Genomic DNA, 139,464 nt, shown 5'->3' with positions numbered 1-139,464 from the left:
GAAGTTTGCAGGACGGTGCTCGAAGGCTTGCTCTCCTCTGCCTCTCCGGCTGGCGACTGATGCGGCGGCCCCAGAGCACTTAAGAGACTGCGAGTAGTGAGGGCACAGAGGCACAAACCACATGCAAACAAACCCGGGAAACTCTCACCAACGCGATTTCTGTGTGTGCGCTGCCAGCACTGACCCGCTCTCAGCCCCCCAGCCAATGCCCCCGCCGCCCTGAATGCTCGGTTAGCGATGCATGCCTGAAAAGTGATGACAGTCCATCAAAGTTTTGGTGGTGCTTTACTAGAGTGCAAATAATGTGGCAGTGTAAATAATAATAAACTGTAAACAACCCGGCATTATTTATTTGCCCATGAAAACCAGTGCCCAACAAGTATCGGTTAAGCTTTAAACGCCTGTAATAAAATTCTAATTTTTCACATAATGTCTTTTACAATAGGGGACGTTGCACTAAACCAGCCCGATATGTGTGTCTACCGGCGTGGGAGAAAGAAGCGAGTGCCGTATACAAAACTGCAGCTTAAAGAACTCGAGAATGAATATGCCATTAACAAGTTCATTAACAAGGACAAGAGGCGAAGGATATCCGCAGCCACAAACCTGTCTGAGAGACAAGTTACCATTTGGTTTCAGAACAGAAGGGTGAAGGATAAGAAAATAGTCTCCAAACTGAAAGACAACGTATCCTGATACATTAGTTGTGGACAGCGATGAAAATATAAACTCAATTTACAACCAGCTGAAGACTTTTGGAAAGACTTGAAAATATATTTAATTTTTTTTTTGGTCCTTCCAGTGGTGGCGAAATTTCGGGAATTTTTTTCCGTGAAAGTCAGCGTTCTTCTCTCAGTGTAAGGGAGTGTTGACAAGCCTTGAACTGAATTATAGTTTCTTCATTTTGAAAATAATAATAACATTAATATTAATTATATTTTCTGTTCTTCCCTCTAGGCCAGTATAAACGAATTTAAATATGTTGAACGGTAACAGTTATAACTTTTTTTTAATGCTTAATTCTTCGGGGGGGGGGTGGTATTCTGTGCTTTTTTTTCTCTGAGCAATAGCCAGTGCCAAAAAGTGTCAGTTTTGATTTGGTATCGTAAACTTCAAAACACGCCGAGTGAAAAAAAAAGAAAATCAATCGGAAATGCAAGAAAGCCGGAATACGGACCCGTGGCAGCACCCGGCTTCTGCCAAACCTGCCTAGTCCATTGGGACCCGGAGAGAATTGAGTGGAGGGTTACTGGCTGCAGCAGAATTTTTCATTGCTTTTTCGAGGGAGGGAGAACCTCTCTGAGCTCTTGAGGGGCGCAGAGTCGCAGGCATGTCCCATCGCGCTTCCCGCTGCTGCAGGTTTGGGGTTGAGGTTGGGTTTGTGGGGTTTTTCCGCCGCAGTTTCGTTTTCAGTGCAAGGAGTCCATACTGCCGGGTTGAAAAGGGAGACCCGGTTGAAAAAGGGAAGAGGTTGTGTCCCGGGCGGGCGCTGCCGGACGGGGGCTGCGATGCTGAGCGCTCCGCGGAGGCGCAGATCGCGGCGCCTCGGGGCAGCGCTTTCAGCATGACGGACTGCCCATCTCGCCCTGCAGCCAGAGGAGAGGCTGCCCCTACAGAGGTGTGTATGGACCTGCACAGACCTGGCGGAAAATGTCCTCTCTACCCTGCTTGTCTGGACCAGCGCAAGACTCTTCTCCTTCCTCCCACCCAAAAAAAGTCCTTGTTGGACCAGCGAAGTTCATTATTAGCTTTTAATTTACAAAACTAAACGGGTGTTAATGACAGAAGCAATAAATAAGGAAATTCAAAAGATGCCATAATTTATACGGGCCGAAGGCTAAGATTTTGTCGATTTTTTTATTCTTTTAAACCTAGTGTGCATGTTATGATATACACAGGGTGATCAGACACGCTAATCAACAACTAGGAGAGAGAAACGGTATCCTCTCTGTTAATGTGCCTCGTCTAATTATTAAAATGTGTTCCAAACTAGTACTATTTATTATAACATACTATTGCTCTAAACACTTTGATTATCCTTGTATGTGGTAAGACATACGATAAGCCTATTTCTCCATAAACCATTTTTTAAAAATTTGTCTTGAGGTCCGCTTTTACTCTGTGTTGGAAATACAATCTGGACTTCCAAACTGTTAATGATGTTGCAAATCTTTTTCCGAACGTCTTTAATAAAACGATTTCTTTTCGCTATACATAAAAAGAGAGAAAGAAATTCGCTTTCTTTTGCCGCAAGGGGTTTCACGGGCTCCAGGTTTGCCTGGGATCCTATCGGGGACACTTACAGGACGCCGTTCCTGGGAAGTGAGAGGTAGATACAATGAGACGCGCATCAAAGGATGAAGAAGAGTATCCGAGAGTGCCTGGTCGATAGGAAAGGGGTTTTGGGAGAAAGAAATGTTGCCGGCGAGGAATACAGGGCGTGGGAAGCAGGCGAAAGGCTGTCTCTCCTTCTTCCTCCGAGCCCTGCTCTGCCTGCCCGGTGTCTGGCGGCCGAGGGCGGCCCGCCGCCCCTTTGTTCTCCATTTCCAAAACGTCCCGGCACTTGCCGCTTCCCCGGCGGCCGGGCGGCTGGGCCGGAGAGATGCCCCTCCGTTTTCTCCGCAACCGGCTGGCTCCATCGCGGGGTTATCTTCCGTCTCCTTCGCCCTCTTCCTTCCCTTTTCTACTCCGCTTGCACGCTCATGGCTTTTGTTTTCCCTGAACGGACGAAAAAAGTTCATTTCGGAGCAGTTCAGATTCTATCGCAAAGTGCATTTCTGTTTAATTCTATTATAAAAGAACACTTGTGATGCACATCATTTACGTGCCTGGAACAGCCCTCTCTGCTGATGCAACCTTGTTTTCTCCGAATGTTTTAAATTCTTGTCTTCTCCCCCTTGGCACCCCCACTCATCCACACATACTGCCGTTAATTCTACAGAGGTTTTTCCTCCCACCGAGTCTCCCTGCAGACAGAAGGCCGGGCACTGCCAGAGCTGTTTTGTTTCCCGGCTGCGGAGCCATCGCGGGCTGTTCTCTTCCTCCTTCCAGGCTTAACCTTTGGCTTAGCCGGGCTCCGTGCTTTCAGAAGGCGCAGCTTTGCCGCGGCCAAAGCCGCCTTCCCTGGGCAGAAGGAAACCCGAACTGTCTGGCAAATCGGTACCAGATGGAAAGGAGTCGCCTCGTAGTTTCGTAAGAATGTGCAGAATCATTAAGAAGCCCGCAGCTACAGGCAGGAGGAAAGTGAGGCACACATCTGCCCGTCTACCTACCGGTTCAGATTAAAAGGGTTTTCCAAGCCTGGAGTTGGGGCATTGGTGAGCCTTATTCAAAACCTCCGTGGCCACAGCTTGGACTCTTCCAGGACATCAGTTACACGTGGGCCCGGGGCCGGGCTGCAGCCGCATAGCCCCAGCTGTAGTCGGCCACGGCTGTAGTCCGTGTTTAGAGAAAAGGGTATGATGATTCGCCTGAAATGTAGCGCACGTTATTGCAGATAATTAACATGTACCTCGACAAACTGAATTGCAAATGCACAGTGGCGCAGTGATGCATTTCTTGGCTCCTGTCAGGCAGCGCTATTTCCCAGCCATGTCTGAGGCAATCCTGCCATCTCCTGGACAACCCCTGGCATAGGCAGGAGAAACCATCTCCTCGCTTCAGGCGCTGCGTTTCCGAGTGATAAATGAGCGAGGGAGGCAGTTCGGTCGCACGCAGAGCACCCTACGTCTGTAAACTGGAAGAATATGCCAGTGAAATTACAGCCTGTGGTCAGCTCTGATGTCCAGGCCTATCCGGATGCCTATTCAAAAACCAAGGGGAAAAAAAAAAGAGCGGAAAAGAGGAAAGGAGCGTGTGAAAGCAGGCCTCCGGGTCGCCCTGTTCCTCAGTGGTGATATTTCCTGTACAGACACAGGCGGGGGGACACCCGCGGCATTAACACACCGCCCCCCAAACCAGCAGCCGGCCGTGGCTGGAAAAAGCAGCACAAATCCGTACGAGGCTCTCCCTCCACTCCGCTCCGCTCCCCTCGGCTCCGAGGCCAGCTGCCTCTGGAACAAGATGTTTCTGTAAATGTTTTTCCATGTAGATTTAAACATTTTCCGCAACTGTGAGCGTCTCCAGCTATTCCAGGTTTTGATCTTCTTTTTTTTTTTTTTTTTCTGCATTAATTAGCAATTACAAATGAGTTGAATATTAATTGAAAGCTCTGTTTTCTCTAGCCCCATAAAAGTTAGTTTGAAGTGTCACCTTTCTTTCCGGTAACTGGGAACTCACATCCATTCCTTGTGTTTATTGCAGACAAAAATATAGCCTTTGAACTGAATGTTCCTTTTCTCTTCCAAGAACCGAAAATCAGAGTCAGCTTTTTCATAAAAGGGGATTATGAAAAAAACTTATACCCATCTTCTTAGGGAACACAAAGTCAGAATACAAGCCACCTAATAAGAGGGAGATTCAATTGGTAGACATAACTCAAACAATAAAAATTAAAGGCAGTGGTCAGCAATATCCTCCAGCGGTGCTTGTGTGGTCCTGTGTGGTCTAGGAGAGAGCAATCATTTAAAGATTTTTTTTTCCAAGGCAATGAAATTACTGCAGAATTTCCCTCCATTTCCCATTAAACAGAAAGATGAATTTGATTAGGAGAATGTCAAGAAGGGCAGCGTCTCTGATCTCGCCTTAGAAATAAAACCAAGATTAAAAGTGTGATTAAGAGGATAATAACAGGGAAAATTAACCCTACATGCTAACTAGGTTCAAATTTTTAACCGAGGTAATGAAAGTGGCAAAGTCCGGGCATTAAGGCTTCGCTTGACGCCGGACTCGCACACGCTAGGGGAGATCTTCTTGGGAAAGAGGCCGAGGACAGAAACGCCCGGTGCGGGTGGCCGATCGGCTTCCAGAGTGTCCCGCGGGTTTGTGGGGCGGCGGGGCAGGGAGCGGCCGGGAGCGCGGAGCCGATGGGTACTCCACTCCTTCCCGAGCCTTCCAGCTCCTTGCCAGTGTCTTTGGGTGCAGCATACGGGGTCTTGCATCTTCTCGGTGGGAAGAACACTGTCTCGCGATCCTCACGGTTTGGGAAAGGACATGAGCAATCTCCTGAGAGGATGCTCTCAGATATGATTTTAATTACTCTGGGGCAATGGGGAAATGAGAGAGATAACGGAATAAATGGGCTCTTGTTTGATCAGTCAAAAATGTAAAAATATGTGTAACTCCCCAAAATAACACAGTAATAAAGCAGTAAGGGATAATTTTCTTCTCATGAGAGAAAAATCCCTCACACACAGCCTGGAACATAGCAGCGGACGACCCAGCTGAGGCTGACTGTCTCCTCTGCCCGCCGTTGCATTCACACCCTCTCTGCTGAAGACCAGACCTTGGCATTTTCTTTCTTGAAGCCTTTCGATTTTATTTATTTATTATTTGTTTCATCTCAGAGGGTTGCTCAAGTAATTCCGTGTTGTTGCTGTTGTTATTCTCTGTTGATGTTTGTTTGACTGTATTTTAAAGACAAAACAGACTCCGAGTTTTAGAAGCATTGCTCGCCTAGAAGCGCTTCCAAGTGAAGATGAAAGGCAAAAGGGGTAAAAAGGGCAGACGTACGGACCTAAGAGAATACTCGTCATTTGTGTGCCAGAATGACTATCCCGGTAATATCCGATCGATTAAGACTTTATTTGCACGCATATGCAGATGCATATCATGCATTTAGGGGCAGAAGTAGATACGTGTGCCCTAAACATTCACATCTCATAGACATCACAAGTTATTTCCAGTCCTCGGTGCTCACTCTTACCGTGGGTATCGTTCTGGCCAGGAGGGTGCTGCCAGCCGGCGGGTACTGCCAGCCGGGGGACACCGCCGGCACGGGGGCTGCACCCGGGGCTGCCCTGTCCTCTCGGCAAATGTTTGTTTTCCTCTCATCTCCCCGCTGGCGCCGCAGCTCTGCCAACCCGCCCCGGCCACTTTTATAGAACCGGAGACCATGGTTTCCCCTCCCCCTTGCGAGCTCGATATTTTCATATTTCAAGTGTTATCATAAGACTTTTAAAATGTGGGGGTGAAGAGAAAGAAAAAAAAAGAGGGGGGGAAGGGGGGGCTCTGTGGCTCGGTCGCTGGAGGCGGTGCTGAAATTACCGGCTTTGAAGAACCTGTCTGCAAAGTTTCGTCCAATCGTTTCAGGCTTTCCGCTTATTCCCTGTTGTAACTAAATACCGCTGTAAGAACAGCTGAAGTCCTTTGTTGGAAATGTGTGATCGCAGTCTCTACAGATCTGGCTACGTTGGTTCTCTCTTGAATTTGCAATCTCCAGATTCCTTTTATTTTCCTAATTTGCGGGCTAATGGCAGTCAATTGGCGGCTCTGCCCACCATTTCCTACCCCCGGAGCTCGATCCCCTGGACTTGCTCAAGTTCGTGCGCAGCCCAGCCGCAGAGCCACGCGTTCGGCGGCGCGGCGCAGCCTTACCTCCCCGGCTCCGTTCCAATCAACATCAGCTCCAACGGCAACAAGGAGTGCCTGGAAGACAACAATAAATATTACGCCCACGATGCGAGCTCCAAACAAGAGGAGAGATGCAGGCAGAGGCAATCTTTTGCAAATGAACCAACTGTTACTCACACAGCCAACTTAAAGCCCGTCAAGTATGACCACTCGAGCCTGCAGAGAAGTTTGCATGGCTCGGCTGCTCTTTTTGAAGTGAATTCCTGCAATTCAAGCTTAAAGGAGGACATCAAGAATTCCGTCAACTTGAACCTGACAGTTCAGCCCTCAGCAGTCCAGTCATGCCTCAGACCTTCAGTGCAGGATGGTATGCCTTAAATATCTCCCTTTAGTTAGAAGCGACCTAGCTATACGTTCTTTTTAAGAGATGCCTGTAATTACTTTGTAACCCTCTCTGTAACTCTTTCGGAGCGAAAATCGCTTAAACTGACTCGGAGGTTAGATAGAAATTGTGCTGTCAAATGTGCTTTGCCCAATTTTCTGACCTAATTTAGCTCTGTTATTTTGCGGGGCTTTTTTTCATATTCCTATATTTGCATATCCAGACTTGATCCACTAAATTATCCACGTGTTTGTTGTAGGTTTGCCTTGGTGTCCCACTCAGGGGAGATCAAGAAAGAAACGGAAACCATACACAAAACAACAAATTGCTGAATTGGAAAACGAGTTTCTCCTCAATGAGTTTATTAACCGACAGAAGAGGAAAGAACTATCAAGCAGACTGAATTTAAGCGATCAGCAAGTTAAAATTTGGTTTCAGAACCGGAGGATGAAAAAGAAAAGAGTAGTAATGCGAGAGCAGGCTCTTTCTATGTACTAGAGCAGAGTCCGCCCGTTCCTGCATGAACTTGTGCCCGGAGTGTTCACCCCTAGAGTAGAGCGTACGCGCCAGTGAAACGCGGGGAGCGTGTCTTTTTACCACTCGAAACGCGTAGGATCCCTGCGTAAGTAGGCAACGCTGAGTTCTTAGCCAAGATGAAGAAGACGAGCCGGACCAGCATGGAAACATGTATTATCAGCTTTTTACCTTTCTTTCTCCATTTATATAGATTTTCTCCTGCATCTTACCCTCTCTTTCCCCGGAGAACAAGCGGTGCTAAACTAAGATCGATTTATTTTATCTGTATGTAAACACCATTTTGCAGCAAAATAAAGGAATAACGCCTAGTAAAGACTTCAGCTCTGTGAGTCCCGGCCGCTCCCTTCATCTGCTGCCCTGCACGCCAGGGCAAGCCTGCGGCGCCGGCTTGTTTTGTGGTTTGGAGTAACCTGCTCGAGCAGCGATGGGGAAAGTGGTTAGCAAATAAACCTTTTTCTTCAGTCTTTTTTTTTTCCCCTTTCCACCCTCCCCCCGCCAGCCCCCGGAGCCGCAGATCCGACCGCAGCCCGGCGGAGAGTGCACGTGACAGCCGCGCAAGGCCCGCGCGTAACCTGAGCGCCGGCTCCGCGGTGGCCGCTCGGCTCCGCTCCGCTGGCGGCGGCCCGCCCCGACGGCAGAGCACGGCCGGGAGGCCCCTGTGCGCCCGCCGGTGGGGCCGCCGCCCCCGGGCCGCGGGCAGGGCTGCTCCACGGGCACGGCCGAGAGGTTTCTCTCTCGGGAAAAAGCTCCCCTCTGCCCCTCGCCGTGCGCCAGCCGCCTCCGGGGCAGCGCGGCGTCCCGCGGCGGCGCAGGGGCCCGCGGAGTCGGGCGCCGGGGCCTCCCCAGGTGGCCGGGCCGGGCCTTGCCCTTCCAGCGCTCCTGACTTTGGCCTTGTCCAAGGGCTGCCCCAAACAGGCGAAAGACAGCGGGCGGTGCCGGGGCAGAGGCACAGGCTCGGCGCGGCTGGGGGAGGCTGGGGCCCACGTCTCACCCCGAGGTGCTGCAGGCACAGGAGACGGGACAACACGGAGGTTTTGGTGGGATTGATTGTTTCACCAGTCAGTCCCCATGGCCGTTTCTGCACAGATTTTTGTGAGGGAAAAGTGAGAACCGGTTCGGGGTTTGCCCAGGTATAGACCTCAGAGGATAACCCAACCAGAGGGGCTGGTAGCAGTGTCTGAGCCTTTTGATCATGGTTTTGGGACGAGAATGAAATCGATTTTCCCCGCATCTTGATGAGAGGCTTTCTTTGCCGAGAGCCGCCGGCCTCTGCAGCACCAAAGCAGTCAGACTGGCCAGAGCTCCAGTGCCTGAGGAAACTACACATTGCCCTAGCCTGATACCTCAGCATATAAATTCTAAAAGAAAAATCTCACGGATTTTTAGGTCCGTATTAAAATGCCACCTAAGTCTTCGTTTCTCAACGAAGAGCGTTTCCACGCCTCCCAACGGTAATAATAATTAGGCTGGCAGAGGCTTCCTTCTTTTCTGGAATGTAAAGTAGGCTGAGATATGGTTGTTCGTGGCGTATACAACAAGGCTAAACAACCGCAGGGAACGGCACAAAGCTGCTACCTACTTACACAGGGCTATAGCCTTCCCGAAGGCAATAAACCCATTATTTCATAGTCATATTTGAACTTCGCTCCTACTCACTCCTGTCCTTGCAAGTACTGCTCACGAGGGCACGGTAGTCCAGATGATTTTGGAGATAAATCCCGGATTCCTAGGCGGGCAGAGATGAAGCCATTTTCCCGAAAGCTTTCCAGTGAGCCCCAAAGGTAACGCTCGGGTGGTGTTTCGGGGGGAGAAGGAAAACCAGCCCAAAGCATTTGTCGCCGCTCTTACCGCATTGCCCTATGCAGACAAAACCCTACCTCGCTCATGGCGGGGTGGCTGCTAGTAGGAAAGCGGGGACGAAGCCTCGCCGGGTGACAGCTCCCCGGGGGCAAGGGATGCACACCTAACCATCTAAAGCCACAGGAACCACTCCTTGGTCCCTCCAAATCTTCAATACGTTCATCCTCTGTGCTGGGAGTTGACGCATTGCGGACAATAAGGGTCTCTTCATCCAGTGGCATTGCCTAATTAAAAAAACTAGGAGCAACCCCAATGATGCAAGCCAGGAGAAAAGCAAAAACCAGATAAAGCCCCTTTTCTTACCCTCTCCTGCAGTACTACTCAGACGGCTACAGTCCATGAGAAATGGACCCCTTACAGTGTTCTTCCCTATCCTAGTCTTCCCCAGTACAACCCGTCTCTTTATTACATGGGTGATGTGAAATCCGAAGAGGAACCTCGGGTGAAAATACGTGAAAGGCAATATATTATTTATTAAACGCATCTGATCCACGATGATGGCTTATTGTGAAGCTCCTAGTCTAAATCGCCTACGGAGAGAGAAAAGACAGAGGAGGTAGGATCTAAATTGCAGTTTGCTGAGAAAGTATTTGTATTATATATCTCTGTACGTGTCTGTGTATCTATAGATGCACTTATTTCAGCAGTGCCCGTTGTGTGTAACCGTGTGTGCACACTCAGACGTACGTGTTTGTGGGCTCACACTGCGCACAGACACATCGGCGGTAGAAAATGCTGCATGATTTCATCACGAGTGCCCGTACTACAGGTTTCATCCCTTCCTCTGAAGCAGTGGGCGAGGATGGTGGTTCGGGCGTGGGAGGCACACACACGCGTGGCAGAGCTGCAGACGCGGGGCGCGCCCTGCCTGTGTGGCTCTGCCTGTGCACACCCACCCGAGCTGTCCCCTGGGCACATGTGTGCACAAGCGTGTGCGACACGCCGGGTGGGCGTGCAGGAGATGCACCCGTGTGAGGTGGATGTACTCCACGCCCTTCGACTGGATTATTTCGGGTGTCTTATCAGGTGCCCCTTGTACCGGCTTCGCGGGTGTATGCGGGGCGGGATGGAGCAGCGGGCACCCGCTTGCTGCGCCCACGCCCGCGTCCCTCCGCAGCATGCAGGAGACGGTCCATCCCTTTATTTACTCAAACATCTTTGCATTTCCACGGCAGCCTAAACATGATAAAGCCCTTCCGAGGAGGCTCTCCATTCCTCCTCGTTTGATAAGGCTGCAAACGCAACTCGGCTTGCTGGGAATGGCTCTGGATGCCTTTGTGCTTCCTAAAAGAGCATAAATAATTAAAGTTTGGCAGAGAGGAAAAGCTTTCTTGCAGAACTGTAGTGGCAATAAATGAAATGACTCAGAATCTCTTCTCCAGTCGGTTTTTACGAGAGCTGCCAGACAGTGTCTGTTCACGTTCTCCAGATACTAGGGGCGCCATAACAAAGTTAAGGTCAAGTTAGTGTCTTATCTTGGGTGGCACAAAAATACCGCATCTTCTCCAGCCGGACCGGGTATATTTTTAAGCCCAAATGTTACGCAAGTCGCCTTAATTTCCACGGAGAGCATTTGGAAATGTCTCTTGGACCTGAATACTTGGTGATTCCAGGCAACGATTGCAGATGTTTCAAGACGCCTAACGGTAAAGTATTCGCCTGACTGTGTACACGATTTGCATTTATGTTTCGATGCTGCTTAATCTGCGTAAGGGAAAAAGAAAAAAAAAAAAAAAAGTGGGGGGGGGGGGGGAGGGGGAGTTGTGGTGGTGGTGTTATTGTAATGTTCAGAGCTGGGCTGGGACCGACCCCAGGGTGAAAACGGTCTGGCAGGCGAGGACCCCCAGCTCTGCCTTATTCCAGCGGGGTCTCTGCTGTGATATTGGTCTCACATTCCCCAAATTAGATCGCTTCTTAAAGGACTGTTTTATAAAAGGGCTTTCGTACTTACAAATCGTCGCTATGTCTTTGAACTTGAATTAGTTGAAACCGGCTGGTTCCTGCGCCAAAATTTAATTGATGCTAGGCTTGTTGCATCGAAAAGAAGGTGAAGGATTCTGGCTAAGGCGTAATTAGTTGTTTGAACGGTAAAGAAAATGAAGATCCATAGGTTTCCAGAACCATCTCTCTTGACGAGATAGGCGATCAGAAACCTTGGGGGGGGGGAGCACAATCCAAACGGAGCCCTGCCATGCTTTGCTGCAAGGTCCAGGGTAATTAGTGACACAGGAGCCATTTTAACTGCGCAGACATCATTTTTGGGAGGTTGTTTTTTCTGTTGCAGCAGAATCAAGAGGGCTCGAAAGTCGATTAAGGGAGGGAATCGTGGTTCTGTGCTTTGATTTCTAGTGATAACTAGCAACTTGCGAGAGTCTATCTGCTGGGAGCAATGTGTGGCGTTTGAGGTGTTTTGCGAGTGAGGCACCAAAGCAAAAAAGAAAAGAAAAACTGTACAAAGAAAAGGAAAGAAAGGGGCGGCGGGGGGGGGGAGAGGGGGGTGGGGTGGGGTGGTTAGGAATGAGCTCCATAATATCTGCCTGGCTTTGGTATTTTTTATTTTCGGAAAGGGCAAGCTGGGCTGCAGCATGGAAGCCCCTTGGGTAGCCCTCGACTGCTCTGGGGAGCCAGGGGATGCAGGAGGGGCCGTGGCGGTGGCGGCGGCGGGGCGGGGGGCAGGGTGCGGGGCTCAGCCCGGGCTGCGGGGCTCCCGCCCCCGGAGCCTCTCCGCATCGCGTAGCCGGGGGCGAGCAGGAGGCGCCTGTCGCAGCAGAGCCGAGTCCACAACGGGCACGGCAGCCTCGAGGAGCCGGGGAGCCCGCGGGCCTTCTCCCCTGCTGCCCGGAGCGCTCTGGGGCCGGTTCCCCACCTGCCGGGCTCTCCGCTTGCTATGGGACCTGGAGGCTGCCTTTGTGGAGGTGATGTGGGGCCTGTCGACTTGCCGGAGCCTCCGCCCGGGGATTGCCGGGCTGTCCGGAGGCGTCCGTGCTCGGCGTGGGGAGCTCGCCCAGATTTCGGGTTTATTTCAAGTGACATGTGGTGGAGCTAACCTGGCTATGCTGTACAGTGGCAGAAAAGAGCCATTCCCATAGAGAGCTGGCAAATGTTTCTGGAATGAGGAATTTGGTCGAGCATAGGGCTATTGCTGGCGTGTATTTATTCCCTTCTCTTTTCAGCCTTTGCGGCCCTGTTTATGCTTGCCTATACAAAATCATATTTCAAGGAAAAAAGGAAAATTGGCAAAAATGAGCCCTCGAAGGCAGGGCGGGAGCGGGGCTGGCGGCTGCTGTACGTGTCGCCTGCTCCCAAGTCTTGCTTTTCCCTTCCAATGAAAATGAACATTTTGGTGGGAGTTGGAGGCAGGGGAACAGAGGTCACTTTGTCTGCTGCTCTGCTTCCCAAGGAAACCGTGCTTGGTGGACTTTTCCTGCCATAGCTCTTTGCCTTACAGAGAGCCCAAAAGTATCTCCCTTTCATAAATCCGGCTGCTGAGAGATGTTCTGTTTGCATATTTCTCATTTCAGTTTGACGCCCTGACACAAGTGCGCAGTGTTTGGGCTTATAAGCGAGGGAAAACGAGGTGATCGAAACTCAGGCTTTGAATTTCGTGACCGGTTTTGATGCCAGCTGTGGATTGCAGGAGCCGAGCGGGCAGATCCGGTCGTACACTCGAATGTGTGAATGGGACTTGGCTTTCCTGAGTGAACCATCACCCACCCGCTCATCATCTGCTTGAGCGGAGAGTATCCCTCCCTCTAAGGAGGAAGCGATCACGTTTCCGAGCCGGGGGTGCCGGGTGAGCCCCAAGCCCTCGCTCCGGGGGCTGCCTTCCCCGACGGTGGCAGTGCTCCCCCCTCGCTGCCCGGGGAGGCCGGGCGGAGATGCGGGCGGGGGGCTGCGCGCCGTGGGGCTCCGCTCCGGGCTCCGGCGGTGGGCAGGCGCCTGCCCGGGCGGCGCGGCCCCAGGTGATCCGCCGCACCACCTACGTGTATCTCACATCGCCTGCTGAAAGGATGAGACTTAAAACCGGCTATATTTGTACAAACGGCGTGCTCGCCTCCCCGTGCTGGGAGGGCTCTTTGGAGAGATCTTAGGAGCCTTTCCGAGGGGCTGATATAGATATAAGGACATTTCTACATCGCGTCACGTGACATAATTACCACTAGAATCAATCAAGATGAATTGCACGTCAGCACACGGTGGGGATTTTTTCTTAGTTGATCCTGTCCAAACCCTCTTGTGCAATAGATGGATCTTGTTCAATGCATTGAAGCCTCCTGGTTGCTTGCAATCGCAAAAAGGAAGACATGACTGAGTTTGACGATTGCAGTCACGGCACATCCAATATGTATCTGCCAGGGTGCGCTTATTACGTCTCACCCTCAGATTTCTCGACGAAACCCTCTTTTTTGTCTCAATCGTCATCCTGTCAAATGACTTTTCCTTATTCTTCTAATTTACCTCATGTTCAACCTGTGCGTGAAGTAGCATTCAGGGAATACGGATTAGAGCGCAGCAAATGGCAGTATAGGGGCAGTTATGCTCCTTATTACTCAGCTGAAGAGGTGATGCACAGAGACTTTCTGCAGCCTGCGAACAGAAGGACGGAAATGTTGTTCAAAACGGACCCTGTCTGCGGCCACCACGGACCGTCTCCTGCCGCCTCCAACTTCTACAGCTCGGTGGGGAGGAACGGCATCCTGCCGCAAGGCTTCGACCAGTTTTACGAGACAGCCCCCGGACCCCCGTACCAGCAGCACTCCGAGAGCGAGGGGGACGCGGAGAAGGGCGACTTGAAAGCCCAGAACAGCACTTGCAGTAAAACACCTTCCAGCCAGGAGAAGAAAGTGACACCAGCAAACAGCGCCGATTCCCCTTCTGGTGAGGCTGTTGCAGAGAAGAGCAACAGTTCAGGTAGGTATCAGTAGTAAATTGGGGGCAAGAGTACAAGGCCAACACTTTGTCAAGCCGCATTTTATGTGCAATTTTATAAGCATCCAAAGGATTTTATATATCCTATAAGATTTCCTTTACCGTTGTAAAGCGTGTTTACGATAGGAAACCAATTTAGGTGGGCTTAAGGTATTCTTGGAAGAGGATATTAATTGTTATTAAATTGTTGATTTGTCGGGGGGAGATGGAGAGATTTCACAGGTAGTGCTCAGAGCTGCCTTCGGCTCAGAGCTTAAGATCTTCGTTTGTTTGGGGCGGGGGGTGTGTGTGAGAGGAGTTTGAGAAACTTGGAATTTTTCCAGCCCATTTAAATATCTCCCTGTATTGCTCGAAGAGCTCTCTTTTAAGGAGAAGTTGGGAAATATTAGCTTTTTTTGCTAAGTCACCCGGAGATTATAAGCGTCAGGAATATTTTTTGAAGTGCTAGAGGGCTGCTTTCCAGGCAATGGGATATTATCAAAGTCTCTGATCAAATCCTAGCTGAGCATGTTCGTAGCAACAGCGTAAATCAGATTCTTCTCTCTTGAATTTCAGCAATTCCCCAGAGATCAAGGAAAAAGAGGTGCCCCTATACCAAATATCAGATAAGAGAACTGGAACGGGAATTTTTCTTCAACGTGTACATAAACAAAGAGAAGAGACTGCAGCTGTCCAGAATGCTCAACCTCACTGACCGGCAAGTTAAAATCTGGTTCCAGAATCGAAGGATGAAAGAAAAGAAACTGAACAGAGATCGACTCCAATATTTCACTGGGAATCCCTTGTTTTGAAAAAAAAAAAAAAAAGAAAAAAGAAAAAAAGGGGGGAAAAAGGAAAAAGAAAAAAAAGAAAAAATTTAAAAGTAAAAGAGAGCAAGAGAATAGGAAGAAAGAAGAAAAACAAAGAATATCTCGGTCTCTCTGACCTACCATCTGAATGCAAAAGTTAATTTGTTTACTTGACACATCCACCCTGCGGAACTCAAAGTTTCATTTTCATGTGCAACTCCCCACGCTGAATGGCCACTGGAGATTTCGGGGCTTGGCGGAGCAGATTCCTGATAAGGGGAAACTAGGGTAAATCCAGCTGTCCACTCTCGAGTGTTTTTCGCCAAAGGTGCTTTTTTTCCCTCTCCCACAGTACCAGCAATGGACCTGCAGTGTGTCTGGTAGTTGTTGCTTACAATTCATTGAGTTCGGGGGGGGCTCTGTTGTTGCTTTTGAGCTAGGATAACACTTTCGTCCCTTTAAGTGAATGCGGTTTATTTAAGAGATGGTAAATGTACGCTCGCTATATATAAAATATATATATATATGTTTCTATTGTCATCCAAAAGCATGGGCCACTGTTTTTTTCATGTGAATAAATGGTTTCTAGCAAAGTTAAGGTTATAGCTTCCGTGCACTGTATGGGTTTCCATCTCCAAAGGATCCTAGCATTTTCCGGGCTAGAGCCAAGTTCAGTTAAATAATAACATGAGGAAGCCTAGCCGGGTTATTTAAAACGCATTTTAATTAAGTAATAGTACAGATGCCTAATTCTCCCTTTGTAGGTATGCGTACCTTCCCCGTTCGCTGTGAGACAGAGCCAACATGGCTGTCTGCAGACCATCACTTCTGATGGTGCTACCATTACTATAAACAACGAAAAAGGCTTTTTGTTTAACTGGTCAATCCCCAACGTCAATGACTGTTTACTTGTTAGTGAAGAGCAAGGCAGAAAGACCGAGGGCTCCGAGAGAGTCAGACAAGAGGGAGCTATAAACAATTGGCACTAGTTGGGGAGGAAAAAAAAAAAAAAAAAGGAAGAAAAAAAAAAAAGGAAAAAACCACCCCAAACCAAAACCGCAAAACCACCCCCAACACTTTGGAAGCAGAGGGGTGGTTCTCTTAGATCTGATTGCCGGCCAGGGCGAGCGGAGCGCGGCGCTGGCGGGAGCTAAGCTCAGCCCGCTGCCGAACGCGGCGGGCCCCGCCGGGGGCCGGCACCCGGAGGAGATCCGCTCCTCTCCTCGCCGCTTTATCTTGCGTGACCTGGCTGGGCTGTTTACAAAACCTTGAACTGTCTAGACAACACCATAAAACCCGAGGTTCTAAACAGCTTAATTGGGTTATATTATACACCTTCTGGTGGGTGAAAAAGAGATTTCCGCAATGTGCAATAAAGGCGACGAGTGAGAAAAGAATTTGCCTTTTTTGAATAGGACGAGGTGGCTCTCGCTACGCTCGCAGGCAGGGAAGGCAAAAGTGCCAACTAAGTCAGGAAAAGACCGAGAATTCAAAAAATAGAGAAATAGAAGAGGAGGGAGGCATGACTAAAAAAAATTTTTTTAAAACACTTTAGCAAGAAAAACATAAGTGTATGCCTTTGAACTTCCAAAATGTCAAGGTCATCACCTTTAACCTTTCTGAATAATTAGGCGCCTTAAGGTTCCTCTGTTATTTTCAACCACCACCCACTCTCTCTCTGTCTCACTCTCTCCCTCCCTCCCTCGCCCTCTCTCACACACATGCACAGCCATACACACACTTTTTACCGCATAGCTGGCCATATCAGCAAATGCATCATAATGCAAAGAAAATCCCGGCTGGGTCGAGGTGAGCTCTCGGCGTCTTGCAGTGAGCGTACCCTGCTCCAATCCCTGCCAGCTGGAGCACGGGGGGGTCCTCACTTCCCTCCCTTTCTCTTCCGTGCCTTGGGAATTCGACCCAAATTTTTTTTTCTTTTTTTAGTTCATAAGAAAAAAAAAGGGGGGGGTTTGCTTAGAAGAAAATTTTAAAAATTTGTCGTAATTTAGGAGAAAGACGGTATTTCTATGCAGTTTCCCCACAAAGCCCATTAACTAGAAATGCACAAAGTCGCGGGGAATTCCTCACAGCATTTTGCCTGACCTCATAGCAAAATACTCGCGTGTCTCCCGGTCCTTAATCCACAGGGCGAGAACGACCCGTTTGATTTTCTCTTCCCTGCAGTGCTTTAACACTCTGTCTCAGAGTATTAATACGGCTTCAAATTGCTAAGACACGGCAAAAGCGGGGCACGGAAACCGAAATACCGTAGCACTAATCTTGCATAAATGCTCAATGATAGCGGTGTTAAGTTTCTATTTGAAAAGAAAGGAAGAAACCCATGACTGAGAGCAAACTGAGCTGAGGAGAAAGACCTGGAGAGAAAATTCCCGGTGTCTGGCGGGCAGCGGCCACAGGAGGGCGCGCCCAGGCGCTGCAATGCCGCAGCCTCTGGTGCTCCAGTCTCTTTTCCCCCTAATAATAATTCCACTGCTAATAAAATATCTAATATATAAGTAACGATAAGATTTCAGGGCCTTCCAAATGAGAAAATAAAGCATCAAAAAGATTTATTAAACAAATAACCCATAACCGTGACGTGCCGGAGAAATATGCCACTTTAAAAGAAATTTTTTTTGGTCGTAATCTTTTATAATGCATCCGAGCTTTTTAAAAAGTGCCATAATTTTAAGAAAGAAAAAACTCAAACCCCAAAGATATTCAGAATTCGTTCCCTAGAACGAAAATCTATCTACTCCTTTAAGGACAGCCTTAACGCGGGTGAAAAAAAAAAAGTAGTAGAAAAAAACGTGCATTTCCACAATTTATCTTCGATTCTTATTCCAGGATTTTCTTAAATAAACCTCTAGGTACAGAAAACATAATGTTAAAAACGTATTTTATTTAAAGGCGAGATTAATGTTAGCTCCTGAGAATGCTTATTTTTTAAAAGAAAGAGAGAGAGACTAAAGAGGAAAGGAGATATTTTTAATATCCTAACATCACCTTGCCAAGGCATTGCTGAATGAAGTCCCTCTCTTTAAAAGTCCTATGGAGATCTATTAAAATGAAAGTAGAGATTACAGAATTAAAGTGAATCTTATGAATTTCCTGGAAGTTCTCCAGCAACCGAACATGTTCTGTCTTTCTGAGATTTTTTTTATTTGGTGGGTTTGTTTTTTTTTTTCCTTCCAGTGTACACTTCTGGTCAGAACCTGAGGAAAGAAAGGGTTTCGCTGCTTTCTGCTTATTTTCAGAATTCATCGAAATCTATTTCGTGCTGGCTTAGCCATATTCTGCATTTTTAAAAGCCCAGTCTCTCGTGAACGCATTTGTTGGCACTTCGTCTGCTGGATTGTTGGTGTGTGGTTTTGGTTTTTTTTTTTTTTTTTTTTAGAAGTTCATTGTTAACACTTTCCTAGAAATAGCCTTTCCGTCGGTAATAAAACGGCATTGTACAATCCAAAATCCTTGAGATCCTTGACGCCAGAGGTAGCCTTTGCAGGCAGAGCCGTATCCCGGAGGAAAATGCCCTGGTCTCTCGGTGGACATACACTCTCCAAGGAGGAAATGTTGAGCGAAGTTTTCGTGTTTGTTTTTCTTGGCATGAGAGGGCTCCTTGCTAGAGCCCACACCAACCCCGAGCCCATTAGGCTTCATACGAAGTGCTTTAACCCCCTCCCAATTACAGTGAGGCCGAACTCAGCGAATGTGAACGGGTGATGGGAGCCAGGGTGTGCTGTTAATTTTGAAAAATTATATCTATACACCAGAACACGGAAATGCCGCTTTCTTCCTTTTTGAACCATTGTGTAAATGTGATGATTCTGTGCGAGTCTGTAACCTCTTCTATTTTTCCTTTTTACCCCTTTCTCAGTTAAATTCCTCTAGATAGAAAAGATTGTGAGCTATTTCCAAATGTCTTTGGGCTTGTCCTTTACATAGAACGAAAAGGGCATTTGCTTATTTTCTGATTAAAATATAAATGCGGCAGGAATCTGCCGGAAGATAAATGTCCAGCACAAATACCGAGGCTGAGGGCTGCACCGGCCACCAATATACACGCTAAAATCTCATCAACTCATGCACTTTTGTGTCCACAGAAATATGGAAATACAATAGGAGAAGAGCTGGGGCTTCGGGCGAAGCTGAGTGTACGGTCAGTGCTACTGTGCGATCCTTACGCTCAAAAATAACACCTTTGAAGAAAACACCAGCGTGCTATTTTGTTTATTTTATAGGCTTTCATATTTAGGAAAAGGCATAGCGTCATTAGTATGTCGTGTCCGTCCCCTAACCTCGGTCAAAAAAAATCTAGAGGATCTGAGCCCTCAGCCCAGACGCCGACTCTTTCTATGAAAATATGGCACATAGAAATCCGGGCAATGTGACAGTTGCTTTATTAAAAGAAGAAAGGACACAATATTGTAGCCAATTTTTTTTTCTTAAATAAAACTATTCTTCAATGTCCCTGCAATATAACAGCATGGCATAAAATATACAGTCTGTGCGTTTAAAGATACCCTAAATAAAATGCTGAAATCGAGTAAATCAAAGGAAATTTACTAAAAGCTTCCTGGGTTCCAGACTATTTTTAAAATAAGACATTTCTTGCAATACCTTCGTTACTGAAGGCATCTGCAAAATATCTAGCTTCTTTCGTACCCCTCTCCCATCCCCCTCACATAATGAGACACAAACACAGCAAATTGCAACTATGAGAATGCTCGGCACAGCCGAGACAAAAACATAATCATATCACCAGTAATAAGGTTCAGGGAGATAAGGCAGTGAAAATTAAGCCCTGCTGCCACGTCTGGTAACCTCCAGTTTTTAGCCCTGACATTTGCTAGAGGAGAAAACTGTAATGTCCACCTATGCTTTATTACAAACAGTAATTTACATCTGCATGGACCCATTGGTTGGGGCATTTTTTCACCCTCGTTCGGAAAAATATGGGGCTCTGAGAGCAAAACCTTTATATTAATGTAGATTGTATATCTCATTTATTGCACAATATTGATTTATTTATTAATGTTAATTACTTTATTCCATTTTAATATGATTTAAAACAATAGTGACATTAAATGCCCAGAGCCTAAGTCCCCAGTTCCCCAGTGGCTCTCGCATGTTTATTCAACTTCTATCTACATCAAACTTAAACTTTCTACTGTTCATTTTCGATAAAAAATTGCTGCCCGTTTTAAAACCCCTCATGATTTACCGTGAGCGAAGGGTCTTACGGAGCCGTTTGCCAGTCCTGAACGCAGTATTTAAATTATTATAATCACAACAGTCATCTGAGTTTCCCTGTAGTGACATGCATGAAATTAATATTTTCAATTACAAAAAATCAAAGAGCCCTCATGTCTAATCAGGAGCCCAGAATTCAGCTCCTCCAGCAGCAGCAGCAGCAGCAGCAACAGCAGCAGCAGCAGCAGCAGCGAGGCCGGCGTGGAAAGGAGCTCAGCATTTGCTTATTGTTTTAACTTTACTGTTGGGCAAATCCCGCCGCAAACCTCTGGGCTGATACTTTCAGCTGGGATATTTCTAGGACCCCTTTTCTTACAGTGTAAATAAAGATTATGAAAGAACCATTTGATGGGCATAAAATTCCTGATTAGATTTAATAGTCAAGTCTTAAACTGCGTCAAGAAAAATAGTATTTTGTTTCTTTAAACTCTGTGGGTTGTCCAGGCTGTTGTTGAAGAGGAGGAAATTGCTAGAAGGCGAGAGGGGGGGACGCGGCGCTCGGAGGGAGCGTCGTGGGCTCCGCCGCGGCTTCTTCCCCGGCGCAGGCGAGTCTTAGCCATGGCTCTGATCATGATCTTACGTGGCCACCGCGCCGCAGCGCCCGCTGCTCGGCTCAGCCCGCGGCGCCGGCCAAGCGTGCCCGGGGAGGGCAGGGGCTGCGCCAGGCGCAGGGGATGCTGCCGAAAGAGCCTGCGAGCAGCGAATATTACGAAGGTAATATTTAAACTCTCCGGCAACCCAGGAGCTGGAGACTGCAGCTATAAAAGACACTGGCTCTTAACCTGACAATGATGTTGTATTTGAACAGCTGCGATAAGGTTTTAAAAGGTCTGTCTCATTGCCACCGCGAAATTTTAAATAGGGTTATTGTTTCCAGCAGTGTAAAGCGTACGGTAAAGTACAAAAACATCCAAATGCCAGGAAACAGAGGAAAATTCAAATCCGCGCTGGTGGAAAACGCATGTTTGTAAGTGTGCGAAAGACGCATTTAAATTTTTTTTTTATCCTTTCACCTTCTGCCTGCTCTTGGGGATCTGAAAGGGTGTTTTGATGGTAGAAAGGCCCAAAATAAACAGGCGAATGAATCCGAAACAAAAATTATCAACAAGTTCACTTGATGAGGGTCCTTGACAACACTAATCCGGATAAGAAATACTCCAGTTTTGGGAAAAAAAAAAAAAAAAAAAAAAAAAAAAAAAGAGAGAGAGAGAGAGAGAATGGAAAGTAAAACGATAAAGAGTAATAAACAGTTTCTACCGCCACTATTTAAAACGTAGTAGCTGCGGGTGCAAATACGGGTAAGAAGTGGGAGGAAAAACAATAAAACACGTTTCAAATGTTGGGACGGAAAACTCTGATCTGCCATGTAGACAGTTACTGTTGCCTTCTGTTGGTTGCTTTCTTTGCTGTTTGTTTGCTTTATAATACAGATGCATTTATCATTCTTAAAAAAAAAAAAAAGAAAAAGTTGCTTAAAGGAGTTAAAGGACTTGCAGTGAGGATATGAGTTTCTGCATGTTTTTTAATGAGCAATACTACAGAAGGAGAAATTACCTTTTGGATGCTTTCGGTTTGCAGGGCAAGTGAAAAACCCACTTTTTTTTTTTTTTTTCCTCTCTCCCAGGCGGTCGGGAGAGAGCATTGTAAAATAATTTTAGGAATGTAGCTTCCCTATAAAATTCGAGTTATGACAAAAGTCCACCTTTTAATATTTGACGATTTGTGTTAAAACAAAAATTGACCTTCTCGGTTAGCAGCTAGGAAAAAAATCAATAGTATAATTTTCAATAATTCATAACGCGAACGCCATTATGCTAAATCTTAACTATTAATCTTATCCTTTACAAAGTCTCGATTGATTTGTTAATAAAATATCTTCCCGTGCGCGGCAACAGAGGGTATAACTCTTGAAAAAGCTTCAGAAGCAAGAAAATTACCGAGTAGCCCGAGAATGTAGATGAGGGTTTTATTGATCGCCCCTGATTCTCCTTAATACGCATTAATAAATCCCGCAACCTTTTGTCCCCGCACTTGTCAGCGGCGGGGCTTTTACAGGAGCCATGGCGGGCAGGCGCGGTTTTGCGCCCGCCGCGCCGCCCCGGGGGTTCCGCGGGCGCGGAGGTTGCGCGGCGCGGCGGGGCGCGGGCCGGGCCGGTGCCGCAGCGCGGGCGGCGGGCGCGGTGCGGTGCCGGCGCGGCGGCGCAGGGGGCGCTGTTGACCGCGGCGGGGCGCGGCGGGGCGGCGCGGCGGGGCGCGTCAGCGGCGGGGCGGCGGAGCGCGGGGCGGCGGGCGCTGCCATTGGCCCGCCTGTCATGTGGTCGCGCGGAGGCATCCGCAATTACACGGGAATGTTTTCCTAGAGATGTCAGCCTACAAAGGACACAATCTCTCTTCCTCAAATTCCGCCCCAAAATGTCCTTTCCCAACAGCTCTCCTGCCGCTAATACTTTTTTAGTAGATTCTCTCATCAGTGCGTGCAGGAGTGACAGTTTCTACTCCAACAGCGCCAGCATGTATATGCCACCTAGCACAGACATTGGGACGTATGGGATGCAAACCTGTGGACTCCTTCCGTCTCTGGCTAAGAGAGAAGTTAATCACCAAAATATGGGTATGAATGTACATCCTTATATACCTCAAGTAGACACTTGGACAGACCCGAACAGATCTTGTCGAATAGAGCAACCTGTTACACAGCAGGTCCCCACTTGTTCCTTCACTACAAATATTAAAGAAGAAAGCAATTGCTGCATGTATTCCGATAAGAGATCCAAACTCATTTCTGCAGACGTCCCTTCCTACCAGAGGCTGGTGTCTGAATCATGCCCCATTGAGAACCCCGAGGTTCCTGTCCCAGGATATTTTAGACTGAGCCAGACCTACGCCACTGGGAAAACCCAAGAGTACAATAATAGCCCTGAAACGAGTTCAACTGTAATGTTACAGTTAAACCCTCGCGGCAGCTCCAAACCGCAGATATCTGCTCAACTTCAGCTGGAAAAGAAAATGAATGAAAACCCGAACAACCAAGACAGCACCGCTAAAGTCTCTCAAGTGGAAAGTCCCGAGCCCAAGTCCACGTTGCAAGAGGAGCGGAGCTGTCTGCCCGAAGGCTCCGTGTCCAGCCCAGAAGTCCAGGAGAAGGAGAGTAAAGGTCTGTATTACCGAGTTTAAGCCGTGCCGTGGTGTAACTCCAACACGCCAGCGCCATAAAGCACGCTCGAATATACTAACGAGCATCACAGCCATCACATTTAATGCTAAGGAGTATCGGGCTGCAGGTGCTGTCTCTCTGAAGATTTTGGCAGGCAAAAATGCTACACAAAACGGTCCAAAGATTTTCCGTAGAGATCTGCCTCTCCCGTGCACGCAGACAGTCTCTGTGATGCGGGGAATATAGCCGTGTGCTCTGTAATGCGCTGCAGCAGCCAAAAGCAGCCCCATACCTCTAAAAAAAGCAGGTCCGGAGGTTGTAAAATACGAGCAGCTCAACTTTTCTCTCGTAGTATTTCGCCTTTTTTTTTTTATTTATTTATTTATTTATTTTCCACTGAGCCTTACTGCGGTTTGATTGCATTTAGAGTTAATTACGATCCTCTTAAAATAGTTGAGGAATAGGTGCTACCAGGCTGGGTAAAGTTGGAAAGAAATGCACAATGAAAACAGCAGCCCGCTATCTCCCTGGTCCAAGGGTTGAATATTTCAATGTGATGCTTTAGATAACCTTGGGTTGGTCTCCTAAAGTGCACCAGTATTTTGAAATGCTTTTGAAAGCTAAAAGTGGTAGCACACTGATTTTATTTTCCCTTCTAAAGTGCACTAACGCCTTTCTTTCAAACGGCGTGTATCGAAGAATCCCAAAACGAGAAATTTTCTCTTATCAAAATGTACTTTGCAACCTCTAGGTCGATTTTTACCCTCTGTGTGCATTGAGAATTTCTTTATCTGAATTATATTTAGTAGCCCAGGTCTAGCTTGATGTGGGGTAGATTTCTTTCTGGTGGGGAAAAGAAAACATAAAAGGAAAATGAAAAAAATTCCAAGACAGGGGGTCGTAATTTCTTGTATATCATTTTGTCTGGGAAATGTCTATATCTGTTTATAGGTGTTCTTGTGTGATTCAGCTGATGTGTGTGGGGATGCTGCTTCAAAATACAGTGTGACATTGTTTTGTAATTGGAATATTTTCGTGGCAATTGTCGTGGGAGCCCGAGTCGGCCATGGCGAGGCTAGACCCGTTAAGATGCGTCCATGGGGCGGATGGCAGGTTAAATATTGTTGAAATGTTAAACGCCGGCCGAAAACTTGAAAGACCCTTACTGGCAGGAGCAGGAGAGCGGGGTGGCCGCAGGGCAGGGTGCCGTGCTGGGGACAGGCGAGCCCAGCCTGGCAGCATGTCCCCTCACTGAGCCCACACCTCACCCGAGCGGTGTTTAATGCCCACATCCACCATATCTGCCAGACACTGCAGAGGAGGGGTCATGGCCAAGGGTACACTCTAACAGTCTGAGGTATTTTGATTTTTTGTTTTCTTCTTCTTTGATTTTGATAGAGGAAATCAAGTCTGATACTCCAACAAGCAATTGGCTAACTGCAAAGAGTGGCAGAAAGAAGAGGTGTCCTTATACTAAACACCAAACACTGGAATTAGAGAAAGAGTTCTTATTCAATATGTATCTCACTCGAGAGCGCCGTCTAGAGATCAGTAAGAGCGTAAACCTCACTGACAGGCAGGTCAAGATTTGGTTTCAAAACCGCAGAATGAAGCTCAAGAAGATGAGCAGGGAGAATCGAATCCGGGAACTGACCGCTAATCTGACCTTCTCTTAAACCCTAACCCCGGGGGGGGCACCAGTGAGGAATGGGCACAGCACCGCCACTTGATAAAGGCAGGAGAGACTCTGGCAAAACCCGGCATTTTCCAGTTTTGTTTTGTTTTGTTTTCTGATAGAATGTGACTCTTCGTCCTTCTTTTAGCGCTGCAAGTGAATATGTATTACTATGATGAGTATATATAAAACCTAGCACGTGTAATTTATTTTTGTTCTCATCGTAATGCAGGGTAACTATTATTGAATATTATCATTTGGTCTTAACTTATTGGAACTGTCGAACATCCAAGCAATGTGACTTTTTCATGTTTTTACTAACAAAATGGTATTTATGTGGGGCTGTTACACGGGCCATAACATTTTGACTACATTCAATACTTTCAGAAAAAGAGCGGGGGGAAACTGTGGGGGCGGGGGGAAAGAGAAGCACATTATAATGTAACTATCCTCGCAAATGAACTTAGAGATTGTCCTTCGTAAAATGGAATATCTCCTTCTTCTCCATTGTAGACATTTCCTTGTGGTGCATATGTGGAATAGTAGTCGTTCAGCAGCAAATTGTCCTTCTTGTGCATGTTCTGTTTGCATGTATAATGCAATAAACTCTGTAAACTACTGCGGTTCCTTTGGTTTTCTACAACTGTTTAAAGCACGGATGCAGGTTGGTCTCCTGATCTTTCTCTATCAGCAACTTTTTGGACTGGTGTGCCTTTTTTACCATATTCTGGTCTTTGTGTGTGTCTGCCTGGCATTCTTTCTTTTCCTCCATTTTTTTCCCCTTCCCTTTTTTTTTTTTTTTTTTTCCTAAGGGGTGGGGTGGAGACTGGGCCGGGAAATGATGTAAACCTAATTAATTTATAAATGTGTCTGTAAACAATTGATTAATTGATAAAATGTTGTGTGCTGTTCACAGTCTGACAAACTGAATGCAAAAAATCCCAAAAAACAAACCAAAACGAAAAAAAATCAAAACCAAACCAAACCAAACCAAAAAAAAAAAAAAAAAAAAAAAAAAAAAAAGAGAGAGAGAGAGACCGGATAAAATAAGTTGTAAAATATTATGACCTAAACTGGACATCCTCATCCAATCAACTCGTACAACTCGTAAATGGTAAGTGATAAAAATATCTTTCTACTACAAGCTGTCAGGAATATGTGTGTCATTTTATTTGACGTTCGTACGTTGATTTAAAAAATATCACTCACTGTGTGCTTACAATGTGCAGGCTTCGATTTCTGTCTTTGCTCGCTAAAAAAAAAAAGAAGGAAAAAACAACAAAAACCCTCCATAATAAATGCAAAGCTGGTTATAAGTAAACGTTAAGGAGCTAGGTTTTCGGTCGGCTCAACAGCTTTCAAAAGACCGTGGATGGAAAAAATATTCTTTCCAAATATTCCCAGCATCTGGCGAGATTGGCTTTTTTTGAGCAGAAACCCTCCCAGGCGTGCTTACAAAAGTACACCAGCCTCTTCAGACCTACTTTTGTCACCCTGCATCGTTTCTGTTTGCTCAGAGATCGTTTTATTTCGCGCAATTCCATTTTAGTAGCACACATCCAGCTAATGACGTTCACGACTCTTAACCCTTTCTGTACACAGCTGAAAAATGGTATTAGCAGGGCTCTGAGCTGGAAGCTGGGGAAAGGCATGTGTGCGTGAAAGCGGGTGAATGCCCGTGTGAGCGCGTATACTAAGTAGAACTGCAAATAGCTTGCAAATGAACATGACTTCAAATTGAAGTGCAAATACTTGGGCATACTTTCACCTTCAAACGGTACTGGAAAAGTAGCGTGGCTACTGTTTGGGAAGGGAAACCAGCTTGCTCAAAATCAACGCCCATTTCTCCCCTAAGCTGTTTCTAAATCAAGAAATTAAACTCAAGATAGTGCCAATATTGTGCGACTTGGTGACAGATACTGCTCATAATGCTGTTGGTGGCATTCTGTTTGCTCTTTCGTCGCTGATATTTAATTTAAGCCAGTACTTCCTCATGTGCACATTTACTCATAGGGAAGAGGTTATATATTCTTCAAACCAAGGCATCATCATTTTGAAACTTCGTGAGCTGCAAGCACCTAGGTACTTCGTGCTTGTTCCCGTTTCAAAAACAAACAGCAAAACGATGCTCAAAAAAACCCCCCAACAAACCCACAAAAAAACCCAAACAAACAAGAAAAAAATACCAAAAAAACCCGAAAACCCCAAACCAACAAAAGAACCCCAACTCCTCAAATATTGCATACATTCGCACGGCCTTTTCTTTTCCTTTAAAGATACTCGCTACACCACCAAAGAAGTTTCGGCAGTGGGAAGTAAACAGCTGGCTCCATACCAAGTGTTTAACGTATATAAAAAAGGAGGCTCACTCTAATCTGCCTGCTTCACCAATTTATATCTGTTTGAAGCGAGGGACAATTCTTCACCATACCACAAACCCTGCCTTTAGAAAGCGATATAATGGAACTTAAAAAATCGCAGAAGAAAATGCTGAAGTCAAAAGACCAAAAAAAGTAAAAAGGGGGAAAAATAAGGTAAAGGCAAAGGGGGAAAAAAAAAAAAGAAAGAAAAAAAGGAAGAAAACAACCTAGGAGAGTAATAAATCATTAAATAAACAGGAATTTCAGTCCCTTCCTCATAACAGCCCGCGAGTAGGAAGTGTTTTCCCAGCGCTGCTGTCCGTGCCCCGGCGGGCTGTGCTGCGGGCTCGCCACTAACTCTCTGCGTTTCCTCCAGATCCCGACACAGCCACCGTCCCTCGCCCGGGGAAGCAGGCGTGGGCAGAAGACCATGGGTAATCCACTTTTCAATACTAACGGGGCATCGTTTCTCTCGGGCTAGAAAAACCAGGCCGGGAGGGAAGGGTGGGGAGGGAAGGCATGGAAAAGAAAGCAAAGTAGGCAAAAAATTTCACGTAGGCATTGAACGTGGCTCCCCCTGAACTAGGGGCGGAGGACACAGCTCTGCCGGCGAGCTGCAGGCAGCGACAGCCCCGTGCCCTCCGCGGGCCGGAGCCTGCACGGCCCCTGCCCGCGGCCGCCGCTGGCAGCTGCGGGGCCAGACGGCCTCCTCCGGGTTGCCTTTGCCCGCGTCCCTCCCGGGCCGCACTGGACACCTTAAGGGGGGCTCTGTTAGGGCTGTGTAGCCCCGAAGTTCTGCAGATAGAGGAGCATGTGTTCAGCCACACGTCAGTTGTGCTCAGAGACACAGGCTTTGCTGTTTCCATCCGTCCATTTTATTAGGGACACATTAATCTATAATCAAATACACCTCATAAAATTTTTATTGAAAGGCATAAAATCATTACAGAGGTCTTCCACCTGTTTTAAAACAATACAATGGGCATCTCTTTTTAAAAGTGTATCCTTTCCATGGAAACTTTCTGTCCGGGGGTGGGGGGAGCGGATAATAATACCCGCACATGCTCTGAAATATGGAAGTACCGCAATGTGCTTTTACTGTAACATTTTCCTGTTTTATGAGAAGTCGTTACAGTCCCAGCTTGCGATGGTTTGTTTTTACAGGCAAGAATCCCCCTTTCCCAGCGGGTTCCCTCAGCAGCTTGGAGTGTGATTAGCAAGCCAAGGCTGTTGGATTTATTTAAACACCCTGCCTCTCATTGAATAAGAAATGAATGGCAGAAATCACTCAAAGAAGGTGAAGAAATAGTCCGCACCCGCCGCGGCCGTGGGCTGCCAGCGCGGCCACGCCCGCCGCGCCCCGGGAAGGCAGGGCAGACAGGCGGGCAGCGAAGGCGGGCAGGGCGGGCGGGCGAGCAGGGCAGGAAGGCAAGCGAGGAGGGCAGGGGAGGGCAGGACGGGCAGGGCAGGACGGACAGGACGGGTGGGCAAGCGGGCAGCAGGGCAGGCAGGGCAGGCGGGCGGGTCGCCCCGGCGCGGTGCGGGGGCGCAGGCGGTGCGGCGCACCGTGCGGGGCCGTTGTTGATGATGATTTTTTTTTTTAATCACAGCAGCTCCAGTTTAGCGGATTGATTTACTCACAGTATTGGTAAATATGATCACGTGGGCTCCGCAACCAATGGTTGAGGGTTGCAGTCTGCAAAATACTACGATTGTTCTCCGGGAGGGTATCATATACAGTTAACAGTGTAACCTTTTATATGACTAAGAGGGGAGCCTAAAATGTCGTCTAGTGGCACCATAAGTAACTATTATGTCGATTCTCTCATAGGCCATGAAAGCGAAGAAGTTTATGGGAGTAGATTCGTCCAGGGAGGTCACAGTGCGACCTCCAGGCCATCAGGTGTTGCAGAGAGTTCAGATTTTTCCTCTTGTAGCTTTGCACCAAAATCTACCGTGTTTTCCACCTCCTGGTCCACTGTTCACCATCAGCCGTCTGCGGCAATGACCGGGATCTACCACCCCTATATGCACCAGCCCCACTTAGGGGCAGCCGACGCTGGCCGCTACGTGCGCTCCTGGATTGAGCCCTTCCCTGGCTTCCCGGGTGGCGGCGGCGGCGGAGGCAGCGGCAGCGGAGGCAGCAGCAGCGGCGGCTCCGTGTCCAGCTCCGGCTCCTCCAACGGGCGCCACTACGGAATAAAGCCGGAGACGGGAGCAGCCGCCTCCTCGTCTTCCTCCTCCTCTTCCTCCTCCTCCAAAAGGACTGAGTGCTCCTCGTCTCGGGAGTCCCAGGGGATCGGTGTGCCCGAGTACACGTGCAGCTCCTTCCTCCAGGAGCCCCGGGAGAAAGCGCCTGCCGGCAGCTCCAAGGACCCCGCCGCCTGCAGCCACAACCCCAGCCCGAACAGCGATCTGAAAGAGGAGAAACAGCAGCAACTTGACCCAAGTAAGTAAAAAAGAAAAAATAAAGAAAAAAAAAGAAAGAAAGAAGGACAAGAAAAAGAAAATAAATGAAAAAGGCAATCAAAACAAAATGGGGACTGGGGGAGACAGAGAGGAATAGAGACAGGAATCGGGGCAGAGAGAGAGGGAGAAAAAGAAAGAAAGAGAAGGAAATAGAGAAGGAAGGAAGGAAGGAAGGAAAGTAAGAAAGGAAGCAAGCAAGGAAGGAAGGAAGAAAGAGAGAGAGAGAAAGAAAGAAAGAAAGAAATTGCCCCTTTGATTTATTGCCGAAACCTGTAAGGCTCGAATGTGCAAAACTGATAGTTTTACTAACCTATAAAAACGTCTAGACGCCTACCCCAGCGCAAGCAGCAACAAGCACCCATAAAAGACTCCACATAACCACCTACCATCAAGACATCATTTGTACAGTAAACAGACTGGGGCATTAAGGCTTTTATGATAATTCCTCCAAAGTTGTGAAAACAGTCCATCCTTCGTTAAATTAATTTAACGACCTTTCTCTTCCCCCCCCCCCACCCCCCCCCTTCCCTGTATACCTCCCTTCTTCCAGATAACCCTGCAGCAAACTGGATCCACGCTCGTTCAACGAGGAAAAAGCGTTGTCCCTACACAAAGTATCAAACTCTGGAACTGGAAAAGGAATTTCTGTTTAACATGTACCTCACCCGAGACCGCCGTTACGAAGTAGCTAGGATTTTAAACCTCACAGAGAGACAGGTCAAAATCTGGTTTCAGAACAGAAGAATGAAAATGAAAAAGATGAACAAGGAGAAAGGCAATAAAGGAGACTAACGCTGGGGTAGAAACGCAGTTGGGGACTATTGATTTAGTTTTGCGTTTGGTTTTTTTTCGGGGGAGTGTGGGTTTTTTGTTGTTGGGGGTTGTTTTGGTTTTGGGTTGTGGCTGATTGAGTTTTTTTGGTTGTTTGGCTTTTTTTTTGTTTGGTTGCTGCTTTTTTTTTTTTTTTTTGTAGTTTGGTTTTAGTCTTCCTCTGCACCCTTAGCCCCCCACACATTCCTCCTCCTCCCACGCCGCTCCACCCCAGGGACTTTTAACAATTTTTTTTTTTTTTTAATAGAAGTGAAACGTGGTCTATGTCAGGTATTTCGGAAAATTTTGTCTTGCTCGACAACGTGTTTTTCAGAGTCTCTTGATACTCCCCTCCTCCTTCCCAGACCATTTAGATGACAATATTGTGAGTGCACGTTAGCTTTGGGAACTCTATCTGATGTTAAATGTTTGACATGTTTCTTAAAAGTGATGTAGACTAGATAGTTATTTTGCCAAAATAAAGGTAAGGAAATTAATTATAATTACGATAATAAAATATATATTAAATTACAGTCGCTTAAATCAATGGGGGTTGCTGTGCTGTCCACGATCTACTAAGAGGAAATCTTTCCCCAAACTTCTGCTTTCTAGGTCTGTATCCTTCGCAATAGATGCCACAGAGAGGCCACGAGCTACTTCCCCCCTCCCTTTAGTGCACTGTTAGGAGGTTGTCTCATCCTTGGAGCCGCTCGCCATAGGCCTAAGGCCTCCCGGTCCCCCGGCTAGCTGCCGTCCCTGCCCCCCGGTGACTGTTGTACTAATTAACCGCTCCGTGTCTCGAACTGCGGACCTGTTGTAATTGTTGTCAGTTATTACACAATAAAGTCTGCCGTGACCGAACGACAGCGCTGCGGTGAGAGGAGAAATCTGTGCGCCTCTCGCGATGTCCCCTGCGCAGCCGGCCCCGCCGCGCAGCCCCGCGCAGCTCCCGCGGAGCCCCCGCGGGCCGAGCGCGTCCGTGCCGGGGAGGCGGGAAAGGCCGGCCGAGCTGCCGGCCAGCAGCACCTCTGGCAGCTTCCCCTGCCTCGCCTGAGCGACGTTTGCTGACAGAGGTCAGTGCGGAGAGGCCGGGTCTGTGCGCCCGCCTCGCCGTCTGTACGTACCTCCGTACCGTGCCTGGGCCTCAGGTACTAGCTCTCTTTCAAACATCAGCGATCCCTTGGGATCATTTAGGAAGTATTTCCACACCGGTCCTCAGGAGCCAAGGAAACACAGTGATGCCCGTTAGGTTAAACATGTTTTTTAATCCTATTTTTATTTTTCCTGGTGGGTCGCTTCTAACCTCTGCTTTCTTTAACGGTGAGGCTGGAAGCTCTGTGGGGGGACACGGCTGCTGCCAAACGTTCGGCTTTGTTGGCGAGAGCTCATTTAGCAACTCTCCTCATGCCTTCTGCATTTATAAACACACATGACTTTATCAAGATAATTGAGATGAAGTTCATTGTAAAAAATGCTTTGTTTAAAGAGCAACCATTAAACTGAAGGACCCGTAAATATTTACGAGCAGTTCGGTTAATTCGAGATTAAGGGGAGAGCTGAGAGACCTGGTGTTTAATGTTTTTTACCTCTGTTTAAAAAAAAAAAAAAAAAGAAAAAAAAAAAGAAGAAGAAGAAAAGAAGGCAAAAGCATGCACTGCCAGGAAAAGGTGTTGCATTGCTTCCCATCCATTGTCGAGAAGATACCTATAATTCTTTTAAAACAGGAAGAACCGTGGTATAATAAAACCATTGAGATGGCTAGACGTCTGGACCTAATGAGTTTACGATATGCTATGGCACTTTTCTTTGAAAGCACCTTATTTTGATGTTTGTGTTTGTTAGGGGGGAAAAAGGCAAAAAAATGCAGACAAACTAGGTCTTAAAACCTTGGACTATAAATTTCAATATGTCAGCGTTGGGCCAAGGCAACAGACTCAAAAAGGACCTGAAGGTCATGAAACAGAGATTTTACAAAGTCCACTTATTTGTTGAAATGTATTTTATTGGATATTCTACTGCAGTGAATCCTAGGATGCCAGCCTCAATATTTTCGCAAATACCTATAGAGGGGGGTGATCTATAACAACCCATAAACAGTATTCTTGTACACAAAACTGCATTATGTTGATTCCAGTAGAGGCTCTGTTAAGAAATCTTCACCAAGCCCTCACCATCTTTTTAATATTTTATAGCAGGCAGATTGACACATTTTACCTTGTTAATTTTTTCCCTTTTGTTTACCTGTTTTTAATATTGCGTGCATTTATTTCAAAATGGCAGAAAGAAAACCAAACACCTCAATCGATGGAATGCAGTTCATCTATGGAAATTACTCTTAGTGTCAAACAGATTAATTTAACTCCTGCCCGTTGGTTGTGTTAATATATGTTTGCACATATGCACAGTCTCGTGCACACGCATTATACCGAATAATTCACAGGCATTATTATGAAGGAGGGGGTGAACAAAGATTCATCTTTACTTTCATTTATATAAATCAATCTATAAATACATAAAAGCACGGGCAAACAAAATAACATCTTCAATACAAAAATGTGTAACTCTGAAACTACCACACATGGAGATTTCGTGGTGTAATATGTGGGGAAACATGATCGAAAACGCGATAGCAGTCGTCTTCAAAGCTCAGGCGTCTTTCCTGGCTGCCATGTGTAAACGAGGCGCATTCTTTGTATGCAGTTAATTATAGCTCTGGCAAAAAAATAAAAGAGGGTCACCGAAATGTGCTAAGAAAATAGCACTGTAAACTTAACGGGGGGGAGGGGGAGTAAAAAAAAAAAAAAAAAAAAAGAAGAAAATAAAAAAGGAAGAAACCCGACCCCAAACCAGAAAGCAACGGGTGTATAGGTCAACACTGGCCCCGCCGCTATTCCGCAGTTTGAGTTTCTGGAGAGCCAGCGGCCGGCGGCGGGGCCGAAGGGCCGCGGGCAGCGCGGGCAGCGCGGAGCGGGGGGCGCTGCCTGCACTGCCACAGCGCACCGCCAGAGAGCGCCCGCGCTCCACCCTTGCGCGGCCGCCGCGCCCCGCTCTGCGCGCCCGCGGCCGGGGGCACCCGCGGTTCCGCCGCCGGCACCGCGGCCCCACGCGGGGGACGGCGCTGGCCCGTGGAATGAGCGCCCAGGCGGGATGCACAGGAGGAGGGGCGGGGGTGTCTGGCACGGATGTGGGAAGCAGCCACTGCCCCTCTGTGCCCCTCGGCAGGGTGAGGCAGTGTCTCTGTGCTGCCGCTCGCCCCCTGCCAGGCCCGGCCTCCTGCCTTCCTGCTGGTATCTGGCGAAGGGCTTTTGCTGCTGTCTGTCCATGTGTGTGTGCCCGAGCCTTTCCCGCCTCCCCCGCCTTTCCCTCGGCTGCACAGGGGTCCCTAAGCCTCCGCGAGTTCCTAAAGGCGTGCGCCACGGGCAGCGGGGCCCCTGCCCGGAGGAGGGTGTCATTGCTGGTACGGGGCCCGTCGGGGTGCTCACATGCGGGGCAGCCGGGCTGGTCAGCGAGACAAAGCGAGTTAATCGGCATGGAGGCGTCGGGGTGGTCGAAGAGTGGGGTGTGATGGGGAAGGAGTCTGAGATGCCTTTTATGTAACCACAACTATTTTTTTGTCAGTTCACATCAGACGATCACACGTGGCTCTGGCTGGGCCCATATTATATTTCACCTACATTTTTCGTCTCTCTCCAAAATAGGGCGGACTCGAACTCCTGAGGGTTTCTCTCCGAAAAGCTGATTCCCACTCCAGGACGAAGAGGGAAAGAGAGGACTGGAGACGACGCTTCTCGGGGCATGGGGGCCAGCGGGGGTGGCCGGCCCGAGCGGGGGCAGCGCCGAGCCTGCCGGGCAGTGCTTTTCTTCCTTCCTTCCTCCCGGAGAACAGGGCTCACTTATTTCGGACCGAGTCCCTGAGCGGTGCTAACCGTTCACCCACACATTTTTATTTTTTTCCCCCTCCCTCTCTTTGCCTCGGTAATGACGTCCACCAAGGGTGAAATGATGGAAAGTATATTCATAGGCATGATTTCCATTAAATATCAATTAACCTGGAGCCTCAGCCATGCGTGCACGGCGTCAAGGGTAAATGTGCATCTCATTTCCCAGCGATCGGCTCGCCTGGAAGGAAATGACCCGGAGGGCCCGTTGGCAAGGGGGCCCGGCCGCTGCACACTGCCGCCCTACGGGCACCCCACTGCTCTCGCCTACACCCTGGAGTCCCTGCGATGGGCATCGGCTCCCTCTGAGGGGCTCTGCCCTTGCCGGCCGGCGATGCAGGCCGCGCTCTGGGCAGTGAAGCCTGGGTGAGCCGGGCGGTGTCGCCCCGGGCAGCGCGCCCGCGGTTATCGCGCGGAATCTGCGCGGCCGCCTCGCCCCTGCACGGCGGGGGTTTCAGCAACTCCTGGCGAGCGCACACCGGAGGGGGGGAGCGGGGGTGCCGAGAACGGGGTGGATCTGGGCAGGGCTGGGCCGGGTTTTTTTCTTGCCCGAGGAGCGGCACATGTAAACTGAAGCCAAAAGTCCCCCCTGAGCTCATGAGCGTGTGTGTGTGTGTGTGCGTGCGTGCGCGGGCTGCTGTGTGCCTAATAGGAAATAGTAAAAGCAGTGAGGCAGGTCATTTTGGGAGCGATTATAATCCAGTCCTGGTCACCACATACACAGAGAGCAGGAGCGGGGAGCGCACGGGCCAGCGACGGCGGCGGCGGCATGAGCGCGGCGTAGAAGCACCGGCGGCGGCGGCGGCGACGGCGGCGGCGGCGGCGTGAGCAGCGCCCCGTGCCCCCGCCCGCCGCTGCCCCCTCCCCGATGAGCTCCTACTTTGTCAACCCGCTGTACTCCAAGTACAAGGTGGCGGCGGCCGCGGCGGCGGCGGCGGGGGAGGCCATCAATTCCCCGTACTACGACTGTCACTTCGCACCCGAGGTGAGCGGCCGACACGCCGCCGCCGCCGCCGCCGCTGCCGCCGCCGCTCTGCTCTACGGGAACGGCGCGGCCGCCGTCGGCTTCCCGCACCCCGCGCCCGGCGGGGCGGGGGGCGGCGGCGGCGCGGCCGCGGACTTTTACCACCCGGCCGGGGGGAGCCCCACGGCCGCCTACCAGCCACCTCCTCCTCCCCCCGCCGCGCCTCCGCCTCCTGCCCCCTGCAGCGGGGTTACCTGTCACGGGGAGCCCGCTAAATTTTACGGATACGATAACTTACAGAGACAGCAGATTTTTACGACACAGCAAGAGGCCGAGCTGGTACAATATCCTGACTGTAAATCGTCCAGTGCTAATATTGGCGAGGAACCAGACCACTTAAATCAGAGCTCGTCTCCTGCTCAAATGTTTCCCTGGATGAGACCACAAGGTTGGACGCAGTCAAAAATTTGCTTCCATCTCACGTCTGAATTTGAAACTTTCTTTTCCTCCTCCTGCTTCTTTCTCGCTGACTCTCGCTCCCTGCCTCTGTCTCCCCCACTCCCTACCTCTCTCACCGCGATTCCTATCACCGCGGTGGCTTGCGATAATAAAGGGATGCAGTAAGCAAACAGAAACCTCTGCAGCAGGCAGCTGCCAACCCAAGAGTAGCCTTTGAGACACGTCTCGGACTATGAGGTGCAGCTGACACGCTCGCCCGTCTCCCGTCGCCGCTGCCTGAACGGGAAGGGTGCAGGGTCGGGAGGGGGTGGTATACAAGATGATAAAGTGACCCCGTAACATCCTATGCTGAGAGACAACTGAGGCGCTTCGTGCATTTACTATCGCTGTGTTTCTCTCACTCATGTGTAAAGCTCTAGACTCCTCTCTGCCCTCTGCTTTCTCTCCCTGCGGTTCTGTGGGGCTTCTCTCGAGGGATTCCAGAGGGACCGGAGTCCTCGCTGCCTGGCTGTGCCTTGTTTTGAACGGCCACACCAATCTCCAAATCCCTATGTTTTTGTTTTCAACAGCAGCGCCGGGTAGGAGGAGAGGAAGACAAACATACAGCCGATTCCAGACTCTAGAGCTGGAAAAGGAATTCCTATTTAACCCCTATCTGACCAGGAAGAGAAGGATCGAGGTGTCCCACGCACTAGGACTCACCGAGAGGCAGGTAAAGATCTGGTTTCAGAACAGGAGGATGAAATGGAAAAAAGAGAACAACAAGGACAAATTCCCCGCTTCCAGACAGGAGGGAAAGGAAGGGGAGGCCAAAAAGGAAGCACATGATCTGGAAGAAGACAGAGCTGAAGGCCAGACGAATTAATTTTTGCCCCAAAAGTCTTCGTGAAAGTCAATCAAAAATAACCAGGGCTAAAGCCCGAGATCTTGGCTCATCTACCCCTGTACGTGATCTTGTCCTGGGACGAGTGACCCCATGTCCCTCCGTTTGACATTTCCCTGCTTCGGGTGCTTCACTTGTTTGTGCTTTTATTTTGTTTATAAGCGTATCCAGAATGATCTCTAGATTTAACATTTCATCTACTTATTTTTTTCAAATTTGATACAGAGTTTGTAGCAATAAATTTCTAATGATATATAAATATATATATATTTGCAATCTTAAAAGACGGTGATTGTGGGAAACGACATAAACTTCCTAATAATAGGTATCAATAAGCAAGACATTTAACAACGCTTTATTAATCAAGACAAGTGCACTTGTACTATTTTAATTCTTGTTCTTATCTTGTGGTGAATAAATTAAATAAATTTAATAATCTTGAAGAAAATATCTTAGAAATATATTTAACCTTCTTTTATAATATTTGATTAAAATAAACCGAATTTATTCAATTATAAAATGTATCGGCTTCCCGATATCTCTTTTGTAATCCACTCCTCAAGAACCTTCTGACTTTCCGCTGGTCTGGGCTAACTCTCCCCTGATCCTTACCCCCGTCTCTCCTCCGATGCTGGGTGTTTCTGAGGGGTCTGGGAATGGCACATTGCGTACAAAACCTGCTTTTGCTCCCTGCCACGAGTGCTGTGGGGCTGTGGTCCAAGCAGCGGCCAGCGGGGACTGCGGCCCCACCTGCGAGCTGAGTCCAGCCTACGGGCCGGCCCGGGGAGTTCCCGACGTTTGCGCCTCGGCCTTGCTTTCGCCTTTTCCTGCCCCCTACCCCGGGCTGAGGGGCGGCCGTGCAGGGGACCACTGCCGGCAAACACGGCCCTTTACCCTGGGGAGCCATTTGCTGCCAGCCCGGCTTGGAGGGAGACGAGCCCGGAGAGCATTCCGGCCCCACGCCATCCCCAAGGGCTGCTCCAACCGGTGCAGGGCCTCCAGCCCCGCCACGCAAACCACGGCCAAAACGGGCCCAGCCTCCCCCGAGGATGGCTGACAGGCAGAGAAATGCAAAGCTTTCGCGACCCTGCGTGGGGTTTCTCGAGGGCTGTAATTCCTAGGAGTCCCAAACCATGCATAGACCGAGAGAAGGATGTTTCTACCACTAAATATTATCATATGATGTGTTTCCCAGCGGAGGCTGCAGCTGGTGAAGACAGAATCTGCCTCACGGTTCCCGGAACCACGAGAGGAAAGGTCCGCTCTGATTAGCACAACAGTTTAATTTTTATCTCCATCTCCCCTCCCTACTCTTGCTCCCGCTCCGCGGTGGGGTCCTGCAGAGCGTGGTATCAAACAGGACGGCCGAGAGCAGTCCTTTTTAGGAGTAGCAGGCAGAGGGTCGAGGCATGAGGTATAAATCCCCACCAAGATTTCTACGTCATTTTTTCCCTGCCGGCTGACGCTCCCCCGAGTAATGGCTCCGTGAAGGAAATCGAATGGACGCGCCAGAAACTGCGACAAACACGACATATAAATCTATTATCTGCCCAGAAACGAGCGCGATCCCGACGAGGCCGGGGCTGAGCCGAGGCCTTGCTCGGAAAATCACAGCCAGGTTTTCGAGGAGGTGCCGGCCGCTGCTCTGTCAGCCCGCCGCTGGGCCCTTCTCTCGCATCCACCGCTTCACTCCCGGGAATACACCCAGCACGGCGAGAACCGCCATCCACGGGGATGGGCCTTGTAGGGCGGGTTTGGCTCATTTTGCTTCCCTTCCTCTTCCCCTCTCCCCACTACCGAGGCAGGCACGTTTCTACGGCTGCAAAGCGCCAGCTCTGGAGGGAGGCACGAGCAAGCGGAGCTATTGTTCTTGGTTTTATTTTAATCGCCTAGTTGGCTAAAGGTTGTAAACGAGGGGAAGCTGCAACAAAGCGGTGAAGTAAACATTTTTGCTGCATGGATTTGCATAAATACACGGGTATCCCTAGTGTCAAGGGAGGATGTGGGGCTGGTGGCTGCGCGTTTAAAGCAAGCCAGTGGCCCGACGCGCAAAACCCCCTCGCTTTCCAAAACAATACTCGTGCTAGTGGCACCGGCGTATTTGGTCTCCGGGCAGGAAAAGCCTCTTGCCTTTGCTGCGCTAGCGGCGGAGGCTGGACTCAACACGGTTCTGGCGGGCCTTGCTGCGGGGAAAGCCGTGCTGGTGCCGCCCGCTGCCATCCCGGGCTGCCCGCGAGGCGAAGGCACGTCGAAGACCTTCACACACCAGCGGAGCACTCCTTAGGCTAGTATTTGTCCGGAAAAGAGCTGCTGCGCTGCTGCGGTAGTTGTTTTTAATTACCAGACAAAGAGAATAAAATTAAAATATTCCTGAAGAAGTTTCCGTTAGCGTTGCTCTCCTAGGACCGACTGGGAACGCAGCCACGCAGGCAAAAACTGACTTCCCTGAGCGCACATGATTGGTGAAGGCCTAGTGGTAACTGGAATCGCCCCTGTCTTACTCATTAAGAAAAACAAAACGTCGCTGTAGTTGTTAAGGTATTTAGTACCGCAGCCTGGCATCTGAATCTCTCCCTCGGTCTTACTTGGAAACTTGCTAAGAAAAAAGAAAACCGAGTCAGAAATTGACCCATGCGGCCACCGAGACCCCTGTAAAACCGGAGGCATCGGACTTCTGGCAAGGAAAAGCCGTAGCTGCGAGGGTTGCAGCGGGAGCGGCAGCGAGAGGCCGCCTGAGACGGCCACAGAGGGATGTACCGCGCTTTTGGTTTCCGCGGAATTTCTCCGTTCCCTTGAGGAGCAGCTCAGCGCGGCCGTGAGTGCTGCAGAGACACCAAGAAAGTTGCCATTGCCTCCTCCGAGGCAATATTCAAAGGTGTGCAACTGCCTGAAGCAGCGTGCTAAAAAGATCCAACATCGATCCTACATCTTTAGGCGCGTTTACTTTTGTTAGCAGTTACAATCAGCACGGAGGTCAAGGATTGAGGGCTCTGGCTATTCCCTGAAACAAAACTTGAGCAAGAAACATCCACAGTACTCCGTCTCCGAGCCGAGTATTCCTTGTGGACACAGGCCCATTTAAAATTTTTTAGAATACTTTCTAGGAATCGGATTTTCCCTGTTGGTGCACCGGGAAGGTTTTATCGGGGGCGGAGGCAGCCTGTACTGGGCGCGGTGACGGTGCCCGGCGCAACCTGCGAGAACCGCACACTGCGGGGTGGGGAAGAGGCTCGGACTATTTTTATGTCGGCGACGGCTTCCGCTTCAGTAGTGGGCGCTAAAGCAGATGTGATTTCTTTTAGTGCCCGGCAGAGCGGTGGGGAGGGGTGGGAGAAGAGGGTGGGGATGTGGGTTAAGCCCTCTTTCGTTTGGCAAGAAACGGATCCTTCGGCACAGTGCCCTGCCTCTCTGTATGCGGCTCCTCGACCGCTTGCCCCTCTCTCCGCGGCCCACGCGGATCTCCCGCGTCCCGGCCGTGCTCGCGGGGCTCCGCCACCGCGCCCGTGGCGCGCAGGCCGAGGGCAGGCGGGACCGAAGCCTCAGTAAAAGAGCAGCGCGCAGGCGAAAGAAACATGGCGCTGGGAAGCAGTATGTGCAAAATCCGCAAGGAATTGCAGTAAATTCCTTTTTGTTTGAAGAAAATTTACAACTTGGTAATAGACCTTTTTATGACCTATTTGGGCTCGTCATTGGCTGCGGCTGGTCATGTGCAGGCAGCGAGCGCTTTCATGGCCTTTTCCTGATTTCCCTGGCGAATTTCCCCCTGCATTCTGCCTTCAGAGAGCCTCAGCCCCTCTTTTCCTAACCTTTGTCTAGGCTGAGGTGTATGGCAGTCGCCCGCATGTTTGTGCCCCGCTCCCCCAAACCCGCGGCCGGTCCCGTCGCCGCCGCACTGACACTTCCCGGGCCCCGCGCCGCCTCCTCTCCCGCGCCCACGGAGGGATGCGCGGAGACCCGCGCCGCCGCCGCGCCGCCTGCAGCCCCTCGCTCTTCTCCCACCGCCCGATACCCCCGCTGCCGCTATCTCCTCCACGGATTGCTACGAGGGTGCAAAATGGATTACAGCGACCCTCCCGGGCTTCTCCGCTGGCGGGCAATTCCGCGAACTGGTAAGCGCTCAGTTCCCCTCGGGCTGGTCGCCGGTACTCCGCGATATGCGGCACGGCACCAGCTCCCCTGTCCTCCTGCCCCTGTTCGTCACCTGTCCCTCGAAACTCCTTATTCTTCCTTTTATTATTGCTATTACTATTTTTACCACTATGACTGTTGCTGTTGTTATTGCTATGGTAATTATCGGTGCTGTTACTATTATTAATAGTGGTTGTGGGCATACCGCAGAGTGAGAGCTGCTGTTGCGCGCGGGCTCTCACCGAATATGTGCCGCGGGCCACGATGTCTCGGTGTTCCGCGGTGAGGGGCGGAAGCCTGGGGTGCAGTGCGCGCAGGCAGCGCCTCTCCTGCCGGTGGGGTTTCTTCCAATATAAGGCCCTCTGGTTTTGGGATACTTTTCCCCCTGCCAGCCTGAAGCGTGCTGTGGCGATGCTCTGGTTTGTTTTCCCCATGGCGGAAGGGCGGTCGCGTAACTTTAAAGCTTAACAGGTGTTTTCGCAGGAGAATCGGGGTCAGTGCTCCCGCGGGGGCGGAGGGCGCGGGGCGGCTCCGCCGAGCCGGTCGAGCCGGGGGCTGTGCCCGGGGCCAGCCTCGGGAGCCCCCGCCTGCCCCGCCGGGACGTTTTCTCACATCCTTGTCCCGCTGCAGCGCGGAGCCAGGGCTGAGGCTCCGAGCTGCCCGGTGGGCAGCACACGGGCCGGGCTCGGCAGCCGGGCAGCGCGGGGGCGGCTGCGCCGAGCCACGGCCAGGAGCGCACGCCCGCGGTACGGCTCCTTACCCACGTGGAAATCATCGCGGGCTAAATGGAGGATGAGTTCTCGAAAATAAAACCAGCAACAAATCCCCGAGTTTATTTTGAAATATGTCGAGGAGATAGAAGAGTTATATAAACTCTACCTACGTTACCTATATATGTATATACATCCATATTCACATTGCCTATATACATATATATATATGTATTTACACATCTATTTCTCTCTGTAGAACACATATTCATTGTAAGTACGCATTTGTGAACGTATATATGCTTTACTCATTTCATCTTCATTTTCAAGCTGTTAGTGCACAGTAGAAAATCCGTCGTTTGGTATTTAGCGTTCACATCGACGGTCGGTGGTCGCAGTGCACCGTGCTGTCGCACTGCAGGAATTTACTGACTCGCCATTTACCCCAAAAGCAGCCAGTTAATTAACGGTGAAGCAAAACGCCTGACTAAACCATACACAGTGAGGGTGGAAAGGTGCGAGTCATGCACCGGGTACATATTTTGAAGCCATAGAAGGAGTTGTTCTTTAATCCACCCCCGAGCACCCCCCCAGCCTGCTAAGCCCGAGCCCCACTACAGTAAGCTGTAAGATCCCTGTCCCCCACGCTTTGCCTGTTTGCACTAGCTGGCCGCCCTGCGCTCCTGCAGGTCTTGGGGATTATTTGGGGCGATTCGTTTTCAACATAGCAACAGTCTTCAAGAGTAACACGGAAAATATGTGCTGTGTTAGGTTTCGCTCTCAGAATCCCTCCTAGGTGACACAGTAATTATAGCTACTTGACTATAAATCTCTCCAAAAACTTTGGAAAATCTCGTCCTTGAGCTGTTTTGAAATTATTTGCAGCCTGGGGAAAAAGAAGAAAACAAAAGCAGGATGTTCTAACGAATTCTAATGTGCATGTGTGTGTCTGCGGGTCCGTCTGCTGACACATACGGGTACACATATGCATTTATGATTCCACTGGTTTGTATGGGAGTTCGGCTTTTTTCTAAAGGGCTTCCTTCCTTGCTTGCTTTTGTTCTTATTCTTTTTTTTTCTCTGATGTATTTATTTATTTATTTATTCTTTTTTATTAATATTCTAGTACACATAGGCCTGTTTATGCTCTTAAACATACCTATGGAATTGTAAGTATTAATAGCAAATAAACACACATTTATATATATGGCACATACATATATATTTATATGTACCTGTTTATATATACATGGCACATATGAGGACTGTATTTTATATCTATTTATACACCTATAAAACGTGGTATGAGTATAGATGTGTCGGTGTGCTGAAATTTTCGGAGCACAGGATTCACAGTCACATTTCTCGCACTTGCTTCGTTTCCCGATGTGCTCGACAGAATTTATGACTCATCTCCTTTTTTTTTTTTTTTTTGTGTTGGAAGGAAAGAGCCGATTCCCAGTCCACTCTTTACTGACGCACGAGCAGTATAAAAACACCATCACAGAGCAGCTGGCAGGAAGCGGCAGCCTTGTCTCCCTGGCAGTGCCGGGGTACCGCTGGCACTGGCTGCCATTTGGGAAGTCACATTGGGCTCCCGTTTAGCTGCTGCAGGTTGCCTGGAAGAGAAGTGCAGCCTGTGTTCCCCAAGTCTGGCAGGGCTGGCGATGTAAACTGCGGACCCGGGAAACCCAGTAAGATTAGGCAAAGATATACACGTTGGTTTTGCGTTCTTAAGAACTGAAAATCCCTTCGATTTATTTTCTCGTTCCTCAAACAAATATAATTTCCACGGGATGTTTTATGAGAGCTTGGGACAGAAAAAAAAATCCGAACAAAGACGGTATTTCACCCCTCGGTTGGCAGGCAGCTGTTAAAGGTATTTACTGCTCTACTGCAGTGCGGCACTCAGTGCTGCTGGATGGAGCAGTAGAGGAAAAAACAGGAAGCGAAAGGAAAAGATGAGGCGCAATAAACATTGCAGCAGGTCGCGGAGGCCGGGCGGGGCGCGGAGGAAGGGTCTCTGCGAGAGACAAGAGGCAATAAAGTGCATTCAGCGGCAGCAGGCTCTGCCCAAACTCAGCACTCGCCTCCCATCACCCGCGGGGGAGGGGGCGGCGAGAAGGGGAGGCAGCCCGCAATGCCCAGCGCCCCACGCCGGGAGCCATCCGAGCTGGAGCCTGCGCGAGTGCAGGGCGGCGGGGGTCACCTCAGCCGCCCGGCCGGCCCCGCCGTCGTGGCCCGGCTCCGCCGCCTCCGTCCGCGTGTGGGCGCACGCCCCGACGGGCCGGGACGCGGTCACCTGCCCGCGGCTCCCGCCCTCAGGGCCGCCGGGCCGGGCCGTGGAGCGACCGCCGGGGGCGCGACAGGGCCCGGCCGCCGCCACCAGCCCTCGTGTCTCCACGGCCTCTTCCAGGAGAAGGCGCTGTAGGACAAGCCTGGCCACTCTCCCCTCCGCGGGGCGAGGGGCCCACCGCCCCGCCGGCAGCTTCCCCCCCTGCCCGCCGGCCCACGGAAGAGGCCCATCGGCGGGCGGGGGGCATGGGCAGGGCTCCACCGCCCTCCTCGGGCGTCTCCAGCCTCGACCCAGTTGCCCCACTCCCTCCAGCCCCGCGGCCCCCCGTCTCACCCGGCCCGCAGACCCTGGCGCGCCCCGGTGCGCGCCCTCGCGCTCTCCCTGCCTAACCCGCAGTGCCGCGGGGCTCCTCTCGTGTGCCCCGCTGCCCTCCCGGTCACCAGCCCGCCCTTTGAAGTCGGGCACCCGCCTCTTCCCTCCCTGTCCCTTTGATGCGGGTGCCAGAGCACCCTCCTTCCCGCCGGCTCCCTTCCCGCGGGCAGAGCCCCCGACCCCCGCACATCCACCCTTGCCTCCTGCAAGCCGGGGCCCAGCAGAGTTCCCTGCCTCTGCTTCACCTGTTGCCTGCAGGCTCCACCTTCCCAAACCGTGCCCGGACACGACCCTGGCGGCACCCACCCTCACGGGCCGTGCCTACCCCGGCGAGACGCTCCCACGGCCCCCGGCCTCCCCTCCCTGCCCCGCACTCCTCGCCCTCTTCCCCCGCGGACCTAAGGTGTCGCCGCCGCTGCCCCCGTTTGATGTTGAGGCGCGGCTCGACGCCGCCCTGCCCGCTCCGGGCCTCTGCTGCCACCGGATCTGCCTGCGGGCGTGGGGTGCTGTGGGCAGGGGCCTTTGCATGCCCACATCCTGCTCGGCGAGGGCATGGGCGACGAGGTGACTGTTGAAAAGTCGGGGATATGATAAAAGCAGAGGGGCAAAATGCATTGGACGCTATCAAGGTGCTTAGTAGCTCTTCAAAGTCAGAGATGGAGCCTGTAATTTTCTGGCAGTGTGGTCCTCAGGGTAAGATGCTGGTCATCATGTCTGTCAAGTAGCATTGAGAGTGATGGTGGCATACACATGTGATTCAATTCCCCCAACCTTTTTATCACAATTACCAGCGAGAAACCAATTGTTACTGTGTTGTTTCATTACAGCTCTTATCTGTCTCCAGATCGTGAGCCCCAAATATGAAAACTTGCATGAAAGCCTAGAGAATGAACTGGCCAGAGCTTCAAAGTCAACTTTCACATCTGCATTTTAGAATAGGAAATGTGAAAATCGTTCTAATTCCCTCTTCAAAAATCTCATGGCTAGAATTACTCAGTTACTGAGAGATTCATCTTGTCCCTAAATGAGAGGGAGCTGTATCTCAATCATCAATTCCTCACTATCTCATAGCCTCACCTATCACAGCCCCAGTGTCCTGGATACGTGTGCCTGAAGTACATGCCCAGCCTGGCCACTCCATTTGCCAGGGGCTGACACTTCTGCAGGTTGGCCGCCATGCCACCTGCCTCACCATGGCTCCTCTCCTCCTGCACACGCCGGGCAGTCTCTCATCTCCAAAGCACAGCTTTCTCTTGCCCACAAGACAGGCCAAGAGAGCCAAAGCAGTCACAGACACTCAGGGAGGGATGTGATGTCTCCTGTACTGGCACAGGGCGTGGAGCCCACCCAGGGGCCCTGCTGCCTGGGACCTGACCTTTGCCATACCCAGCACTCAGTGCCAGGCTTGGGGAAAACACACTTGACTCTGCATCGTAGTTCTCATCCCAAACTATTTTCCCCACATTTTATTGCACTTTCTCATTTCACCCTACCCCTCATGTCCCAGTACATAGCCTTTTCTTGCACCTTCCCAGGGATGGCCGCTTTGGCTCCCTGCAGCTTCTTGCTGCTGAAGCCCTTCCTCCAGAGGCCAGTGAGGGTGATGTGCCTGGGGAGAAGGGTGACTTGAGACTACCACAAAGCCTGATCTAGGGCCCACCGTGGCCAGGCCCAGGTGCCTGAGTAAGGCTCAGGGAGCTCCAGGGAGCTTTTCCTTCTGCCTGCCCAGGACTGGGAGCACAGACCATGCTCTGAAAGAGACCCTGAAGTCAGCCCCATGCAAGGCAGCCCAGTCCTCTCTCTGGGGTGGCTGACTGGATCCCCTGGATCTGTTACAGCTTCTCAGACTGTGCACTGTGTCTGAAATGTTGTCTTATGCACTGTCCTTGCCAGCTGTCCTGGGCAGGGGAGGCGGAAAAAGCTATTCCACAACTTAGGCCACTAAAAAAGCATGAAGGCGATGCTGTGTGATTAAGGCCTTGACAAAGAGCAAGAAAAATAGTGGAATGCAAAGCCACTCTGGATCATAAAGAAGGAGCAGGGAAGGACCTCGGGATGCCTCTTGTTTTCTGAAGGAAAGCGAATTGTTCAGCTGTGACTGGAGCCATCTAAAGAACACAGCAAGAGCCGAGCTGCCCCTTTTGGGTGACTTCACACTTGTGTAGCCAGATTCGTTAGGAAATGGCCGAGTAGGAGCAGACTCTGGTGTTAAACAGGCACCACCCAGTTGGTGCCACCACCCAGCAAGGAATTATTGCATTTGGCTCGTTTTTCAGACCTGAGCCCCCGGGCGGAGGCGCACTTTCACCCGAGGGCCGGGCGAGTGGTCGGGTCCCCTCTGCACGCGGCCGGTCCCCGGCGGGGATGACACAGCTCCCCGCCCTCTGGCGAAGGTACAAACCCTTCCTGGGATGCACCAGAGGTGCTAGCCGCTCCGACGTTCTCATCTTAGCCATGATAGATTGGGAACTGATGCCCGGGTTTCCTCATGCTGTGTGACTGCCAGAGACATTTGACTTCCTGTGCTCGGGCTCCTTGAAATTCTCATTTGCTAACTCACACCCTGCTCCCTTCACACCAGGGCTCTTTTATTGTTTTATAACCGTCCTTAAACTTCCAGTCCTCAAAGATCTCATTGTGGCAGGCTTCACACTTTCTCCCTTTCCGAAGCCCTGTGCCCTCGCTGTTTGCAGCAGTTTGGTCACTTACAAAGGTCCCTCGTGCGCCCGGCGAACCTGCAGCCCCTGGCACAGCTCTCCCAAGTTTTTAAAAGAATGACTCAAAACCGTTTTGCAGGGGAGCCTCGCCAAAATGCCATAAACATCCAGGAAAAGGAGAAAAGGTTCCATCTTTCAGTTGTTTTTTTGTTGTTGTTGTTGTGTTTTTTGTTGTTTTGTTTTGTTGAGACTTTTTTCCCCTTTCCTCCTGACGATGGGCTTCCCTGTACCCTAAGAGCTATAAAGAAAGGTTCGAACGGGTACTCACAGCAAAACACCCCCGGGTCCTTTCCCAAGAGCACTTTGGGTGTGATAAGTCCCCTTTGTAGCTTTCCCTAAAACACGCTTCTCAAAAAGGCCGGCATAACGCCATGCAGCTGAACTTCCACCCATCCCCGCTATCTCGACCCGGTCCCATTTTATAGGACAGATTCAGAGAACCTTTATTCAGCGAATAAAAGTTTAAAGCTGAAGGTTATTTATGGTTCCACAGAGATAAGTCCTGAGTGGCTATTTAGAAGCACGTGATTCCAATAAACTTTGTTTTATGGCTTGAGAGTTGACAAGCCAAAATATAATTCCCACCATAAATTAGTTTAAGAGCATACAAGTGCAGATGCTTTCGTTCCTGGAAGCAGTAATCGGGAAAGTGTTAGCAGGGAACCGTCGGCGGAATGCGACCGTACAGGCACCTCTGCTCCCGGGTCCCCCAGGCCGCGGGGGGAGCGCACAGTAAGTCCGCTACCAGCCTCCCCTCCGCCGCCGCCGCGCCCGGGCTCTCGGGACCCGAGCACCTCCGCGGGAGCGGGGTGGCAGCGCTGCGCCGCCCGGCAACGCGGAACAGCTCTGCTGGGGAATGAGCAGGTACAGCTCAGGTGGCTGCGGCTGCGCCGGGATGGGCCGGCTGGTCTCTGTCTGAGATTTCTGAATTTAATGGGATTTCTTAGATGCAGATAAGCAATTAAAAAAAATAATAATAGTAAAAAAATTTCTTTTAATAAAAAAAGAAGAAGATAAAAAGGAAAGGCTCGGTAAGGGAGTGCTTAGTGCCAAAATGTTGATATTAATCCACTCTTCTTGCAGGCTAGTGTTATCTAGAGTGGGCAGAACTTAAAAAAAAAAAAATTAACAAGAAAGGTCTTGGGAAGCTCAGTGCAGTGAACTATTGATACCGAGGCAATTGCTCTGTGTTTAATACAATAACTCTCCAAGATATTGTAGAAAAGCAATAGAGGAGCTGAAAAATCACATACAGAAAAGAACCCCCCCCCCCCAATACTATTTATTTTTAAATATACGACGCATTTCTGGAGTATTAGACTAAGCGTGTGGATTTGTTTCCCTTACGTGATCTTTGAATATATTTAATGAAATATTTAAAGGAAAGTTCAAGTCAAATCTACCCTTCTATAATGCAAACAAAGACGCATGTGTCGTGGTCACTGATAGGTTGATTAGGTGATCTTAAAAGAGATGTATCTTAGAGTAATCAGATATTTATTCTAATAAAATTGTAGGTCTTTCTGTGCTCAGCACGGATATAATGCTGCATGGCGTATTTTGTGGGTGATGGTTTAGCAAAGGTGATCTGAATGTGACTGGATTCCCACAGAACAACAACAACAAAAAAAGGCCTTTGTTATTCTTCTTTTCCACCAGTAAAAGAAGGAGGTCTGGCTCTTCATCTCTTTAGAAATTATCCGGTATAAAATTTAGACTATGAATATTAAAAGTGAAAGATCACACCCCAGGCACAGGCAAAGCGTGTGTTCATAAAAAACTGCCTGAATGCAACGTGGTCCTCATTTGGAAGGGGCTTCCATCCCACCACTCCGCTGCTTGCAGGATTTACCACCAGCTCCTTTCTGCCTTCATCTATCAAACGTGGTTTGTAACTGTTCTCCAGAAATATCACCCGTATGTGGAATACAACAGTAACAAACGTTTTTATTGCAACAGGTTCGGCAGCATGGAAGAACATCCACAGTAAGTAACCTTTTATTTCTTGTAGAGTTTGCGTTGTTTGAAAATCCTGGTTCTTCCCTTCAGATTGAAAAAAAAAAAAAATAAAAACGATGATTCCTGGTGAATATTGCTTCCCTCCCTCCTGTCTCCCCTTCCTTCCCCCCCAAAAACAAAAAAAAGGACTATGTCAGCATGTGAAGGCTCTTGTGGAGTCCGTTTGTGGTACCATGTCATAATCCTGGCTAGCATTAAAAGCAGAGGTGCGGTCTCCTGGGGGTTTATTACAGGGCTGTACAGGTGTCGTCCTGCGCTTAAGCACTCCAATGCAACTAGCAGCGTTTCCATTTTAACTCGGCGGGACTGTACAGCGCCTCCCCGTGCAGAATCCGGACGGATCACGTTGTATCCCAGCACCTCATAACCTTGGCTACTCCCACTCTTTTCTTCGGACGGGATCCCAAGTAGAGCTGTGCCTGCTTTCTGATGTTCCCCTCGTCTGGCACAGACTGGTGGCTGGGTGAACGAGGCGGCAGGAGCTGGGGGCGGGCAGCGCTGGCCAGCCGGGGCAGCCCAGCTACAGCCGGGTTCTGCGGGCGGTAGAGCTGATCCGCTGGTGCTAGAGGTCTGGGGGCAAGGGAGACTCTAAAGTGGATTTAAACGCTGTGAAGGCACGGAATGGAATGGATATCAGAGCTTAGAAGGGCAATCTTTTAGTGTAGGGGTTTTCGCATCCCAGATGGTCCTGCCTGAGCTGCGGCAGGGGGGACCGAGGGGAGGGCAGAAGATCAGTGTGCACCAGGAAATGCTGTTGAACCTTTCTGGCTCCAGTGAGGAGCTAAGTGCATTGGTCCTGGTCCTCCAGGCAGAGACTGGCTTGTCTCTCAAAGAGGGAAGGAAAGCCTGCGACATTTGGAGATGCATTAGGTTGTACATTGCCCTTCCCGCTTCTGCCAGCCCCGCTCTGACCGGGAGCATGTAAAGGAGAGGAGTGTTTGCGTGTGTGTTTGTTTGCGTTTCCCCGCTTCCTCTCCCTGCTTCCTGATAAATAATCTATTTCACTAGATGTGCCAAGCTTCCCCTGATCTTTTTGTCTTGCGTTGCAATATTGGTTTTCGAGTCCTATAAATACGAACTAAAGAATCGCCTCCAGCGCTGCAGTTTTAACTGTGTTCCATAGGTAACTTTCCTCCCCCCATAGCTCAGTCCTGCACTACATGGACGCCCTTGGCATTTTATTCCAGGGCCGGCCCTAAATGTATGGATTACTTGTTTTCTGCCAACGTACATTTAGCATACTGATTATGAACCAGAATACAAAAAGGCTGATAGATCAAAAGTATTTTGTATGGGCAGTTGAACAGGAGGTGAATATATAACGCTTTTGTTCATCAATAACTCTTTGGCTTTGACCTGTCTGAGCAAGTCGTGCAATAAGGTGAAACGCAGGTCACAGCGTCTAACAAATATGAAAATGTGTAGTATTAAGCAGAACGGGGAGCTGCTGCTTCCCCAGCTCCATCGCTGCTCCCTGGGCAGCCCTCGGCGGGCTTGTCCGCTCCCGGGGGCTGCCCCAAACCATAGCTCTCTTTGGGGGGCGGAGGAGAGTTACCCTCCCAGTTCAGCCGGGTGGTTAAATAACCCCCACGAGGGCGGGGGGGGGGGGGGGGTATCCCCCCTCCCCTCAGAGAAAGGATGAGAAAGCGGGGAGAGATGCTGAAAATAGCTGGGTGGAGATTTGAAGAATCCGGGGGGAGATTAAGGACATAAAGTCGTTTCCAGTTGCACTTGCTGTGAAGAAGGCACCACCGCAGTGGTAAGAAAACAGACGTTTCAAAATAGCATCTCTCATCTCAGGCAGTCGGGAGTTGGAGCCAGCCAAACTACCCGGTATACATCGCTCGGATAAGCGCAACACCCCCAAATCTGCCCTCCGCAGTGGTTGGATGTATCACACCCGCACCATTATTTGTCCTTATGGTGCCTGTTTTAAATAGTGGAAGGAGAAGAGGTTGACCGCAGGACAGCAGTGAGGAGCTGGGTCAGACACAATTCATGAACTTTTGTACTCCTGTGTGCCGCTGTCGACAAAGTAAAAATAATGAAACTTTGTGATATGTTTGTAAATGATTTCGGCTGACCTCTCGCCCTGCCCTTCACCATAAACGCTACGGCGGGGAAAACCTGGGAGGGTGCGAGGCTGAGGCTCGCAGGCAGATCGCGGGGATAATAGCTAGACCAGCATAATAGGATGAAGGTAAATTTGGAAACTCTCTTTTTCCCGAGAGCAACTAACTCCAGCTTTTAACCTCATCTTTTTCACCAACCGCTGTTTCTGTTGTCGGCTGTTTTACTTCTGTTTCGATTTTTTTAAAATTCTTTTTTTATTTTGGGGGGATTTCTAATTATGGAGAATCTTTTCAGATTCGTGTTAGCCTAAATATTTAAAGACTCCTTCCTAAATTACTTTAAGCATTATTATTCTAAATAGCGCAATTTGATCGACCACGTCCATTTTCCATAGCGAGAACGTAAATGGCAGAGAATTTAAAGAAAGCGGCAGGTCTTTCTGAGAATTTGGTAGGCGAAATTCGTCGCTATGAATTGATGGAGGGTCTTATAGCTCTATTGCAGCAATAATAACAAGCGTGAATCTTTTCCGAAATCCCACCTTCCTGCAAATCTGTATTTCAGAATTGAGTCCCAGCAGAATAGTTTGCATTCCTCAGAAGACAGTAAGAGACTAAGAGAATTGCAAAGACCTGCTATATTGTAGATGAAAACAGAATGTTATTACGTTGTCTATATATACCCTGTAGAACCGAATTTGTGTGATATTCATATAGTCACAGATTCGATTCTAGGGGAATATATGGTCGATGCAAAAACTTCACCTTTCTGCAAATGGTTAGAAGTTAAAATACTGGCGGAATCAAGAGGCATGTGCGTGCTGAACACTCAGAAATTATAAAAGTTTTGCTGCCTCGCTCCTATTCGCTGGGTTTTAGGACGTTTCTTAAAACTTCAGTTGTCGTTCAAACCTAACTCTCAGTGACAATCTGTGAATTTAAACAGTTAAACTCACCAGAAGTTACAAATTTTCTGGGGGAAAAAAAAAAAAAAAGGTATTATCTACCAATCAGTGAATGAGTATTTTAAAAGATACTCATAAATTAGCTAGATATGCCAGACGTTAGCAAAATTTCCCTGTCAAGGGTCCAGATCGCATCAAAATATTTACGACAGCAGCAAAAGCAGCATTCGCCTCACTGGAATGTATTTACTTGTGCTCCAGGAATGATATTGATGAATGAAGACGGAATTTATCGCATTAAACTCGTGATATTTTTAACCTAATTAAATGACGTCTCCAGTTCAATTGATTGAACTTTAGTGGTTAAAAGTGAACTCCTTCTTGCCATCTGCATGATTTTACATACATACATGTGTAGGTTTATAAATATACGTTGGCGTTTGCATCTGTGCATGCATACGTATGCACACGTATATATTGAGGCTTGAAAGTGAATGAGAAGTTACTGATTGCCTAATTTTATTCAGCAGAACTAAATTCTGGTAACTTTTGGATGACCTCTGCTAGACAAAGACAGGACAGATCTATTGTACATCATATTACCCTCTTCCTTGATGGCTTTTCTTTCTCTCGCCTGCTTATCAGTTTCTTCCCTTTTAACCCCGCTTCAGCTCATCTCTCTGTATATTCCTTTCGATTCTTTTTCTTATTTTATTTAAAGTGAGGTACCAAGCCCCGGTGGCGATCCTGGCTAGTAGATCAGACGGCAGGGCAGCATCCCCGGGGATGGGGGAAGCCGGCTCAGACAAAAGGCTGTGGGCAGGGCAGCGGCCGCCGCCCCGGGGTACCCCTACACCTCCGGTACCTGGTTTGCGGGTGCGGCCCGCCGGAGAGGGGGGTCACTCGGTTAGAGGGATGTTATTGAGTGGAATCGCTGGAAATGCGGGGAAATGCGGCGGTGGGCGCCCGGCTCCCCATTGGCCGGGCCGGTCACATGCCCGCCTAACTTTATTCAGTTGACAGCAAGTAGGAGGGCTCTATGGCAGGGGAAAAAAAGACAACACGAGAAAAATTAGTATTTTCTACCTTCAGAAATTAATGGCCATGAGTTCGTATATGGTGAACTCTAAGTATGTGGATCCCAAATTTCCTCCTTGTGAGGAATATTTGCAGAATAGCTACTTAGGCGAGCAAGGGGCCGAGTACTACAGTGCCTCGCAGGGCTCTGATTTCCAGCACCAGGGACTCTACCCACGGTCAAACTACAGCGAGCAGCCCTTTAGCTGTAGCAATGCCCAGGGCTCTGCCGGGCAGCCGCGGGGTCACGGACAGGAGCAATCCGGCCCGGCGAGCCACTTCCCCGGCCCAGCAGAGCATTGTCCACCGCCTCCAATGTCCAACTCGCGAGCCTGCAGCCAGCAGCCGGCCCTCAAACCCCCAAACGGCTCCGCAGTTAAGCAGCCAGCAGTAGTTTATCCCTGGATGAAGAAAGTCCATGTTAACTCGGGTAAGGATCCTCTTCTTACTTTGCTCTTCTACCCTGCTTCCGATCGTCCTCAGCGGCGCTCTCCCGAGCCCCCGCCAGGCTCGTGGACGAGCTTTTTAAACCGAGGTGGCCAATTACACTCGCCATAAATTTTTATTGCTGAGGAAATAGGCCGTTGGCCATGCGGGGCTTTGCCGTGCAAGATAAAACTCCATTTTAGGAGCCTTCTAGAGGCTCCCACCCTACCTAGCTGCGTGTGCCCGTAGTGCCTGCCTCAAACGAGGGGGAAAGCAGCCCGGCCATTGTAAGCAACTGGGATGAATCCAGCTCGGCCACATGCTCGCAGCTCATAAGGTTTTCTTTTGTAAAGTCGGACCGGCAAGTCAAGATTAGCTTTGTAAAAGTTCTCCGTATTTTTTTCCCAGTGAATCCCAATTACAACGGAGGGGAACCTAAACGCTCCCGCACAGCTTACACCAGACAGCAAGTCCTAGAACTGGAAAAAGAATTTCATTTTAACAGGTACCTGACCAGGCGCCGCCGTATCGAGATAGCCCACACTTTGTGTCTCTCTGAGCGCCAGATCAAGATCTGGTTTCAGAACAGAAGAATGAAGTGGAAAAAAGATCACAAACTGCCCAACACGAAGGGCAGGTCTTCTTCCTCTGGTTCAAACCCCCATTTACAAACTGGTTCCAAGGACCATCAGACTGACTTGACAACTTTGTAGAAGAGGTGAAATTTTCCATTTCATCCTTCGCTTCTGACCAGTACTGTACATAACTGACACTGCCCAAGCAGAACCTGCATGTAGCAGCTAAGGACACGAGAAACTGTCATCTTTCTTTAAGGTACTGTTGTACAAAGGAGACAAAATGACGCTACTTTGGACTTTATTTTATTTGCCTCTGCTAGCACAACCTAAAAAAGGAAAACAAAAAAAGGGGAAAGAAAGAGAGAGGGAAAACCAACCAAACAAACCATCATGCAGGCAGTGGGAATTGGGAAAATATTAAATGAGACCTTCTGTCCTTAAAAAATAATAAATCATTGAAAATGAAACTGTCCAGTGTTTCAGTTTTGAATTCTAAAGTGAAGATTGGATGCTTTATTATGGGATTTATACTTTTAATTGTCTTTTTATCCCATGCAATTTCGGGAGGATGTATTTTGGGCAAGTTGAGGACAGGAAATTCATAGCATAGTCTTTTATTTGAACATAAAGACTAGTAATTGTGAACTTTTTTTTTTTGTACTGCTTTACCTTTCTCGGTGTAATGAAAATACTTGCTCATTTCCATAACGTCACAGAAGGTGTGCATAGAAATTAAGTGAAAACGGGTTATTTTGTGCTCTGGTAATGTTAATGTATTTATTTATTTGTTACATAGAAGAAGACAAAAAGAAAAATAGTCAAACCAAAAACGAGGAAGGGGAGCTGAAATACAGTATTTTTCCTTCCCAGTCTCATGAACACATATGTAATGTTTACTTGTCTTGAACGTACACAACTTTCTTGTCCCCCACCCCGTTTTCTTCTAAATTTCCTTCTTTGTGAATAGGAAAAGCGTCCCTGCTCCTTACCGTGTGCCATCCAGAGCTAACAGGCTTGAAATCTGTTTCCAAAGTCTGCTCTGCTCAGAGCTGTGCTTTAAACCATCGATACCTCATTTTAAAATGGAAAGAAAAAAAAAAAGAAAAAAGAAAGAGGGGAGACCACAAAAAACAACCCCACAAAAACAAACAGCAGCCCAGACTGAAAAAATAATGTGATATAAATTGAGCCATTCAAAGCTGAAAGCTGAACACATTCTTTCAAACAAATTTAAAAATTCTTTTCTGCCAGGGAGAGAGAGAGATAGTCTATGTGGGTTGCTGCTTTGTTTTGTTTTGGGTTTATTTTGAGTTTTTTTGGCTTTGGTTTGTTTAGTTTTTAGGTTTGGGTGGGTTTTTTAAGGTTGAGTGGATTTTTTTGTGTTGTTTTGTGTTTGTTTGGGTTTTTTTGGTTTTTTTTAAGAACAGTGATTATTTTTAAGCAAACCATGACACATGACTGCAATGGTTGGAAATCTCAGCAAGTTGCTTTCAAGAAACACGAAAGCCTTGGATGGGAGCAGAGCTGATCTAATACCCACGAATTTGTCCCTGACTGCTGGTTGCCAAAGTTTTAGTGCTCTGTAACTACGAAACCAAACCAAACCAGCTCCCTGAGCCACTTACACCTCCGCTCAGGCGGTTTTAAAGCTCAGCCCTTATCTCCTGTACCCTCAGGGCAGCCTAGGAGAGGGACCACATAGTCAAAATTGTAACGAGGTGATCCTTTTATTAAAGAGAAAAGTGGCAAAGAAGGAAACTCATAGCAAACACTGAAGGGAGGTGGAAAGAGCAGGGGGTGAGTTAACGTGCCCTTCTCCAGGCTGGATGCTTCCCACTGAGAACTCACAGCTTTCTGGGCTCGCTCACGAAAACACTGGCCAAAATGGGGTTGAATTAATTCTAAAATAAAAGGCGAGCTTTTCAACAAGAGTGTTTTCGGCAACGTTAACTGTGGCCAGCAGTTAATTTCTGTCCTTTTCTCATCCCTTGAAGTCCGCAAAGTGTCTTTAAGACTTGGTCTTTTGTTTTAGAGCCTGGAGAAAACTCTTTGTTCTTCCTTAGGGTTAGCCCAGTTCTCAGACTTGCACATGGCAATACTTGAATATCTCCACGTCGTGATATTAAAGATGGATATTCCCGCATTATTCGCATCATTGTTTCTATGACAAAAAGCACCGAGTTCATACATAGTAAAGACGTCTTTTTTCTGACGCCTTCACGTTGAGAAGCTGAAAAGGTATTTTACTGAAGTTCGGCTAAATTGCAGGAACAGGTTCACCCAGAGGACAAATTTTCTATTCGATTAGTTGTATTTCAGCCGGGAAGAGTGACCTCTAAACCCTTAACCTTTTGGACCCAAACTACCCTTCCCTTTCTCTAGCATGGAGAGCAGCTAGCAGCAGCGCTTGAGGAGGGAATTCCTGAGACAAGTTTTCAAGTTTTGTTACACCACGTTCCTGCAGTAGTGGCCTTTCCTCTCTAGAGCTGCTCAAAGCCATCTTTTTGCTCTTCATACGTATCTATTGAAATAAAGAAGAAAAAAGGGTGTGAGGAAGTAAAACTCCTCTAACTACTCTTCTTGAAAATCCTCCTCCTGGAACCCCGCTGTTTTCTTAAAGCCTGATAAGTTGGCTGGGAGCAGGGCAAAAGTGCTATTCGGGAGAGAGCTACCAACTCTGGCATCTGTGGTACAGCTCTGGAAAATAATGGCCTTGGATAAGTAAATCCTTGCTTTGTGCTTCTAATCAACCGAGATGGCTCCCGAAGTTAAAGGACCAACTTCTGCTCCCAAATTTCCTTCCCCCGCCCACTGAAGTCAAACAGGCGTGTAGCTGCTAGCAGAATTTGTCTCATTGTCTTTTGAAATGTTAATAACTCCAGGAAGAGTGTTGGCTTCAGCAGGCACAGCTCTTACAACCCTGTTTGCAAGTCCCATTTGAGCGAGGCTGGAGCCCTGTAGGTTTACATAGGTGTAATTGCACTGTAAGATCGGAGAATACGTGAAGTGAAGGTAGAGAGTACCAAACAGAAATAGCTCCCAGTGCCAATGCTCTGAATGGTCAGGAATGTCTGTAATAATGACCAGGAGCACCCACTGGTCGTTATCTCCCGTGCAAAAAGAACCCGAGGTTTATTTTTTAATGGTTTTAACCCTCCTCCAGAGTTATTTGGTGTATGAAGGGAAGCTGATTAATTTTGTTTATCACGGGTGAACGTTGTGCATTGGAGCCTTTGTTAAACGGTCGCATTGTCCAGCACTGCTCTCATCTCTGTTAAAGTGTGATGCTTTTAATAGACTTTGCTGATGTTTTGCTGCCGTTGATTAAAGCGTTATTTATACTAACTGTCGCCTGTAGTTTTGATGTAAGCCCTCCACATAGTTTTGAAATAATAAAAGGTGTAGCAAAATAGATTCTGGTTTGTACCTTCAGCAAGCAGTTCTTACAAGGTGGGTCTCTCTTCTGTGAAAATTCTGGTCCTTCCCATCATTACAGTGTTAAAAGACGAGTGACTTTGCATAGCATCCTTCCAAATGTCCCTTTGAACAGGTTTGCTGTTTGCCTCAGCCATAATGGTGTGACTCTAGGCCAAGCTGGAGTCTATATTTACTTTTGGGCTACAGTTAAAAGTGCCTGTCATCCATTTGCTGCTGCTTTGCATTTAACAAGCCCTTCTAGAATGACTCCTGGATTTCTGCATGTGTGGTAGGAGGCAAGGAGCCACACCTGAAGTCACCTCGATGCCCGCACAGATGTGTGTCTTTTAGGTGAGTCCTGGAAAGAATCAATTAAATAAAGAAATGGAAATTTGAAATTGCAATGCAGAGAGTAGCTTTTCCTGAGCAGTAACCCTCACTTTGACAGTGGATACAAAAGAAAGACTACAAGAAAACACAACTTGGAGACTAAACTTTCCCATGCACCTATGGCAAGCATTTTTTTTTTTTTCTTCCCAGCGTAAGCACGTCAGACAATAGCACATACAACTAGCCAGGAGAAGTCGATTGCACTATTTTTGTCATAAGTACTTGTCAGTGAGGGCTTGTCCTCTCCTGGAGCGTGGTCAAGGCACGAGTCCAAAAATACAGTCTCTGGCTCAGCCCGGGCAGGGAGCAGGGTGCGCAGCAGAAAGCATGTGCCCTTACTGCCCAAGTGCGCCGAGGGGAGCCTGAGGTTGCCTTTCTAAGCACACACTCGCTAAGTTTAAATATTGAGGCATATCTTGTGATTATACTTTCTCTCTCTGCTGTTTAATGGCTCCTCCTGTTACTCTCGATACATCAATACAGTTCTGTATATTATATCACCACTAGTCGTTAAGGTAAGAATGAAGAGGAAAGGCAGAGTCAATAGCAAACCCCACTTACTGTACAGTACAGTAAATAGGGACCTCTCGGTGCAGAGCCACACCGCTTCCAACGGCCATGTTTGTTAGCCCTTTTCCCTGATTCTTTTTTTCCTTTTTTTTTTTTTTCCCTCATTTCCCCCCAAGCCTAGAGACCAAAATAATCTTGCTAGGAACAGTCATAACAGGCAGAATTTCAAAGTGCAAGGAAGATGATAAGAATAGATTTCTACAAGTCCTGACCACGTGATTTGCGAAATAATTAATTCAGCACGTCCCTTAAGAAACACGGAGTCGTCATTAATCTGCCAAGCAAAGGACTCTATCAGACTTGAAAACTGAAGAGATCCCAAGAATATAATATACAAAGGGTGCAGTCGCTCTCCCTGCACACCTAGCTCTTTGGTAGCTGCTGAAAAAGAGACGCCCGGTACGTAAATATTTTTTACTTTTATTCCTCCTTATTTAAGCCTTAATGAACTCAGCTGTCAAACACTTGACAAATAGGGCACGCTGCTTCCTGATTTCCAGCGCGGCAGCGGCCGGGAACCGGACCGGGCGAAAGCGATGACCTTTGCTTCCCAGGGAGCGGGGAAAGAGGATGAGCGCGGAGCGCCGCGGAGCGCCGCGGAGCAGGGAGGCTGATCGCCAGACCGCCTCCCGGAGTGGCGGCTCCGGCCGTGGCTGCCTGCGCGGGGAGGCGCGGAGCGAAGCGGAGGAAACAATGCGGCTGTCAGGGCAGCCGCTGCCCGGTCCCAGCGGCGGGGAAAGGCCCTCAGCTTTTCTCAAGCGGGGTCGTAAATTTTGCCGTGCGTCTTTGACAGCGGGCCCGGAGCCAGCGCCAGGCGCGCATTTCCCCCGCCGCCCGCACAAAGGCCGGCTCCGGCCCCGCTGCCCCGGCCGCCCTGCCCGCTCCTGCCCCGGCCGCCCGAGCAGCGCCGCCCGGCGCGGGGCTGCGGGGGAGTCCGGCCGCATCCAGCCCCCGGAGTGGGCATGCCGGCTTGCAAGTCCCCGATCAATAGCCCGGACTAGGGAAAAAATAGCGTTTGTGTTTTTATACAAAGCCACTCTCTATAAACTCCATAGAATACGGACGAGACTGAGATTTCTCTGTGAAATCCCAGTCAGATGGAAATACCTTCTGCAAACAGGATATTCTTTATTATCCCTTGCTGGAGTCATTTCTAAAAACCCTAGATTGTAGCTTTTTATTGCTTCCGTTTCGTTGGCAGGGCAGAGACAAAGTTTCCTATGTTATGAATTATACATTCAAACAATAACACATTAATTCAATTATTCAAAGATGACAAATGTTTATGTGCTGTGGTAGTGACTAAGGAACAGATTTGCTACTTCACAAGAACTCCGACATTTTTATCAATGAAGTTTTATATTATCTTATTGGGCAGGGAAAGAAACTAAACTCCACCAAGACACGCAGTAAAATGGACCTGAACATAAATCGCAACCCTTTCATAAGAGCGTTTATTCTCGCATATAGCCCGGGCTATTTTATCAGTTTGACAATTGCCGGAGTTGTTGTTATAAATCATCATAAGTAATTCCTGAAAGGGTGCGAGGCTGCTGGGGGGCGGGCGGAGACTGTAAATCTTTCTGTTTTATTGCTGTATGAACATATGCTCCGATTGAAGAAGTCTTAGATCCTTTACTGGAGACAAATTCGCGCAAAGCTGGAGTCCCACCAGCCAAAGGATTAACATTTCCTTAATACTTTTTCAGTCCCCTTTAAAATATCTTAATTCTGGCAGTGGTGGTGAAGGTGCTCCTTTCTTTCAGCCGTCCTCCATTTTCACGTTAAATTTGCTTGGTTTTCTGGTGTTTTTGTTGTTGTGTTTGTTTGTTTGTGTGGTTTGGTTTTTTTTTTTTTTGTTGTTGTTTGTTTGTTTTTTGGTTTTTTTTTTTTAAAGCACTAGACTCTGAAAAGACACCGAAGGGCTGTGAGGCTTTCTCCGGGGGTTCCGAACTGCCCTCCAAAAAGGCATTTTCTTCTGAATCCTCTTCGTGTTCTTTGCTCGTGTCCAGCTTTTCCCCTCGCACTTTTGTGTAGGAAGCTAAAGACCTCTCCGTCATCCAAAACGCCTAAACAGCGGCCAGAATTATGTTCGGCTTTGTGTGCATGTACACAAGTATGCAGAACACGCTGTGCGTGTAGGGGTTGCTGTATGTACACACAGACACGCGAGCGCGGGGGGCTCGGCAAAACTACCCAGACACCAAAATATATGGCTGACTGAAAAGGATATAAAGAACCATTACCTCTTACTTGAGGCGAGATTTAAGTGCATCATTTCGAAGAAATATAGGATTATAAATCCGAAGCCGTACACAATAATTTACATTGAACTTACGTTTCCATCACTGGACTCCAATCTTTTTATAACTGGTTTGCAAAGTCAGGAAAAGCAATGTAATTTAGATAAATGTTACAATGCACTTACGGTTAGTATTGTAAGGTAATACGTTACTGTCACATCCCCATGCTTTGGATGGTAATGAAATCATAGCAGATGTTAGATTAGGTGTGGTGTATTTATAGCTACAGATATGTTACAAAAAAAAAAATCAAACAGAGAAGCTAACATATATATTTGTTTCCTTTTGCCTAACTGGTATTGTTGGGGAGCTTTGTGGGCACACATGACAGATATACACAGGGTTTGCTCCGTGTCTCTTCATACACACAGAGCAGGGAGGCAGGCTCAGGGCAGACACACACACGCACAAATGTCATGAGGGTTTTTTTCCCAGCGCTTGTTTAGCCTCCAGACAGGGGTAATCCCCGCTGCCCCGCATCTTCCCGGTCCAGAGAAGGAGAAAGCAAAAAGTCGCGCAAGCCAGTGGGCCCCAGCGCCTGTCCGCCAGAGCAGCGTTGCTGCGGAGCTGCCCCCGGCACATGCTCCCGGCCGCAGCCGGTTCCAAATACCTCTTCTGTCTCCGCTGGGAATTTCTGCGCGCTGGGATCATCCCGCGGAATTCACCTTTTTCCTCTGCTCCGCCAGCCCCACGGGGCGCGTAAGTGCGGGGGCCGCGGCGGCGGAGCGGCGCGGGAAGAGAGCGGGCTGGGCAGCGCGGTCGGGCGCGCAGGGGCGCGGGGGCCGCCCGCCCCACGGGGCCCGGCGCGGCAGCCCCGCTGCGCGGGGGCGCGGGGAGCGCGCCAGCCTCGGCCCCGGCGCGCTGCTCTGCGATCACGTGGGCAAATATGCCTGTATTTTAAGGCAGTGCCTATATTTCTGATTATAAAGGGATTTCTCCTGCTCGCCCCCAAAATTCATCAATGGCCGCACGATTTAAAACCAAAACAAAACAGGAGCCGGCCAATTGCTGTCGTTGGTTCCAGGAGGCTGATGGCTAAAGGGTTGTGTGTTGATTTTTTTTTTTAAAGCCCAACAAATTCCGATTTCCACTCGCTCTCTTTTATTGGTAGTTGAGCCTGAGCCTGTTTTCGTTCTATCGGGAATTCTGGTGTATGGAAATATTTGTAAAACCGCAAGATCAGGTTTAGGAGAGTATTGTCTGCAGACAAAGGGTGAAGGATATATTCTAAGAACTGCAAGCGCAGATCCTGAAAAGTGAGGAACCCAGGTTTATGATAAATTGATACACAGGTAAGCAACTGCATGACAAAATGGGACGTTTAACCGCAGGGGCTGTATTATCTCCTTTGCTCAGAGATGGTCTGGAATTTGTTTGCAATCTCTGCCCATAGAGGCAAACGTATGGAGTGGTCTCCACCTACTTGAACGTTTTAAGCTGTATCTTCTTTTTACTATGTTCTTTAAATAAAAAGTGAACTCATTTCCAAAAGCTAGGGGAATACGTTTAACCCTATCCTTTCCTCAATTTTCGGTGGTTTCAGGAAGGGAATTACAAATAAGTAAACAAACGAGGGAGAGAACTTTGCTAGATGCTCCCATTGCCAAAGTGAGATTGAGCATCACGTTAATGCGTTGCTGCGGTTAGCCGGGCAGGGGGTAGCCGCGTTGATTTGTAAAGGGCGGTTTAAAATAGGCTCATCGGTAATGTAGCCCCTGCATAGGGTCTCTTAAATATTCGTGCCAAGTGTCTTCCCGAACCTTTTTCCCTGGCCGTGCATTCGTGCTCCTTAGTGGCTGTTGTTTTCCTTCCGCAGTTGTTTTAGTACTGCTATTACCGGTGTGCTCATGCCTTCGAGTTACACATGCTAGTTGAAGCACGGCTTGATATTTATCTACCGAGAAGTTTCTTGCCCTGCATTTGTGTGGTTTGATCAATAAGACGGTGGGAAGATGCCTGGGGGGGACCGGTGCCTCCCTGGGCGGACTGGGGGTCTGGAAGCGACCACACAGCCTCCCCGCGTACACTTACAGCTCAGCTCCCGCTTGGGCTGTTGTAACTAGCCCGACTCTCCCAGGAATGCCTGTTTCTAGTGACTGGTGGCTTGCCTGGAGCCCGGGTGAACTCTCGGTTATGTCTGTTGTAAAGCCCCTGCGTAAAGCCCGGCGTTGTGCTGTCGAGCAGGAGCGTGTGTAAGGCTGGAACGGACCCTGCCCGCCCCGAGTCACCCGGGCAAGTCCTCGGCGGGGGTCGGAGTGCCCCGAAGGAACAGGGTGGGAGAGCAGGGGAAAAGGAGATAGTTAGGGTGTTTATTTATTTATTTATATTTTATGTTGCATGTTGCTCTGCTCGATCAGAAGTTAAAAGCACCGAACATTTTTCTTAGCTGTATGCCTCCAAGCTGCTGGCCTGCCAAGTTAGTCAGCTGAATCCAATTACTGCAAGCAGCATTTCATTTGGCTCGATGGAAGCACTCACTTATAACTTCACCTAAAATTTCAATAATACCTATATTGGTCCCACGCCTGAATAAGTCTAAAGATTTCCCTGGGTTCAGCTCCGGCAACGTCTTCGCCGAGCGCTGGGAGCCGAGCACAACCCCAGCGTGCCCAGACTCCTCTCTCCGCAGTACGAACTTTGGGGGTTATTCCTGTGGCCGTGGAAGTCTTGGTATTTGGCCAAGCTCTGGCTAAATAAAGCATGTCTAGAGCTAGAATGCTATTGCTTGTGAGGCTGAGAAGCTGCTTCGGAAAGGGATGAGAAGTCGATAATTAATTAGGCACAAAATGAAAACTTACCGTGTTAATCAACAGCGGCTAACAATGACTTGGTCTGCAATATTATGATCTCTCCGCTCAGGGGCTAAGGTGCAACCCACCTTAGGTTGCCTTCATACACCGTGTAAAGTGCTATTTCTAATGAATTCTCTTTAAAAAAATAAAGCACTTAAAGTTGACATACGCCCACGTGAATACATTATATAAGACGTTACCGGGACAGGCCCGGGCCAGGAACCTGAGCGAGCATCATGTATAATCATGAAGCTCCACTTCCCTAACTTCAGTTTGCCAGCATAAATTAAGGTGATTTGGAAGGGGAATGTAGCATCCTACTGAGTTCGGTTAGGGAGAGAGAAGACTTGGTGGAAAGTTGTAAGGTCTGTTGTGTTGTGAGCTATCGGAGGCGCTTCCGTTGGTTGTTCATTAAGTGGTGAGTTATTGCTATACGAGCCAAAGGTCATTTCAAAGGCTTATGGTGGCTAGATATCGTCTTTATAATGACCTGGGCTTCTTTGTGGGGGATTTTTTGGCACTCTAAAGTTCTTAAAGTCCTGAATCGACACATTGCACAGACAAAGGCAAAATACTCATTTCGAGACGCAAATGTTTGCAGCGCATTTTCAATGCTGGGGCTTCTTCGCTTATCTTTCTCTCTGTCTTACTCGGTATCTGGGGGGAGAAATGGAGAGAGACCCGCGCTAGCTTCGTTTCCGCTGAACTCTTCGCGGGCCGTGGGTGCGGGCGGCGGGAGACGCGCTTGTGACCGTCGAAGGTGCCCGCAGCTCCCCCGAAAGGCGCTCCCGTACCCCCGTGCGCTGCCTCCCCTCGCCCCGGCCCGGCCTGGACTGGGGGCTCGGGGAGACAGGCGCGGTTCCGCGGCCGGTGCGCGGGGCCCGTCGGAGCGGCTGCCGCAGGCCGCCCTGCCCGGGTCCGACCCGCAACCGGAATATTTTGCACAGTTTTTTGCTCCCCGCCTCTCTCAAGGCGCTATTAATAAATGAAGAGAAACATCTGCCCTTTGTCTGGTAAAAGATCTGACGCGGACGGAAAGACACGGTGAAGGGCTGCGGACGAGATGTGCATTTATTAACAAAGTCCTAAGGAAGAAAGTCCAAAACAAAGCAGTTTCCACTGAGAGTTATCACTTCTGTTGCAGGTCCGTGCCCACGGATTATCCAAAGGAACCTGAAGATCCTACTCACACAGTTAAAGTCAAAAATCAAGAAAAAACGTAAGTTTGGTGAGTTCTCTAAATTTCCTTTTCCATCCATCTCTCGCTTTCCCTATCGCGACAGGCCAGTCGCAGGGAGCACAGCCCGGTCCCGGTCCCGGCCCCAGCCCTGGCCCTGGCCCTGGCACCGGCCCGCCGAGCGGGGAGAGCCGCTCGGTCGAGCCCGCCGGCGGCGGCACCCGGGGCACGCCGCCGCACACGTCAGATAAAGAACGGCCCGCAGAAAGCCCCGCTGAAAGCAGCCCCTGCTCCGCGGAAGCCGAGCCCGGCTGGGGAGCAGCCGAGGCCTGGGCCCAGCGGCGGGGAGCGGGTGGCTCCCTGTGGGGGTTCCGCAGCTGGTTTAATAGGCCCCACGGCGGCCACCGCTCTGTGTCTCGCGGGGCCCCTTCGTGCTCCCCAGTGCTCTCAGTGCCCTCAAAGACGAGACATCCCCCGGCTCAGGCGCAGCCCCAGCGGCGGCTACCCAGTTGCCCTGCTTGCGGCCGGGTCCGGCGGCGGCTCCAGCGCTTTCCTTATATACAGGGCTGCCCCGGGCCGGCGGCCGGGAAACGTGCCGAGCAGGGGATTCTTTTGCCGGGCTCCCTCCTACGCGCCGGCTGCTTTGCACTTCTGAAAGTGCCGGGGCTTGGGAAGTGTTTTCCTTTTCATTCCTGGCCGGAGCGTTTACTGCCACGGCGCTAGCAGTCATAAATTTTGTTACAACCGCAATGACAGGTGCATTGATATGCACCCTGAGAGCTCCGGCTGCTTTAATAACCGCTTCGCTGGCCGCTCTCACCGCCTCTTATTTATTCGGTATCATATTAGATATTGATCCGAAGCAGAATTAAGTGTAGTGGAAGTTTTAGTAGAGAACTGCTTAATATGAAAGTGTCGGTAGGAAAGCGGCTGGCAGTGCCGGGCCGGAGTCAGCCTGGGCCAGCCGGGTTCCACGCACACGCGCGGGTGGACGCTTGGGCTCTCAGCTGCTCTCCAGGCAGAGCTGTGAGAGGGTCGGCATCCCCTAAAGACACTGGAACCAGTGGCAGGACAAAAAGCCCCATTATCATGTGCAACGCCTAACAGTTCAGATGAGGTTAACCTTTCTGGAGAGGAGGAAGGGAAATCTGAAGCACAGACATGGATACTTTGCGTTTTCCTACCCTCGGTGCCTCCGAGCCCACCTCCCACGGCTCGGCCTCACCATTTGGATGTCACTTTTTTTTTTCCCCTGGAGGCTATTTCTGGCCAAACCACCAAGTGTTGAGCCCCCGCTTTGGTGTTACCTATAAAAACATCACCCCAGGCCTTTCGCTCGTGGAAAATCAAACCCTGGATAGGTCTCCCTCTCCCTTTTTCTCTCCCTCTCTCTCTTTTTAAGATCTAAAGATGAGCCACCAACAGTTGAGCATTGTCCATGTGATTTATGGCCCATAGCCTCCTTTTTAGGTTCAAGCAGAGTTCACAAGCAGTTGGTATTTCAGAAAAGAAATAAGGCTTTTAACAGCTTAACAGCAATATTCTTTCTTAAGATTCTGTGTATTCTTTTGGGAACTATATTTCACAAGGCTTATAAAAGCCTACGCTTAAGGCAGTGTTGTGCTAACAAAAGTCCTCAGTCCAGACCGGTCCCGAAAATGTAGATGATAGAAGTGGGAAAACAGCAACAAAGTTCTTGGCCAAAACTACTTCCAAGACTAGTCAAGATTATCACATAGTATTAGAACTCATCTTTATCGCCACCGTCCATTTCTATAGACTTTTTAAACTAAAATTTTCCAGTAGAGGAAAACAGTTCCCGTTTCCGTCAGCTTCACAGATCATCTCGAGCTTTTGTTTAGGAAAGAAAAAGACCCCGGCGGTTTGTGACACGGGATAAACCGCCGAGAGCGGCCGTGGATCGCAGCTCGCTGAGGTTATTTTGTCTTAGAGAGATGTGTTTCCCGGTTAATTGCAGAGAACAGATCAACGGTACTTGACAGGACCAACGGTACTTGCGAGATAAAGAGGAGTACTCTCCTAGTATTGCTTAAGTATAGGCTGGAGAACCATAATCGTCGGACACCTTTGAAAGATTTCTAGCTACTTTTCTCTGGTATGTTAGTAGGCTTAAATCCTGCAGAAATACAAGGAAGTCTTAAGATATGCTGAGTTACAGACTTAGATTGTCAGGTGAAGTATGAGCTAATTTACAAAATTACCAAAACTGTCAGAGAAAACCCCTATCCCACAAGAAAAATAAGAGCACGGAATATTAAAAATCCGCACCAAAATTGCAGAACAGTTTCCATCTTGTACTAAGCGCAGAGAAGTTTTGGGAGCAGCATGGAGAAAGGTAACAGCACGCTGCCTCAAAACATCTGCCCTAAGGGGACCGACCGTGCATTTTCGGTGGGAGCAGCCTCATGTGGGAGCCGGGGGGCGGGGAGGGGAGAGCCATAAGTTTGCAGGCTGAAAAAAGAAAAGAACCCTCTAAAAATTATCTCAAATATCTCAGGTTCTTTCTACTGCGTACAAATAAAAGGGACGAGAAACGTCGGGTGAGGGAATTTAATTCATCACAGAATTAAAATAGAGGAGCTGACCTGCGACTTCCTTTATAGTGCAAAGTGAAGGGAGTGAATGGCGCCGGTTATACTTTAACTCTGGAGGAATCCGGGGAAAGAAGAAGGGCGGGTTTACAAAGGGGACGGGATTTTTCTGCCTCTGCCCGGCCGCAGCCCGGGCTCCATCCATCATGTCAACCATGCACAGCCGTGCGCACGCGTGCCGAGCGGGGGGCGCGGGTGCACTCGGCCGAAATGGGCCGGTGGGTCTTTAGGGACACCAGCCAGCGCAGTTGCTCACTGAGAGCCCTTGCCCACAACTGTGCGGTCCGATCCAGCCAAACTCGAGCGGGAACGGTCCAAATGCAACACAAAGCAAATAAAGCATGCCCTAAAATGCTTCAAAAGGTGGCCTCTATGAAGTCCCGCCAATGTGTTCCAGTTCCCCCCTGCACCATCGTTCTCGGATGACTCTTTCCCTGCGGTGCCCCAGTCTTTCCCTGGTGTACTCTGCTCTCTCCCTGGTGTGGCCCAGTTTGCCCTGACTCCTGCCTGGCGACCCTGCTCCTCCCCTTTTGTCCCTTGGTCCTTCTTTGGGTCCCCTGCTCCTTCCTTGATGTCTCCCAGCCCTCCCCGGGTTGGGAGGCCGAGGGTGCCGGGGTGCGGGGGGTGCCGGGACCGGCCCGTGCCGGCCGCTACCCGCCAGTTTCCCCCGCTAAAAGTGTCTTTTGTGTCCCTGCTGTTTCCCTCCCCAGGTGGCTGCGAGTGGCCCGGGCCGACGACGTGAGGCGCGGGGCGGCGGTCAATGTTATTTGAGCGGGGGCCGCGGGCCTCGGCGATCACAGAGCAGAGGATGCAGAAAGCCGCCTACTACGACAACGCGGGGCTCTTCGGGGGCTACACCTACAGCAAGGCCGACGCCTACCCCTACGGCGCGGCCCACCAGCCCTACGGCCAGGCCGGCTTGGACGGCGAGTACCCCGGCTCCGCCTGCTCCGTCCAGGGCTCGGCGCCCGGCCGCGCTCCGGCCCACAAGGGCAGCGAGCTGAGCGGGAGCTGCATGCGGCCGGGCGGGGGCGGCCCCGGGGGCAGTCAGCCCCCGGGGATCGGCGAGCATCAGCCCCCGGCCCTGCCGCCTTCCTCCCCGCCCAACCCCCCTCCCAGTGTGCCCCCTCCGAAAAAAGCCAAGGGGGGCCCCAACTCCTCGGGCTCGGCCAGCGCCACCATCAGCAAGCAGATATTTCCTTGGATGAAAGAGTCCCGGCAGAACTCCAAGCAGAAAAGCACCTGCGCCCCCCCAGGTAGCCCAACACCCGCGCCCCGACCCACTGGTCGCCCGGGGAGCCGGGCTGAACCCCTCGGGCTGAACCCCTCGGCCTGAGCCCCCTGGCTCCGCGCCTTGTCCCCAACTCCTCCAGCTGCCATCGCCCCCCTCCCTCCCCACCCCGCGGGGGATCCCAGCCCTGCCGGGCGCTGCAGGTGGGACAGGCTGGGGGCGGGGTCCGGGGACTCCTGGACGGGCGGCCGCTGGTGGTCTCTGGGGGGAGGCAGCTGCGGGAGGGTGTGTATGTCGGGCAGGGAGGAGTGGGAGGCCACCTCCAGGCCCTCTGCGCCCCCTCCCCGGGCGCCGACAGAGCGAGAGGGGATAGCAGTTTTCCGAGGGACCCCGGGAGAAAGTGGGGGAGGTGTCTTTCGGGGGAGGCCAATGTCTCTTTGTGCCTCTTCCCTGCAGGAGAGAGCTGCGAGGACAAGAGCCCCCCCGGGCCGGCCTCCAAGAGGGTGCGCACAGCCTACACCAGCGCGCAGCTGGTGGAGCTGGAGAAGGAGTTTCACTTCAACCGCTACCTGTGCCGGCCGCGCCGCGTGGAGATGGCCAACCTGCTCAACCTGACCGAGCGGCAGATCAAGATCTGGTTCCAGAACCGCCGGATGAAGTACAAAAAGGACCAGAAAGCCAAAGGCATCATGCACTCCCCCGTCGGACAGTCCCCGGATCGAAGCCCCCCTCTAAGTGGCCCAAACCACGTCGGCTACTCCAGCCAGCTCCCCGGCGTCAACAGCCTCAGCTACGACGCGCCCTCGCCCACCTCCTTCGCCAAGTCCCAGCAGAGCATGTACGGGCTGGCCGCCTACACGGCGCCGCTGAGCAGCTGCCTGCCGCAGCAGAAGCGCTACGCGGGCGCGGAGTACGACCCCCACCCCATGCAGAGCGGCGGCGGCGGCTTCGCCAACCCCAGCCTGCAGGGCAGCCCCGTCTACGTGGGGGGCAACTTCGTGGACTCGATGCCGGCCTCAGGCCCCATGTTCAACCTGGGGCACCTGCAGCACCCCTCCTCCGCCAGCGTGGACTACAGCTGCGCCGCCCAGATCCCCGGCGGCCACCACCACGGACCTTGCGACCCCCACCCTACCTACACGGACCTTTCATCTCACCACACCTCTCAGGGACGGATGCAGGAGGCGCCCAAGCTCACGCATCTGTAGCGGGGCGGCGGCCGGCGGGCCCCGCTCCCCTCTCCATTACCTCACTTTTCTGACGGGACAGTGTTACTGTGCTCTCGAGTGCCAACAGTATTAGTGGATTTGTCTCCCCTAGCAGCTCCCTTCTTGCTTCCGCAGCCCCGAGTAGGTCCGTGAGCAGGAGCCTTTCTCTTAGAGCTGTTTTAAGCATGACAGTGCAATATACTGCCAACCGAGGGACTGATAAGCTGGTAATGATGTACTTGAAGGTAAGTCTTAGAGATGCTGTAGTGTTAGCAGCGCGTCATGCTGAGGTGTTTTAGACCAGTCGTGAGCCGTCGGAACTCGCCCGCGCGTAAGCTTATTTCAGAGAAGTTAATTTATGAGTTCTTCCGTAACGTAAGGATCGCATTGGACTAAATGATATGTATTTATTATTTTAAGCGAGACATTTTTTGTATCACTGATTATTTATCCTCGTCTTAATGTATTTATGTGGGTATTTGTAGAGTTTCTTCACCAATACTTCGGGAGAGGGATTCAGGTCCATGGTGACTTACATTTCACCTATTTAGTATAATCGGTCTGAGCTAGTTGAGAGAGTAGTCTTGAACAGTTGTAACAGTGGCTGGTGTTTGTAGTTTATGTAAGGATTAATTAAGACAGCAAGTCGTAAATCATTAATAGAGTAAATCAAACTGTGGCATCACATAAAGAGCCGTTACACTTAAAAAAATATTAAAACTATTTTTAAAGTATTTATTTCTAATCGGCTGGCCCCACTCAAGCGCCTCGGTGGCTTGGCTGGCAGCTGGCTCGGCCGGGTGAAGCCACCTTTAGTTGGAAGCGCAGCCGCTTTGAGGAGGCAATCTACAAAGCGGGGCTCTTGGCCATCTTGTTTCAGATCAAATCCTGCATACAAAAACCTCGGTGAGGTTAACATTTATTTATTGGCTGGGTATCTATCGTGCATATTATTATTATTTTGGTGGGCTATTTTATTTTTCTTTCCTTTTTCCTCTCTTTTTTTTTTTTTTTTTTTTTAAGTTACACTCTGGCTATCCAAAATAGAAAATAAAGTAGAAGCTTAGAAGGCAAAAGAAATTAGAAACCCTCTGATAGTGCTAATTTCATTAGGGTCTCCATAGCAATCCGCGCAGCAGCTGCCGCCTCCTTTGTTATTTTTATACTGTTGTCTTTATACTAACCATAAATCAATTTTTAGACATCTTTGGAAGCCCGAGCTTTTCCTCTTGTTTTGTTTTTTTTTTTCATAAATGTAAACTTTAAAAGAAAATTGACAATCAGATACACACAGCCGAAGGGAGACGCTGAGACGGGGTGCGGGCAGTGGCCGGGCGGTGCCGCCGCGCTCCCTCGGTGCCCGGCAAGGACAGTCCCACCCCGCCTGACCGCGGCAGGGGGGTAAGGCCACCTCTTCCTGCCACAAGCAGGACAGTTAACACGGGGAAGAAAAAGTAAAAAGAAGAGAAAACGCTAGGAAAAAGAAAGGGAACGATGCTCTGAACTCTTGTGTTTTCTCCTCTCTAGTTACATGGCTGTATTGAATTCCTCGCTGGATTTACAGAGATACTTCTTTTGTAAACGCTGTGATTAAAGTCTCTTCCTGACAGTACATATCGCTCTGAGAAGACTATTCTTATCTCTTTCTAAAAGTGTCGAGTTAAATATTAATCCAAACTTCTGAATTCCCCACCAAAGTGTCTGACGCATCACTTTCCAGTTTGACAAACACTGCAGCTCCTACTCCATCCTCTAATGACAGACATGGCATTCCTATTGTGAGAAATATTCTACTACCTCCAATCCTGGTCAACACAGACAAGTTTTCTTTTATTTATTCTTCTTTTCTTTGCTATCCCTACTTTTTCCCTCACCATTTGGTATTTATGTTCAGCTGAACACTAACAATTCAAAATATTACTTAGGGTTTTATTTTCCCCTCTGTGAGATTTCAACAATGCTGTGCTACAGTGAAAAGTGTATCTTTTGGTAAATTTCACTTTTAATCAAGCAAATTTGGATATATGTGTTACAGATCTGTAAACAAAACAGAACAGAATAAACTGCTTTGTTTGGAGATATATTTTAACCCTTTTAAGCCCTAAAATTGTATTCTATGGAAGTTATCACACAAATTGTTTCTTAGAAGAGCCACCCAGGAGTAAACAAAACATACAAACAACACAAAAAGTAATGCTAGACACCACTTGTGATTTATACTTCTGTAATATTCCATAAATATATACACGTCTTTGTCTCTCCAAAACTTTCTGGAATCAATGTGCCCACAAATGAAATTGTCCATGTAGGTTTTTTTGCGTGTTCTTGAAACACAATATATTTTACGTCACCTGCTTCTATTTGCGAAACAGCAAGGCACCACCATTTCTGCAGGACACCCAGCACCCTTTTCCCTTTTGCTTTGTGCTCTGTAGGCTGTTAGTCAAACAGCATCTACTCCGACTTACACTATTAGTCCTTCACTAAATCTGTTAAGAAAGAAAAGGCTGTTTAGAGATGTGGGGAAGGAAGGGAGTTCAGAGGAACCCTGACCACAAACACAGTGTTACTGAGGCCCACTGCCCTGAATTGCTTTCATATTGCAGAAAGATGGGGTCTGCAGACATGGTTTCCAGTGGGGGAGGAGGAGGAGCATGCGTGAGGGAGAATCTTCCTGTAAATAAATTCACTTTCTTCTCCATGACTCTGGCAGAGGCGTCTTGTTTGTAATGTGATAGAAGTCCATGATGATAGCCTAATTATTAGAAACAATGTAACTTTAGCAAGATCGCTGGCATTTTTACAATGTTTGTACAAGCATCAGCAATCTAGAGGAGAGATACGCTTTGGCACAAGCCAGACTTTTTCTTGGCCCATCATTTAAAACCCATAAGTTATAAACAACCCCCTTTCACACTCAATAGGAACTCAGCTCCTTTGCAGCAGCATCTGATGTGATGAACTCCAGTCACCTATTTAAAACACAACTAGTCAGCCAAGGCCAGGCCTGGGGCTGATCTTAGCCTTGCCTTTCTTTACAAATAGGAAGCATAGCACCCCTTCCTCTCCTTCCCTGCGCCCTCCATCTGCTCCAGACCCATAAAATGGTCAGTGAGCCAGGGCCTCTAAATGCTGGCAGTGATGCTGCACTGCTTGGGATAGGGAGCTGCTGACTGGTTGAGAGGTGTCAGGGGTGCATCAAACCTCGGTGAGGCCATGCAAATTCTTCAGATCAGTGGGGTTTGAATCTCCACTTGTTGGTTTGGTGGGTTTACAGTAACCCACCCTTTAATGGTGTTCCAGCAGTTTCCCTGGTGCAAAAAGGAGCTGAGGCTTTGTGTTATCTCCATGCAGTCAGTGCAGGGCTATGCTATCCCTTTGCATCCTGTTTCTTTTTGAGGGGGGCCCATCAATGTCCCACTGTCTATGGCTTGGTTAGCAGCACCAGGGCAGGGAAACCTAGACAGGCACAGCCAGGAGCTTCCAGGGATGCCACAGTTTTTTAGGTGCCACTAGTGTTGGGCTGGAAAAACAAAGCCAAATGCCTCCTGCTCCATTAGCAAGTACTTCCTGGGCAGACACTGCAGGCTCCCAACCCTGGACCCTGGGCAGGCCAGGGAGGGACTCAGGGGCACCCTGCATGGCTTCTACCATGAGACCACACCAGGGTCATCTGGGACTGCAGACAGCCATGTCCAAAGATGAAGAGGAGGCAGATGGCTGCAGATGGCAGGAGGCAAGGGCATGCAGGGAAGAGGCTGTCTAAGAAATAGGGAGCCCACCAGCTTCAACTAGAAGTCCCCTGACTTTCTTGAGGGCCACCTGGATCATTTTGGCTCTGTGGCAAAAAGTCTGAAGGCAGGATCCACCGCTGGGGTCTCTGCACTCCTCCAGCCCCATGGGAAGCCCTTTGAAACAGCCTGCAGGGACGTCCAGGCACTAAAAGGACTTTGGCCATGGGGAAAAAAACAGGGTAAAGGGGATGGGGGTGCTGGTCTACCACTGGAAGGGTGCCCTTGCTGACAGCTGTTGACTGAGGAGGGAGGAAAGGAGCTGAAGGTTGTGATGCCATCCTCCTATATGTCAGCCTGCTGGGTGTGCCCAGTGGCCATGCCCAATGGCAGCCTGGTGAAGGCGTAGTGTGCTGCACAGTGGACAGGCCCAGATGTCCAGCACTCCACTGCAGACCTGCCTGGAACAAAAGCTGGAGCCGGACAGGCAGCACAAAGGGGCTGGTGCTGCCAGGGCAATGAGGGCAGTGGCGGCTGGCTGGCTGCCACGTGATGTTATACATTGATGAACAAGTTACCTCTGCTTTTAAAAGTGCAAGATAAACTGGACCAGAGCTCTGTTGGCTGCAGCCACTTTCCAGGGATTGAATGGCAAGTTAATCCCTGAACAGGCAACGTCTCTGTTCCCATGTGAGAAGCAGCAGTGGGTACCCCGTGGTCCTTGCTTGGAGTGGGGCTGCCAGGGGAGTGAGAGGGCTGGCTCTGTTAAGGGTCATCAATCACACAAAGAGCACTTTTTACTCGACAGTGGTTCCTCCTACTTCTGCTTGGGCCTGAGCCAGCTGGGACCCGAGCAGAAACCCCACCCAGCAGAAGCAGAACGCAGTCCCAGAGCCTGAGAGCCATGGACTAACAGTGCAGGACTGAACCCCTTTGGTCACAAAGGCTGAGATACAAAATGGGACATATTGAGGTATCTGTGCCTCAATCCCCAGGCCTCTGTAGATGCTGCTCAGGAGCAGAGGCGAGTCTTTGTCTGTGTTTCTGGAGCCCAGGGTCTCAAAGCTTTCCAAACTCTCTGGGATGAATTGCAGAAAGGCTCAGCTGCAATGACAATAAGGACAGAGCTGAGTGAAAACAGCAAGGAATTGGTACTAGACAGGATGGACATCTTCTGGGTAAAAATACACATGAATATAGAACTTGAATGCTAGGGTTTATTTTTTTATTTGCTGATGTGCAGTTTTTCTTGCAACAGCTGAAGTTTTGGGAATGGTAGGCAACCCCATACTGAGTGAGCTACACAGCCTCAATCTTTCCTCCAAGAAACCTGGGCCACATTTTAGGATCTTTGGGAGCAAGAAGGGCTAGACAAGACAGAAATCTTGGCTGCAAACTTGTTGACACCTCTGTTTTGCACACAGCAGCACGGCTTACCTTGACACCTCTGGGTTATCAATATATGTAATATTTCCATCCCACCAAATTCACAGCCATGGGACAGGAAACAGGGCTTTAAATGGCAAGGGGCCAGTGTGGAATCACTCTTCAGAGCAAATCTTTACAGAAGGAGGGATAGACTTTCCTCTTCTCTGTGTCCATACAGAGGGTCTTTGTAGGTAATCCTACATACTGGGAGAACAGAGGTCCCTGCCTCAGGGGTCATCTGAGAAAGGGGAACTTGTGGCAGGGAAATATTGATGGCAGAGGGAAACACACCTTCCTGAGGATTGCTGTGACTGCCTGAAAGGGCTGTGCTAGTGTGGGAGCTGAGGCTGGCTCCCCTGCTGTGTCAGAACAATTCCCTATCTCTGCCCTGGAATCCCTGTTATTCCCTGGTTTTATTCACATTTTACAAAATAAACTCCCAAGAGCTTCCCCTCCTCCTCTAATAGCCTTTCTCCCAGGAGCCTTTGGTGGTTTGTTTGTGCTAACAGGGCCACTGCTTAAATACCCAGTGTTTGCTTACCTCCCTTCAGGATGCCCACCCACACCCTAGCTGTCTCCACACCATGGATATACATTCCCACTCACCACTGAGAACCAGCTTTCCCCAGCTGGCAGTGTTGTAGCAGCAGAGGGCAAGGACAAGGTAATGTTTGAACCAGAACTTCCAGGTCTGGGGGCTGGGGAGGGATCTGTTGGATCTCCTGTATGTTAGTCATTGTGAAAAGCACAGAGGGTAGAGCGTGGACTCTTGTTCTAGGGAGAAAGACCACATGTCCCAGTCTCAAAGCAGTGTCTGTGGCTCAGGGCTGCCATTGCCTTCAACACACATGCTGCTCAAGCAGGTGCCCTAAGGTGAGTTGCTGGTGCCTGCAACCAACGGGACTCAGGGCTTTTTGGCTGGAATTTTTCCTACATCATGTCTTGGTTCCACAGTGGCTTTCTCAGGCTTTGCAGAGGCCCACATGTTTCCAGAAACATGGTGACACAAGGACTCATTGTTCTCACAGAGGTTTTTGCCTCAGCAGCTCCCCTGTCTTGTGCCATCGCTTGACTGCTCACACAGACATCCCTAAACCTCCCAGCCATTCTCAAACTGTCTTTGACAGCATCATGTTCTTCACGTTCTTATTTTTGCCACTTTTCTTCTTCCTCCTTTTAACTTCCAAGGAGTTCTTTGTCTTTCCCATTAGACTCCTTGTAAAAAACCAGCTGCAGTCAGTCTATTCTATCACTGGAACTTAACTGTTTAAGTCTGAACACTGTGAAATTCCTGCATGTAGGAAAAGCCCTCTCTCAAAAGCCAGAGCATCAATAAGAGATGCTTTGCCTATATTTAGCTACTGATTTCTGCTTTTGTAACCCCTGAACAGTCCTGCCAAAACAAACGGGTAATGAACACGAAACTCGTAACAGAAATCTGGCTGGGTAAATGGAAAGATCATATGTTGGTGTGAACACAGACAGCTCTTCTAGCATTTAAAACAGTCTTAGGTGTAATTAAACCAGTTGCATTCTGCAAACACAAGACTCAAGTAATGCAGCAGCCCTGCTTTGGAGCCAATTTTCTTTCCTTCCCTGCAGGCAGGAATTTTTACAGCAGGGGAGACTGAAGAGCACAGATGCTCTCCTGCATGGACTGCCATTCTCTGCTGAAGAGAAAACCTGGTGTTCCCAGGCTTCTGATTTTCGGAAGATAACATCTTCCAAACCGCTTTGATTGCCATGGGAGTGCTGAGCAAGTTTGCATCATGCAGAATTTAACCCCTTCTTCAAAATGTATGTTTCCTGACAAAGTGGATTTGATTTAAACTGTTCTTCTAATTTATACCTGCATCCTCTGAAAATAGAAATTTAGGTGATACTCCATTATTAGGGTATCAGGGCAGCACAGCCCATCACAGTGAGCAAGTCTGTATCAGGAGAATACCAAGCTTCAGGGCTCTGAGCTTTCAGTGACTGCTGTGTCTGTAGACTTGAAGTTCAAGCATCTTGAAGACATAATCTGTATAGCCAGCCTTTGCTCTGTAACAGTTGTTTTACAGTAGATGGGCAGTCTTAGCTGGGGAGAAACTGTGGCTGATCGGAGGTCGTGTTGCTGATCAGAGTCCTTATGAAGGGAAACACTCCCATACCTTTGCGGACTTGCGTATGCCTGTCCCAGCAATGTGTCCTCTCAGGGCTCCTACAGGAAAAAACCCAAATAGATCTGCTCTGAATTCATCAGCTGGGTATAATGGTGGAGCTGAGCTGCAGTGCACGAATCTCCATGGGAAAGAGGTGATGCTGAGTCAGTGAAATGATCTGATTACATCTCTCCATGATATCCTTTTTCTGTCACCAGTCCAGCCCTCTGAAATCCGCAGGAGAACCAGTGGAATTTTTCCTTCTCTGGGGATTCTGGCTGCCTTCATGAGGTTGGCACCATGCTCGGTCCTTGCAAAATTTGTGGCCTCTTCCTGACCACAGCAAATGGCACTTTGGCCAAGAGCTTGTAGAGCTGCTTGAGCTGTTGAGTGGAAGGCACTTGATGATGGATGAAGGTATACAAATTTCATGCTTTTATTTAGAAATAAAATATGTTTTCTAATAAAGTACAACCCTTGAATTTCCCAGCTGACTCCACATCCACCTACTAAGAATTAGAAGGGTGAAGGTCTAATTCAAAGCAGCATGATGTACCCCTTCTTTGTGTTCCTTGTCTGTCCAGTCCCAAGTCACCAAAGCCCAAGTGTGCTCCGCCCAGCACACCCTTTTGCTGTTCTGAACTGCACTAACACGTGGTTATCAGCTGAGGCATTGGATGAAACCCATCATTATCCAAATCAAACATCAGCGTGGCTCAGACTGGATGGTCAAGTGTCACTTGGAGACATTTAGGGAAAGATGATCACTTCGGGAGTCCAGATTTCACCTCCTTCACCTTGTTGCTGTTTCCTGCCATTCTGGGGGATAAAAAATCAAGAGAGAGTGGGAGGATTTTGCTGGGTAGAGCAACTTGGTGCTCTTCGCCAACTGCAAACCCTCAGTAAACAATGCCGAATAGCCAAGGGAAAAATAAAAGTCCATTAACGGTGTGAGCCCGTTAACGGTGAGGGGATTCACTTTTGAGAGGCTGCAGAGCACTTATCTAATGGAACGAGACCATTAAGTGCCATGAGGTGCAGTAGCATCCCGCCCCTCGCCCCAGCCTCCGGGTGTGGACACCTGGGTGTGCCCGCGTGGGCTCCCATGGGAACCTCCAGGAGCCTGGCCGGCAGCAGGGCGAGGGAGAGCGCAGACCTGCACCTGGGCGGGAGCCCGGATAGCGGGAAAGCGCCGGCTCACTCACCTTCCAAACTCCCAGCAAACGTCCCAAGCGTGCCGGGGGAACGGCTTGTTCCGGGGGAATCCCGGGACGGCGCGGCGGGACTGCCCACCTGCAGCCCCGCGCCAGCCCTGGGCAGCCGGGCGTGTACAGGGGAGCTGGCGGCGCCCGGGACCCCCGGCGCGGCCTCCCCCCTCCGGGCTCCCATTGGCCGCGGGGCGGGACGTGCCGCCCCGCTCCAGGGCCTATATTAGGGCAATATTGCCCCGGTGGGGCGCGGTGTTGCCCCGTGGGTCATGGACCTGGGGTACTTTGCTCTCGCCTTTCCGCCGGGGCTGCGCCGCGGGGCCCCGCAGGTCCCGTACCCCCAGCGAGGAGACGACGCCTTCCTGGCGCTGGGCACCACGGCCAGCGCCGCGCCCCCTCGGCAGGCGCTGGGGTGCGCGGCCGCTCCCCCCGCGGCGCTGGGCGCCGGCTACCGGCCGTCCCGGGGAGCCGGACCGCCGGGCTACGCCACGTCCATCCTTCCCGGGAGCGGCCGCCCGCCGCCGCCGCCGGACCCCGACCGCCCCTGCCTCTGCCTCGGCGCGGGCGGCGGGGGGCTGCGGCACCTCTCTCCCTGCCCCGGGGCCGCCCCCGCGCCCGGCTCCCCTACTCCCGCGGCGGCCCCGGCGGCGCCCCGCACCTTCGAGTGGATGCGAGCGAAGCGGAGCCCGCCCGGGAGAAGTGAGTGCGGCGGCGGGGAGCGGGTGGGGGCTGCTCTCATCCCGGCTCCCCTCTGCCCGTCTCCTGCCTCGACCCCCGCCCCGCTTCCTCCCCCTGCCCTTGCTCCTGCTGAAGCGCGGTGTTTTTCGGCGTTGCAGGCGGTGCGGCGCCGTGCGGGGGGGAACCTCCCGCCTGCCCCGCACGCACCAGCTTCAGCACCCGGCAGCTCACGGAGCTGGAGAAGGAGTTTCACTTCAGCCGGTATCTGTCGCGGGCCCGCCGCCTCGAGGTGGCCCGCTCCCTGCGCCTCCGCGACGCCCAGGTGAAGGTCTGGTTCCAGAACCGCCGCATGAAGCAGAAGAAGCGAGAACGGGAGGCGCTCGCCGCCCCCGCCGCCGCGCCCGCGGGTGTCCCGGGCGGCCCCGAGTGAGGCTCCGCCGCCCCCACGGCGGGGCCCGCGGGGACGTCGGGGCTGGGCTGGAAACTGCGGCCGGCGGGGTACCCGGGTGTCCTTTCATGCGGGACTGCTGCGGTGCAGTTCCGCTGCTTTTTCTGTTGCAACTTTATGTACAGTTTTATTTATGAGGATTCAGGGAAAATCGCCGGCCCGGAGCGCCTCTGCTCGGTGTCGGACCGGGCCGAGGCAGCGGGCGGACGCAGCTGGGAGCCAGGGGAGAGCGCTGCTCCCCCAGGGCAGGGCAGTGAGCGGCTCTGCCAACTCCCCTGGGTTCAGTGGGCGGTGGGTGCGTGGAAGGGCTGCCACACGCTCCCGACCTTTTCTTCGTTTTGCATTTAAAAAGACAGATCCATGGGCTCGAGGAGAGTTGGTGCAGAAGGGGAGAAACCCAAAGAAAGCGGAGCAGGGAAACTTCCTCTTACGGGAAGGGTCAGGGATGGTCATGGCATGAGTCCAAGATCCCCTTTTGAAAGAAGTGTCCTTGTCTTCTGCCCTGCCCTTTGCAAGATTGCTGCAAAAAAGAGGTGGTTTTTGCTTGTATTTATTTGTCATTCATTCATTCCCATTCCTTTTCCTGATGTGGCTGATTTAGTCAAAAATCTGGTTTTGACAGAAAAAACTACGAGGTAAAATTTAAAAACAAATAAAGTCTTAAGAGGAGCATCTCTTCCCTTTCAAACTGCAGAGGTGCTGGAATTTCCCTTGCAGAGGCTCTGGGTGGCCCAAGACTGGCCAGCAGCCACTCTGTTGCCTCCCAGCTCCCTTCACATGTCCCTAGACAATATAAAGCCTCTTACAGCATCTAGGGCCAGACTCTCAGTTCATCTAGCTCTCTCAGTCTTCATTGTACTTATGGCTAAAAAATTGCATCATATTAAATAAGTTCGCAACAAATCTCACCACATGCAAAATCTCAAGACCTGTTAAAGCTCAGAAAGATCATTGAGTTTGACCAAAGACTAAAAGGACAAGAGGATTCCTGGGTCTTTTACTTGGATACTTGCATAAAAAAGATTGGCAATGTTCCCATCAATAAAATAATGGTATCAAAGTGGAGAAAGGAACTGAATTTAGACTTTTTTCCCATTTGTGACTGGGAAAGCATAACAGCAATGTGGAGAGGAATGACATATGGATTTATGTGAAGGTGATTTTATTTATTTGTGGACAGGTCTTTTATTTTGGACAAGTCTCTTTTTGCCCTGGATTTCTGCTGGGTATTGGACTTTGGGGTGAAGAACCAATTATGGGTCCAGGGGAGACAGACCTCAAGGGGACCTGTGAAATGCACTGGGTCCCTGTCTGGAAGCCAGCCCCAGACACCAACAGCTGTTTGTCTTTGTTGGATGCTTGCTGGGTAAAACGAGCACAGAGAGAGGATGAAGATGGATGTCTCAAGTCAGAAAGTCTGCAACACAGAAGATTGTTACTCTCTGTAATACTTTCCATTCCCTCAGGTGCCCTTCTGCTTAAGGCTTTCTTCTGAAGACTTCTGCTGAGGGACTGGGAAGCCACTGCTGATGGAAGCTTCAGCAGAGGTTGGTGGGAGCCCTGGGAAACTACTTCCAAAAGCTGGGCAGGCAAGTTGTGATGATGTTGTGGCAACAGGTCAACAGCTAAATGGGGGCAGGAGCCTCCTTGGCAGGGACATGGGTGTTCCCCCCAGTGAACATCCAAAGGAAGGGACTTCCCAAGACAGAAGTGTTTGGTCACATGTCATATCCTGACTGTACTGGCAAAGGACAATAATGCTAGAGGCTCATGGTTGTGCATGCACACAGGCACATTTTTGTTCTGTATATAGTGTTATGGTTCATGTCCCTTGGGCTGGTTCACTTCATGGGATAGCCCTAAAAATTCCCAGGGTTGAAGTACTCATGTGAAACGAGTTGCAACCAAAATATGTGGTTTGCAGATCTTCATTAAAGTAATGACACCAAATAAGCATTTATACTGCAGGCTGATCATTCATTAAAAACAAGAAATAGTACTTCTGCCACCTTTTTCTTTTTTTTTTTTTTTGAGGGTGCTATTTAAAGCAAAATAAAGCAAAATGTGGTAAAATTAATGAAAATTTGAATAAATCAACTTTGTTTAGCAAGTTGAATTTTAAAGGCAAGTAAACTAACCATCTCTTTTCTGCAGCTGTCTTAAAGGTGCATTTTGTGAACTCCTCTGCTCCTACTCTTTGTTTTTTTTTTTTTTTTCTTAATACTACAAGTGAGCATAGACATATAGCCAGAATAACCCATCTTTCTCAGAACATATGTTTCACATACAAACTTTAGAAAATAGCTGTATTTTCAGTTGCCTCCAAATTCGTCACATGTCTATGGGGTTGCTTGTTTGTCAGCCTTTTATTTTCCTAGTAATTTTGACATTTGTGCCAGGCACTTTAGGTCAGAGGAATGCTTTCTATACTGCTGGCATGCTCCTGCACTACCAACATGGAAAGAAAGATTCTCATTGATTTCAGTGATGCTGGATCAGACCATTAGAGAACACTAAGTCTTTTACAATGAATGTTTTCATGACATATATTGTCCTGAATAAATAAATATATGTGCTGGCCTTGTAGCAGTGCACAATTCTGTATCCATCAAAATGACACAGACTGAATACACGGAGATTTACTCTGAAATTAAGATGAAACCTTACGACTCTTTTATGGCAGTCTGAATCAATTTAGTGGTATGGACATAACTATATTCTGTCTTAAGAACCAGAACTTAGTATTAAGTGTAATTTCCGCTCACGTGACAGGGCCAGTTTAATAGGATCTTTCTCTTCACACACAGTTTTAGCTGTATGAGGATTAGATATTGCTCCTTTGCACTATTCTGTCAGCAAGATATCCAGAGGAAGGACCTAATGCAAGTCACGTGCCAATTCTTGAATAATTAAATAAAAATGCCTGTGATATCCATGGGTGCACACATGAGACAAATAAATGATAGATAAGGTCTAAGATTCACTCATTTAACATTAATCCCAAGAGTTGTGTCTCACACATGCTCAATTTGATGCCTAGCAGTTGGAAACAGGTTTTAGATTTGGCAGCTAGAGGTAAGAGCATAAGGTGCAGTTTTCACTGCAATCGGAGAAAATATTCCAGACTGGACTCAGTAGATACCCACCACCATATAATTTATTGCAAATTATAAAACTACTATTTCCTGGCCTTATTTTTCCTCAGCCACCATCAGAAACCTCAGAAAGATCATTCTCTTTCAGTCATATATTAATTTTTGCCTACTGACTGTTGCTCAAAGGGCCACAGGCTACAAAGGGATATGAACAAAGTAATTTTTTATGTGTTTCCATTTTGCCTGAAACAGAACAAAAATATTGATTTGGAAGGCTTCCAAGAGGAAAAAAAGTTGTTAAATTACTGTTCCTACGTGGCATATGTGAAGGTAGAGATTTCATATTCTTTGGATAGGTAACTGATAACAGAAAATTGCACCTCTTTGAAAATCAAGCTTAGGTAAGAACCCAGGCTTGCTTGGGTATCTGGCTTCCCAAGCGGAACAGATTTAGTATGTTACTGCTTGGAATTACAGCAAAGGGAACACTTTGCTGAGGGTCAAACCAACGACTCTGTTTTATGGTATGAGCTGCATATCCAAATTTATTTTGACCGTGCAAGTAGCCAACAGTAAGATAGAAAACAAAAATACGCAACCCAGTTCCTATATTTTAATCTCCTTTTAAAAGTGTCCCTCTCCTTTATTTATGGTACAACTTGGAACTGTGGCTTATGCAAATAATGGTACAGACTACAAGCAGAGGAGAACAGACTACTACTTCTTCTAAGAAAAATCTTTGTAGTCGGAATTACAAAATGCAAACACCTCTTTGGAGTTCCAAGAACTTGTCTTTAACAGCTAAGAATCATACTTATGATTTGTCCTGCACTGCTCTGTCAGCCTAAGTTCCAAGGAACCCCCAAGAATGCTTGCAAATCCCTGGTGACTGAAGAGAAGTGGGTATGGAGAGAAACCCCAAATGAGACATGGCTGTTACCAGTTTATCAATAAGAGGTGACTGAAGTTTAGGGGACACACATTTTATTCTATTTGCAATATATGGCTATATACAGCTGTATGTTTATGTGATTCACTCAATCTCAACCATGGTTTTTTCATGATTTTTCCTAGTATCAGTGAACTAAGGAGTCTTTGCCCAAGGAAAGTCACCTTGATAAAGAAAGGTGAACCAAATGACAAATCATTCTCCTCCCTATCATAACAATATCTGTTATTCCACGACTACTTAACCACATCTCTAAAATGTGCCTCAGATAATTCTGGAAATTATATAGGGAAAAGACACTTCACAGAGCCAGTGTCTTACTGTAGTTTAGCTTTATCTGGAAGCCTTTTGCTGTTCTTGATCATCAGCCAAGCGAACAAAGTAACCCTCAGCTGTACAATATGTAAATCTTCCTTGGCTGTTAAAGCCAATTTACTCTTGCACAGAATGTTAAAATCTCAGATGGAGATACAGTCCCGACACCTTTTTGTAAACTGTACAAGGCTTCCTTTATATTGAAAAACTTTAGACCACTGGTCCACAAAAGAGCTTTTCATAAACAATTTTGGTACTCTTGTGGGTTTTTTTCCTCAAAAGACAACAGCCACTGGTGATTAGCAGATTGAAAACCAGCAGTTTAAGTAAACAAACAAACACAGGAACAAATCCAGTCAGTTTCTTTTCTACTAGCCTAGCAGACTTCCTACCACCTGGAAAACAGATCTCTTTTACTATGCTTCATCAGCAAGCATAGTGTTGCAAATAGTAACTCAAAAAAAATTTTCATTTTATTTTGAAAAATGTGGCATTTTTAACCAGGATGGCATATTATGTCTTATGAAAGTGTTTAACAGGTCTAACTCATTCAGTCTGGCCCGTGGCCCTGACCTTAGAGTGATACCCCTACACTGACCAGCATGGGGGACATACCTAACCTGGGTGCTTGAGCCCTTACACAGAGAACAAAGACCTTTGCAATGCATCAATTCATGCTGCTGTGGGTGTGCATAAAATTACACACAGGTGTGAATTCAGTGGATCAGGAGACCTGCTTCTGTGGGGCAAAAGGAACCATTCCTTCTGCCCATGCAGCCAATGAAAACCACCTGAAACCCAGTAATATGATTTTGGTGACATTAGTATAGCAGGAGAATCTGAGAGCTAAGGCTTTCCTGCCATTACTCTTCATCTTAATGGCTGTGCTACACTAAATCTACATTCCTAATGCCTCTTTTTATGTTCCTTTAACAAGTAAGCTAGATTAAACACTATAAAGTTTAGAGTGGTATTTGAAAATAGATAAAAATATCAGTAAATTTTTTAATGACTACTCAGATCTGATTTTGCACAGTTACTGTTCAGATAATGGAAACAGTTTCTAATCCTGGCAATCGCTAGTATTAGATCCATATCTTAAGCATAGATATTGGTATAATTATTTTTAATATGTAGACATTTATAGATTTATAAATTACACAATTTATGTGGAGTGACATTTTCTTCAACATCCAAGTGTATCAAATCCAATGATAATTATCAAACAGTGTTAAAAGCCTATCAATAAAATAATCTATCTTTCCCTTTAGAAATCCAGCCAAGTAAAAGTGTAGTAGGTACACGACACCAATGAGCTATCAAACCCATTTTCTCATGCTAGAGAGACTAGACCTCAAACCGTGCATGTAACAGGGTGACATCTTCTAATAGGTCCAAGATTTTGTAAAATTTTGTAATTGTAACCAGCACTGTGAGCACTGTGAGCACTGTGACTTTCATTTCAATGTGACTAGGCAGAAAGTTAAAAAAAATGGGACAGGACTGGATGAACACTCTTAATGTCACGTCTCACTTAAGAAATGGACCACCTGGTGCTTCTGGTTGCCTTTCAAATGTAGTACCAAATCAAATAGATAGATTTGATAATCTGATTTGGGACTTTAAATGCGTGAATTGTTGCAGTAAGAGTTATACAAGAAAATGGCTATGACAAGTCTGGTGTAATTATAAATGCGAAAGAAAAAAATAAATCCAAACAAGAATAAAAACATTACATCCTGTCTGCAGGTTGTCAGTGTCATCTGTGATGTTGTTGTGTCCATCACCCACGATCTAAGGCCTGCAATAGAGCTCACCCACTCCAGAGGCAGATGGCCATACTTTCAAGAATTGGAAGAGCACAGCTTTGGCCTGTTTTTCTGAAGAAAAATTTCCTAAATTTGAAGTCCGTTGTATTTAATAAAAAACGATGGTACAATGGCATATCTAGATGTTGGCATCAGTCACATCCAGACAGGGATACCAAGATCTGCAGTCCCTGCCAGCCTGCAATTTGTGTCCTAAAGTCTTTATCAGCTGCAGCCTGAGCCTCACCAGTGGCCACATGATGTACAGGCAGTGTAACTAATTGCACACATTTGCTGGATTTGTCAGTCTCAGGGCTTGTTCTGCATTGGTCCTCTTTGAATCCAACTCTGCTGATAGTTTAGACAGACTGGCCATCTGACTCATCAGTGTAAGTCTCCTGTACCAGCAATAATTTAACTGAACACATTTAGTTCTAAACATCTGACTAAGAAGGTTTCAGATCCTAGCAACATTACTCTTGCAACTTTTGCCAGCCTCCGGGGAATTGAGAGGAAGTAATGGATTTGGAACATCCTGCATACACATGGCTGTTAGCTGGACTAGGCTGGAATTTAGCTGGATTAAACTGAAATTTAGCTAGCTTGTGCTCTCTGCATGCTTATGGAAACTGAATATGGCTCATGTGGCTCAAAGTATTTCTCAACCAGGCATTCCTTTTCCATGTCCCAGTGTTCAAAAAGATTAAAAGTGTATCTTATTTGCAAAATGTTCTGAAATCATGGCTGCACTACTTTTTATTTCTGCTTGTTCTGTCTCTACAAAGACCAAAGAAAACACCTGGTGCTTTTCTCACATCCTTCTCCTGGTGCCAGGAAAAGGATCAATCTGATCTGCCACATCCCCTCACAAATCTCAAGAGGTATCCAGCTTCACCAACTCATACCTACAAGCAAGAAGACCATATGTTTTTAATGTATATACATTCAAGTTATTTCAGTCAGCATAATTTTTTTCTTTACCACAGTCGTACCCTGGGGAGAAACTATGTCAAGTATGAACTTCTATGGCTGTAATGAAGATATGGCAAAGCTTTCCTTGTTCCTTTTATGGAACAAGACAATGATTTTAGATGGAATAGATTTAACTTCTGGAGATTCTGATATGTTGTATCCATCGAATCAGTTCTCAGCCTCCCTTAAAAATATAGCATGGCACTTCGATATGGTCAGGCTAAGTGCCTAAACTGGGGGTGTTGGAAAAAAAACCCACTAGAGAAAACTTCTTATCTATGAGGCACGTGGGGGAAATGATTCAGAAAATAAAGTCACTTCCATGTAAGCTTTTTAAAAGAGGAGGTTTCCCATTCAGAGGTAAAAATTTTATAAAAGATCATTCAGCTCTGCAGCATTTAGCTCTAAAAATGGAAAAGTCAGTATAAACAATGGGTTGCTTCTATAAGGACTGAGTAATCAGGTAGAACTGGTCACAACTCTTTTGCTGAAGTGAAATGAACAGCATGAAAAGCCAAGACCTAAGCCCCATCCTGGCTCAGCAGTGATGGCATTCATGCAAGATCAACAAGGCTCATGTCCCTGCTCCTCCATGTCGGTCTCCCTAAAGCACTTCCCAGGGATGTGGAGGTTGAATGGGATGGTTTGGATCTGATTAACTCTCTACCAAACTTTATTCTCAGGTGTTCTAAGACTTCTATGCATATGACTGATGAGGGGGTTTTGTAGGTGGGTCTTGCTCCCTCTCCCTTTCTAAGATCTTGTAAAGGGCTTTTGGTTTTATCCTGGTGTGGAACAGCAACACATCCTTAATCTCAAAAAATCTTTTGGGACAAGGCAACCATTTCCTGCCCAGCTTTACAATTAATCACGGCGCATCCCTCTTACAGTGCGTTGCAGATAAATAATTCATTACAGCTGCCTCTTCCCTCCATGCAGGCTAGGCAGTTTTGATCATTTCTACAGAAGAAGAAAAAAGTTAATTCCTTCTATACTGGCCTCCAGAAAAGGATTTAGACCCTCTCACAAGGAACTTTGATGAATTAATAAACCTCCTCCTCATGCTTGTCCAGAAACTGAGTTCAATTGCAGCTCCCTAATTTTCCAGATAACATCTGTAGAGTTTGAGAAGACTTGCCTAACCAGTGCCTACAGTCAAACTGTGAACAATTATTATTTTCATTAACAAGATGGATCTAGATTTTGCTACAGTATGATTTACACAAATATCAGGATGAACCTTTACAGGCATTGCTACTGCAAGCTGGAGTCATAATTGCTGCTTTGACATTCATGCTGTTTTGACAATGCAGTCCTGATCCATGCTTTAAAAAAAAGACTTGTTGGTGTCTGGTCAACTAGGGATTAAAAAAAGATAGACAAGTATGGAACCAGCCTGTTAACACAGGTTGAGTTCAAGGAAACCAAAGGCAGAGTCTGGCAGGAAGGCAGCGTGGACCTATGCAGTAGCACAGGCAGGGAAACCAGGACAAAGCTGTTGTCTCCCTTCTGGAAGCTCCTGCTTGCAGGTCCCTCTGACCTGAGATTTTGTTTTAAAGCATCCTGATCCCATAAAGCATAAGCTATGTGAAACTTACTGCTCTAAATCCACCACTTGCATGGAGAAACAAGCTCCATGGGCAGCTGAGACACTGTCGTGGTCCTGGGCCCCACCTGGGACACCCTCCCCTCCAGTGGCCCGGTGGATCTATTTGAAACTCAATCCAGGTCATTGTCCTCTTTGCCTACCCATGGCTCTTCCTTACTTGGACTCTGACTTGTGAGCTGATGTCCCTGTCCCCATGGAGGTGCCTGCTGTCCTGGGCTGAGAGCACCGGGATGTGCTGTAGAGGCTGTTCCCTGCCCACCTGCAGAGCTCTTCTGGGAAAGCTCAGGTAAAGCTGGGAAGATCAAGGTCTGACTTCGAGATATTGGGTATTTCAGAGCACAGAGCAAGCTTCCTCAGCAGCTGCTAGGAATGACAGGGATATGCAAGAGCCTGGGGGCTGGTAACACCTCCAGTGAATAAAATAGTGAAGTTTGGGTTTCTGCACAGCTGCTTTGATGTCCACTCAGTGCAGCTGCAGGGATGACAGATGTGCTAAAGTAGACCTGGCATCCCTGAAAATCTGACCCTGCTGAATAAAAGAAGGCAGAAAAGGAGCTGAGAAAAGGAGATGAAAATGATTAATCTAATGGCTTTCATACAGTTTGTGATTCCCTATTTTCTTTCAGAAATGCTATTCTTGTATCTCTTAAAACTCTAATAAACACTTTCTATCTTCATGTAGGTTGCTGGAAATGCATCAGCATTATTTTGTTCGTCAATTAAGTATGCAGATCTTCCTTACATGCAAAGTGGTTAATGTTAATACTCTGACTATTGCATTTTTATAGATGGATGTTCCTAGAAATCATATCTTATCTTGTTTACACAACAATTAGACCCTTTTGAGCCTACCTGATTATGAAAATAAGGGAATACTGTCAGTGGCATGCAATTCATTTCATTAGAATGAAAATCTATTGTAAGGTACACCTGAACTGTCATAAACCCAACATTATTTCTTACTCCATCATGGACACTACCACAAAACATTCATGCCAACTTCCCAAGGAAGTGCATTGGAGCTACAGAGGTGAGTTTGGCCTCAATTTTGAATTCAGGTTCCATATAAAATGGTATCTCCTTAGTGAACTCAGAGGACCGTGCGTGTAACTGAAAAATTTGCAACTTGGCTCATGCTTGAGTAGTTTTGGCACCATTCCTCATACTGAACAGTGGATTGCATGAAACGGCTGATAGGCAAACGCTTGCCTTAAAAGTACACTAAATGCTTTATGAGATCCATTTGATCATACTAGTCCAGATTAATCTGTTTCTGTTGGTCTGTGTACTTTGCCAGACTGTTTAGTGTACAGAGAACCTCTGGCATGAAGTCATGCTAGAAACACCCTCCTGCTGCTGCCTGGCACTGGATGTGTTGGCAGGGAAGGACTTACTCAAGTCTTCCTTTATTGTAGAGATTTCCAGCAGCCATAATAGCTCTTTAAAGACACTGACAGGCAGCATAATGCTGAGCAGCCCCCAGGATGCCCTAAGTTACACCAGAGGGGTAGCCTGGCTGTGGGCCAGGCAAGGAGAAGGCATTTCAGTGCTGGCTTTTCCCCCCATGTCTCTTTACTGCTTGGCCTTTCCTCAAAACTCCAGCCGTACCACACAAGCAGCCTTCAGACATTTCACCCATAAACAAAATTTCTGCACAGTTCTCCTTGACAGAACCGTTGCTAATTGAATCTGTGACTGTCAGCACTCCTCCTGTGTCTTGGAAAGGCCTGAATTGTTAGAGACCTGCTCCACAGAAATGCAGAGCAGTGTTTTGGGCAGATGTCCCCAGTTGTGTGCTGAGAAAGCGCTCTGATGAGGTCTGTCGAGCAGCATGTGGCCCCAGCTTGTTGTCTGGTGATGAAGAAAGGTTATACTGCAACACAGATCAACTCTGCAGTGTCCTCTATCACCTCAACAGTGCTCTGAAGAGGAATATTTGCTATCAGTGTTGGAGTGATACAATACTCTTGTATCCACCTTAAACTGGACTTAGCCCATAATGTGCTTCATAAACTCGAGAACTGTGTGTGACACCTAGCAGTGTTCTCAGTTTTGGAGAAACTAAGTTAAATGCCTTAATTTTCTGGTGATTTGTTTAATCTTATCTACTGTCATATATATGGCTAGCTAGACTATAATTTGAATGGCCAGCAATAGCGTTACAAAGCAAAGAGCTTGAAAAAATGCACAAGACCAAAAGTCTTTCATTGCCATCTCACAATTCCTTTTGCAAAATATTCCTAACAATTGTATCTGCAAAGGACTCGTAATGCAGGTAAAGGTATGCACTGTTGTTAGCCATAGGTTTTGTAAAATATTAACAGAGAACCAGAGATGTTAAAAGTTGTCTAAATAACATTATGGGAACTAATAAGAACAGTTGCTTTTTCCTAGGCAGAATATTAATCCTATTCAAGTTCCATTCTATTTAAAGTGGAATGCTTGTATATGTGTCCTAGCCCTGCTTCACCCGTGGACAGTTTAACCCTAGGAATTAACACCTTACATGGTAAAGGCAGCCCATGTGGAGAGATGGGCTATGAGAAAACTGAGCTCCACCTTTTTGGTGTGCCCGTGTCAGCACCCCTCATCAAGGGCTGACCTTCTGAAATGCAAAGCCCAGGGGACAGTGCAATTCTGCTTTCAGTTTCCCTTGAAATCCTATCCGAAAGCGCATCCTTCTCTGCATTCAAATCAGAGGGACCAGCACCCTGAGATCTGCTGTGAAGCCTTTACAATCTATGGAAGCTAGGGAGCTTTCCATGGCATGGAGCAAGAATTACCAGAAAGAAATTTGTTAATGGTGAGGCCATCTGAAGAAACAATTCACATGCAGACCCTGCAGGAAGCCAGGCTTACAAGAATGATGCATTTCCTCGAAAAGCTGAGGGAGGAGAGAGGTGTATTGAATAAATTGAAGGTGGGGATGCAGTCAGTTTCATTGCTCCTATCTATTGTCACTGGAGATCTCCCTGGAGGATTTCCTACAAGGTACTCTGCTGAAACAGTCCTTTTAGTGGGAGCAGGGAGGAGGACAGGGAATGCAGAGACAAAAGTACTGCCCCAATCTCCTGTCCCAGAGACAGAAGCCTGAGCGTCTGTGTTCTGCCACTTGTTGGAGGCATGGTCTGAGCATCACTCAGTTTTCCTCCTGTTTTGGCTAACTGTTTGGATCTGGCAGCAGATTTCTGTCGATACTTATTTGTTCATACTTGCTAGATTACTTCCTGATTTTTGTTCCCTAATTTAGTTTGCATCATCCACCTCCATTTCTGCAGATGACTTCTTTGTATCAAACTGAGCTCTACAGAGAAACATTCTTTTTTAATTGGGTGCTAATATACGGATTTGATCTAGTTTATCCCTAGTTTAAGCTCAGCCTTTTGCCCCATGGCTTGTGTTTTTAGCCTTCTAAGTACTGCTGGTGATGAAAAGACCCAAAGAGCACAAACCAGCTTAATTTAGACTCTTGCAATCTCTTAATACAAAGCCACTCAGCTTCTCAAGACTGCTCAGAGTTTCTGTAATTTCAATGCTATTCAACTTACAGCTGCAATTAGAAATGGAGCTTTCATCAGCATTTAAAAATAATCAGTTCAGTTCTCTTCCACATCACTGTTTTAAGTCCTCAGTCCATTGTTCCAATGCATTCACTGGCTCTTCTGCTTTTGCTACTGCTCTAACAGCATGCTTCCACTATTATGGGAAAAATATATTCAATGTATTCATATGAAGAATGATTCAGTAGTGTCACCAGAGGAGTTTTACATACTTTACAAACATTAATACATTTATACATCCCACGTCTTCTGTACGTAAAATATTTAAGATTTTACAGGACTGAAATGTTGTGCTATCTGTCCTTCACGGTAGAGTAAGTCATACTTGATAAAATGAGATATTCTTACTAAAGTGTGGCTAAAGAAATGAGGAATAAGAGGCACTGCAGGATAATGGAACAAGTAATTCACATATCCTTTATCTTCTCTGCAATCAACATACTGGGTATGTAATTTTATAGCATTTTCCAACACCTGAATAGTCTTTATGTGATAGAATTAAGACCAAGAAATTAATGGTTGAAAGGCAAGGTGTACATTCCAAAAAGCAGAGTTTGTCTTCTGGAATTAAGACTCCCAACTAGGGATGAAGAAAAAGGCAGCTGTACCCTTTAGTTCTAACCTATTGCCCCAGACGCTTCGGGAGGCATTTCGTCGTTCTGTTTCCTTGTGTCCCTGTGCCCAAGCTAAGGGCGCAGAGGCCGAGCAGGCAGTGCCGCGCTGGGAGTTCCCGGGGGTTTGCCCTCAGGCTGGGATAACGGAGGGGACTGTCGCTCCCAGGCCGGGGTGCTCGGAGATTCCCGGCCCCGCACAGCACCGCTCCGCGCCCACGCCCCGCAGCCCCGGTGCAGCCGCGGGGCCCCGCCCCGGCCCCGGATGCAGTCGCTGGCCCGCCGGGGGCGCGGCGCCCAGTTCCTGTGCGTGCCCTCGGTCCGCCCGCCCTCCCTCCGCGACATGTCGCTGGTGGCCGAGGCCTTCGTGACTCAGCTGGCCGGTGAGGGGCGGGGGCGGGCGGGCCGCGGGGCCGCGCTCCGGGCCGCGGGGTGAGGGCGGCGGCGGCAGCGCCGCCGAACTGCCGCGGCCTCAGACCCTGGGGTGACCCCTCGGGATGGGGCGGGGGCGCCGCGGGGAGGGGGCTGTGGTTGGCTGAGGGCGGGCGGCGGTGCCGTACGGAGGCCGGCCCCGGAGGACAGGGACAGGTCACCCCGCACGGCTTCGCACCGAGCACAGCCGTGCGCGGCCGCCAGGTCCGCTCCGCTGTGGGCTCCCTAACCCCGGCTGTACCGGGGCGCATCGTTACTTTGATTTAATAACTTTTCTTTCTTTGAAACGACTTAACGTTCTTCCGTGATCCAAAAAACCACGTCATGTTTATAATTCTCGCAGCTGGCGTTGAGCCCCGCTGTGTGGGAGAGCTCGGGGCGGCGTGCTGCCCTGCCCGTGCCCACGGGTGCGTGCCGTGTCCTCGCAGGGAGCCTCGGAAGCGTGACGGGACCTTTGCTACCTGTTAGTGCTCCTGTGAGCCGCTGCAGCTGCGCCGTCTAAACCGGACGTGACCTTGAGATATAACAGAAGTGTGCGTCACTGTGGAGTTACTTAGCAAAAAATTATAATAATATGCTCTTGAGGAAAAAGTCAAAACATGAGCCTTAGGTAATGCCTGGCTAGGAAGTTCAAAACACAGTGTGTTGCATGCTTAAAATAAGGGCTTTGGTCAATTTCTCCTTTCTTCTTACTCCCTGTTCTTGATTTTTTGCTGCTACACAAGCTCCCAAACAATAAATACTGCAAGGGAACAGCATGTTGATTAATACTGACCTGTTGAGGAGGAAGCTGGAGTTTTGTGCCAGGAGCTGTGTCTTCTTCCAGTCAGTAGAGGCCTCAACATAGGAATCTGATTTGAATTCTCTATTATGAATGTACCCTGACTTGTCGGTCATGTGAAGGTAGTGGATCTTTAATCTAGGTCTGTAGAGGTACCCATAGACAAGCTTGAAAGTTGTGCTGGCCTCTTGAGTTGGCAGTTGCTAATACATAGATGTTAGCACAAGCCATGCTTATGTTCTGAGGGCCAGAACCCTTCATCCTTGGGATATGGAGAATACTGTCATGATCAACATTGCTTCATGCTATTTACTTACTTACTTTATGATCTCTTTAGTGTATTTTATTCATGTTGTGAAAGACAAGGATAATCACATACATGAGTAGATCTTGATCTGTGCTCTGTAACCTTTTTGAATATTTTAGAGAGACAACTTGCTAATACTTATTTTTTCTGGAATTACAAATACAAACTCTATATGTATATATGTACATTGCTCTCTTATTCAAAAGCTGTTGTTTCACAGCTTCTTGCTAAACAAGCAAATTGTTGTGGAATACAATGAGAGATCCAAATTAAGTATAGAATAAAGAAAATACATATTTGAAGAATGGGAAATAAGAAGACAAAGTTTTGCAACAACTGGCTTTTCCCTTCTGTGCTGAAGTGTTCTTGTGTTCCTGGAGAAATTCTTACCTGCTCTTTGGGGTTGTTGCATCATGCTGCTTATACTAGTCTCAGACTCATTTGTTAACAATTTTACTGTTAAGGTGGTGCTTTGAGGGCATCAGAGCTGCTCAAGTACTTCTGGACCCTCCTCTGGTTTAGTAAGCTTAAAAGCAGTAGTACTTGGTCTTTTACCTGTCAGTCACAGGTTAAATAATGCTCACTTTGTTTTTATAGGTAAAGTAATATGTAAGCATCTAACATAAAAATACCATCAGTACTCCTCCATTTCTGCAGAATGGAAATGGTTGGTGCTTATTTTATTAATCTTGTACTTCTTCAGGATATGCAGCTACTTACTGTTTCTCAAGCTACAGTACAAATAGTTTAAGACCTGTCCACTGAAACATTCTATAAAACAAAATTATTACTTTGTCTTTGCTTTCCCAAAAGCAAATCAGTTTCAAAAGAAGTTATCTGCCTTAAAAATAAAAGATACCTTTTCCAGTGGGTCATGACATTTCTAGCTTGTCTGTATTAAGCACCAGGTCTAGACTGGAAGTAAGTAATGGTAAAATCACTCAATTTTTTCATATGAAAGATTTTTCAAATTAAAAGAAAGTTAACCAGGATCTTGGCAAATACCCACCACACATCTGGATTTCCTGAGATGTTAACACAGACAGAGGGAGTGTTCATTCTGGTACTAAGAAGATGTAAATATCCCCCAAATCTAGGAATATTTGTGAGAAAGAAAAATGGTGTATCTGCAAGGAAAAAATACAGTGACTATTGACTAAGATGCTATTGTTTTAATATCATCTTATCCCATATCTGTGGTTGTGAATGAGAATTTTTTCCACGTTCCTAAAAATGAAATTTCATTGGCTTTTTGTTGGGAGTCCTATTCATGAAGATGTCACTTTGTCGTAGCAGTTGCAACAAGCTGCTGCTGTTCTTAACATGTAACAGCTATAATGCACGAGTCCTTACATACAAGTGTTTAAGACAATCAAGTCAACATAATTTGTTTTCTAGAAATGTTCTAAAAGCTGAGGGGAGGCTTTTAGTGGAGAAGGGGATCGTAATTTTCTTTTACACACCAACTTTTCGTGTATGTATTTGAATATTCTTTTTAAAGTACTACCTGTCTTCACCTTGCCTGTGCCTTGTACATTCACTTCTGATGTGCCTGTTCACTGTCTCAGCACAAACTGAAACACAGAAAACACCATCTGAATGTAAGAAAAACTTTTTTCAGTGTGAGGATGATTTAACATTGGAGCAGGTTGCTCAGTGCAGTTGTGCAGTCTCCACCCTTGGAGGAGAGTGGGGATGGGCAATCTGCTGCAGCTTACCCTGGACATCCCAGAAGTGTCTTCCAACTTCTGTGCCCATCAGTTCTCACCCTACTTGCAGTGCTGCAGTAATTCAGCAGCCTCTCTGAGCAACATGCATTCACCTGAACGTGCTGGGCACAGCCTGCTGCTCTAATGCATTAATGATTAAATACAGAGTGATGACTGAATCACCTGCATGGAGTGTAATGCTTGCATCAGTGGCATTCAGCCGTTCAGAAATATAAAGAGGTTGATACTATGTCTCAAGGAATAATAAACAAATATTTCCATAGCTTCATGAATTGCAAGCATTCATGAAAAAGAAGCATCACGGTTTAAATCATCCATTTCTAAACTGTAGAAAATATTAATTGAATAATATGGTAGAGGATTTATTTAGAGTAGCTCAGCATCAATCACATATTAACAGGATAGGAAATGAGTGTTTATACTGTAAGAAGAATTAGAGTGCCAGCTTTCAAGTGGTCTACAACATTAATCTTTCTAACTAGTAGTTTGGAGAAGCTAACTGCTCAAATAATCTCTAAAAGATTATTGAAAATATATTTAATTGATCACTAAATTACTCAATATGCTTTATTTTTTTTTTCCCCCAAAATACATTAGTTTTAGGTCAGTGATCAAAGGAGAGAAAATAATATTGTTGTTTGTCCTGTGATCTCTGGAAAACAACTTCTGTGTATTGCTGTGATGTCCAAGGGTCTTAGGCTGTTTTTAATACTAAGGGAAATAAATCCAGTGTAAAAAGCAGATACCCTTCTACCTTTAGGTATTTTATGTTCATAGTGAGTCTACCTCCAGTGTGACATGCCAGAGTCCAAATAAATCTTTGACATGCATGTTTTATGTATTGACGCAAGCTTCAATTTGGCTGAGAACAAATTCATAGGGAACAAAACCTCACCACCTAAATTGTTCCCACACATAAAGACATGGTATTTAAACTGAGTACGCATTTTGTACATCAGATTGCGCATAGGTAAGTGTTAGTGCTTCCTCCATGTGTAAGATGAAAAAAATAGTTATTCTTGCTTAAAATAGGTTGTTGGCAGCAGAGACTGTTTAAGCCTGCTGCAGAGGTTCTTGTAATGAAAAATTTTAGTTTATTTGAAAATACCAAATTTGTCAGGCTACATGATTTTATCTTACAGTGTTTTTTACATGTGTGCTTTTCGTTTGGTAATCAAGCTGGAAGGAATCCTTTTTAACTCTTGTTCAGTTTCAGTAAGGAAGTTTCTTATGTTTCTCCTGCCAGTTTATGCTCAGACATGTTTCATGGCTTGAGGTGGACCAATCCTTTGAGTGGATTGCTTATCCAATCTTTTTTTTAGGTCAGGGAAAACATTGCTTTCACAATTATGGGAGTAGAGTATATATTTCATTTTGAAATATTGTTATTTCTTGTTTTTAAGCAGCAGCATAATTACAGTTTATAATAGAGCATGCTTCTATAATTGTTTCTGTCTCTGTTAAGACTAAGCAGTCTTTCTCTAATCATAATTTTATTGTTACATGTTTTCTGCTAAAGTGATGTCTTCTCATTCCAGAAATGAGATTGCTCTAGAAATAGTGGTAACAAAATTGGTAAACCAAAAGTAGCACCTATTTTGATATTGTCCAGTTTGAATTTCAAGTAAACTTTCATTGGCTGATGAAACCACGACAAGTGGTTTGAATGAGAGTGCTCTTTAGGAGCCTCAGCTCAATAGGTCATAGAAAAAAATAGCAAATCATGAGAATGACTTTGGAGAGGAACCAGATTTTTCTTCTCTTTCTCACTCTTTTTTTCTCTCTGGTCCTCGGATGCTCTGTTCTCTGACTGTCCTCAGGAATTAACCTGGTCTGTTCCTGTAGGTTTGGACCAGGTGAGTCACTTTTTTTTTGAAACAAGAATAAATGAAAGTGCTTGGTTGCTGTTCTTTGCTCTAGTTGAACAGGCATCACATGTTGCTACACTGCTGGGTGTTTTCAGCTGTCTGTTTTGAAAGTGAGTGAGAAACTGCAGCTGCATGCAATCCATGGCAAGGACAGAGAGAAAGTACACACCATGCTCTCAAATTTGTTATTACCTTTAAATTCTAGTCTTCAGTTATTGAGAAGATGACATAGCTATCACATGAACATGGACGTTCTAGTACAGGCTGGAAGAAGTTATATGTAGTAATAAAACCCATGAAATGCTCAGGAAGAATTGGAAACATCAAAGGAAAAAATTCCAATGATGCTGCAAAGAATGCAGGAAAAGTCTCATTGGGTAGGATGAGAGCTCAACCAAAAAAATTGGTTTGTACATACTGGATTGGAAAGTAGACATGCTGAGAGATGGGACTTTTTAACAGTTCTGCCTTTTAGCTGTGGTATGATGACAGTGAAGGCAATGCAATGTTTGTAGTCCTAGCAAGAACTTTCAAAGTTCAATTGCACGTGTGTTTCTTTTTGCATTTGATTGCCATGTTGGAGAAACTTTGGATGCATCAGAGTGTTCTCACTGAAAGCCTTGGAAAAGAAATGAGGAAGACTGTGAGGGTATGATTAAGAGAACAGGGTGAATGTTTGCAGGTTTTGAAGCAGGGAGTCTGCAGTGTTTCCCAGAAGTGAGGGAGAGCGTAAGAGGTGCTACGGCAAATACCATGATCTGGTTTGGGGTGACTTAAAGGCTCTGAGCCCTAAAGCAGCATCTTCCCACTTGCTAGCAGCACTTGGCTGCCTGACTGCAGCAGTGCTAACTGTCTGCATTTCTACCCTGCAGAGCTCTCCTGCCTAGACATTTCAGCTCATCTTGCACCTTTGCACGACTGGTGCTGCTGTGCTTAGGGCTGTGGGCAGGATAGGGAATGAGACAGTGAAGGGGAGCCTTAATGAAAAGCCAGAGGGGCCAGGGCTGGGTGAGCAGAAATTGTGTGTGTGCAGCTTTTGGAGCAGGTATGGGATACTGATGTCCTGTCTGGTGAGACAGATGCGTTGGATCTTTGTTATGGATCAGAGCAGGGGTGCTGTGGATGAGAAAGCAGGGAACTCCTTGGGGCACTTCACAGAAGTGGTGGTCAGACTGCCTGCCAAACATCCTTAGGGGGGAGGAGGAGTTCAGACTATCACAGAAAAGAGGGGTCCTAATCTAGGAGAGCTTTCAAAGGGCTGATTTAAAGTATACAAATATAGATATCATGGCTAAGAAATGTCCCAGTTCAGTAAGGCATTAATTAATATCATGCCTCCACTGTCCTCTTCACAGCTCCTGTGCTTGAAGTTTGATTTCTTGGGTCAGGGCCAAAGAGAAGCAAGGGAGTTAAGTAGCACAAAGGGAGGGGATTGATTTAGAGATCTATAAAAAGCTAATTTTAAGAATTACAGTGCTTCTTTGAGATGGAGCATTTATGCTGAATATCGGAAATAAGTAAAATAACTCCAGCTTGTCAGGACTTTATAAATAAATCTTTTGAGATCATTTAGCTGGCACACTCTCTGATTTTTCTGAAGAAATCCAGATGTTGATTTAGGAACAACTTTTATTTATGGATTTGATTTTGTTGAGATTTTTTTGGCCTCGTCTCCTCACAGGATCTCCCTCCTGTGGCCTGCCCAAGCAGCAAGAGTGCTAAGCACCCTGGAGGGTTGAGCCACAGATGTGTAACTCAAAGACAGTAACAGAATTATGCTTAAATACATGCAATTAATAGCTCTCTTGGAGGGTGAAGAAGTAGATTATGTCATGGTAAATGGCTGCTGCAGTAATGTCACATCCTGACTCTCATAGTGGTACAGCTACAGGAAACTCAAGTTTGAGAATTGCTGCTGAGATTGAGTCTTTACATTGACTGTCTGCTCAATCGATAATTACTGAATGGTCATGTTTTATCTGGATTGTAATAGCTCTGCAGAGGAGGCCAGGGACAGATTTAAGCAAATGATGTAATTATTTGATACATGATTTAATGCATAGTGTTTAAAGAGTGTGAAAGTTGGTTTTCATTTGGCAAGGCACTATGAAACATGTTTTGGTCTTTTGTCAGCACAGCCAGGGAGTTGCTGATGCTTTCATTTTTTCTTGGCCCTTGTTAGTTTACAGGATCAGGCAATTACATGAAATTGATGTGTACTCCGTGTGGGTAGGTTGAACTGGTGGGTCTTAAGGAAGCTAATTCACAACTTTCTCATACTTCCTTTATTGATCACTCTTAATGTATGAGATGTAGACATTTAACTGCTTTGGTTCCAAAGTGGCTGCAGCTTCACTGTATTAGTCAAAATGTACCCCTCCACTTATTTCCTGGATACAAGAAACACATCAGTTCCTGGCATTTTCTTTTTAAACAATGTATTCCTACTTGAAAATACCGATTTGTATTAAAAAGAGTATGAACTGCTTCTTTTTTGATGCATTTTAACATCAAGTGTCTTGTAATCCTCCTTCCTTCTGCAGTTCTGGGGAATAGCTTTCCATGTGCTTTTCTTTTGGTTGCTACATTTAGGACATTGTGGTCCCTTCCAACTCAGAATATTCTGTGATTCTTTGGTATTGAGCAGCAGGTCCCCACCATATCACCAGTCTTAGGAAACCAAAAAGGGTACTTGCCCTGCTGATTGTTGTGATGTTTGCTTCATGGCATTTAGAGACTAGTAAGTAATGTTGTTGGATATGGATGTTGCCCGGATGTAAGACTGAATTTCTTTTTAGTGTTTACTCTTGTGAAAAAGCAGTTTTGAGAATCCTCATTATATTTTAATCAAATTTGTACCTAGGGAGATGCTAAAGGAAACTATGTGAAAATAATGCATAAATTAATCTCTCCAGCTGTAATACTGCAATACTGCAATACAGTGATTCAGATTAATGCCAAGTATTTTTGTTTGCTTGTTTTTAATAGATGATATCTTGCCTCTTGTAGTAGGCCTTTAATGCCGTGTGAACCAGACTGGTAAATACAGATGTTTTTAGCTTTCCTCTTTTTTTATGTAAGTTTAATATTAAAGTGTTTAAGAAGATTATAACAAAAAGGAAACTGATCCATGCAAATGTGGTGATTTTGGAGAAGGAGAGGTCTTTATTTTTATCTGATCCATAAAAGCTTCATAACATTTCATGAAATGGCTCTATCAAAGGAGGTCAAATATTCCCAGGCCAGGTCCTAGCCTCACCTACACAACAGCACACAGTGAACTGCATGGACAAGATTGTTAGTCTGCTGAGTACTGCATTTACAAAAACAGAAGATATCAAACAAAAAATTGATTGCAAACTGAGAATTTAGTAAATTTTAGTTTAGAGGAGATTAGGGGCAGACATTATCTTGATTTACTTCTCACTGTATAGTAAGTGTGAAATAATCGATGAGATAATAACATTTGGTATTAATTCTTTAGCCTTGATTCTTATTAGGCATAGGCTAGTTCTATAACAGAATATTATTTCTATCTTCATTGCCTTCCAAAAATACTCTTGTCCCAACAGAATTCTATGGTATTGCTGAGAGCTGGGAACAGCCTAATTTCAAGTTGAGTGTTTTCCTACAAAAACTTTTAAGTTGTTGATGACTTAATTTCCCATGCAGGAGGGAACATCTTGATGCCTGGATCTAGAGGTCTCTGGCTTTTGTCTGTGGCTGGTATTCGAGAATGCCACAGCTTTCCAGCAAGCTAAATTAGTGGCAGACTATGGGGCAAATCGCACTGCCTACCCTACTGCTGAAACTGGCTATTCATACTAGACCAACTGAAGTGGCTAAATTGTTGTTTAGCATATTCCACAATTTAATATGCAAAGTATTTTGTGTCTTCTCATTTTCACAGTCAGAGTCTTATTTTTTAAGTAAGAGGATTAAAGGCATAACTGTAAACCATTCATTTCGTTACATCTCTTTCATCATCATCAAGCTGCTTGGGGAAGGTGGATAAAAATGTCTGTTTCCCCCATACATCCCGGCAGCACTGAGACAGGATGAAGTTTCCCAGTAATTTGGAGTGTAGAAGTTGTAATCGAGTTTTATGCACTCATAAATAGATTCTGAACAGCCCAGACAAAGAGTTGGTGGGGCTGAGGCACTGCAGAGCATCTTGGAAATGTGGTGCTTCTTCTTGAAAAGACTTCACTGGGGGAATGTTAGTGCAGCCTCTCATTCTTTGAATTAAAATTCACCAATGTGCAAGTGTAGTATATCCTGTTTTGAGAGCTTTAGTTGGAGCTGAGATGTGTAGGCCTCAGGTGAGCTGCTGATCCCCTGCTGATAGTGGAGTCCAGTGCTCTTGAGTATGTCTTCTTACAGCATGTATGCATTCTTTTCTCTTACTGTCCCAAAAGTATTTGGGTTGATAAAGTCTTATTGAAATGTCAGTCAGAAACATCTGGAAACATTGGAATCAAATTGCTGTTTGAATGTCAATCTCTGGTCTTAATGTTGCTCAAGTAAAACATTTCACCACAAAATCTGAAAAGTGCACCTAATGCTATACAGTTTTAGTGGCAAAGAATTTGATGTGACTGTCATGATTCATTCTGTGTTTTGGAAGTTTTTTTAAGGAGCAAAACTTATGTTTTTTCTAAGTCATTTTCTGATATGACAGGTGAAGAGTTAGGAATCTTTTTCAATAGTTACAAACCTGAGTACTTAAAACTCCACTGGGAACATGCAACATACCAGTTCACAGAATTTTCTTCTAATTTGACACTAAGAACCCTATTACCACTTTGAAATCTTCAGCATTTTCTATGCTAAACTGTTAATAAGTAAAACAATTAGACTAACAAATACATTGAGCTTAGTGAAATTTTCATGCATTTTTAGTTATCCACAAAACCAAAGAAGATTTGGTGTAGGTTTGGTTGCTGTTTAACTTCCCCAGTTGTTGGGGTGCTGTGTCTGCTGAGTTCTCATCACCCAGGATAACAAGGCTTATGTAGTGATGCTTTCTGTGTCCATGTCTTTTTAATTCTCATTTCCCTCTTACTTGTGAACTCATGCCCTTTTCAGACAATGTTAATGGGTGGGGGGAGGGAGGGTGCAGGGGGGGAATAATCTCACAGATTGTTTCCCATAGGCTGTTTCTTATAACTGGCATTATTGTTTTAATCAACAAGTAGTGTGGTAGAGGAGAAGTAGGGAAAGACAATAGTATGAGATTTGATTGTCGTGAACAGCAGACAATCCACATGAAAGACTAAATATTTGAATTTGTTAACCATGGGAAAAGTTTTGGTAGGGTGGGAAAACAATTTATACTAAAGACTGCAAGCCTGAGAGACAGACCCATTGAAAACCACACAATAGTAATTCCTCTGATTATGGGGGCAGAAGGAAGAACCAAATAGTTCCTTATTCTTAAGAAATACAGAGAAGCTGTTCCTGTAAGGCATGCTTCCAGGCAGTTATTTCATCCTGTGAGCAACTAATGATAAAAATGTCTGTTGCGTAGGATCTAACACATAAATGTTGAAAGCTTCTGAAGCTGAATTGACATCACATTTGTTAATTTTCTCTTTATATACTGAGTGCCACAGTAGCCGTGGTTAGGAGAGAAATGAACATCTACAGACCAGAAGATTATAGTTGCCAAAGGATAAACTGGATTTGACTTCATTAGTGCACAAATGATAAGTTTGTGAGGAGTTATTATAGCATTAATCAACTTGATGGATTGGAAATATGACAGAACTGAAGCAGCGTGTAATATTAGTGCCTATTATTCTACAAATTATGTCTTCACCTACATTCATAAGGCAAGAGTCATTGCCGCACATTAAAGATGTTACACACTTTCTCCTCTTGTGGAGGCATGTGACAACTCCTCAGTGATTCCTCCTCCTCTCTTCCCCAGCAGCTCTCTGGTCTCCCTTAGCTGCATGTTTTCACCTTGTAACTAATCAGAGGCAGCATGGGAGCTCATACTTGAATTTAGCTTGTACCTTACGAACCTGGACCTCCTATGTAGCAGTGTATATTTAAACTTCTTGCTTCATCAGAAAAAAATGTTTCATACTCTAGACATCTTGGAAGAGAGAGAATGAGTAGAAATTGTAAGGTATGGGACAGATAGTGAATGGGTACTTAATTATTTGATTTCCAGAGTATTGCACAGGTATTTGTACCTCTGGTATTGCTGAACACGATCTGCATGCAATTCTGAATTCATACTGCAGAGTTTGCTTACTTTCTATGGCTATGGATAATAACATGTGAATCTTAATGTGAAACTGATAATTTAAAAATCCAGTCTGTATAGCAATAATGAAATCAGTTACCTTTGATCTGCTTTGCATGCAAAGAACTGAAGCCTTTGGTTCAAGGCTTGTGAGCATGTGTCTACCTCATCCAAGCATGGTCAGAATTGTGACCTCTCTCTGGGACTGTCAGGTGCCAGGTGCAGGGTGTATTCATTAATTTTTTTACAACTGCTCAAGTTTGGAGTTTAAGGTGTACACATAATGAAGGAGATTTTAATTTGGCTGTTTGTCCTTGTTTCATTTACTTGTCGAAACCATATATTATTACACAACTCAGCTATGAATGAGTGAACACAAAAGCTTTAAACTACCCTTGTCCTTTCCTTCCCTCAAGTTGGGTGTCTGCTCTTGTGTACTAGGACTGTGGGATAAAGACTTAGTATAATGACTAATAAAATTAGGGTCAGCAGATATGGTTCATGAAAATATGTATGTGAGTAGATTGTGGAAGTAAGATTTAAGCTGAAAAGGGCAAACAAGATACAAACAATATTCCACTTGTATTTTAGTTTGTAGCATGGATATGGCATGCCTTAGCAGCAGTGTAGTTTTGGATTCTGTGTGGCAAGAAGCTGGGGGTGTGTGTGTGTGTGTGTATTATATCTCTATATCTCCATGGCTGCATATAGCCTAGAGCCAAAATCAGACTGGAATTAGAATCTGAATTTCTTGAAAAGTACCTAGTTCTTTTGTTGGAAAATGGAAAGTTTGCTTGATTTTTGTGGTCCAGAAGTATTTCAGCCATGTTCTTGTGTAAAAAATAGGCAACTTCCAGTTTGGGCTGAAATCCAAGAATTAGTTATAAATCTGACATTTCAGTCAGAAGAGGATCAGGCAAAAAGTTTCAGTAGGAATGGGCCCATGCAATTGAAGCTCTCTGTCCCATTTTGGGCCTGTAAGAAGGATGTTTTCACTGTTTGGCTGGAGCATTTACAAGATCATTGTAACTTTGTCACTTACTTACTTCTACAAGTATCTCAGAGTCCAGAACTGATAAGTTTGCTAAAATATAGTAGTAACATTCTTAATTTCCTCATTCCATTTGCTCCTGCAAGACTTCAGTGGACTTGAAGAAATGTATATTAGATAAATTATTTTAAATGGTTAAGGTTTGTCTTGGGGTGACTTTATGATGTGTATCCCATATTGCTGCCCTATGCCCAGCAATTAATTCTTGTGCCTTTCTATGCCCCTAAACTGAGACAGAGAGGGGGAAGGAAAAACTGAGCAAAACTTTTTCGAAGCAGTTTGCATCTTGTTCAAGGTCACACGGAGGTTGCGGCTCTTTTTTTTCCCAGCTGTGGCAGGGGAGCGAGGAAGCACCCGGCTTGCTGCCCCCAGGTCAGTTTTTGGCCAGTTGTTCAGTTTCTTTTTCTCCGGAGAGAGACTGAGAGTTGAATTTTTTTCCTTTCCTGGAATTTCGGATTTTCTCCCTTTTCCGCTGGACTGCTTCAATATCAGAGCACGTTGGGAGGACTTTCCACCGGGCACAGAGGGCCTGGCCCTGGGCCAAGCCCCAGCTCCGAGGAGACCAAAGGGAGGACTCGAACACTTTCCCAGGTTTTTTTCTCCGCAGTGAGAGATTTTATTATTTAGCATTATTTTCCTTTTCCAGTGTGTTTGGTAAATAAATAGTTTTTATCTCTTTCACTTTCCTTTGGGGAAAATTTATTTTTCCCTGAACCTCGTGGGGGAGGGGTGGTGACCTGCCTCCTCTCAGAGGATATATTTCTAAATTTGGCCAAACCAGCACAAGATTGTAGTACTGCAGACACTCTCTTAGTCTCTTTTTATTTAAAGATGTAAATGTACTTCCACCTCAAGAATTTTCACTCCAGGGCAAAACTTTAGTGGAGGGATGTAAAACCAATAGCTGCTACGATAAAATATCAAACATTTTTTCATGGCACTTAAATGTGATTAGTTGCTTTCTCATGCCCATACTAGTATAACTCTGATAGGCTCTGTGCCTTAATGTTAGAGGCAGTGACCTTCACAAAACTGTGTACAGTGTTTTAAGCTTTACATTCTGTGTGACTTCCATAAAAGTTAATACTTCATGAGTATCCAAAAGGAATGATAGTTAGAAAACTGTGCATTTTTTTAGTTCGGGTTCTAAAGGCAAAGATGCAAAGCCTTACTTAAGTGACATATATATGCTTGATCCACACATAGCTATTTATAGATATAATTGCTTTAAAAAAATAATTTACATGATTAGAGCATAAATTTTGCGTACAAATAGCTATTTTGGGTAGAATGCAAGTTTGAACTGATATTTAAAAATAGATTTTTAATCAGACATTAACAAGGAATGTAATGAATACAAAACAATGTGATGAACTGTTACCTTAATGCTACCATTAACAGTAAATTGGTACTGATTATTATTTTTGCCTTCTCTTATATTCGAATGGTGTTATGATTGATTACATGCAATGGTTCTCAACTGGAGGATGTGATTGTCTTTTATTTCCTTGCCACATTTTTTTTAACAACTGCTCAACTGTTTTGAACTGATGATTCAGTTTTTTGAATGCATATTGACATTCCCATTTTAGGGTTGAGCAGTACATAACTTACAGCAATAGGCAGCTCTAGTCATCCTGGTGGGCAGAGTTCCGACATGCCCTTTTATCTCTTCTTGCAACATTACATTCTAGGACTTTCATCTCTGTTATGTCCCTCTGTGAGCAGGAGAGAAGTACAGGAGAAGAGAGTGACAGTGGGACATTTTTAGGGCAGGTTAAATATTGCATCAGCATCTTTGCAGTCTAAATTCTTGCTCTGGGTAACATTTGTGTTCAGTTAGCATTTGCAAGTACATTGGCATTCAGCTTGCTTAATTAATTTCTTCTCTTTCCACAGCCGCAGAGCCTTGGCCTGAAAATGCTGCATTGTATCAGCAACTGAAGGGTAGGTACACTGGTTTTGGCAATTAAGAATTACTTTATTTTTAGAAAACACATTAAATATGCACTAAGATAATTAACTGCAAGGAAGCACAGAAACTGTTAAAATAGTCCTTTGTGTTTTTTGTTTGGTCAGAGGTTTTAGTTATGCTTGCATCTGCCAGTATAAACTAGCTATTCATGGCCTATAAGGTCCTTGGTTTATTATTGACTCATTATATTGGCTGCTGTAGCCAGTGTAAAATGATGTGGTTGCAGGCACAGTTGGCAGATTTACTGCACCAATAGCTGAGGCAGCAGATTTTTGAAGTCTTGTGGTAAAGTGGGCTCTCAGTAAAAAGGAACTGTTAAAATGTATAGGCTAGGATGGTTCACTCTGCCTTTAGCAGCTCTTCATATATCATCAGATCACATTATGGCCCCCATTTGGGGCTCAGCAGCCTGCTACAGTTGTCAGAAGACTGCAAAGTAATGAAGACTAATAGGTAGCAGCTCTAGTCTTCTAAGCATGGAATTTTTATTGCAGTGAACTTGTCATCTTTCTTTTGTGTGACAGACCTAGACACAGTGTGCAATATTAGCTGCAAGCTGCTTTTATAGGTTTCTGAATACTTTTTAGCCAGAGGAAGTATGAAGATGCGGTTTTATTTAACTTTGATAAGAAGGAGAGTAATTGGCATAAAAGTCAGGCATTTATTTTTTTTTCTTGTAGTGTTTTTTATTGAACATTGGTGGTAATATATGATAAGTGCAATTGCATTTGCAGGAGAAAAATTCTGGTATTTTTTTTTCCTGTGTTTTAATATTCATATCATAGATTTTCTAGTCCAGCTGCATAATAATTATATATGTGCTCCTTGTTTTATGCATAAGAAATGCAACCCAGAATGGTTTACAGTTACAGGTCAGTAGCTAAATGGGCACTGTTTTTTTGTAATTGTGTGGTTTATTTTTTTCTTCTTTTTTTTTCTTTCAACAGAGGAACAGATTTTGCTTTCTGATAATGCATCTTCCCTTGCTGTTCAGGTAAAATATAATATTTTCTAAACTAAAGATGTTAGTTCAAGTTTATTTTTTAAATTACTACCTATCTAAAGTAACTATATTTTGCTAAAATATTAATTTAAGAATTATTTCTGCCAAAATCAATTACTTACTTCCTGCATCTGATTTGCTTTACATTGTCATTGAAGTGCCAGAGCCTAAAGGATTTGAGGATTTTGAAAGTCCTATGTAGAGTGCCGCTCCTTGTGTTCCTATTTATATTGGTCTGTGTTCAGTATCTGCTTGCCTACATACTCCGGGGACTGTGCATGGTTCATACCATTTGTCACTTGTTATGCGTGTTTGTCTTGTAACATCTTGCATGATGTTTGCCAGTTATTTAATTCTCATAGCTAATACTGCCCCAGACTCCAGGCATATTTGCTTCATGCTGTGAGAATCACCTCTTTCTATGTTTCTGGTAGGTTTTTTTTCAATTTCATCATGTGTACTGGCTCCAATGTGGTTTTTAGAAATAGTCCATATAATTGACAAACTTGCACCTCTAATTGACTTAATAGCACCTCTGTGGCTGTGAAGTCCATGTAATCTCCATTAACCTGTTAGGTTCAGTAACCCCAAATCTCAAGGGGATGTTTTCCCCATTAGTAGTGATGGCCTGGCTGTCAGAGTGGTGGGGAGCTGGATGTCTATAAGGTTCTTGATCTTCAAAGCAAGTTTGTGGCTGCTTTCCTTAGCAGGGAGTTGCACTTTCTCCTGCTTCTTGCTTTTTGTGTGTGGTCTAGCTCAGAGAAGCTTGAGCAAGAAGTCTTCGAGGGCTGTCCAAAGAGATCACATCTCATTTACCAAAAATGGGACACTTGGAGATTGTAACTGATGTTACTGGTAAAAAGGTAGGGATCCTTTGATCATGGTAGTTCCAGGATCTCAACTTTTTTCCTTCCAGTCTGGCACTCTAGGAGATACCTCTAAGAGTAAATTTGATCACAGCAAGAAGATAGCTTTATCCTTTGTTGGAAAGAGGAATCATCTCTGATATGCCTAATAAATGGGGCAGTGTTTATTTGTTTGAGTAGTATGTTTTATGTTGTGCTTCCCATAATGCAAATAATTTTGTCTGTTGCTTACTTGATCTCAGTGTTCCTTTTTACCCCAGCAACTGTATTTTTGGGGGTGCTCATGAATTTTCTTGTCGTCTAACTATACATGTATGTGTGGCTTGTATTTAAAACACAAACCCCCCCCCCCAACTCACCAACAAAATAACCCTAAAATTTCCTTTTCTAATGCATCATTTTTCTTTACTGTTTGTAGTACATTGTTATCCTACACATGTCACTTAGATGATAAATTAACTATAATATATTAAAAATGCTTGTTTTTCTTCAATATTCTCTAGCTGGACAGCTGATAGTAGCCATGACTATAAATATGGCTCTGGTAGATATCTGATCTTAAACTTTATAGAACAATTCTGTATTGGGGATTTGTACTGATTTTTAAGAATCTGTGTAACATGGTTGTGACTGTGAAAGAATAACTATTCTTGGTATCTGTATCCATTGTGAAATGGTACTAGGATATGTAACGATCAGAGGGGTTTAAATACATCAGCATGTTTTGCATAAGGAAATCGCCAAGATCCTCTCTTTCAGAATTTGCTTTTTATTTTGATGAGAGCCTGTCTGTTTATTGGATTTTTTTTTTAAGGGGGTAGTGGGAGTTGGGGGGTGTGTGTCTTTCTCAAAGGAAAGTTTGGGAATGAGGGATAGGAGGAGAAACAGGAGCTGGTACCTGGGACTTTTTTCCTACTACTATTACTCTTTTTCCCCCTGTTACTGATTTGGCACATGAATTTTGCCAGAGCAGGTACATAGCTTGTTTGTCCTTGTTGAACTTCCATGTGGTGAAAACATCAGAAATTTGAGTCAAAAGAACTTGTGGAATCAGCCACCATCAAATCTTTAAGAGACAAGGGTAACAGCAAGGCTTGGAATGTGCTGCAGCCAGTCTTTCAGGTATTTTATAAAATCTCCTTGTAGCCCCTCTTTGTAAAGCTGCTCTCAGATAGGTCTCAGAGGGAGGTGCGTGCTGGTATCTACACATAAAATAATGGATACAATCCAGTGCTACAATAAGTAATTAGTCAGAGTAAAACTCCGCTGTTTTGAAGTTGCCAACCCTGCAACACGGAAAGCATTTCACGTACTTCTTGTCAATGGAGCAGATGAAGCAGACAGCAGAGCAAGATACTCTTACTGCAGATGTAATTAATGAGTAGAGAGGGCTGCAGGTTGAATATAGGAAGCTGGTTGAGTCTTGCTGTTTTAATAATGATTGGGCTTACAACTTCTCATTGTGCAATAAAATCTACATGTAATAGCTACACGTCAGATGAGAGAAGGGGTGACAGTCGTCTGGGAATTGCTAAGTAACTGTGCTGGTGCCTTCAGTAGTTAAAAACCAACCAAACACAAAAATCCTTCTCATCTTGTGGAACTTCTCTGTTGATTCTGGTAGGGTTGTTTATTTTTGTTTGTTTGTTTTTTAATTCATTTTCTGCTCATTGTTTATTTTGGAAACAGACTAATTTAGCAATTTCTTTGTCCTTTACTGGGTTCAGATTCTTTGTATTTTCTGAAAATACAACATCAAGTGAGCAAGTGCATTATCTCTGGTACATCTTGATATTTGCACTCCTTGTTTGTTAACTTGAAGTAGTGTGTTAAGAGCCAAGTCCACTTGATCTCGGGCTGCAAAGCCTTGATATTGAAAGAAATTTTATTTTCACTGCAAATGAATTAAAATCAAGGGAAAATAATCAGTAATGATTATCCAGCTATTGGAAAGAGATTGTAACAGAATGAAGGCTCTGTTCTTGTGAGACACTCATCCCTCTTCCCATCAAGGTTAATGAAAACACACCTCCTGGGTAACATGACTCATGGTTAAAACCATTGTCCATGTATTTATTGTGCAGCTACCATTATACGGCATTCCTGCTAATCAGGCTTAGCTCAGTAAAAAAAGCCACCAAACCCAATACACAAATACATCTCAATAATAAAACAACACCACAACTTCAAGGAGGGAAAAATGGAGTTTGAAGTAGATTAAAACTGAACTACTGTATGAGAGTGTATTTCAGTCTGAAGCAGAGGGCCTGTCCAGGCTCTGTCTCCTTATTGATGCCTGGTGCAGGTAAAGCCATTTTGTTTAGTGCCTGGGTGCAAGTAGTGTGGCTGAGTAGGAGGGAGGGGGTTAATACAGCTGCACTCTGCCAGGCCTCTTGCCTCAAATGGCAGCTCAAAGCATCTCTTGCACTGTTCCAACTTGTCAGGAAGAGGAATGTGGATGTTGAGACTGCCTCTTTTATTACAGGTTCTTCTGGAATCTTTATGCAGGTAGTCTCATAGTCTTGCTCAAAATTGGCTGTCTAAAATATTCAAAATTCTGGAAATTCTGACAGCTGTCCTGAGATTAGAGAGCCTGCAGCTCATTTTGTTAAGATATGTATTAATTACTTGTGCAGTTGATGTCCTTGTAAGTGGTCTTAATATATTCCAGGCAAATGCTTTTAGAATTGTCTGTTCTTAGTCCTGAATGACAGAATGAAGTTTGGGCAATTTAAAATTGTATTACACAGACCAATTGGTTATTTACTTCAACAAGTAATCAAATGAATGTGTAAATCATACATGATTAATTGCCCTTGACAGATTTGTGATTTTTTTCTCTGTGTGTGTGTGTGTATGAATTGTGGTTTGGTTTTTCTCTAGACAAAACATTAGCAGAAATTTGAACTTGTTGCTGAGTCTTAAACAAAGGCTTGGTACTGAAATGAAAATCTGCCAATCCCTTTTTTTTAAAGAAATAAAAGCTGGAATTCTTCATGATGAGAAATGCAGTATCAACATAATCAATCTAGCAGCATAGTGTTGTTGCTGAAAACATGCTTAAATCCCAAGCTGTACAGGTACTGTTTGTGAGTGAAACATCTTTCATGTAGTTCTAAGATGAAATTACCTCTGAATGAATAGAATCTTCATTTATCTTCAAAACCTCTGTGCTACCAGTGAATCCACTCTTTCCACATTCTACAACAAGAATTACATTATACCATTAGAGCAGTGCCATGATGCAGTATAAAATAGATTGTTTTGGAGAATGAACGTGGCTTTGCTATAAATTACATTCACAGGTACAGAGGAATTTGTTATTTTGTTTAAAATAGTCACAAATGTAATTAAGATCTTAATTTATGTTAAACTACACATGTGGCCATTACCATAACTGGATTAGGAATTTAATCTGTCACTCAAGCAATGATACTGAACAGTTTTCATTTATAACCTTAGACACACTATTTCAGTTAAAGGGACTGCAGCTGTTTGATATGAAAACTGAATTATTCTGTAGATTTGTTCATGGGTTTTAATTTTAAAATGTGTTCCTGCAATAAAGTAGAGGGTAACTCTTCAGTTGTCATCACATGCTGTCCATTGTATGCTCATGAAATAACATGAAAATGAAAACAGAAAACGCATTTCACTCTTCCTTCCTAACAGTATTGTGTGAGTGCCTTTAGAAGTGCTGCTGAATAAGAGATGGCTTGGAATGGCTCGTTCTTTATTAAAAACTAATCATGAATATATCTTCTTCAAATGAAGCCTGGTCTGTGCCATCTGAAAATAGTGTTCCTCATGTGGGGACATAAATTGTGAACTATTTGAGTCTTGGCATAAGTAATTTCATTCTTGCCTCTGATCTCAGAAACTGCAATCTGGATGTGATTTACTTCAAGTTGTAACTCATTTTTAATGAGTGTATGTGTTTGCTCATATGTGTTTTTCTGGGAGGGAACTGTAGGGGAAGGGGAGAGCATTGTGATGGAGCTCTGACAGGGTGATTTGCTGCCTGATACGTGTCGTGTGTCCAGCTGATGGTGTCCAAACAGCCCTTCCTTAGCTGGGCAGGGCAAAGAGGAAGGGAGAGCAAGAGTAAAAATCACACCTAAACCAATTACCTCTAGGAATAAATACAAAACTCCTCCCTCCCTGCTCCTATGCCTTCCTATTGTATTTCATGCACAGTCACTTTCCATACTTGTCATCCCAGGAAGACCCAGTGGCACCTCTTTTCTTGCATTGTTCTGAGGGTGGCAGCAGCAGCAGCGGAGATGAGAATGTCAGTCACGTGTGAGAAGAGGAGGGAGGGGAGGGAGGAGGAAGGGAAGGGTGGGGTGAGTTGTCCTGTGCCTGGCTGTGGTTTCTGGGCCCCGGGCTTTTGAACTGTGCCAAATCAGCACAAAAGTCATTGTTCTGATTACTTTTTTACATAATTGAAATCCAACATCCTACTTACATTTTGAATTTTAAATTGGATGGGCTATAAGAAAAAGCAAGCCTTACATGGATTGTGTCCTTTAAGCAATGCTGTTGTAAATATACTCCATAATTCTGGCAGGAGGTGTCACCTGCCATGACTGAAATGAATGATAGGCATAAGATATTTGATTAATTTTGTAACAAGTGTCACCTCAAAGCTTCCTATCAGCCCTGTTCACATAGTACCAGTACTTTGTTCTCTCACAGCAAAACCACAAACTTCCCTCTTCCACCTGCCTTTTAAAACAGAGTGGCTCATGCTGTTCTCTGTGAGCAGAAGGCAGTGCAATACAAACCATAGTCCTTTGTGGATCAATGTGCAGTGGGGCAGGAAAGGCACTGAGAGGCTTCTCCATACTTTTCTTCAATTTGTTGTCCACAACTCTTTCTTCCCTACTCTGTAACAGTAAATATTGGGATGGTAGGGAAGAACATAAATAATTAGTCTGGTTGCATCTCTTTGCCTCCCTCTTATCCTTTTCTCCTCATGGATATGCAGAAACCTCCATTTCTGTCTACGTCAAAGTCTCCCATTAAAAACTGGGTGCACAGGGGCAGTAGCAGCACTGTAGATTCAATGGTTTCAGTCTGGAAAAAGGGAGGTATCATTGCTAAAAATGTATTTTTCACATTTCTTCCTTCCCTTTTTGGGTGCCAGGTAATGTGACAGGTAGAGAGGCTGGAAGAGTGTGAGAGAGGAGACTGTTAGCCTGCAGGAAAGAGGCAGAGAGCATGTGTAGGAGAGAAGCTGACAGATCCTATTAAACCAAATTTTTATTTTTTAATGCCTTTATCTGTTTCTTACATTAAACTCATCCAAAGAAAGGACACACTTTGTTCCAGAAATAACTGTACGTATGTGTTTGTAGCAGACATATTAACCATAAGCTGCTAAGCTGGACAGTTTTCCCGACATCTGTCTCAGCCATTGACCAGTGTCAATACTGCACAAGAAATATGACCCCAGTTTTTAAAATTACCATAATGCAAATAATCAGTAGAATATATGGATAAAGGAGGCACTCTTGCTCATACCAGGGGAATAAACTCAGTTATTTCCTATCTGAATTTAATTATTCTTGTTTTATGCTGCATTAACTAGTATAAGCCATGAAATTATTCATTGCTTTTAAAAGCCTGAGAGTGTTAGTTTGATGTCCTTCAGTTGTAGTGAATTCTATATATTTGTGCTCTAAGGAAGTTTCCTTTATTTGTGTAAGTTTGCTGGGCAGTCACCTTGTGATCTTCTGTAATATGGGCAAGTTTGCTGGGCAGTCACCTTGTGATCTTCTGTAATATGGGCAAGGGTAAATAAGAGTGTTAATTGCTCCTCTCAAAGTTAACTCTTTGAATAGGTGTTAAGCATAAAACCTGCCCCCCCCAATTTACCCTTTCCAGCAGGAATTCAGTTCTGTTACCCTGCTCGGAGTCTGTTTGGAAGAGTCGTTTTCAAAGGATCAATAAACTTTTTCAGTGAACATCTTTACAGTTACTTTGGACCAGAAAACTTTAGATGAAGAAATGTGTATTAGTTTTACTACAGACATGAGAGCTAATTTTTTTCCTCCTCTTCTGAAGAATTGCTGCTGCTGTAGTATTATTGGGTGAGAATCCTGGTTGTGGAGGATCCAGGTTGAGGCCTATAGTAGTCAGCCTCTTAGTTCTTTGGTAATACACTTTTTTTTTTTTTCCAGAGGAGAAGAGAGCTGGAAATTTAATGCTGTTACTTGGAATTACAGACATCTTTACAAGGTAGAACAGGCTGTGCTTAGTTAAATGTCTTGTTTCTAGTTTTGCTGTTAGTGCTTTGCTTGCCATTTTTAGGTGAATTTTCACAAGGGTGTCATTAACTAGCTTGTGTGTTATTGGAATTCAGTTGGCCCCTTTCAGTCCTTTTTTAAGTTGATCAGCCAAATTTATGATGTTAACAATAATCTCTGATGTACTAGAATAAGCCTGGGCCCTTGATCTCTCAGACTGCTCAGCTTTTGATGCTGTGTCTTTGAAGGAGTGTTGATGTCTTCATAAATCTCAGCAAAACTGCACTGGGGTGGTTTCAGCCTTCCATCTCTTGCCCAAAAGCACTTACAGGAGCTGAGCACACTCCCATTTGCTCACAGGAAAATATTTCTCTCACAAGAAAAGCAGGGGTAACTTGCCTGCTCAAACTGTGTATGTGAGAAGGGAAACAAGATGTTCTGAGCTGAAGTAATCAGTGTTCCATGGCATCTTTTATCAGAGTTGGAAGCCATGGTGGTCTGATACCATCTGCACACCAAATGTGCTGGTTCTTGACATTCTGCATGAGTGGTCAAAAAGGGAACAAATCCTCCCTTGATCACTGGGCTAAAGCATGTAATGAGATAAAGACTCGGAGAAATTGCTGCTTTGTCCTATATTCTCTCTCTAGGATTTCTTTGATCTGTTGCAATTTCAACTATTTTTGTAATAGTTCGTGCCACTTAAGGTCTAACATCAGTTCTTTTCTAATGTCTAGCATATCTAGTTGAATGCATCAGAAAAAATTTTGAGATTTTCTGGCAGTGGATATTTATAGGAATGCATTGGTCATGATCCTTGTCCATGTTTTTTTCTAAAAGAAACCGTAATTTCCATAAATATGGAATGCATTCACTTGAAAAGTCAAAACCACCTCTGTTGTTAATGCTAATAATTTCCAAAGCATGTCAGTTACATCAATGAAAAAATGTAAGTACTCATAGTAATGCAAATTGCAAGGCTTATTTCTTAGGCTGAGCCCTCCTAGTTTGGGATAGTACTGTCTTCTTAGTTACTGATTCACATGGGTTTTTTAGTTGACTTGAAGGGTGTCCAGTGGACTATTAGTTTAAGCTGAAGCAAGAAGTAGATACTGACCTACTTCTCTAGTTAATGATTAATTAAGCAGTGTAGATCCAATAAGGATTAAATTTGTCTTATATTGTGGACCTTTCCTTCATTTTGCTGCAGAACGAGGAGCACTTAAAATTGAACAGGTCATGCTGTGGATACAAGTTACAGCTCATAATAGACAGACGTACTGGTCTTTTTGTTCCCTGGGCTTCTATCTTTTAAAAGATGTAATAGCAGTGTTTTTAAAAAAATTCTTTTCTTAGGTTGATTGTATTTTATATTAGGTTATACTATTAATATTACATACTGTATTACGTATTTAGGTTTATTTCATCATTCATCTTAAAGCCAATCCTAAATATAGACAAAGACTGAAGTGGAACAGGTCTTGGCATGGGGATGCTGAAGGGGGTTGCTGGAAGAAGCCTTGTAAAGGTGCTAAAGGGGCAGCTCCAGTAGTCAGTGGTCATTGTTTCAGAGCCTCGCAGGAAGACCGATGTGCTAAATGCAGAACTGGATGGGTTTTAAGCCTATCATTCTTCAGTTAGTCTCCCATTTAATGAAGCATTCATCAGGACTGAAGATGACTATTCTGAGGAAGTTTTCTCAGGTTTTTGGTTTGGTGTTTACTTTAGGGTCTTACTAATTTTTTTTTTCTTTTTGGTTTTTTTAACTGAGGGTAGAGTGAATGATTTCTAACATTACTAGAATCTGTGCTCTTATTATGAAGTGTAGCAAACATTTTTATGTCGTTAATATTTATTTCCACAATAGAGCTCAAATCTAGTTCATCCTTTTCTCTTTTCTTTACAAAGTTCAAAAAGGCACATGGACCCAGTGTGTTTGCATTTTTGAAATTACAAAATGTCAGCATATTCTCAAGTCCCTTTGTACTAGGCCAGAGACTGAGGTGAAATTTCCCTTCCAGGTAATAAGAGTTGATATTCCTTGCTCTGTTTATTGAGCAGAAGGGGAGAAAGAAAGGTCAGATGTGATGAAAACTAGTGTAAACTCTTTAAACTGAAAAGATTTTCAGAGGCACAGACTATTTTTTGTAGAAACCTTGTGCTACATAGGAGCCTGTGTACAGTGCAGTATACAGTAGGCAATAATCTGAAGCAACTTGTGTAACCTAAGTATTCTGTGCAAGCATGTCCTATTTTTGATACGCTGATACGAAAAAGTAAAAATAGTTCTCTGATTCACCTCCTTTTCCTTAAATGTGTCTCTGCACTTGCAGCTTTTCACTTATTCATGTGTTGCCCTAACTCCAGTGCAATTCAGACTTTCTTTTTCTTCTAGACTTGCAGTCTGAATAGTACATGGCAGTTACAAAATTCATCTCTGCAGAATTGCAGAGTTAATTTAATGCCTTACTGTGAAAGAAATTAATTCAGTAAGCCTAGACCAGTGATGAAATTCTTTGGACCTGTTGTTTGGTGCCATTTGTTCCACTGCAGCACAGTACTGTTGAGAATATGGTGTTAGCTGCTGGTAGAGCTTTCAGAAGAATGAAGTCTGTGTACCAGTTGAGTTGGTATATATTTTTGGTGTCCAGCAGTGGCATAGGAGCATGTATGTGATCTAAACCAAAGTCTGCGTTCTTGTCTCTTAACTGTTTCCGAAGAAGTTACATATAAAGCCCCAGTTTGGGCAGAAAACATGATACATGTAACAGCAGCTGGAGCAGCATGGACATTGCCAGGTCCTGCAGAGCCAGCGGGCAAAGGAACAGATCTAGGACTGAGACAGAACAATGCCTAAATTACTTACATTACTGAAGAATTAGTCCTTTGGGTATTCTTACTGTTTGCATGGAATTTGTGGTGCCAAGATAGCAAGATCCCCAATTTTTGATGTATTCTGATGGGAGCACAGACTTGGTAAGTGATATGCTGTCAAACATGGCCAGTGCTTTGTATTTTGTGTGATGGCTGCATCCTTAAGCAGTAATAGAGGTTCTATTTGGGATGACACACTCTGGAGACCAATTTATTGCTAGATAGTGCAAGACCTGAAGTATTTGACTTATGTTGACCATGACTACTACCCTCTCCTTATATAGCTGTCTATGTCTCTGTCTGTATGTGTATTGGCTTCCTAGCAGAGCTTTAAGTTAGTTGCGCTGAGGAAGTCAGAAGATGTAGAAATCCACATTTCTGATATATTTTGTAGAGCCTTCACAGTTCCGAGGTGGGCTCTTGTCAGCTGTAATGAATGTCTTGTGTAGCAGTTTGTGACCATAGTTTAAATTGAGATTCGGATTCGAGTCAGGTCATCTAAACATGCAGGAGCCAAATATCGTAATGGACTATGCAGTTCTTCAGTTTGGTGGGAAAAGGACCAAAGTTTTTGGCTTTTTTTCCCTGGATGGGTTAGAGTTTGTAAATAAGCCTTGAAGAGCACAGGTGAGAGGAGAGGAGCTGTTGAGGTTATTTTTGTTTCCTTGATGAAGCCACAAAGTTAGGAACAGGGCTGATGATAGTTCATGACTTAAGGTCTCATTTGGTGCAGAGATGAGCAAATCTTAAGGTCAAGGTTTAGGTTGCTTTCATGTTTGTGATTAGAGGCTGAGCAGCTAAAGATGTGAGAGTGCAGTTTACTTCCAGATCCTGCAATCTGAAGAGCAGGGAGGAGGTTTGTGTAGAAAGTGCTGTGTTACAACAGCATTTTTCTTCATGGTGGGAGCCTTGTTGCTGTAGGATTTTTTTACCTCAAGTCATGTTGTTTAAATAGGCAATAGATTAATTTTGGAGTCTGGAGTTGTGATCTGTCTAATTGCAAAATGAATGATAGGACTTAGCTGAGCTGTGAGAGTCTCTAGAGATTAAGAGATTCCTTATTTGCCATGTTCTGTCCAAAGTGCAAATACTTCTCTTGACATTTTGGTATTTCAACAGAAACAGCCTATGGATTTTGTGGTAGTGGCAGGTGCTGACAGAAATTGTTAGCCTACTGAGAGTGCTTTGAATCGAAGCACAGAGATAGAAGGAAACAGTAAATTGATCACTTATGCTCTCCATGAATCCCATAAATTAAAAATAATATTTTGTCCCAAACCAGATTTGTGCTCTGACTGTATCATAGAGCAAAACTTCTGGCAGCTGTTGTAATTGTAATACGGGAAGGTGCCATATGTGTTTGCCATGTTACACAACATGAACTTGACGAGCCAGCTTTAGCCAGAAGAAATGAGTACTGTGGTTTTCAAAAGGGGCAAAATGTCACTTGATTTTGTACAGCCACAGCACTAATTGTGTCTGAAAGATACTGACTGCTTCTTTGCCCATCTTGAAAAAAACAGTAAAAATAGATGAAACTGCATTAGAAGAATTCCAGTCAGTGACTGAATGATAAACAGTTGTCTAATGAAGTTAAAATCCCTTTGTTTTTCTTTTGCTTACGCTTCTTTCTTCCTAAAAACAGTATGCAAGGAGCTATACTTCCTAAGTGTGTGCTAGGAACTAGCTAACACAGTCAAATGTATTGAGAACACCACATTTGTTTGCCACTGGTATATTAATGCTTTCCAAATGCAACTCTTTGTTTCCAGGCCTTTTTGCAAATGTGCAATCTGCCAATCCGGGTGATTTGCAGGGCAAATGCCGAGTACATGTCCCCATCTGGTAAGTGTGGCCTTCATTTAGATTACTGTGTTATACCTCCATTTTGATACCATGGCAACTATGCCTTGTCTTGCTGATAACAGTCGGGCAGTGCTACTGTGTGTGGGTTGCCTTTCCCCCTCCTCTCCAGTGCAGTTTCTCCTCTGCAAACAATCAAAGCGATGAAATGCAAAGGAACATTGGCACAATGTGTAACAGTACCGTGTAAAGTGTTCAGACAGTTCAGTGCCTGGTGGAAACCTCTCAAATGTCCTAAAGCAGAAAGACATGTGTCCAAAAGTGGCTTTATTCTGCAGCCAGCGAATATCCCAGGAAATGCTGTTATATTTTCCTATTACTGGAGTGAAACAATACCAGAGAAAGGTTCTCTTTTGCTACCCTGTGTGGGAGTTGATTGCCAGGATGTTGATACAGGAGACCAAAGGGTGCAGTCACTATTAAGGGTGACAGGTGATTTTAAATCAGATCCATGAGACTGCCTGGAAAAAAATCCAAACCAACCACCAAAAAGTTAAGTATTAGAAGGGTACACAGCCTGTTTTTGTTGGAGGTGACTGCTTAAAAATGCCCAGACGCCAGCTGCAAAGCTTGCCTAAAAATCAGAAAGAATTACAGAGTGCAGGGTGCAGAAGTCCGGCGATCCTCTCACTCTGTCCCAGATTTCTGTTGTGTGAGGAGGTCCATATTTACTGATTACCTGGTGGCCATATGGAAGTGCCTGTCAGTATATGTCTGCCAACTATATGGGTTCTAGTGCTGCTACTGATATTTTTTCTTAAAGCAGTGAAATGAGGCTATATTAAAAACCAGCAAAATATGCAGGTATATGAATTATTTGTTAGTAAATAGAACTTTGAAATGCTGAATCCAGGCACATAGGAGCATCTTGCAGGTGCAGGACTAAGACTGGTGATAGTTACATGGTATGGCTTCTCTGCCACTCACACCTCATGTCCACACTTGCTGGCATCTAATGTTGTAATTTAGGTCTGAACACTGCCTTCTTCTTCTAAAAACGAAGAGCACAAGAGGGAAAATGATACTGCTTCAATTTTAAATGTAGGCAGAATTACTTGTATTCTTTTTGCCCTTACTCCTGGAGTCCTTTACTATTTTTACTCACTTTTACTCACTTACCTTGTTTCTTTTCTTTATATTGATTTATGATAATTCAGAGAAGGTTTGCATTTGTTCCCTTCTCTCTCCCCACCACCCTCTGTCTTGTTACTACAATACACTTCTCCTTTTACAGGCAAAGTACCCTTTATTCATGTGGGAAATCAAGTAGTATCTGAACTTGGGCCCATAGTCCAGTTTGTAAAAGCCAAGGTAATAGTACATTGTTTTCATTAATTAGTGAGTGTTAATCCTGCTTAGCATTGTGCTGATTTAGTGTGCTTTTCTGGAATGTTACTGAATTTGTTAAAACAGTATAGGAATATGTTGCTGTTGTCTCCAGGGACGGTGAAAATTATGACACGGAATTCCAGGATAAAAGGGGATTATTGCATTATCACCTCGTTTATATAACTTGGTTCACAATAGAGAAATGACATTATTGGCTGCTTGACCATACACCTCCCAGAGTGATTGGCTGAATGCTACAATGCCTATTTCAAAATATTTTCTTCAGTAAACCAAAACAAGACCATGCAGGTGCAAGATAGAGAGTTAGTTTACAAAATCGTCTTTCACTATTTCTCAGCTAAAGCATGAGAAAGGAAAACTTCACAAAATGCTTCAGCAGCTGGAAAATTCCTCTGCTCCTGCTTTTTAGCATCCACAGGAATATAGTGCTGTTTTAAAAGAAAGGTATAGTTTTATACAAACAGGAGTTTGTGAGGTGAAAATGTTTCTCTTTGTCATTTCCTCTAATTCTGCAAGTAAATTCTATGCGGGATAGCTGCATACCAGTGCCAATTTCTGAGACTCTTTTTCTAGATGCTTTGTCTCTGGGTCTCAGAGGTCTTAAACCCAGAACTGGCTGTTTTAAATCCTGAAGTGTCAGATACCATTCAGATTTGCCTTTATTCTCCCACTCCCCCAGCCTTCCCCTCTGTTTTAAAAAATGCCATGTTTTCACTGAGAAGTTGAATCTGTATCACAGATGTAAATTTGTGTTTACTTCTTGCCATAGAGATACACTAACCAGGAGGCTGTGAGCTTAAAGTGTGTTCATCCATAACTGCTATTAAATTTCTTGTAGATTATCTTAGATTTCTTAGAGATTAGATTAGTTACATTATGATGATTTGGTTTTAATCCTAAAGGATACTGTATGTAAAAATTGAGTATGTAATTTGTTACTGAACTATGTAAGAGATTAGGATCTGAGCCAAAGCTCATTGACTTTAAGGGTCCTTGGGTCATATGTTGCTGAATATTCCAGTATCTGTTCTTATGTGTGTCTTTTTTCTTTTCCTCATTAGGGCCATTCTCTTAGTGATGGACTGGATGAAGTCCAAAAAGCTGAGATGAAAGCCTACATGGAATTGGTCAATAATATGCTCTTGACAGCAGAGGTACAGCAAACCCTAGTTTGAGGAGTTCCATGCACTTACATAAGTGGCTGTAGGCAAGAAAGCTTTAGGATTTTTCCCCATAGTGGAAATACTGCTGTTCTTAGATTAGGTTGTCAACTTTTGAGGTGAAAGGAGACAGGCATAAATTCTCTTACACTGTGGATTGCTTGCTGACGTGTTCCTGTAGCCATGTGTGATTCCCCTCACCTATCTGAAGTGTGTCACACAGCTGTAGAAGTAACTGATCAGAAAATGCTGGTGGTTCCTGGGGTCCTACCCCACCCCCTGGCTGGCCAGGCACCCCGCTGTCACTGTCCCCATGTGCACGCTGTGTGTGATGGGAGGCTGGGACCCTCTGGTGCGTGTCTGTGGCCAGTTCAGGTAGTGCAGTCCCAGCATGGGAGCAGTGTTGGAAGCACTGGGAAGATGCAGGTGGCTGAGGAGCTGAGGGCTGGTCACCTCTGCCTTGAGTTGGGTGTGGTGTGGGCAAGAGGAGCAGGCTTTTAATCTCAGCATAGTTTTGGTGCTGGTGAAGTAAGGACTAGCAACTGGGCTTTTGCCTTCCAGTTTTAATTTCTTTTGTACGTCAAAGGTCTAAGAGAAGAAATGAAATGGAAATTTTAATCTAATTTAGAAAAGAAAATTCTGCAGTGAAAAATGATTGTCTCTGTATTCTCCTTTATTAGGAAGTTTTAGTAAGTGTTCTTTCTTTTCCTAGCTCTATCTTCAGTGGTGTGATGATGTTACAGTAGAGGAGGTGAGTGGTTCCGCAGCATTTATCTTAATTAAAATTTAATGAGAAAACACTTTTGCTCACAACTGCAAGTCCCTACTCATAAATGAAACATGGGGGTTTATACCATTAATGATAAAGTCTTTTCACTTTAATTTCACTTGCATACGCATTTTAGGGAAGCTGTGTTACTGGAGGGAGCTGGCTGCAGAATAGATACAGGCTTTGTATATGTTTCTGAAATAATAGCTTTAAACAGTTATGCTGCAAATTACGGATTCTGTGCAAATAGTTACAGCATACACACAACTGCCTTTCTCTTCTGTGGCTCCCTTTCTGAGAGGAATGTTTAAATATTAGCTGTTTTGTTCAAGAGATATCTGTGTTTTCTTGTGTTATAACACAGTACCTTTCTGTTTTTAAACAAAGATTACTCACCCAAGGTACGGCTCTCCTTATCCGTGGCCTCTTAACCGCATTTTGTCCTATCAGAAGCAGTGGGAGGTTAGGCGAAAGATGAAAGCCATTGGATGGGCTGGAAAGACACTTGAACAGGTCAGTATGAAAAGTGAACCTGATTTCTTTGCCCTGTTTTCCTTTTCCTTTCCTTTTCCTTTCCTTTCTTTTGTAATAGGCTTTGGAGAGTAGCACGTTCCTGAAACAGATGTAGTAAAATGTATGTTCTGTTCTTAAAACATTACCTGGACTGAGGTATTTGCCTTTGGCAGCAATAAATCTTAAAATTATGTGCAACCTGATGGGGTGGGAGGAAGGCTGTTTTGCTATGAGTGAACAACTCTGTCAGTGTTAGTTTAGGCTGTAGTCCTGAAAATAGGTTGTAAGTTCTGTGCCCTGCTTCCTGTATGATGCTAATAGGCACTCTGTGGGATTGTGACAGCTTGTGAGGTTTAAGTCAGCACCTTTCATTAAGCTTAGTTATAAATGTTATGGGAAGCACTTAATCAGAATTGCCTTACATCAAATGTTAGATTAAGTAACACTTAGCTACCTGCCCACTGTGTAGGTTTGACTGACTTTAACAGCTTTTGATATTCCAGCATGTTATATTCCTTGTTCCCACTGTCGGTGCAAATAGAAGAAGGAGGTTATTTCTTGCAATGGTGTTTTTTCCTGACAAAATGGATCTTTCTTTCTTGTGTGTTTTGATAGGTGCTTGAAGATGTAGATCAGTGCTGTCATGCTCTCTCCCAGAGATTAGGAACACAACCATATTTCTTCAATAAGCAGTAAGTTACTCTTCATTGAAATACTGCATCCAGCAATATGAGAAATAGATATATACCCACATACATACAAATGTGTATATATGAAACTCCTGTTTTATTTTAATGCAGTGTGATTAGTTGCAAAAATACAAATGTATGACTGGAATCTAAACATGAAATTTAAAGATTTTAAAGGGAAAGCTTCTGTAAGTTTGTTGTATTTATGATTTAGTTTTGTTCTTGCTTATCTTCTCTACAGATTCTACCACAACTTATGTAGGCTACAAATGTACATTTTTATACAGTTAGTTTCTTATTAAAAGTGATACTCTTAGAGCTTTACTTGAATTTCTTGGCTAACATTCTCTACTAGAGGAGTGAATGTGTGTCGTGCCAACCTGATCAGGACAGCTTGTCTTAACAGCAGGAGCAGTTCTGAATGAGCTGAATTAGCATGAGGGTGCCTGTGAGTTCTAAGAACTGGGGGAGAAGCTAGCTGGTCCACAAAGAGCTAGATGCAAAGTGAAAACCAGGATTCACATTGCCAAGAGAGAAAAAGGAAATGACCTGACCTCCATGGAATGTCCTCTGCTCTCACCAGTTTCTTTCAATTGCAATGTGCTCTTTAACATTTTTTTTCTCTCCAATAATTCAATATCTTTGAAATGTTACAGACTTAAATAACCTCACATTAGCTCTCTCTTGTCTCCTGTGCATAGATCAGTGTAGAAATGCTCAGGTCTGGATTTCAGTTTACTACATTTGGACAGGGAGATGTCTTCAAATGGCAGCATTTGGTTACTTTTCTGCATTGTGTCTTTGCCCCTTAATGCATCCCAAGTTGAGACTAGTTGGGTAGTGTTAATTCAGAGGACACAGAAATGTGCCTTATAGAAGACGATTTTAAATTGCATCTTCTCCTGTGATTATTAAGCATAGTATCTCTTAAATTTCCTTTCTGTATTTCTAAAGAATTCTAACTTGGGGATTTTATGTTGGTTGGTTGTTAACCAGGCTTTTTTTGGTACAGTTTCAACCCTTTAAACTTTTTAGCTCTGTGAAATATTGCTAAGTATGTGGTTTTAGTCCATTATTTTTCAGTCTTTGACTTCTGGGAGTCTTTGGGAGTTAAATAAGAAAAACCGCCTGTTGCTGACAGATTAAAGTTTGTTATGCAGGGGCCCGTATCTCCACTGGAGAGTGCTTAGTGATCCACAAATAAAAAGGCAAAAAATTTTATCAGTTAGGAAAGCTTCATGCTGCATACCTTGAACACTAGTAAAGGGGGACTCTGAAGTTATTAATATATTTGAAAAAAAAAAAAATTTGCACGTGGACTACTTACATACATGGACTACTTAAAGGTCCAAGGTGACAATTCAGAAGGGTCATACCTAAAATAAGGTAGGACTGAAAACATTCCCAAAATATCTGTTTTCTTCTGTGTAGTCCCCTTTCAGAAAACAGATGTTTCCAGCTGCTGCCATCATGGAATTCCCTTCCTTGTTGGTTGAATAGTTTCCAGCTGTTGCAGAGCACAAAAAAAGGAACGAGAGTCTTAAGCTTCCACTCTCCTCCTTTTTTTTTCCTTGTGAGATAATAGTTGGGTTTTTTTAATAGACATCTGCAGAAGAAAAAGAAGAGCCCCAAAACACCTGATAAGCATTTGCCCTTGTTACAGAATTAAAACGTGGAGTATGGTTTTAAACTAGATCAATAACTCTGTCTGATCTAAGAGATGTTATTTCTACATTTCCAAGCTCCCTAAAGCTAGGAAAATGCCATACTGAGAACAAGCAGGGTTCTTAATATACCCAATACACAGATTTCATGCATTTGGTTTAGTGTTGCTTGATTTCATGCTAGTTCTTAGACTGCATGGCTATCTACAGGTTACTCAGAACAGCAGGGTTTTTCTTGATCGGGACTTGCCTTCCAAAATACCCATCTTTTTTTCTGTTTGCTTTTACAGACCAACTGAATTAGATGCTCTGGTGTTTGGACATCTGTTCACAATCCTTACTACTCAGCTAATCACTGATGAACTCTCTGAAAAAGTGAAGAACTACAGTAATCTCACAGCATTTTGTCGGCGAATAGAGCAGCAGTACTTTGAGGGTCATGAGAAAGACAGCTCTACAGCTGCAGCCCGATCTTCCAAGAGGTCCTTGCTGAGATAAGCATGGTGCTTGGTGTGGATCATGTTGCAGTTTTGGGTTTATCATTGTTCAATAAATTGATTTTGAGAATGGAAATGTGTGTTAGCTCTTTGAAGCTGCCAAATCATTCTGGGGCAAGAAAGAATGTTAAATACAGTTTTTGTGTTGTAGAATACACCGTGCACATTTAATCTGAAATGTCTGTATGAGCATTTCCACTTTAATAGCCTGTATGCCACTTACTGTAAAGTGACCTTGGAAAAATATTGTATCTGTTTCAAAAAAATAAAACACTGAAAGTTTATTTCTGATCTTTCTAAATGCCTTTTTTACTCAATTCAATGTCTGTGTAGTTCACGAGTGGGATCCTTTTACCAGGATGCTTGGAAGAAAGTTGTAAACTAGTTAGAATGATTAGGCTGGGAATGAAAGGACTCATTAGAGATCTTAAAGTTTGTCTGCCTCAGCTAAAACTTATTCAGAAATGTCTTGGAGCTCTGTAGAACACAACTAGTGATCTTACTCAGTCAGTTCCTATTTTTGTGTCAAAGTAGCTTCTGGCTGTCAGTGCTTCATCTTGTGTGTGCGTTGTGCCTCTGCTTTTATTTCTCATTCACCTTTGGTTTTTTGATTATAATTTTTTTCTTTCTGTAATTTCCCAGTTTTAATCCCCAGCTTGTCTTGCTATTTATTTAAGAAATTAATTTGCCAGGTGTCTGCCTCCCTGTTTCCACTTCCAGTATGTTAACATTGCTTCTGAACTTTGATGTACCAGATGTGGTTCTCATAGAAAAAGGACTTACTATGAGCCTGTAGCTGGCATGTCTCCATCCTGCCTCTGTGTTATCATTGGTACATGTAGCCACAATGGTACAGAAGTAAACAAAGAAATATCATTGTGGTGCTCCAAAAACCCTGGCAACATTGAACTTTTCAAGGGAGAATTCTTGTGTGTAGGCAAGGACTGATCTGGCTAGTATTATTTCAAGTGCATTAAGTGGTACTGCTCTGTTCTGTTAGTTGTACTTGATGCTTTTTCAAAAGCACCAGCAACTCCAGGAACATGCTGGTGGCAAAAACAAACCTTGTGCATGCAGGAAGTCATGGGCACGAGTGGGAACCAGGTCAGGCTGTTTGGCTGGTTGGAACCATTGTGTTCTTACTTTGAAATATGTTCTTTTGACTATATGCTTCAGTGTCAAAACATTTAATGGCTTGAACTGGTTATACAATGGTCATGGGGTTTTGGCTGCCATTTCCTTCTCTTTTAAAAAGCGAGCTGAAAGCAGCTGCATGCCTTGGACTGGCTGGGTCTCCCAGGACAGGTTCCTGAACCACTCCTGCTTACTCATTTCTTTTGCTGGGGGCCACTCTTGCCAGCTGGACTGGAAAACGGAGCTGAATTTGTACTGCCTGTTTTTTGAGATAACAGTTCTAAGTCCTACTGCAGTCAAATCCACTAAGTATCAGTATGTAAGGGCATCTTGGTCTTTCATTAAACCACTCTTGCCAGAAGAGGTCAATTGCCCTTGTCCTGCATTTCAGTCTTAAAATTTCATGTCTCTACATTGAATACCTTTATAAACTAAACCCCGTCAGCTCCTGACTGCTTAGTGACCAGTTCCACTATCAAAGCAGTTGGTAGCTGAGAACCCAGACATTTCTTTCAAACTTGCTTTTCTGCATTAATTCAACTCCTGAAAAAAAAACTGGAAAAGAATTTTTTGAGTGTTGGTGGGTGGAGGTTTTTTTTGTTTGTTTTTTTTTTAAGTTTGGAGAGAACACTGTGATACATGCTACTTTGAGCACTCATAGACTAAAGTTAGCGTGCCATGGGGATGGGGAAATCCTGTGTGAACACTCAAGTATCTAAGTCCAGAGTAATTAAACTGGTCTTTTACCCTTCTGCTATTTGCAAAGCACCAATCATGAGGAAAGATTTTAAGCTAGCTTCTGTTGTTTTAGCGATCTTGCTACCAGTAGACTGAACTACAGGAGTAATTTACTTAATGGATTGCTAAACCTACCTATTAATTTTTATGCAGTCCGAAAATGTGCAAGTGGGCATGTGTTCCTCCTCTTTCAAGGCTGCAGTGGCCATTAGCCACCTTGTAACCAAATTTCAGCAATTGCTTTGAAACAGCATTGAATGAAACTTTTTATATTCTGGCAAGGTGAGGCAGAGGAAGCTCTGGTAATACAACACCTTGAATACTGAACAGCAAGTTATTGCAAATTTTGTGCAGTAACATACAACGGGCTTTATAACTTCAGAGTAGTAAAATCCCCACAGAATGATTGATATGCATATGCTTTGAATGTCTCATCTAGAAAATAAATGCTGTGGAAGTGGTTGGGCAAAAGATACTGATCTCTTGCAAACAAAGTTTGTGTAAATCCACCTGAGGTACTCAGACTCCACTTAAGGACACAGAGACAGGCAAATCACATTGAATTTTCAATATTGAAGTGAGAGGACAAGCAGAGACTGAGCTCTCAAGTTACACTGAAGTTTCTGAAAGTTTAACCACCCCTCATTCCTTGTGTGTGACTTTGATAATTTCATTTAAATGGAAAAAAGCATCCCTTACTTCCTTGACTGAAAAGGATTCTTTCTGTATGGCATGTTCGCTACAGGGCTGGTTTGTCGTTCAGGCTGCACCTCATTCTAGGTGATACCTAAACTTAGAAGGAAAAATCTTGGCTTTGCTACCAGTGTTGAAAATAGCTATTAAAATCCTAGCCAAAAGACATACTTTGTACTTCATAAATACAAGAAAACATTATGCTTTTTTAAGTGACATTGGTAGCATGACAAGTGCTGTGGAGCAGACTGGGCTGAGCTCCAAGGACCAACGCTCGCTTGGCAAGCCGTGCTTTAACTCAGTGAAGCTGCAGTTTTTTACACTGATTGCTCCTGAAACGCTGTGCACAGTTCAGGAAAAAGAATGAGAAGTTTTAACAACACCAGCAATAAAACAAATTAAGGGTGAAAAAAAAACCCCAAACCAACCCAAACATGATAGCCTTTGTAGCAAGGGGATTGAGCAAGGACACTGACCTGCCTTCTCCAAGGTGATGTAGCGAGGGCTTTCTGCTGGTCTGAGTGGCCCTCTAGCAGACAAGGCTGTGCATGTGCAGTCTGTGAGAATTTTAGCCTTGGGTTGTGGGTGTTTCTAGAAGATCTCCCATGACTGAAGCACAACTGCTGCACGAGAGACAGGAATCAGGCCAGGAAGGCTGTGGTTTATTTCACATAGTGGAACAGTGGCGATGATGATTTTCTTTCTAGCTTTTCAGGCTCAAACCCACAAAGTTCCTACACGCTATTTTGAGTGAAGAGAGATAGCTAGAACTTCTAAAGTTTCCCCAAATTAAGACAAAATTTAGGTTTCTAACAGAAAGAATGTCAGGAGCACCATGGATTATCATACACTTTCTGAATATGCCCCACCAGGAAATGCAGGAATTACTCAACCAAAACAGCACACAAAGTCACAAAAGTTCTCAGAGCTATAAGTAGATAGACATACCTGAGTTTGAGTTTGATTACGAATCACTTGCCTATTGTGGTTTGCTTCTCACAGTCTTTTTGTTCCACAAGTTAATAGCTCCGTAGGTAGGTGCTCAAGTTAGAAAGTAGCAGATACTTTCTTCACCTGATGGAGCTAAAAGAATTGGGAAAATCCTAGTGAAACCAGGACTGCTCCTCCGTTCCTCACATGCTTCTTTGGGATTGTGGAATGGACTAATCTTGCTCAGCACAGACCCCCCTCAGCACAGTTACCTGCTCATGCCCTTGCTGGATTTTGGTGTCTGCTCCTATCAGAAATATGCATGGTGCCAGTTCCAGATGTGAAGGTCTCGTTTGCCTGACCAGCACAGCACTGTACACACAGCTGAACTGTAGATCCTGTGTGCCCTGTGCCACTGCAAGTATGGCACAGGAAAAGGAGCAACCACCCATCTCCACCACATGCTGTGGCAAACCAGATGGTGATTTGAGAGTGGCCAGGATCTCAGCCACAGGCTAATTTATAGTATTGGATCATTGTTTCCAGCTGACAGTCCATCCTGATCTTCTGGTTTTCCTGTCCCTCTCTGAAGCAAGTTCTCCTTGACTGGGTAGCCTCTTGATGCTGCCTTTTATGATGTGATGAGATTTCAAGAAAGACATGTGAAGGGGCTTTGGTGGGAGCAGCTTTGGTAGGATCTATCACTTTTCTTATATCAGTTATAAAAATTTTAGTATTGCATGGTGTTAACGAGATATTAATCTGCTGTTTTCTCTGCCTTTTTTTTTATTTCTCCTTTTCCTCCCCAGGGAAAGAAAAATAACCTGGCAATCTCCTGCCTCTCAAATATACTTAAAGCTCAGTGTAGTGGAAAAAAAGAGGCTATAGCATAGCCTCATGGAGAATACTGCTGAGCTGCACTTAATGATGCCTCTTAGGATCAGCTGTGCTGCTAGAAAGCACTTCATTTCCTGTGGCTTTCTTTCTTTATAAGCGGAGTGCAGCTCCAATGGCTCTCACAACAATTAGCACCCACTTGTTCTGCAGGTTTGAAGTTTTTTGCATTAGTCAGGTTGAGAAATTCATGGTATTAATCATGACTGAAGTTGTTATTTATCACCTGCTGGGTGAGAAATAATAATTTTGGCACTACTGGGGCAGCAGGCCAGAAGTACCAAATTAAGTAAAACATCTAAACACCAGCAAGGATCATTTCTCTGATTAATGAATTGTTACAAAGAAAAACTGCTACTCGTTATCTGATCTTAGGATAAAAGTAGGAGTAGGAAGTAGAAAGCATTAGCAAAGTCAGGCTCTAGCCTGATGCAGTTTGAAACTTCCTGGCTGATCTCTCTTCTGTCGTTCTCTAACACACACTCATCTGCTTCACGGATTTGCTCACATCCCCAGTGCCAACTTTGTAAAAAACCAGCATTTGGCAGGGAGCTTGAGGCCCGTTGTGTAACTGCCTTGAAAGAAATGAAAGACTTTAAGTTTCTAGGGCTTGTCTAGGCTGGAAGGTTTTGCCATGGGAGCAGCTACCAGCCTGGCAAAATACCATTGTGTGAAGGCAATAACAGGCGTGCAGGAAACAAAATTGGTGACCTCAGTAGAGTGAAGTTCACACCCAGGTAACTGTATCCATACTGGGGCCCTTAGGCACCTATGGGACTAAAAGGGCCCACAAATTACAGCTGCCTGAGCAGATGTATCCCACATGTATCTCACATACAAAAAGGGTTGGCCTACACAGAAGTGGCTGCATTGAAATGAGGTCTGTGTGTGCTGCTACAACGCGAAGCCACCAAATCACCATGACACCGTGTCCCCTCCCTGAGACCCCATTGCAGGGAGCTGAGGGGCTACTGTGTAGCAGTGCCCACAGAAGTGCTAATTCCTGAGTTCTTAAATGAGATGTAAAAATTGAGTGTTAGCCTTGACTATGGTCAAAGAACTCAGCCTGGGAGAGAAGCACCACCTCTGAAAACCCTGAATGTTGATTCTTTGCTTGTTGAGACTTACAAGAAAAAGTTTGAACAGTGAGAGCTTTAGAGACCCCTTTCGGCTCCAAGTAATTCATTATCTAGAAAGAAAGGACAGGCTTCTTTCAGGAAGAGTATCAACCGTTCCCATTTATTGCTGCAGACCTCAAATTTGGTGCTAGTTGAGAAAAAGAACTTCACAGTGTTGACACAGATGGACTACCATCCATGCTACACATGACATCTGTGGCAGCCAAAGTAACTCCTGTCTACAAGCTGGTGTGCTCAGGAGCTGACTTGAAACAATAAGCTGACATGAGAGGTCAACATGAACTCACCCCTCTCCTGACAGTAGCCCTCGGTTGACGGTACTCGGTTGGCAGTAACCCAGTTTGTCAATAAACACGTTTTTTGTAAGTAAGCTTTGTGTCACATTGATGTTTTCTCATCTAGATTTTTTATGCCTAAAAGTTTATTCTGCATTTAAGAAGAAAATTAGAGATCTTAGGCATGTGGGGCATGATGGTCACCTTCCCTACAAGCACTGCTCAAATCATCAGTCTTCCAGTCTGTGTTCTCAGTTCACATAGAAAGATTTGAAATAAGAATGAAAAGGATGATCATTCACAGAAAACATAGGCAGCAGCAAAGGGCTTGTTGCAAACAAAAGACAATTTTCTGAGGCTAAGCAGGAAGTCACCAGCATGTATCTGAATGAACCTTGTTGTAGGTACCATGGGGAGGAACCAGTGCAGCTTAGCCATGACAAATTCTGTAGAGCTGCAAAGAAGACCAATCATCACCCAGCTGGTCTGGTCAGACTATGGCATCACCCAGTCCCCAGACCATCTACCTCTTTCAAGGTTATCTTCTCTCTGGATGAATTTACCCTTTCTATTACTTCTTGCTGCCAAAAATTTGTCAACAGCAACTCCACCTCCCTGGTCATACATCTCAGGTTTTCCCTGCTGTGATCTCATGGCTGGTGACATCTCTTTTGACTTTTGGCTACAAAATACAATTTTGTCCAGGTTTCTTGACTTTGAAGGCATCTGTTTCTGGTTACACCATTCTCTCACTGCTGAGATCAACAGTTTTTTCACCAATGCACAGGATTTTTGCATGAGATAATCTTGTGGAAATGATCCTTTGTCTCTCAGTTGTTATCACACGACTGTTAGATTAAGAGCTAGCCACTTTCTGTTCTTGTCAAGACAGTGAAAACTTCTCTTTAGGTCCACTGCTGTTTCTAACTTAATTTCTGTAAATTCCTCCCTAAAATTCCTCTGCAGTTTTTACTGGCTCCTTTCCTCATAAGTGTGTAGCACCTTGATCTATGATGCCTCCTAGCTAAGAAGTATATAACAGAGATTACTGACTATCACCATGATCTCTTTCATTTTCAGCCTGAAGTCTGTGTTGTGGCATGTTTATGAAGTTGATGAAGACCAGTAGTTTGGGGGCATTATGGGAAGGGTAAGTTTTTATCTACTTAAATAAACTTTTCAGCATATTTTGTCAAAGGTTATAACATTTTGCAAAAGACAGGTAGGCTTCTGCATGTGTGTGTAAAGACCAAAGGGCTGACCATGACTTGTGTATTACACACAAGTGTGAGTGCAAAGGTCTTGCTGTTATGCCAAAGCACATTTGAGGCAAAGCCCAAAACCACTGCTGTGGAAAAAGCTGCCCATCACCTGATGGAAATGCTTTTGACACACACAGGACAGCTCCTGCAGATCTGTTTCTATGGAGGTGCTTTCGTTTGGTTCAGTGCATCTTCCTGGGGCCCTTCCAGCTGCCCCTTCTCTCTGATATCCTTTCATGATTCCCCTGCCCTTTCTGATGCTTCAGGGTCTTCCTGCACTGAGAAGAGGAAGGGGCCCGCTCCTGGGTAAGGTTTTCACACCTGTGGACTTGATTCCTCCCTCTGCTTCAAAAGAGATTCCATGTGCCAGTAAAAGCTCTTTAGCGCGACTGGAGAAACGAGCATGCTTTCAAGGATTTGTTTAGGCAAAGAGAGTCATCCTACAAGCTTGCATCCTCGTGCTCTGTGTATCCATAGTGAGTCCAAAAGCTGCTGCCACAGGAAACACATTGTGTTTCCAAAATATTAAAATGCCTAAAATTTGCTTTCTAACTCAATAATCACAAACAGTTCCAATAACAATGTAACTGATGTTAACTGGGATTTTTTAAAAGATTGACAAAATTCAACATCGGAAAAATGGGAAGTCAGATTAAAACTCATACAGATAATGCAGTTCTCTCAAATTTCATTGGCATTTATGTCTTATAACACAAAAATGTTATCAATGTAGTCATAAACTCTGATTTACTGAGAAGCAGGCTGGGAAAAGCTTGGAAAGGGAAGGAGCAGATTCTTCACTTCTGAGGGGTTAAAAGCTCAAAATGCTTAAATGAGGCTTCCAAAAGAGGGAAAACTAGCAGCAGTAAAAGAATGGAGTTCCCTTCCAGTCCTTAGCTCAGTGAGTTTGTCAGTGCATTGTCCTCCTCACCGGGGGAATTTGGAGCCATCTCTTGCACTGAAGCCAAGAGAAACTATTTGATGCATCTTATTTGAAATGCCACTGATCTGCAATGAAACGAGTGATTTCTAGCTGAAGATTATAAAATACTTGGTGAATTTAACCAAGTGGATGAGTCACACAGAAAAACCTGCCCGACATACGAGTAAGTCAAGCCACAGCAGTTGCAAGTAATTTGTCCCAAATGTGAGCAGGGCAAAATCTAGAGCAGGAGGCTGAAGGCTGGTTTCCCAGCTCCACGCTCCAACCACCACACTGCACTCTTTGCTGCTTTTTTAACCACAACAGCCTCTGAAAATCACCCTTCAAAGGCATTTTTTGGTAGTAATAAATGAACCATCAAAACCTAAACAAAGAACCCAGCAGCTGAGATGATGCAACTTAACAAACAGAAATTACTAAGATTGCCTTGTCCTCTGCTTATTTCCAGAAGAATAAAGCCCAGGTCATTTATAAAGCCTTCCCCCTTCCCCTCTCCTTTACAGCCCCTTGGGAGTCACCCAGGAGACAGCACCACCTTCTTCTGCTTCCCCATGTTTAAAATATATTCATTCCAGTTTTCAAATTGCTATTTTGTAGTGCTAAATCTCTACCCACACTAATTTCTCCAGGTCAGAATCTGACCCTGATTTGAACAAAATCTGGAGTCAAATATTCACACCAGAATGCTTTTGCCTTGCTGCATGTCAGATGCCATCTCCCTGCAAATGTTTCACACACCTTGGAGTGCAGCTTGTGGAACTGATGAGGTGAAGAGCACTGCAGAGCAGCTCTGTGCTGGTAATCACAGGACTGAAGAAACACATACATCATCTGCCACATAGGTTGGCATTTCAAGTAAAAAACCTTCACAATGTGTAAGATGTTGGACAAATGATGGCCATATGCATGTTTGTCTCTGTGCAGATGTCTTTGCATTCTCAGCTAGGAAAGAGCTGAGGTAGGCTTTTTTGTGCCGACAGTTTAATATTAGTGACACAGTTTATGTCCTCTGCAAAAACAATAATGGAGGATAAGGTGACATAAATTATTTGCAAATCGTTTGACATATGCAGGGCATTGTCCTTGCAATAATCACCATCAGTCTGTCAGTTTAAGATATGAACCATGCCACTGCCATTTTATATCATTGTGTTAAGCTTTCACATGTTGTAATTTTACAGATTTGTTCTTTGGAGAACACTGCAACACAAATCAAATTGTATTATGTTTAGTTCTATGCTGTGTGGAGCACCTCCCTGCAATTAGGGGCGGGGGGAGATGAGGAGCAAGCAAACAGTCCTAGATAAGAGGCAGCTCCTCAAAAGTTCGGATATTTCCTAGATACCATTACTCAACTTTCATGGTCATTATTCAAAGCAAGAAGAATTATTTAAATTCATGCTAACATGAGTTGCTGGCTGCATGAACAAAGTGAGCACTGGAAAGCACCATACTGACAGATTAATTTAAAACACCCTTGTCTGTTTTGTTTTGCTGTAACAGTCCAGCACAACATTTGATTCTTATGAATAATGTGGGCTTTTCTAAAGTAAATAAAATGATTTTGACTCACAGAAGATCCCTTTGAGACCCAGTAGGTACCTGTAGTATTAACTTTGCTTTCCACAGATGTGCAGAATGGTTCTGGAATAGCAATGAACTCAGCATTGTCTCTTTCATTTCTGGCAAATTAATTCCTGTGGTATAGTTTAGAAAAAGGCCTGAAGCTGACCACTTATTTTTAGTCTTTTGTTTTTTAAATCTGAACCACAGATTACTGTGGGAGCTCACAAGTGTATTCTAAACATATTCAGTGCCAGACACTTTCGATTAACCATTTGTGAACTGTAAGTGTGCTTAATTGGTAAAGGAGTCAGTAGGAAATACTGTAATATACATTCTGGAGTACCACATTTCAGTGACTTTTTACTATATTTTGAATAGAGAAATGTGATTTGTTTTCCCCTGGGAAAATTCCCCACATTCAGTTGTCAGCAGAACAGAATCTTTCTGCTTCCAGTGAGCCCTTAAAGCAGAAAGATTTATTGCACTTACACCCTTGAAAGAACGTATCTTTTTCTTTGAAGGCAGCCATTATCACCATCCCATTTTATATCTTTTCTGATAAGTGCAGGCAGTAAAGCAGATAAACTCCTTGCATACCAATTAAAGACACATGCACACTAAGACACTGTATACTATCAGAGATGCTCAGAGTAATATTCTTTCTAGCACAGTAGATATATCTACGGAGTTTGACTTTTATTATTCTCAGCTTTACACCTCTGACATTTCTAGAACCATGGAGGAAATTAATGAATTCTCACTCAAGGCTCCATTGTCTAATCTTGCCCTAGTGCTCATGAATTATGGAAAATGACATATCAACTGATGACGCACAACAGACTATTTTAAAACTACCCTTTTTAACATAACCTGGACCATGAAAGGTTCCTCACTGAATTTCATGCAGTCACCTGACAAAATATTGGTCTCATATAAATTGATACCTTAATTGATACCTTGCCTCACTTCCTAGCATCCAAAACATTGTGGTCAGTTTTATGCACAAAACATACAACAGCCAAACCACTGAACCTCAGGAAACCTCCTTTTTATTTTTTCTAACTCTCAGATAGGATGCTGAACCTGCAGCCTTAACTCTTGGCAACCTGCCTTGGAGTTTTCTGTTCTGAGATCTCCGTGGAGAAACAAGGGTTCAGTAACATTTTAAAGTTCTCAAGCACAACATCCTCCACCCATCTATGTAACTGCTGCTTCTTCTAGTGCCTTTTTCCAGGCACGGAAAAAGGCCTCTGCTCCCCCGGAGCAGTGAGACCCAGGGGATTTGTGTGAGGAGACTCTTCCCCCCAGCTGAGACCACTGAAACCACCAAGTAAGGACTGGGAGCAGCTGCCAGCCCCAGGGCTGGCTGGTAACGTTGCACTCGGCAGTCAGAAGCCACCCTGCCCGTGATGCCCTTGGCTAGGACATGTCCCACAGTTCTCTGTCCCAGTTGGGGTAGGACCCGCTCCGCTGGGTTTCTTTCAAAGCAACTAAAAGCAGCCAGACGTTTCCACAGGCAGTCGACGCCAGCAGTGCCAGTTTGCCCAGAGGAGTGGTTTGGGCAGCCCTGCAGGATTGGACAGGCACCCAGCCCCGCGCTCCTCCTGCAGCTGGGCCTGCAGTGGGCTCGAGGCTGCTCCCCAAGCACCGCACAACCAAGGAGCCCCACACACTCAGCTTCTTTCTCCTTCTGTGCTTCAATTTAAAACTATAGATTTACTCGGGACAATTTTGTTGGATAGAAAATTATCTGTCTGCATTATTACCTGTGAACTTACTTTTACCTCTCCAAGGATCTCACCCAGGGTTTTCCCTGAAGAACAGTGTCTCAGCACATCAATGTGCACAATGGCTAGATACCAGTTTTCTGTCAGGGTTCCCTTTAGATAAGAAACTATTGGAAAGCAATACATCTCATTCAAAAGATCTGAAAGAGCTGAAGATACAGAAAGCACTAATCAGTAATTAATACAAATAAAAGAAACAATCTTTCATGTAGGTGGTAATAATAACACTCTGGAGTTTGTTCTAATCCATCTTTTTGTCAAATGAAGCACCAGGGAATTTGTCTGCAACAATCAGTATTTTCAGAGCTTCTGCTTTGATTTGCAATATGGGGTTTAAGTCCTGTGTTAACACAGGGCTCAGAATAAATAATCAAAGAGAATGGGTTTAAAATCAATAATCAGGGCTTTAATATGCAGAGAAATTCTCCTATACTTTTATGCCCTGCTTACAAGTCAATTTTCCAAATTAACAAGCCCTCTTTTCACGTCGCATAGGAATTGCAAAAGCATGACAATATCCCATTGCACAAATCCTGACAGTGCCCTTTCTTCCATATTAAACCACTGGGAACAGCTGGAATAAGGGGCTTCTACCCTTTCTCTCCAGAGAAACAGTGTCTTCCAGAACATCAGGCAGTCTTGAAATTCTTTAAATAGCCCTGTATTCGTTATATTTAATGACAATTACACAAGTGACTTCTTGACTGCAAATATGATTCATTACTCTGCAGCAGAAGTAATACCTCTATTAGACTTTGCATTGAGCTAACCCAAAATAGCTGCTGAAGAATAGATTTTACTGAACTACTCCACGGATAGATTTTAAAAAATATTATAATCTTATGTAAAAAGAACAGATTATCCTGCCATGTAATTATTTAGCACTACGCCTAAATCTTCAGGTAAAGTAAATTTCAAATGTTGACAGCCATAAACAATAAGGAGTTTTTAGGAACAATTTGTCTGGAACTTGCCAGGAGTTATAAAGCCCTATTTTAAATAAAACACTTTGCATTCAATATTTGGTCACCCTTCAGCTCCATTATTGCAATCACTTTTCAAGTTAAAAACCAAAAAAAAAAGACAGAGAGAAAAAGAGAAATTTAAAAGCAATTTGTTCTTCTGGGTAAATTGAGTTGGAATCAGGTATTTTCTACCTTGCTAGACCTGAGGACACAGCTCCAGCTCCCTCCCCAGCCTGGAGTAATGCAGAAAGTTTAACCCTGCTGAGGACAGCACGATCCCAGGGTCTGCAAGCCCATCTTTAGCAGAATGGTGCTGCCCTGCTATTGATTTTGATGCCTACACAGTGCCAAACATAAGGGCTTCAGTGCAAGGTTTCCTTTCCAAGAAGCCTGGAAATGATCTCAAAAGATGTGTCTTCCCTACATGGAGACATCCCTATTTCACTCATGCACTATCACTGTCGTCCTAGGAATGGACTGCTCACAGGCCTGCACTCAACTTCTTCAGGTCATCCTCGGCATTCCAAGCAGACGTTCAAAGCAGGATGTTTGACACAGCCAGATCCATGCCCTTGCTCTCAGAGCAGACAGGAAGTGAAGACTAGGGAAAAATAGGAGTCTCACTCCCTCCTTGTCACTGATGCCAGCTGTGGTTTATCTGTGAACTTCAGAGAGCCCAAAGTTTCATCTGTATTGTTCAGGATTTCTGCAAGCAAGGCAGCCAGGTATGCTCTAGGGGGAAATACAACCATGCCAGCTTTCAAAAGAAGCC

At 45.7% G+C, this 139,464-nt stretch overlaps 9 protein-coding genes across 20 annotated transcripts in view; all 9 read left to right on the top strand.

Moving 5' to 3' along the window:
• HOXD13 (homeobox D13) overlaps positions 1 to 1,130 on the top strand; it is a 2,185-nt gene extending 1,055 nt beyond the window's left edge. Inside the window, exon 2 of the mRNA XM_032115160.1 lies at positions 446 to 1,130. Coding sequence (XP_031971051.1) covers positions 446 to 696 — 251 coding nt within the window. The 3' untranslated portion in view covers positions 697 to 1,130. The remainder of the gene's footprint in view (positions 1 to 445) is intronic.
• A 5,050-nt stretch (positions 1,131 to 6,180) lies between these two features.
• HOXD12 (homeobox D12) lies at positions 6,181 to 7,835 on the top strand. Its single transcript, XM_032115415.1, has 2 exons — positions 6,181 to 6,817; positions 7,092 to 7,835. The coding sequence occupies exons 1-2, from the start codon at positions 6,256 to 6,258 to the stop codon at positions 7,328 to 7,330; spliced, it is 801 nt and encodes a 266-aa protein (XP_031971306.1). The 5' UTR covers positions 6,181 to 6,255; the 3' UTR covers positions 7,331 to 7,835.
• Positions 7,836 to 13,455: 5,620 nt separating this feature from the next.
• HOXD11 (homeobox D11) lies at positions 13,456 to 15,014 on the top strand. The gene is made up of 2 exons (XM_032115201.1): positions 13,456 to 14,140; positions 14,714 to 15,014. Exons 1-2 carry the CDS (start codon positions 13,534 to 13,536, stop codon positions 14,947 to 14,949), a joined length of 843 nt encoding a protein of 280 aa, XP_031971092.1. The 5' UTR covers positions 13,456 to 13,533; the 3' UTR covers positions 14,950 to 15,014.
• A 7,494-nt stretch (positions 15,015 to 22,508) lies between these two features.
• On the top strand, positions 22,509 to 25,647 carry HOXD10 (homeobox D10). Its single transcript, XM_032115176.1, has 2 exons — positions 22,509 to 23,353; positions 24,752 to 25,647. Exons 1-2 carry the CDS (start codon positions 22,612 to 22,614, stop codon positions 25,027 to 25,029), a joined length of 1,020 nt encoding a protein of 339 aa, XP_031971067.1. The 5' UTR covers positions 22,509 to 22,611; the 3' UTR covers positions 25,030 to 25,647.
• Positions 25,648 to 26,064: 417 nt separating this feature from the next.
• On the top strand, positions 26,065 to 30,761 carry HOXD9 (homeobox D9). Of its 3 annotated transcripts, XM_032115177.1 has the most exons (4): positions 26,065 to 26,142; positions 27,765 to 27,822; positions 29,220 to 29,837; positions 30,408 to 30,761. In XM_032115177.1, exons 1-4 carry the CDS (start codon positions 26,140 to 26,142, stop codon positions 30,647 to 30,649), a joined length of 921 nt encoding a protein of 306 aa, XP_031971068.1. In that variant the 5' UTR covers positions 26,065 to 26,139; the 3' UTR covers positions 30,650 to 30,761. The 3 variants fall into 3 exon arrangements, with proteins under 3 accessions (XP_031971068.1, XP_031971070.1, XP_031971069.1); XM_032115179.1 differs by lacking the exon at positions 26,065 to 26,142 and having other exon boundaries at positions 27,633 to 27,822; XM_032115178.1 differs by lacking the exons at positions 26,065 to 26,142; positions 27,765 to 27,822 and having other exon boundaries at positions 28,926 to 29,837.
• A 3,013-nt stretch (positions 30,762 to 33,774) lies between these two features.
• HOXD8 (homeobox D8) lies at positions 33,775 to 36,931 on the top strand. Of its 3 annotated transcripts, XM_032115216.1 has the most exons (4): positions 33,787 to 34,124; positions 34,366 to 35,590; positions 35,870 to 36,017; positions 36,598 to 36,931. In XM_032115216.1, exons 2-4 carry the CDS (start codon positions 35,474 to 35,476, stop codon positions 36,891 to 36,893), a joined length of 561 nt encoding a protein of 186 aa, XP_031971107.1. In that variant the 5' UTR covers positions 33,787 to 34,124; positions 34,366 to 35,473; the 3' UTR covers positions 36,894 to 36,931. The 3 variants fall into 3 exon arrangements, with proteins under 3 accessions (XP_031971105.1, XP_031971107.1, XP_031971106.1); XM_032115214.1 differs by having other exon boundaries at positions 33,775 to 34,124; positions 34,366 to 36,017; XM_032115215.1 differs by lacking the exon at positions 33,787 to 34,124 and having other exon boundaries at positions 34,201 to 36,017.
• Positions 36,932 to 40,937: 4,006 nt separating this feature from the next.
• On the top strand, positions 40,938 to 72,000 carry HOXD3 (homeobox D3). Of its 7 annotated transcripts, XM_032114382.1 has the most exons (5): positions 40,969 to 41,020; positions 49,094 to 49,120; positions 64,828 to 64,911; positions 68,183 to 68,728; positions 69,160 to 72,000. In XM_032114382.1, the coding sequence occupies exons 4-5, from the start codon at positions 68,233 to 68,235 to the stop codon at positions 69,909 to 69,911; spliced, it is 1,248 nt and encodes a 415-aa protein (XP_031970273.1). In that variant the 5' UTR covers positions 40,969 to 41,020; positions 49,094 to 49,120; positions 64,828 to 64,911; positions 68,183 to 68,232; the 3' UTR covers positions 69,912 to 72,000. The 7 variants fall into 7 exon arrangements, with proteins under 7 accessions (XP_031970272.1, XP_031970273.1, XP_031970271.1 ...); XM_032114381.1 differs by lacking the exon at positions 49,094 to 49,120 and having other exon boundaries at positions 40,938 to 41,020; XM_032114380.1 differs by lacking the exons at positions 40,969 to 41,020; positions 49,094 to 49,120 and adding an exon at positions 58,381 to 58,987.
• On the top strand, positions 40,959 to 54,681 carry HOXD4 (homeobox D4). Its single transcript, XM_032114386.1, has 4 exons — positions 40,959 to 41,020; positions 49,094 to 49,120; positions 50,954 to 53,637; positions 54,042 to 54,681. The coding sequence occupies exons 3-4, from the start codon at positions 53,229 to 53,231 to the stop codon at positions 54,344 to 54,346; spliced, it is 714 nt and encodes a 237-aa protein (XP_031970277.1). The 5' UTR covers positions 40,959 to 41,020; positions 49,094 to 49,120; positions 50,954 to 53,228; the 3' UTR covers positions 54,347 to 54,681.
• Positions 72,001 to 92,717: 20,717 nt separating the features above from the next.
• Positions 92,718 to 126,650, top strand: MTX2 (metaxin 2). 2 transcript variants are annotated; one of them, XM_032114706.1, is made up of 11 exons: positions 92,718 to 92,850; positions 97,538 to 97,573; positions 106,792 to 106,839; positions 107,815 to 107,861; positions 119,634 to 119,706; positions 120,959 to 121,035; positions 122,136 to 122,228; positions 122,947 to 122,985; positions 123,391 to 123,516; positions 124,132 to 124,208; positions 126,160 to 126,650. In XM_032114706.1, the coding sequence occupies exons 1-11, from the start codon at positions 92,733 to 92,735 to the stop codon at positions 126,365 to 126,367; spliced, it is 942 nt and encodes a 313-aa protein (XP_031970597.1). In that variant the 5' UTR covers positions 92,718 to 92,732; the 3' UTR covers positions 126,368 to 126,650. The 2 variants fall into 2 exon arrangements, with proteins under 2 accessions (XP_031970597.1, XP_031970598.1); XM_032114707.1 differs by lacking the exon at positions 97,538 to 97,573.
• Positions 126,651 to 139,464: the final 12,814 nt, after the last annotated feature.

The sequence above is a fragment of the Corvus moneduloides genome, chromosome 7 (assembly GCF_009650955.1).
Source record: "Corvus moneduloides isolate bCorMon1 chromosome 7, bCorMon1.pri, whole genome shotgun sequence".
In the NCBI taxonomy this organism is placed as follows: Eukaryota; Metazoa; Chordata; class Aves; order Passeriformes; family Corvidae; genus Corvus; species Corvus moneduloides.
The sequence above is the reverse complement of the archived record's forward strand: the minus strand, read 5'-3'. Positions and strand labels throughout refer to the sequence as shown.

Excerpts from the sequence above, each read along its gene's own strand:
- HOXD4 (XM_032114386.1), top strand. The coding sequence starts at position 53,229 with ATGGCCATGAGTTCGTATATGGTGAACTCTAAGTATGTGGATCCCAAA. Across the intron at positions 53,638-54,041 it reads GAAAGTCCATGTTAACTCGG|TGAATCCCAATTACAACGGA; the intron begins GTAAGGATCCTC and ends TTTTTTTCCCAG.
- HOXD10 (XM_032115176.1), top strand. The coding sequence starts at position 22,612 with ATGTCCTTTCCCAACAGCTCTCCTGCCGCTAATACTTTTTTAGTAGAT. Across the intron at positions 23,354-24,751 it reads CCAGGAGAAGGAGAGTAAAG|AGGAAATCAAGTCTGATACT; the intron begins GTCTGTATTACC and ends TGATTTTGATAG.
- MTX2 (XM_032114706.1), top strand. The coding sequence starts at position 92,733 with ATGCAGTCGCTGGCCCGCCGGGGGCGCGGCGCCCAGTTCCTGTGCGTG. Across the intron at positions 92,851-97,537 it reads CTTCGTGACTCAGCTGGCCG|GAATTAACCTGGTCTGTTCC; the intron begins GTGAGGGGCGGG and ends GACTGTCCTCAG. Across the intron at positions 106,840-107,814 it reads ATTGTATCAGCAACTGAAGG|AGGAACAGATTTTGCTTTCT; the intron begins GTAGGTACACTG and ends TTCTTTCAACAG.
- HOXD3 (XM_032114381.1), top strand. The coding sequence starts at position 68,233 with ATGTTATTTGAGCGGGGGCCGCGGGCCTCGGCGATCACAGAGCAGAGG. Across the intron at positions 68,729-69,159 it reads AAGCACCTGCGCCCCCCCAG|GAGAGAGCTGCGAGGACAAG; the intron begins GTAGCCCAACAC and ends TCTTCCCTGCAG.
- HOXD12 (XM_032115415.1), top strand. The coding sequence starts at position 6,256 with ATGTGTGATCGCAGTCTCTACAGATCTGGCTACGTTGGTTCTCTCTTG. Across the intron at positions 6,818-7,091 it reads CAGACCTTCAGTGCAGGATG|GTTTGCCTTGGTGTCCCACT; the intron begins GTATGCCTTAAA and ends TGTTTGTTGTAG.
- HOXD8 (XM_032115214.1), top strand. The coding sequence starts at position 35,474 with ATGAGCTCCTACTTTGTCAACCCGCTGTACTCCAAGTACAAGGTGGCG. Across the intron at positions 36,018-36,597 it reads TCCCTGGATGAGACCACAAG|CAGCGCCGGGTAGGAGGAGA; the intron begins GTTGGACGCAGT and ends TGTTTTCAACAG.
- HOXD11 (XM_032115201.1), top strand. The coding sequence starts at position 13,534 with ATGACTGAGTTTGACGATTGCAGTCACGGCACATCCAATATGTATCTG. Across the intron at positions 14,141-14,713 it reads AGAGAAGAGCAACAGTTCAG|CAATTCCCCAGAGATCAAGG; the intron begins GTAGGTATCAGT and ends CTTGAATTTCAG.
- HOXD9 (XM_032115177.1), top strand. Across the intron at positions 27,823-29,219 it reads GCGTGGGCAGAAGACCATGG|GCCATGAAAGCGAAGAAGTT; the intron begins GTAATCCACTTT and ends ATTCTCTCATAG. Across the intron at positions 29,838-30,407 it reads ACAGCAGCAACTTGACCCAA|ATAACCCTGCAGCAAACTGG; the intron begins GTAAGTAAAAAA and ends CCCTTCTTCCAG.